The sequence below is a fragment of the Phyllostomus hastatus genome, unplaced genomic scaffold (genome assembly GCF_019186645.2).
Source record: "Phyllostomus hastatus isolate PE091 unplaced genomic scaffold, TTU_PhHast_1.1 phas_contig_210, whole genome shotgun sequence".
Taxonomy (NCBI): Eukaryota; Metazoa; Chordata; class Mammalia; order Chiroptera; family Phyllostomidae; genus Phyllostomus; species Phyllostomus hastatus.
This window is the reverse complement of record NW_025333737.1, coordinates 26,656,342-26,794,884: the sequence shown is the minus strand read 5'-3', so window position 1 is coordinate 26,794,884 and position 138,543 is coordinate 26,656,342. Positions and strand designations below refer to the sequence as shown.

General features: G+C 50.8%; 5 protein-coding genes and 2 non-coding genes across 17 annotated transcripts; 4 read left to right on the top strand and 3 right to left on the bottom strand.

The window, feature by feature from the left end:
- Positions 1 to 342: 342 nt before the first annotated feature.
- On the top strand, positions 343 to 36,652 carry IGF2BP1 (insulin like growth factor 2 mRNA binding protein 1). Of its 4 annotated transcripts, XM_045837032.1 has the most exons (13): positions 343 to 517; positions 1,680 to 1,740; positions 23,712 to 23,760; positions 24,285 to 24,336; positions 27,268 to 27,331; positions 30,494 to 30,616; positions 31,370 to 31,505; positions 32,610 to 32,732; positions 33,091 to 33,210; positions 34,028 to 34,102; positions 34,896 to 35,027; positions 35,284 to 35,397; positions 36,255 to 36,652. In XM_045837032.1, exons 1-13 carry the CDS (start codon positions 343 to 345, stop codon positions 36,345 to 36,347), a joined length of 1,317 nt encoding a protein of 438 aa, XP_045692988.1. In that variant the 3' UTR covers positions 36,348 to 36,652. The 4 variants fall into 4 exon arrangements, with proteins under 4 accessions (XP_045692988.1, XP_045692987.1, XP_045692986.1 ...); XM_045837031.1 differs by lacking the exons at positions 343 to 517; positions 1,680 to 1,740; positions 23,712 to 23,760; positions 24,285 to 24,336 and adding exons at positions 26,796 to 26,907; positions 28,640 to 28,921; positions 29,719 to 29,853; XM_045837030.1 differs by lacking the exons at positions 343 to 517; positions 1,680 to 1,740; positions 23,712 to 23,760; positions 24,285 to 24,336 and adding exons at positions 26,987 to 27,165; positions 28,640 to 28,921; positions 29,719 to 29,853 and having other exon boundaries at positions 33,094 to 33,210.
- Positions 36,653 to 63,317: 26,665 nt separating this feature from the next.
- On the top strand, positions 63,318 to 102,216 carry B4GALNT2 (beta-1,4-N-acetyl-galactosaminyltransferase 2). Of its 2 annotated transcripts, none has more exons than XM_045837035.1 (12): positions 63,318 to 63,506; positions 76,351 to 76,548; positions 77,092 to 77,223; positions 81,754 to 81,860; positions 83,755 to 83,792; positions 85,434 to 85,614; positions 86,643 to 86,729; positions 93,381 to 93,568; positions 94,339 to 94,479; positions 97,374 to 97,593; positions 98,201 to 98,408; positions 101,018 to 102,216. In XM_045837035.1, exons 1-11 carry the CDS (start codon positions 63,493 to 63,495, stop codon positions 98,404 to 98,406), a joined length of 1,512 nt encoding a protein of 503 aa, XP_045692991.1. In that variant the 5' UTR covers positions 63,318 to 63,492; the 3' UTR covers positions 98,407 to 98,408; positions 101,018 to 102,216. The 2 variants fall into 2 exon arrangements, with proteins under 2 accessions (XP_045692991.1, XP_045692990.1); XM_045837034.1 differs by having other exon boundaries at positions 98,201 to 98,434.
- An 846-nt stretch (positions 102,217 to 103,062) lies between these two features.
- LOC123817784 lies at positions 103,063 to 103,186 on the bottom strand. Its single transcript, XR_006785499.1, has one exon. It is a non-coding gene; the product is annotated as a small nucleolar RNA SNORA28 (small nucleolar RNA).
- A 4,295-nt stretch (positions 103,187 to 107,481) lies between these two features.
- On the top strand, positions 107,482 to 107,553 carry TRNAQ-UUG. Its single transcript has one exon. It is a non-coding gene; the product is annotated as a tRNA-Gln (tRNA).
- Positions 107,554 to 115,789: 8,236 nt separating this feature from the next.
- GNGT2 (G protein subunit gamma transducin 2) lies at positions 115,790 to 120,389 on the bottom strand. Of its 3 annotated transcripts, none has more exons than XM_045836548.1 (3): positions 120,230 to 120,389; positions 117,833 to 117,937; positions 115,790 to 117,377 (listed from the first exon to the last, which is right to left on the bottom strand). In XM_045836548.1, exons 2-3 carry the CDS (start codon positions 117,914 to 117,916, stop codon positions 117,252 to 117,254), a joined length of 210 nt encoding a protein of 69 aa, XP_045692504.1. In that variant the 5' UTR covers positions 117,917 to 117,937; positions 120,230 to 120,389; the 3' UTR covers positions 115,790 to 117,251. The 3 variants fall into 3 exon arrangements, with proteins under 3 accessions (XP_045692504.1, XP_045692503.1, XP_045692502.1); XM_045836547.1 differs by lacking the exon at positions 120,230 to 120,389 and adding an exon at positions 119,672 to 119,807; XM_045836546.1 differs by lacking the exon at positions 120,230 to 120,389 and adding an exon at positions 118,702 to 119,002.
- A 77-nt stretch (positions 120,390 to 120,466) lies between these two features.
- ABI3 (ABI family member 3) lies at positions 120,467 to 129,699 on the top strand. Its single transcript, XM_045836540.1, has 8 exons — positions 120,467 to 120,626; positions 124,919 to 125,086; positions 126,120 to 126,296; positions 127,610 to 127,695; positions 127,880 to 127,975; positions 128,170 to 128,327; positions 128,780 to 128,899; positions 129,210 to 129,699. The coding sequence occupies exons 1-8, from the start codon at positions 120,510 to 120,512 to the stop codon at positions 129,371 to 129,373; spliced, it is 1,086 nt and encodes a 361-aa protein (XP_045692496.1). The 5' UTR covers positions 120,467 to 120,509; the 3' UTR covers positions 129,374 to 129,699.
- Positions 129,700 to 130,032: 333 nt separating this feature from the next.
- On the bottom strand, positions 130,033 to 136,637 carry PHOSPHO1 (phosphoethanolamine/phosphocholine phosphatase 1). Of its 5 annotated transcripts, none has more exons than XM_045836541.1 (5): positions 136,314 to 136,637; positions 135,126 to 135,220; positions 133,173 to 133,284; positions 130,907 to 131,768; positions 130,033 to 130,341 (listed from the first exon to the last, which is right to left on the bottom strand). In XM_045836541.1, exons 4-5 carry the CDS (start codon positions 131,759 to 131,761, stop codon positions 130,285 to 130,287), a joined length of 912 nt encoding a protein of 303 aa, XP_045692497.1. In that variant the 5' UTR covers positions 131,762 to 131,768; positions 133,173 to 133,284; positions 135,126 to 135,220; positions 136,314 to 136,637; the 3' UTR covers positions 130,033 to 130,284. The 5 variants fall into 5 exon arrangements, with proteins under 5 accessions (XP_045692497.1, XP_045692500.1, XP_045692498.1 ...); XM_045836544.1 differs by having other exon boundaries at positions 130,907 to 131,647; XM_045836542.1 differs by having other exon boundaries at positions 136,425 to 136,637.
- Positions 136,638 to 138,543: the final 1,906 nt, after the last annotated feature.

Below are 138,543 nucleotides of genomic sequence, written 5' to 3'. Positions count from 1 at the left end.
ATTTAGAGGCGGCGCCAGGGCGGCCGCGGAGAAACGTGACACACCAGCCCGCTCGGAGGGGTTTCGGACAGAAGGAACGAGCTGCGCCGCGTCGTCCGCCTCCCCGCGCGCCGAGGGCACTTCTCCAGGGCCTCCCCGAACTCCCCTGCGACCTCTGCGCGTCCTCTGGCCGCCCTCTGCGCCCCGGGCTCCGGACAACTTAGGGGTGGGGTGCAAAGAAAGTTTGCGGCTGCCGCCGCCGGCCGCCCGCCTGCCCGCCTCTCGGCCTAGGAGGCTCGCCGCCCGCGCCCGCCCGCCCGCTCGGCCTTGCTGGGGACCGCGTCCCGCCCGGAGCCCGCCACCATGAACAAGCTTTACATCGGCAACCTCAACGAGAGCGTGACTCCCGCCGACTTGGAGAAAGTGTTTGCGGAGCACAAGATCTCCTACAGCGGCCAGTTCTTGGTCAAATCCGGCTACGCCTTCGTGGACTGCCCCGACGAGCACTGGGCAATGAAGGCCATCGAAACTTTCTCCGGTAAGAGTGCGCCCATCTCCCCGAGGAGCCACGGCGAGGTTCCCGAACAACGGAGACCTGCCCCCCTTCTTTCTTGCCCGCCAACTCCGCTCTTCCCCCGGCCTGCGCACTGGGCTTCAGGGCCCACCCTCCACCCACCTCCTTCGACGCCCCTCCACCCCAACCCCCTCCCGCCCCCACGTGGAAACATTCGGGGTCTCCTCACCCCTTCCAGCCACTGTAGGCTTGGGTGAGGTGGTCTCCGTGCCCCCCACCGACGTGGCGGGAGCCCCCAGGGGTGGTAGTGGGGGGGGCGCCACGGGGGCCACCCCGTCCGGGCGTTATTTCTACGCCGGCCCCTCCCTGCCCACGCCTGGCGCGCTCCCCCCGCACCCCAGCTCCCCTTCCTCCGCCCTAGGCCTTTGCAGCCGGGCGCGGGGGGCCCCTCTCTGTGTCCCGTCTCCCGGGTCTCCGTGTGTCCTGCAGCCTTCGGGCAGGACCTGAGAATGCGGATTCCGCCTTCCGCCCAGGGCCTGGGGCTCGAGCCATTTTGATTTGAAAGTGGGGCGTGAGCGGCTGTCGCGGCGGCGGCGGCGGCCGCGGGTCGCCATGCTGTTTCCCGAGACGCGAGGCTGGGCCGGGAGGCGCGCGCCGCGGCCGTCAGGGACCCTCCCTGCGGGCCCCGCTCTTCTCCCCCAGGGCCTCTTCTCCCCACCGGCTCGACAGGTGACCGCTCCGCCGCCGGAAGCCCTCCTCCTTTGCTCGACGCAAAGATAAAGTTTCATTTTGCGGCCCCCTCCCCAAAACACACTTGGAGAGAAAACGGGCGTGCTTCCTCGGCCGGCCTCTCCTCCCCACGTCTGCAAGCCTTGTGGGCAGCCCGGCCGCACGGATGCCCTAGCACTCCCAAACCGAGCTCCCAGAGCGCTGCACGACTCAACGGGCCTCGGTGAGATAGCAACAGAACAAAAATTAAGAAAACAATAATGAATTTGCAGACACCACCATTCTCAGGGCGACCTTGCTCATCCGGCTACAGAACCCATTGCCTGGATTTCTAGGAAGGTCTCACAATCCCAAGAACTCTTGAATTATCCTAATGTCTTTTTTTCTCCTTCCTTTTCCCGCCCCCCACCCTGTTCAGGCTCTCATATTTTTTTTTTTTTTTTTTTTTAATCTTTAGGGAAAGTAGAACTGCAAGGAAAACGCCTAGAGATTGAACACTCAGTTCCCAAAAAACAAAGGTAGGAAAGAGTTCTTCTCTGGGGAGAGGGGCAGCCTGGGGGCGCTGAGAGGCTGTGTTTTAGGGGTCCTTAGTGTGTCTCCAGTGGAAGAAACCCATTACTGGCCTTTCCACCCCCAACTCCGGATGTTGGGGGCAGGGAAGGAAGATTGGCCAAGATCTTGTAATGGGTGGTTTACAGCTTGTAAAAAAAAAAAAAAAAAGCTGGGGCTAGGGTGGGCTAAGAGATGTTCCTTGGAGAAGTAAAAGAGTAGAAATCAATAGGGAAGAAACCCTGTGAAGTTTGTTCAAGGTGTGTGGGGCCATTTTTGTGAGGAAGCTAAAAAAACGTCTCGAAGAGTTTAGACTCATGGACATGTTTGCAGCTTCCTGGCAGGCCTCAATTTCTGTTTTTTCTTCCCCCACCCTTCCCTCACTATAATTTTTAAGTGGCTTGGGGGGTCCCCTTTGACTCTCTAAGGGAAATGGAAGGAGTTCCTGCCCCCACCCCAAATTCTCTTAAGGCTTGTGCAATATTTTAATATTTCTGCAACAGGCGTGGATATTTACAGACCCCCTGCCCCTAGTTCCTCCCAACTAGATTTTGCAGAGTATGCTTTGGCTGTACTGTCTTTTGCAAGCCCCCCACCCCCCACCCCACCCCTTCAGCCCATTGTTACAAGGGGACCATCTGGGGTGAGAGCTTTGTGTTCAGGCTGTGAGCTGGGGCTCTTTGGAGGATCTAGAACTCCCTGGATGAATGGGGTGTGTGTGTGTGTGCGCGCGCGCGCGCGCGACCCAATACCATTTTATCCTCACTTCAGCAAAGTGAGTCGGTTACCTCTGTTGTGTTACCCCCCCAAACCTAATTCATGGTGGATTTCAGATCTTCATTGAACTCTGGGTAGGAAGTGTAAGGGCAGTCTTGCTGCTTTCTGAAATCTGACTTTAAACATGTTGTAGCCTTAGTGTAAACCCTTGATTCTTTCACTAGCCCTCTCCCCTCATTTCAACTGGAAACTATTTCCAAATAATCCCTGGCCTTTTCTGGGTGGGAAGGTAGAGGTGGATGGCTGTGGTTTTTTGGAGGTGGTTGTAAGGATCTAGAAAGTTTAATACCAGTAATAGTTTGTCCAGTGATTTATCTTGAGATATTTAAATAACTTGGAACCATTGTATCTGTACAAGATCAATATGGCTTGTAACTATGTTTATAGAATTTGTGATTTAGCCTCCAGTGCTTGAAATACTCTGTTATTGGAAAGGCAATTAGAGTTAGGATTAAGAGATAATCAAATCGGAAGGAAGAAAAAAGTCTTAGTTATTATTTTGAAACATTTCCTGCAGATGGGAATAATAGAAAAAACCTTACACGGACACCTACTGAGTGTGACATCCATTCAGAAGATTGTGTAGGTTTGGAGTGAAAGCTGAATGTTTGAAACACGTTGATGAGAAATACTAAGAATAACTGGAATTCCAAGATATGTGGAGAATTTTTTCTTCGGCTCTTCAGCACGGTTTAAATTTTAAAGGGAATAAATTGAAAAGCAAGAGAAATAGCAAAATGTTGATGAAATGGAACCCAAAACATTTATATTTTAATTTTCATGGTGCTCTGTATTTATGGATCTTTCCCCCTAAGCCATCTGCTTGCTTTCAAGCCATTTTTAGGCTCCTTGTTCCCTCCAAAATGCACTCCTGAGGGCTCTTTTGAGTTGGGAAGGGGTGGGGTTTGTGAGGAGAGTGGGGACAGAATCTGCCTCTCCACACCCATATTAAATTCGATCTTTTGTGTGTTCTCTCCTTCCCGAAGTAATCTGGGAGCGTAAACACTGTGTCAGTTGTGTTCTGTTTCATTTTTGGGGTGGTGGTGAAAAGGCACTTCATTATTCTAGAATGAATCAATTTTGGACGTTTTTAGGATATAAAAAAGGAAAGTTTGTTTTCACGAAGTCAGTATGCTCTATCATTTTGTGTTCTTTGGGCAAGTATGTTGTGGTATGTGTTTTTAGTCTGTCTGAAAGTTGAAAGTATCTTTTCAGTTGGTTTGTTACTGGTTTTTTTTTAATCTCATGGAGCTATAAACAACAGGAACTACTTAATTCACTATGAGTAACATTTAAGCAAAATGAACAACTGCCTGTATTCTGGTGAATGTATACACTCCAGTGTTTACGAAGTTTAAAATGGAATTCTTGGTGCACTCAGTTCCACGTGAATTATGACTTTAAACGTTTTTAAGACATTCATAAAAACCTAATGAGCTAAATGGTCCTGATACATTTTTTGAGGGGGGAGTCCAACAAAAGATGATACTATTACAGCAGTTAACCTCTGAGCAATCCTGATTTTGGAGTATTAACATTTTCTTCTACTTGATAAATATAATTGTTATCTTTTTTTAAAAAAGAATTACATATTGATTGTGGAGAGAGAGGAAGGGAGGGGAGAAACAGAAACACTGATGGGTTGTTTCATTATGCATTTATTGGTTGATTACCTGACCAGGGGTCAGCCCAGAACCTTGGTGTATCTGGATGATGCTCTAACCTGAGACACCAGGCCAGGGCAATTGGCGTCTTTTTAAGAACCCAAGAGACTGAGCACTGTCCATTTAAACCGAAAATGTTAATTTCAGTTTTTAAATGGATGACATTACATTTCTCTGAGATCACCTTCTCACACCCCCCACCCCTTTCAGTGTTAGGATTTTGGTCAGCAGTTTTGGCTTTTTGTTGAGAATTTGTATGTATTCCCTCTCAAATGTTCGGGCAAAAGAGTAAAACCAAAAATCTTTTTAAAAACAGCTGTGGTGCGGGTTTGTGTTTATATTTTAGTTTGAGATAGAAGAATGGTTAAGGTAAAGGGCTACCTTCTTAGTGAGTCTTGTTTATTTTGGGAAATGGCTTGCTTTTTAAGGGAATGAAATGTTTGTTCATTTGCCCCTGTGTGGCCTTTTTCTAGAGGAATGTGACCTAACAATAGCATCCCTACTGTCAACTGGTGTCATCAAAACTCAAGGTGTTATTAAGAAAAAAATGAAGGGGACTGCAGCTTGCTTAGGGAGATGTGTTCCAGGCTTGATTTCCTTAGGCAGGCAATGGCGGTTCTTTACATTGTATTGAAGTTTGGTGGGTTAACACTTTTCCTCCCATTTCCTTTTTTTTTTTTTTTAAAGAAAGAATTGGTCTCAGCCTTCTAAGTGTGAGAACTCTCAGAAAGTGCTCAAAATGAATTGTGATTTTTACAGTTTAATTTTCTAAAATAAGCAGCTTCAAAAATTTCTGTGAAGGGATGCCTTACAAATGGCAAACATTTTTTTTTTTTTAAGTGATTTGTGGAGACTGAAGAAATCATTGGGTCACTACATGTTTTCAAAACAAGCAGAAATCTTGCCTTCAGAAATGGGTATGCCTTTAGAGAACATTGTTCTTAGGGGCTGACAATGACTTGTAAAGGGGGTTAAGAAACAAGGGAATGTCTCTGAAAAAAACAACACAGGGGCAGAAAGCACTGGCGTGGGGGGGTGGTTTGAGGCACTTTGACTTCAGTGATTGTAGGTGTCAGATGCAGCTTTCATCAAGCATGTGTTCAACAAGTATGGTCCAAGTAGAAACAGTTTATGAGACTTGCAGTAAAGAGGTTTTTTTAAGGAAAATTAGGCTTAGTGTTTGGGGGCATTAAATAAGTTTAAAAACCGTTGATTCTTAAAAGTTTTCTAAACTCTTTGGAGGAAAAGTGGAAATCAGTTCACTCTCCCCACTTTTAATTTCCATCTAGAAAGTGAACTGAGTCTATTCATAAATTAAAATTTTTTTTTCCCTGCTAGAGAAGTCCTCGCTATTTAATACTCAGTATTTCAAGATGACTTTCCTAAGAAGGATGGTGTTTGACTGTCCTTTGCAAGAGTTGGGTGTTTCCAGGACCTTTATTTTCTGACTCAAAGGGGAAAGATGAAATTTTATTCCAGTGGTTTCCCAGATGGAGAACTTCTGAGTAAAGAAGGGGAGGAATGATCATTCCCATCACAATGTATAAAAAGTATAGTTAACTCTTCCATATGTAAAGTTTTAAGGGCACAGCGTTTGGTGGGAAAAGAGCAAAACATTCTCATAATTATGTTTTAGAGATGAAATACAGGACATTAGTCATTGGAAGAATTTTGATTTTAAGGTTCCAAGCCTCTAATCTTTTAAAATTACTTTAATGTATGTCATTTGCATCTATTTTATCTGTTTGGATACTTTTAAGGCTTATTTTTGAATTTATTTACTCTAGACCCGAGTGTGTAATAACCAGTTGACAAAGACAGGCTAGAGACTACACAATTTCCAAACGTTAAAGAAAGTTTTTTTTTTTCAGATCCGTTTAGCTGAGTGAAAAAGGGGGGGACCAGCGAGTGTTAACTTGTCTAAGGTTAGGGGTTTGTGTTGAGGGGGTACGCACTGGTTGTGCCTGTGCTGATTTTTGTGAGCGTTGGGAGGGGGTGATAGTGGTGACGTTGTCATTAGAATAATTGTATGAACCAAAGGCGTCTGAAAAAAACAAACAGACATTTTGCTACCTTTTTTAGAGTTTAAATTCAGTCTTGTTGTCTCCCCATCCTCTTAAAGGATACTTACAATGTGGCTAATGTCTTCCAGAAAGTGCAGCCGACGTTTGGGGATGGAAGTGTTAGGGAGAGAAAAGGGGAGGGAAAAAAAGCAGCAGGGGAGACTGGAGAAATCAGACGAGTTAGTCCTGGGTTGGAAATTCCAGACGGGGGGAAAAAAGAGAGCGAGAGAGAGAGATAGAGAAGTGGGGGTTGGGGTGGGTTTCCCGCTTCCCTTTGAGAGAGAAGCGGCAGGAGGCGCCCCGCGACCCCCCCGGGGAGGGGGTCGCAGCCGTCAGGGTTAGAAGACCCGCGGTAGATTTCAGCCGAGGGCAGGGCTATTTTTGCTTGCGGACTTGCCTGCCTTCCCTTCCCCTTTGCAAAAAAGCAGAGCGAGTCACAGCGGCGGCGGCGGCGGCAGCTCTTCCTGGAGAGCCAGCCAGCCAGCCGGCCGGCCCGGCTGCCCCGAGCCCTCTCCGCTCGCCCCAGCCCCACTGTCTGTCTCTGCCCGCTCTGGCCGGCCCCGCCCGGAACATCCGCAGGCCGGGGTCTCCGAGGGGGGCTTCCTTCCCCGGGCCCCCGGGCCCCAGCCTGCGGTGCGCCCCCAGACTGCCTCCGCCTTAGTCCTTGGGGCCCCCCCTCCCCGACCTCGTCCACGTGGAGTGTTCCCTGCCCCTGGCCGCAGGGTGCAGACCTTCCCAGCGCCCGGCTGTCTTAGGACCCTTCCATTCTAAGGTAAAAAAGCAAGAGGCCACTGGGTAAATATGAAATGAAGGGGCAGAGGGGAGAGGAAGAGAGCGGGTTGGGGGGGAAAATAAAGAGGATGAGAGCGGCGGAGAGAAAATGGAGGCGCCTTGGCCATGGGGCGTAGGACCTTGAAGAGGGAACAGAGTCCACCAACCTGTGATGGGTAGGAAATGGACTTTCTCCTTGTACCAAAGGCCGGCTGAAACAATAACAAAGGGAGTAAGAGTAACCTGAGGCTCTGGGCGATTTTCTTCCGGTCGTAAAAGACAGACAACTGGGGCCTCCAGTGGGCCACTCGCTAGGCTGGGAAGACCTTTCTCAGGGTCTCGCCCGTGATTGGCCCCATGTTAATATAAAATTTGCACACCATTTCCACCTGTGTTGAGCACATTTCCTCTCCCTGCTCACACCTTTTAAAATGCTTGTCAAAACAGTCAGAAAAAGTCTCACCTCAAAAAGCATGGACCTAAGAAAGCATGCTTATTTGGTGATTGATAAAAGGTTGACTCAGCTAGGAAATGATCTTCCAGGAGAGCGCCGGTGACAGCCCATGCCCCTGCAAGGAGGCACTGCCAGCAGGTTCGGTCCCCAGCCCGCTGCCTCCATGCTGGCGGAAGGACTTGGATTCCCCTCAGATTTTGTTTAAAGGAGACCGTTCCTTCTAGTGGGTGGAAGGTGTCATCCATCCTACTATTGAAGACGCAGAGCCAGCTAGCTCTTTTGTAAGACCTGCTTCGTACCTTGGCAGCACAGTAGGCTTGCAGTGGGCGGTGAGGACTGAAGGAACAGGCTTGAGCTGTCACCCTGCCCAGCCTGCTGAGATGCAATGTGTGTGGATTGTGGGTACATCGCAGCGGGGAGAGTGGGTCTGGATCTCGACGTGGTAATAGAGTTGGAGAAAACCTGAGTGGAGAACACTGAAAAGTCAGCAGATACAGAACAAGCACCATCAGAAGTGCAGTCCTGGTGCAGAAGTCCAGGCTTCCAGGAACTGACCCTTTGGGCTGTGGACGGAGCAGAGCCCAGCTAACCGTCAGTGACCTGCTTTTTGAACGAAACAGCGAACAGCCGAATGATGAAAAGAATTTTTGACTAGGTCGTCCAGGTATTTTCAAGACCCCCTGAGGACAAGTGGCGTTTTGGTGGCTAAAGGCATATGAGAGACCTGTTAGGATGGGTGGGAATTTTGTTCATAGTTTAGGGGGGAGGATTGTGGAAAGGATCTCTCTCTATTTTCTCTTTTTCTTTGTACCAGGTTTGTTCCGTGGATTCTAGTCAGTCCTCTCAACATTTCCTTAGGAAAAGAGAGTTAAGGAAAACTTCGGTGTTTATTCATTTTGAATTAGTGTCCGTTAAAAAAAAAATAGTCCTTTATCTAGATGTTTTGACCACGTGAAATGGGAAATGTTAAGTCTGAGTGAAATTTGATTGTGTAGTTTCGCTTCGTTGATTGGCCACAGATAGAATGTTTAAGAGGAGAAATCAAGAGAATTGAATTTAAAAAACGGTTACGTGTACAGGTTGTGGGGTCTGCTGAGTTCTTTGGTGACCGGAGCAGGGGAAAACTCATCCAGAATTCTTGAGGCTCAAGATGGGAGGAAGCTGTATTAGGTCAGAGTCTCCCAACCCCTCTGCCCTGGGTCCCTCACACAGTCAGCTACCCAGGTGTGGAGGAAAGGTCTCCCAGGAGAGGTCTGTGTTGAAAAACAAGAGCTTTGGAGTCAGGCTGTGACGGGGAAACTAGAAAAGCTATTTAACCTCTTTTAGCTTCAACTTCTGTACTGTAAACTGCCCCTATTCCACATTAGCTATTATTATTTATTTTAGATACGGACCTCTCTGCCTCTTGTCTTTGGACCGTGTATTGCGGCTTGGGGTAGATATCTTAAGGGAGTGGGTAGGCTACTTAAATCTACTTACATGAATGTGGCGTGTATTTGTGTGGAGCACTGATGGGCAGGCACAGGGAAGGGGTTTTTTGTGTCGGGTGCTTTGACCTCTCCTACCCGTTCTCTCAGACAGCAGGCTGGGAGAGATGGGCCATACAGGGTGGGAATGCTCCCGATCGTTCGGTGGGTAAACGGGCCCTTGCTGCTGATGCTCTGAACCCCGTGCCAGGTTCCTGGCTGAGATTTCGAAGCTCGGGGCTACTGTCAAAGGTGCATGTAGGATAGTGGCGTTGGTGGGAGGAGAACCACCCTACTCCTGCAGATGAGGTAGGTCTCCTAAGAATTCTGGATGGAGGGGACTGTGGGAGTCCCTTTGACAGGGGAAGAAATGAGAGCAGCTTCCCCACTTGGTGGGAGGTAGGCGTGTCTTTGTTAATGTTCTGCTCTTGGTGAGCTAACAGAGTGGACATTCAGGAGTTGGGGATCCCTGGATGTCCAGGAAGTGGCTGCGGACAGTATTCCCAATGCCCTTGTGAGGGGGCGGAGGCAAAGCAGCAGTGTCCTCACATTCTTCCCCTGTCTCCCCCCCCCCCCCACTGGAAACAGTCCCCAAAGGTGTGCTCAGAACTCACCTTCAGGTCCATTTGCTCTCTTCAGCCCTCCCTGCTCAAAAGGGTGTACACATACCCACAACCCCTTGCACCATCTCGGTCTAGACCTGGAGTCTTGAACCTTCTCCTTCGTGGGGTGGGGAGGGGAAGGGCTCTAATCGGATGTGGTTTTTGGCCATTTAACAGGCTGGTGACTTTAATCAGTTACTAGAAAGGGTTTTACAATTAGTTCATGTGGAATGAATGATACTTGTTTCCCCGGAGTGGCATTTGGGATTGCTCGGGGCCCGTCGGCTTTCCACCAGGTCCTCTGAGGAGGAGAAAATGAGGGGAGACAGGAACTCAAGTGGGGGCCATCGGGTGGGGTAAACTCGTTGAGGATGTCTATTCAGAGTTAGAAATATTTATTCCACTTCCTCCTCCAGGTCTGTAAGTAGCTTGGGAGGAGAAGTCCAACTGTAATGGAGAGCGGTTGCTTTGCCGGGGTTTGGAGACGGAGCCTCAAATTAGAGGGCAGAGATGATCCTACACAGACAGGCTGCTGGGGGCTGCAGCTGGCCTGCGCCTCCCGAGCAGCGAGGACTGGACGGAATGGGACATTGGCTGCGGAGGCGGCAGGGTTCAGAGTGTTTCCTTCCCTCCCGTTGAAGGGCGTCCACTCTGGCAGCTTTTTATTCCATGTATAAGAAGGGGAAATCTAGCTGACCAAAGTTATTTTATCTAGAAGGAGGCTTTCTTCCCTTAGTTTATTACCATGTGGTTCCAAGCTGCTGCTGCTGCTGCTGCTGGCTTTTTTTAGCCCAGGGTTGTAGAGCGGTACCTGTCCAGAAGCCGGGGCGGGCGGGGCAGGGTGGGGGTGGAATGCAGTGATCGGCACCAATTTCATGAATATCTGAGCGTAATCTTGGATGACTAAGTCACTTCCTACTCTTGCTCCTCACTGCCCATCTTGAATGAGTAGTTTCCTTTCAGCTTTTAACTAGAAGAAACCACGCCTGTCTACACCCAAAGCTCCTTTGCTCTCTCCTAAACATCCCAAGGTCAGCAACTTTAGCCTGGAGGGGAGGTGTGTGTGTGTGGGAGGGGTGTGTCTTTTCTAGTCATTCGTTAGCCATTTTGGAGGGGAGCGGGGGAAGTGTGATTTTTATAATATATTTACAACTGAATTCCATGTCAGAAAATATTCAGCAAGGTAGTATGAACTTCAGTGATAGCTTGCATATTGTTGCAAAGGCTGCAACCTCTAATCGTGTATCCTTTCACATATGCTCGCATCCATGTATCCACTTATTTTCACATTCAGAGCCTGCTATTGTATGTGGCGTGCTCTCTTCCAGGTCCTAGAAGTACAACAGGGAACAAGGGAAAGACCTTGGTCTCGGGTGGAGATAAAAGCAAATATAATTTCTCAAATAATTTTCCCAGGGGCTTTTACATTTTCCACTTTATCCTTGGTGTTTAAAAAAAACAACTTCAAATGTGGTAACAAAACATATACAATTTACCGTTGTAATCATTTTAAGCAGTATGGTTCAGTGGTGTAAAGAACAGTCACGTTGTTCTACGACCATTCCTCTCCAGAATTCCTCCCCTTGCAAGACTGTAACTCTGTACCCCCTGAACAATACCTCCCCGGCCACCCCTCCCCCAGCCGCACTGAAACACACCACGGCCAGTTTGGCCTTTTTCTACACAGTGGTCCCCGCTCCATCCTATATATAAAATAGGAGTCTTGGCCTGATCCCTCTGCTGTATGAAATATTAATTACTCACTGGGTTTTTATCTAGCGTTAGTGGGGTTTGATTTTTTTTTTAGGGTGGAGAAGGGAGAGGGAGCTGCACAAAAGAGGTAAAAGATGAAATCCCTGCCCTCCAGCATTTTCCCTTCAGATCCAGGAAAAGCTGGGAGACAGGCAGCAGAGGCCCAGAGACTGTAGGGAATGAAAGGCACGCACCACTTCAGGAAGTAAATGGGAGGAGCGGGGCTGGACTGTGTTTGGGAGGGCAGGCCAGGCTGGGAAAGCAGGCTTGGACAGAGGAGGGGGCGCTGGGATCAGACAGGGAGGCACTTGTGGGCAGACCGTTCATCCGGAGGGGAGGGGTGGCTTGCAGACTTAGGTGGGGGGGGGGGCAGGCAGGCAGATGTCCCTGTCGATTTCCCGTTTTGAGCATCTTCTCTGCCCCCGAGCACTGTGCCAGGTGATGCGGGTCAAAAGATGAGCTGCTTCTACAATTATAGGGAGCATTCGTTGAGTATCTATCTCCTCAGAGCCTAGCCACTGTTGCTTCTTTGGTTCCTCATGAGGTGTTTACTTCATTTTATAGAAGGAGAAACTAACAAGCCGAGTGGTTCAAGTAACCTAACCAACCAAAGCCATGCCCCGAATGAGTGGTAGTGTTAGGGCTTACACCCAGGGCTTTCTTCCTGCAAGACTGAGCTCACTTGCAAGGTGGGAACAGGTGATCCTGGGTGCTCCGAGAAGTCGTCCGATCATGAGCTTTTCTCATGGGGAGATCATAAAGTTAGTGAATAAAAAAAACACACCCAACATTAATTTCTCCCTGCTCTGAATCTCCTTACTCCCCGGGTGTTTCATACCTGCTTTGCATTGTATTTTCCTCCCACTGTTGGGATTTTTGGGCAGTCTTGAGTGATTGAAGAAAACTAGATAGTTCTTCCTTTGTCTGGGTAGCTAAGCTGGGCACTGGGGATATTTTGCTCTTGGAGGGAAACACCCCACGGAGCAGGACTTGAGTGGGTGACGTTCGGGTGTATCAGTCTCAGCCCTGCCTCTGCCCGAATGTGCAAGCTGTGGGGTCTGGGGTCAGTATCTTTTCCTGGGTCTTGTTTCATCTCAGTGGTCCAGACGCCCATAAAATAAGCCGACTAAGTATTACGAGTGGTGTGAGCCTCCATCCTTTGGCACTTCTGGGAGGCACCAGGGCTGGAGCCTTTGGCAGACACCCCCCCCTTCCTTTTGTTTGGGTTCAACCCTGGGGGAAATGGGAGGGTGGAGGGGGACAGGGACTGAGCGGCATCCCTTCTCATCCCCTTTCCTCCTAGCAGGAGGGGACAAAGAGCTGATCTTCGTTACATTCCTACAAAGTCATAATTCATAGTTCATACATGTTTTTGAGGAGCAACAACCTTTTTGTCTTGACGGGCAGGCGCAGGCTTCATGGTGTAGCAGTGATGCGTGCCAGCGAGTGTCCTCCTGGGCTGGTCACTTGACCCTTCTTAGCCTGTTTCGTTAACTGCAGAACGGAAACAAAAATATCCTGAATTCGCTGGTTGTGTAGAGCAGCAATTTTTAACCTTTTTTTCAAATGCATTTAAAAATTTTATTTATTGATTTTTAGAGCGAGAGGAAGGAGGGGAGAGAGGGAGAGAAAGAAACACTGATCTACTGTTGCACTTATTTATGTGTTCTTTGGTTGACTCTTGTATGTGCCCTGACTAGGGATCGAACCCACAACCCTGGCATATCAGGACGCCACTCTAACCAACTGAGCTACCCTGCCAGGGCTATCAACTGTTTTCATCTCCTGGCACAGATAAACTAATCACTAAAATTGTGTGGCATGCCAAGAAATATATATTTTGCTTATCTGACCAAAAAGTAGGTATAATTTTGATTATTCACAGCAGGAGGCTGTGTGTGTGTGTGTGTGTGTGTGTGTGTGTGTGTTAATTTGACAATCGAAGGGAAGAGTCAGTGCCCCTGACTGAATGAATGAATGGTCAGGTGTTGCATGTTTTAAAAATTCTTGTGGAAAATTGCTGGTTTAGAGGCTCAACTCAGTCTCTTGTGATTGTCCTAAGTTCACAGCAGAGTGTGGTGCAAAGTAGTACTTTATAAACTCTAAGTATTGTGCAAATGTGAGTTATGAGATTATCACTCACGGATGACACCCCAAAAGGGCAGACAAAGGAAGTGATTCTCACCCTCAGACAAATGCCCTACTCCTCCGCAGGGGTGCCTTTGCTTTAAAGCTTCCTAGAACGCTCAGGGAGGAGGGTGGAGGGTCTTTTCTCTCCAGACCCTGATGGCCCCTTGGTTCCTTGCGCCCAGCCCGGCCCAGCCCACTCTACTCCCAGGCCGACGTTCCTGCCTTCTCAGTGGGAGGCCTTCGGGGCCGGTCCTGCCTCCTCCCGCAGCCCAGCCGAGGTCTCTAAGGAATGCCGCCTCCCGGGCCATTTTCTCCCCTCCAAGCTTTTGCGGCCCCACTTACAGCCCCCTACCCCCAACCGGTTCCCACTTAAATGCTTGCAGGCCTGTTTGCAGCGGGAAGCCCCCTCCCCCACAGGACCACCTCAGTCACAGCCCTGACCACGGGGAGGTCGGGTCTGGATTTACTAAAGGACCCCGGAGGGGGGAGCCTGCCCCTTGCTGGTTGCCTGGCTCGCTGATGGGGTCGGGTTTCGGCTGGTGGCTCTGGAGAGAGAGACAAAGGGCAAAGTCCTGGTCCCCACCCCCACCCCGGTGCGTGTCCCCTCCCCCTCGGGGCCCTGTGCGCGTAGCCCAGGGCCCCCTGGCCCGGGCGGGACCGACTCAGAGCGAGTCGGGGAACCCCCGAGGGAATTCTGGTGGCAGAACATTCTAGACAGACTGGTGGGGACACGCAGCGGAGGGGGGCCTCCCCGAGGGCATCCTCTGCCCGCCTCCCAGAGCTGCGCCGACTGGGCCCACCCAGCGGCTGGGGTGGGAGGGTGAGCGCTCAGCTTTCCCGGGGTTAGGTGAGCGGGGCTGGGGGAAGGGGCCGCCCACGTGGGGCACCGGCCGGCCGACGCCAGCCCGGCCGCTCAGCTGCTCAGACCTTCTCAATTGCCCGTTCATGAGGGCTCCCCTCCTCCCCCCAGCTGCCGCGGCCCTCCCCCGCCTTCAGCTGCTGCCGCCCTTCCCAGGCACCTCTTTCTCCCCCAGTTGCCCAGCCTGCGCCCACTTTCCGCAGTGAAAGCCTGCTCGCCGCCTCTGGTCCCGCGGTCTGGTAGGGACCTTGCCCCCTGCTCCTGGCCGAGGGTGGCTGAGAGCCCTCGTGGAGGGCGCCACGCACCCGGGAGGACGGGAGCCCTGGCCTGGGGAGGGGAGGACCTCCATATCTGAGAGGGCTTTATGCTCCGGCCCCAAGCCCGGGTGGAACCGGGGGTGGTGTCCCTGTCTGATGGAGAACGACCTCACCAGGAAGAAGCAGACACGGGCCTCCTGAAGTTTCTGACCGCCAACAGGTCTTTGGCCGCTGAAGTGAACGCGCTGAGTCTCTGGAGGTGGTGAACCTTGTGTTGGAGGGACACGACCGGAGCTTCTTTCCATGGATAGGATGCGCTATTATTACTTATTTTAAATCCTTCCCCGAGGATATGTTTATTTACTGGTTTTAGACATAGAGAGACACACACACACAGACAGGCATCGATCGGTTGCCTCCTGCGCATGCCCTAACTGGGAACCCAGCCGGTAAACTTGTGTTGTCCCGGTGGCGCTCCAGCCGGCTGAGCCACCCGGCCAGCGCAGGATACGTTATTATTTCAACATGTATGCTGGGATGCAGTCTCACCCTTTCCCAGGGAACGTTCGGTTCCAAGAATGGCTGAATCCCAGAGTCTTTTTCTCCGTGCAGAACTGTGAATTGCAGCCTGATTTCTCTTGGGGCCAGTCTAGTTTCCTTTTCCTCGCTTTTGAGAGCTTCACTTCCCAGTCCTTGCCTTCAGCTGGGTTCACTCCCGGCACTCTCTTCCCGCCCGGGCGGCGACTTTTCTCCATTTTCCAGGCCTGCCCCATGCTGCCTCCTGCGGAGCACCAGCCCCACCCTCAGCCAGGTCTCAGGGGCCTCAGAGTGCCAGACCGTTTGGTTCTTAAGCTTTCTGGAGAGATGCTGATACCTCTACAAAGCGGGGGTGAGAGCTAAACCAACGTGTCCTGCCAGGCTGGGGCAGGAAATGGCCTTTCTAGCCCCCCTCCACCTTTCCTTCACTCAATCAGAGCCTATTAACCCTTCTCACCCCCAGGGAAGATTCCAGAAACACTTCCGCACCGCCAGCCTAGGAAGAACAGAGCAGTGGCGACTGCTGGTAATCGAACGGTTAATGCCCTCTCCACCCATCGCTTGCCTCAACCTGGAAGGTTGCACCGCTCACATTTGGTCCCCTCTTCCATTTGTCTCCACGCCTTGGGTTTATCCTGATGGTTTCTCTTCTCCACCCCCCTCCCCCCATTCTCTTTCCTCCTACTTCACATCGAAGAGCACACGTAGCCAGCTCCCGCTCAGGTGGAAGAGAAAGAGTCCAGGCAGAGCGAGCACAGCGGAGGGAGGGGGTGACAGTTGGCCCGGCGGACTTGGGCTCCGTCTGGAAAGAGCTCCACTGACTCAGAGCTTCTGTTTTGGCTTCCTCCGGCGCTGCCCAGATGGGCACGAAAAAAAATGTGGGTTCTCTTGTCAAACCATGCATTTCTGAGATGAGAGAACTGAGCACAGTGTTCATCCGTGAGGTCTGCTTGCTCTCTAACGCCGGGGGAGCACCTTCCCGCTCCGGGCCCCACACTGTTGCTTCCTTGCCTGTCCCAAACCTAGATACAATTTGGTAAGACTGAATCATACTCTTTTACCCTGCTAACAAATCTGACAGTCATCCAGCCGTGTTATAGGGTAGTTAGCTTTTCTGCAAGTTAAATCCTGTGCCCAAATTGGAGCCGCATGCAGTGAAAGCCAGTTGGCACGCACTTAGCCATAGAGAATATGGGCACTTTTCCTGCTGCTGACATCGGGGCTGTGCAGCCTCTGCTGCGTTAACACTTCTTGTCAGGGAGAAAGCGGTGCGGTTTGGTGAGATGCGCACAAACCGCTAGTCGGGGAGGAGAGCTGAGTTCTGGTCCCTCCTCAAAGTTGCCGAGTCTCTTCCTTTTTCTTGAGCTTCAGTTTCTCCATCTATAAGGCGAGAGTGACTGTTTGGAGCTTACAGTTCTCCTGTCTTATTGTAGGAATGTAACTTCAACTGGAACGTAGTGCTGGGATAGAGTGTGTGTGTGTGTGTGTGTGTGTGTCCATCCTTGTTCACATAAGCCCAGTGGTCTCTCCCCTTTCCTGACTTCAGGTAGACCAAGAGCATGTTAAATATGGTGCATGAGCCTTCCCAATGGGAGGGACTAAGGTTCAGCCAAGAGTCGTCTTCTGTGGTCTTGCTTTTCCTTCCTGCTGGTCCCCAACATCGGCGCAGGAGTTGGCACACACGTGGGGCAGTGCGTGTGTGCCACAGACATTTAAAGACCATGTCCATGGGACCACAGATACAGTCCAGCAGTGGCCCTGTCTTCAAGCCCCTCCCACACTCTGCCTGGTTCCAAACCTCCCAATAAGTCAGTGTTTTCCCTGCCAGCCCCTACCTTGCCATCAACCCAGTGACCCACCTGCCTTCCCGCTAGCCTGCCTGCCTGCCTGCCCAGCCTCTGGATCAGCCTGGCACCGAGCCCTGGGCACCAGGCCAGCTCCTCCTCCCCTCCCCAGCCCCGCCTCCTTTCTCAGCTATTGCCGTGCCTGGAGCGTGCCAGGTCCGCCCCCTTCAGAAGCTTCCCCGGACAATTATTTTTTTTCTCTCTCCACTTCTCCACACTGTAGGGAGAAGGAGGCAGGGTGGGGAGGAAGGAGTAGGTCATTGGTGATCTTATGGAAAAAGCAGAGGTTGGCACGTTAGGACTTTTTTTACGCGTGACTTCTAGTTGGGAAAAACAACTGGGAAGGGAGCCAGCTCTTGGGAGGTTGCTTCTGCTCCCATGTCAGCCGCGTGGGACTTGCTTGTTGCGGAATCAGTGGGCTCACCCGCTTCTGCAGGGATCCAGTGGACGACCCACCTGCACGCCTCAATTAACTTTGTCCCTAGCTCAGTGGATTGAGCTCGGACTGCGAACCAAAACTTTGTCCATTCCCCTTTCCCATCCCACACCAGACTGGGGTCCCCTGCTGGACTGGAAACTCCCTGCGAGCAGGAGGCATGCCTGTCCCCGATGCTCTCCGCTCCGCAGCCCAGTGCCCAGCACCGTGCACGGGAAATGCGAAGGGACACACACACATAAGTGTGAACATTTTCTGATAGCCACCTTAAGAAAGAAAAAGGGTGAACTTAGTGTAAAAGGTTAATTCAAAAATTAATTTAGAAATCAAAAGATCTGTTCAACGTGGGATCCGTAGAAACAAGGAGATATTTTACTTTTGGGAGGCACTGAGTGTTAGGAATTCCGGTGTGTATATTTTTACACTGGGAGCCCAACTGCATTCAAATGCGAGGTTTTCAACGGAAACATTTGATCTGTATTTAGATTTCATAAACTTGAAAGATGAGAAAACTAAATTGTGTACACAGTTAAAATGAAATACAAGTAAAATTCAGTTCCTCAGTCGCGGTAGCCACATTTCAAGTGCTCAGTAGCCACGTGTGACTGGTGGCTGCCGCAGTGTGGACGACGCAGGCCCAGTGCTGTAGGGGCCTCGGAAACCTGGGAGGGTGCCTCCAGCAGCTGGGCTCCACACACCAGTGTGGAGCTTTCTGACCAGTGATCAGAACGAAATGAGCCAAGTTTGAAACAGTAGTTTGCTCACTCATTTCCAGCTCCCAAACAGTAACCCCCAACCGCATCTCCAGTCCAGCTTGTTTTCCGACTGCCTTGGGCTAGTCCCTTCCAGCAGGCCTGCAGGCCTGCTGGGGGTTGGCGGGAAGACTGGGCCATCACTGGGGAAGAAGGAAAATATGTAGGTAGATTTGTGGGAGGGCGTTTTAACTTGATCATGGGTGGATTCCAAAGTCTTCATTAACCCCCGACATTTTGAAGTGGTGTGTGAAAAGTTAGCTTTTTTTTTGCGGGGAGAGAGATCATATTTTTCTAATGGGAACCAAGTCTTAGAAGAAAAGTTAGAACCACTCACTCAGACCATCACGGCACAGAAAAAAATCCCTCTAATTAAGAATGTAAGTGACAGGGAACATGGAATGCAAGGTCCTGTGAAATTGACTAGTTCTTATCTTTGTTTCTGGAAGTCAGTTTCTTACATCTGGGAAAGTGGAAGCCTTGGATTGCCCAAGACCACATTGTCAGCAAGGCTGAGAGAATCACAGCCTGGGGGAAGGGTGGGGGTTGGATCTAATCTGAAGATCTCGATTTCATCCTAGCTCTCTGTGGGGGGTGAAAGTCCAGATTTCACTCTCCATAGGGGCCTCTGGGGTTTGGGGCCTCAAATTTAGTAAGATTTCCAAAACCTGCTTTCTCCTTACCCTCTGATGGTTTGCCCCACCCTGGTTTGAAGGAACTCCTTCCTTCAGGGAGGGCGGAGGCCACCTTCCGGATTGAAGAAGGCACCTTCCCCTCCGGGATTGGGGTAGAAAGAGGAAGGAGCAGGTTTGCAAAGGTTTGGAGAAAGGAACAGCCCCTGGGGCAGTTTTCAGACTGCCCCACCCCATCCGGTTGCCGAGTGAGAAGGGTCCCATCTGGGCATCTGCTCCCCCCACCACTGGACCCCAGGCTCACACGCTTCCTGCTCCCTACTTTCGCCCAACCAGGGCCTGGATTCTTGCTAATAAAACACCAATAGGAAAACCTCGTTAGCTTATACCCACAGATTTGGAACTTATAATGACCTGGATTCAAATCCAGGTGAGATAGAATAATCTTTTTTTCCCCAAAAAACCCTTTGAGAAAAAAAGTTTACATAAAAAAGTGGTGAAGATAATGTAATAAAGCTCATGTACCCATCACCTAGTTTTAAAAATTACCAATTGAGCCCTGGCTGGTATGGCTCAGTGGACTGAGTGCTGACCTGTGAACCAAAGGGCTGCTGGTTCGATTCTCAGTCGGGGCACATGCCTGGGTTGCAGACCAGGTCTCCAGCAGGGGGTGTGCAAGAGGCAACTGCACATTGATGTTTCTCTCCCTCTTTCTCTCTCCCTTCCCGTCTAAAAATAAAATCTTTAAGAAAATAAAAAAATAAAAATTACCAATTTATACCTAATCTGTTTTCATTTATACTGTTTCCTGATTGTTTTGAAACAAATCCTAGACAACCCATTTCATCTGCAACTATTTCATTACGTATTTCTAAAATGTAAGAACTTTAAAAATCACTGTGGTTTATAAAAAAGTTAACAGTGTTATCAAATAACTAGTCAATGTTCAAAGTTTCAGAGAGTCACTTGTGGAGTAACTGGAAATACGTTGGAGAATGAAGTTACCAGCTGAAGAAATTAAGGGATGTTTTGAGTGGTACTTCACTAAGTTGAGTGAACTCCAAGTATTTTAAATTTCTCCTCAAGCCTAACACCACTATATTTTTGGCAAAGGCCATCTATGTCCTTTTTTTTTTTTTTAAGATTTTTATTTATTTATTTTGAGAGAGGGGGGAAGGGAAGGAGAAAGAGAGGGGGCGAAACATCAATTCACACATACCGCACCGGGGGCCTGGCACACAACCCAGGCATGTGTCCCAGCTGGGAATCGAACCAACGACCCTTTGGTTCGCAGGCCCATGCTCAATCCACTGAGCCACACCAGCCAGGGCCTCCTGTGTCCTTTTTGCCATCAAAAAGGTAGTGGAAGGGACAATGCAAAGAGCCTGGAAAGGAGACAGACAGGCTGTGGGTTCAAATCCTGGCCCTGGTACTTAGCAGCTATGTGACTTGGCAAAGACACCTAACCTTGCAATCTCAGAGCTCTGGTCTGTAAAACAGGGCCATGGATAACGAGAAGTTTGTAGGAGGGGCTGAGCATCAGAGTCTGGTACCGGGTAAACTCCTCAAATGTTAGGCTCTCCCAAATGGACCCATTTTTCCTTCCCATTCAGTCTGTTAGTAACACTTCTCTGCAAGAGTGAAAAGGACAAGAACTTCCGGCCCAGGGAGAACTCCCAACCATACTTCCAGGTGCCTAGCCTCTGCACTTCCTGAATCTCCTAGTTTTCTGCTGATTAACTCCTTACGCTATTGCATGGATGCTATCTTTCTCTGGACTCTTCTGGAGTCTGCCGTGGGCTTGAGAAGAATGGTCGCTTGGTCCCTGTGGTCCCCTTGCCTCTTGCAACAGAGAGCTGGGTCCCCTGTGGTTGTTCTGTATCTGGGGAGCATCCCCAGGTCCCAGTTGCTTCCCTGCAGGTCAGGGCAGGCAAAGAGGTCAGAAGATCCAGGCAGCTGGCGCCCAGGGACGGGAATTGCACCGGGGCAATCATTCGCATTGCTGAGGGCTAGCGTCTTCCTTCTTTTCCTTAACAAGTTTATCGGCTGCAGGGTGGGTGCTGGTTTCGGAACTCCAGGTCTCTTTCTTGCTTTTTCTGAACCACGGATGTTGGGGTTCAGGCTGGGCTCAATATAGCACCCTGTTTATGTAGAGCAAAGGCACTGCTCAAGTCCAGTGGAAGCTCACCAGCTGGGGGCTGGAGCGGGTCCCTTTTGTTGACATGGAGGTGGGGGGGGGCTGGTACTCCAGGCAGTGGTGTTTCCCCGCCAGTGCGGAACTCTATTTTACTGTCACTCCGGGCATCTCATTGTCAGCCCTGCTTTCCCGCCTCTTCCCGTGCTTGTCTGGACGCCTGCCGCTCCCGGGCCTGGGGGCAGGGGTTGAGCACCATGGCATGGTAGGCATCCCGCTTTAACTCTTCGGAAAGCCCTATCTGTCCGTTTTCCACAGGAGAAAACCAAGGTGCTGAGCAAAGACCTAAGCAGTCAGGACTCTCTCCGCACACTGCCCTTGCCCGCCGCAGTGTTTGTGGCGTGCACTTCCCTGCCTGTCCCGTGCTTCGGGCCTGAAATAAACTAGGTAACATCACGCTTCTTCAACACTAGGCTCAGGGCTTAAAGTACAGGCGGCCTTCATATCCTCTGTGTCTGTTGGGGTTGGGGGCTTTGCTGAAAGGAGGTTTCCAGCCCCAGAGGCGAGGCGCTCCCGAGGACTGGGTGTGTGCCCTGGGGGCTGGTGGAGGGAGGGCTGCAGGACGTCTGTTCCTGCATGGGTTGAGTGGCCCTGCCCTCCCCCCTCCCCCTGGAACATTCCACACATTCCAGACTGCCATTGCTTTCAGGGTATGGATTAACATCCCAAGCAGATATTTGATTTCACCATCCCGTCCCCTCCCGACCCTGGAAAGAAAGCCCCTAAAACTAGGACTTCGAAGTAGGGAGAGGGTATTTTTGACCTTTGACCCGAGATGATACTGCGGGGGGCCAGCATGAAAGAGCGCTATTCAAACCGAACTGCTGCGCTCGGGGTGCTTCGGGCAGACAGCCCCCGCTCCCCTGTGCTTCGTCCTGAAGCGTTCCCTTGATGCGGAGGTCGTGGGCCTGGGTGACCCCTGTCACTGGCGTTAAGCTGGGAACAGCGTTCTCGGTCTTCCGATGGTGTACTAGCTCCTTCCTCAGTTCTCCAGCAGTTTGCCTTGTGCTGCCAGAGGATCTGGATTTTCTCTGTCCACCGGGTCCCCAAGCGAGTCTCGTGGGAAATCCCGCAGAAGGGCAGGTGCCCGGGCTTCCCTGTTGGCCAGCGAGTGGTACAAAGAAGGTGACCTGGTGTGGCACCGGCGGACCTGGAACGGGGCTTGTTTCCATCCTTACCCTTTCGTCCTGCCGGAGCCTGACCTCCCTAGATGGGGTCCGCGGACCAGCCGAAGCTGAGAGCCGTAGACATTGGTTCTCTTCAACGCTCACCCTTCTCTCCTCCTGCGTGATTTCGTCCCCAGAAGCAATGTCCTAAACTGTTTCATCGGCGACTTGCCTCCCTGAGCGCCGCAGAGCTGGACGGGTCTTCGGGGCCCCCTCGCTTCCCTTTCATAGCTGAGGACACTTGAGATCCCCAGGGGTGAAGTAAGTGAGCTGGCCCAGGACAGAGCCAGTGGGAAACATCTATAGTCAGAGCTTAGCATCCCTGGCCTTGGTCCCCCGTGTTTTCAGCACCCCTTTCTCCCAGCCTGTCGGGGACCTAGGGGCACTGAGGCCTGGCGCTTAAGTGACTCGGTCGGATGAACACCTGGTCGGGGGCAGTTTGAGGGCTGGAGCTGGACTCTCTTGCCTCCTCGTCCCGTTTTCCTTCCTACCACGGGGGGGGGGGGAGTTTGAGGGGGCATTGAGCCCCGTCCCTGAACTAAGATTTTTTGTGATCGGGAATAGAAAAGGGCTGGAATGACAATTGACCGATACAGATAAGTCCATTAAAATGTTTTAAGCCTAGGGATTAGGGTATTGATTTGGGCAGTAACCAATTTCCCTGCGAGTCATCCTTGAACCTGAAGGCTTCCTCAGGGAAAAGTACCTTGTTAGGCGTTTGAAAGCCGGGAGGGGGAAAGTGTAGTTACCTTGGAGGAGGGAGGGACGTTGGTCTGAATGCGGGGTTCTGTGTGTGCTAGTCGCCCCCACCTCACTGTACGCACATTCGTCTATTGTTACACTGTGAGTACTTACTCTAAGCCCTTTGCTAAGCTCTTCATAATATTGCCTAACATTACCTTATATGCCCCGCCTTCGGGAGGTATTATCCCTGTTTTACAAAGGAGGGAACAAAGCCTCAAAGGAATTAAATAATCTTTTCAAGATCAGGGCTCGTAAGGGGAGCCCAGGTTTAGCTTCACAGCTGCACGAAGCACGTCACTGCCGCGCTGTCATCCCACCTTGCCGCCTGCTTACACGCACGTCTCCCCCAGTGAACGGCGAGCAAGCTTGAGGCCAGGCGCTTGGCCCGTTGTGTTGGTGGCTGTGCCCCCAGCATCTAGAACGAAAGTCCAGCCCATGAAGTAGGCGCCCATTAAACAGGTATCAGGTGAATGAATGGTGTCTGGCGTAGCTTTGTATCTCCGGCGCCTGGAAAGAGTGGGTGGGAGTCGGTGGTCAGTGAGTTGGTTTCTCTGGTGAGGAACCTAAGCAGAGAGACAGGCAAAGCGGATGGGGTATTTAGGGAGTTCTGTGACCCTCGTGCTTAGGGCGTCTGATTTTGGTTTTCCTGTCTGGTAGCACTGACAGAAATTTTGCTCTCCGAAAGTGAGGCCCTGTCCCCAGAGTCCATCACTCTGAGACTCTGAAGGCTTTGCTGAGGAGGACGTAGGGAAAGAGACTTGGACAAGGCTTAAAAATTGCAAGGTCACAGCCCCCTAAAGCGCCCAGAGCTGTCGCTAACCCTGTTTGCTCTAATTTCAGGAGTCGGAAGATTCAGATCCGAAATATTCCACCCCAGCTTCGATGGGAAGTAAGTGATATGGGGACTCTGAGTGGCGTTGGTGACAGGGAGGAGACTGGGGACCAGGAGTCTGAGTCAGCCTGTGTTTGGCAGAGGAGACCGGGGAGGTGTGGTTGGGGCTCGGCCAGGGATGCTGAGGGGAGGTTAGTTGGGTCTCTTCCTTGACCTGTGTTGGTCCTTTGGAGTTTTGTCCCTGTAGTGAAGGAGGTGGGAGGGGTGCTCCTGAGCCCCAAACTTCCTGATGACAGAAGTTGATTTAGGGGCCCAGCTGTCCCAGGTCTGTGTCTAAAAAGGCGCTTAAATTCCTCTTTGAGCTTATTAAGTATATGTCTTGTAAAAAGAGACCCTGGCAGGTCACCACCAGCATCAGTACCCCAGGGAGGACAAACCGAACAGGCAATGCTGCTCCATGCCCACTCAAGGCTCTGCCGGGGCCCCAGTGCTGTGGGATGAGGGGTGTCCAGGGGCTGGCCTCGTGGTAGTTCCTGGGATGAATGCTCAGAGTAACCTCCCTCCCTCTGCCATGCTCCCAGGTCCTGGACAGCCTGCTCGCCCAGTATGGGACGGTAGAGAGCTGTGAACAAGGTAAGAGTGGGCAGCGGTGGCGGGGTGCGGTGGTAGAGGAGTGGGTGTTGGAGTACTTTGGGGGATCTGCTCCCCCTCGTTTTCCATGAGCAAGTCTCCTTGGCATACAAAAAGAAGACAGGCGGAAGGTGGTGCAGGGGGAGCTACACTGGACTCGGGGCCTGGCATGTGGTCCCAGCTTTGGCTCAGCTGCTTATCGTGGAACAGGCTTCTCCTCTATTCAGTGGGAGACTTGAACAGAACCGCTCGCTCGCGTCAGGAGGTTCCCACCCGCCTAGGGAGAGTCAACCACGTCTAGGAACCATGCTCCTAGAGCTGCCAGGGTTTTAGAAGGAAATGGTGCGTTTATCCTGGGTAAGTGTGCGGCCCTTTTTCTCTGAAAGCATCTCGAGTCTTTATTTTTGGCTGCAACGACCTGCTGGTCGTCTGCTGCTGTTAGAATCTCCGATTGTCCGCTCCATAGCTTTGGTCAAAGGAAAAAAGGAGATTTATGACTGTACTACGCATCGACAGGCAGGCAGAGTCTTTCAGAAGTGGGCCTGCAGCAGAAATGATAAAGAATTCTAGATTATAAACAATTTGCTATGATTTCTAAGGCTTCTCCATTGTTTAAGGTTACACATTTTCTTTTTTTTTTTTTTTTTAAGATTTTATTTATTTATTTTTAGGGGGGGAAAGGGAGGGAGAGAGAGAGAGAGAGAAACGTCAATGTGCGGTTGCTGGGGATCAAGGCCTGCAACCCAGGCATGTGCCCCGACTGGGAATTGAACCTGTGACACTTTGGTTTGCAGGCTGCGCTCAATCCACTGAGCTACGCCAGCCAGGGCAAGGTTACACATTTTCATAGGAAATGAACTAAAATCAAATGGAATGATTTAGGCTGGATATAAGGGAGAGCTTGGTCCTTAGGTAGATAAGATACAGTTTGAGTTTGTAGATCTTTTAAGATTTTATTTATTTATTTTTAGAGAGGAAGGGAGGGAGAGAGAATCAATGTGTGGTTGCCTCTCACATGGCCCCCACTGGGGACCTGGCCTGCAACCCAGGCATGTGTTCTGACTGGGAATCGAACCTGCGATGGTTCAATGCTTTGGTTCGCAGCCCGCGCTCAATCCACTGAGCAGCGCCAGCCAGGGTGAGTTTGTAGATCTTTGAGAAACCGAGATAATCACCTAGTCAAGATTTAAATATCCATCTCCGAATTCTTTGTGGAAAGGCCAAGCCATAAATCATAAACGATTAGTATCTGTCTGCCTGGAGGTAAAGGGCCGAACCTATCACACTGGTCCTCTCCTGCTCTGACCCTGCAGCTTGCCTCTCGTTGTCATAAACCCCAGGACTCACTGGTAGCCGCTGCCCAGTCCTGTTCACGGCCAAGGCTGACGGCCGAGTTACTGCTGAACACACAGATTGAGCAGGGCTTAGCCCCCGTGGGAGTCCAGGGTTCACCCAGGAGCTCTAACACCGGATCTGGAGGTGGCACCTGCTCCCTGGAGAGGAGAATGGGAAACTTTTTAAGTTGTGGGGCAAGACAAGAGAGTCTTCAAGTCTGTTCAAATGTTGCTTTTTAAACAAAATTCCTTCTTAGTATTCTTTCTAATTGGCTTATTAAGCTCCACGACGTCAGTTGTTTCATTCACTACGGTTCCACTTAATGAGAAGACGATTCTTGCAGAATCTTCCTCACCACTGAGATGGGAGAGCTCTGCTGATGAAGGCCAGAGGAGTTAAGAGTGTGCCCTGCTTGAGGTTTTGTGGCCAGGTGCCTTCCTTCTGTATTGGCGGGGTGGGGTTAGAGGCTTGGGTTTTGTCCGTGTCCTCCACCCCAGGGTTGAGCAGGACCGGGGGATCCAAAGTCACAGGACAGTGCTACATACAGCAGGCTAATTTTATTTGTTTAAAATGAGAGGTATAGCCCTGGCTGGTATGACTCAGTGGACTGAGTGCCCGCCTGCAAACCAAAGGGTTGCCGGTTCAATTCCCAGTCAGGGCACATGCCTGGGTTTGAGGCCAGGTCCCCCGTTGGGAGTGTGCAAGAGGCAACCATACGTTGCTGTTTCTCCCTCTCCCTCTCCTTTTCTAAAAATAAATAAATAAGATCTTTTTTTTTTTAAATGAGAATTATTCGTGCCCGGATTGCCTGAAATTCTGATGTCCGACCCCTTCTCCCTGTAGGAGAGAATGTATGATCATTAAATGAAAATCAAAGGGCCGCTCATGAAGGGGCGGGGGTTTGATGGGGTTAACGGCTGGTGCCCTGAATGCAGGACGCCCCAAACGAGTGCATTTCCACTGCCCAGGTGTCTGGAATCCCCCCGGGAAATCCTTTCCCTGGAGAAGCTGCAGGCGTCTGTGCTCCTTCCCCACTTCCCCAGACCCCGCAGTATTCCCCCCGCGCAGTCACCCGCCTAGCTGGGTCATAGTGCGCATGCGCTCGATCGCCTGCGTTCGATAGCCGTGTTCTTGAAGACAGGCCTCTCAAATGGGTTTGGGTGTTGCCCAGATCTCTTCAGCCATATCCTTAAGGACCAGTTCTTGGGATGTTTACTTCTATAAATTGCTAATCTTAGTGTGCGTTGATTTTTAACTAGTTTAACTTTCCAAGGGTAACTGTCTCCCGAGAGCGACCAGCTGTCTCACTGCCGGGGTTTTGAGTGCCCAGCGCTCGTGGGGGCTGGGAAGGGACGTCAAAGGGAGACAAAGGAAGGAAAATGCAAGAAGATGAACTTCAGTTTTCTAGGAGTTCTGATAAAAAGGGTCTGAAGGGGAACTGTTTGGCCTTGTCATTCAAGTATTTCAGAAGCTCCAGGTGGTTCACCTTCACAAGATGTAAGGACGGTCTTTTAGCACTCCAGATGCACTGGTGGCGTCTCTGGGTCTCTGGGTCTCTGGGTCTCTGCTCTAACCCGGCCTCTGTTTTGCCCCCCCCAGTGAACACGGAGAGTGAGACTGCCGTGGTGAACGTCACCTACTCCAACCGGGAGCAGACCAGGCAGTGAGTAGGCTGGAAAGTGGGGCTCAGAGGGTCCTTGTGGGCTGTTGCTGGGTTGTTGGTTCAGGAATCTCACAGGTTTGGGAGCAAATGGCCCCAAAGGGAGGGCCCCAAAGAACTCCACCGCCCTCCCGCACCCCTCCCCAAGGTGGGACATCCTCTGTAGGAGGAAAGGTTGGCTTCTGGGAGATCTCTAGTGGCCTGAGAACTTCAGGGCTTTGCCGTGTTGATGACGCCACCTAGTGATAGCGAGGAGGAACTGCTATATACTTTTTAAAAAGATGAGTTAACTGGGATGTGGTGGGGCAGACATTTTACTGCAGTGATCGTGGGGAGCCCAGTTTATGCTTGCTGGGGTCCTGTCAGTCCCCTTACACCTACTCTTTCTAGCCCCTTATCCCTTTGGTTGAGCGATGAACACTTCCCACCCGTTGGTCTTGACAAAGTAACTACATGTTACACATTCACCCATTTATATCTCTGTAGACCCTGTCATATAGGCCTTTTGCTACATTTTGCTGTTGATGGCTTTCTTGCTTCGTGCTGCTGCCTCTGTCCTTTCTGTTTCCTCCAGCTCTGGCTCAACATCAAAATCCCACCACTTCCTCAAATACCGTTTTATTTTAAACGTCTTCTGGGCTCAGACTTTTCTGGAAGCTACTACTGCCCCTGGTGGCCAACCTGTGGCTTTTAGCCTGGCTTGAAAGAGGCATCCCCACGGGCTCACTCCCCCGCTGCCTGTAGCTGCCCTGCTCACAGGTAGCTGCCCTGCTCACGTCGCTGGCCAGTGACAGGTCTGGGGGTGGACGGGGCTTGGCCCCTCCCTTCAGTGCTATTCATCTGCTTTGCAGACGCCCTGGATATACTTAAAACTCCCGCTTCCATGTGGCAAGCGAGCTATTCTGTCTCCAGCTCTTAACTTTTTTTCCATGTAGTTTCCTTAAACGTAGAAGGTGCCAGACTCAATAGTTACAAAGACAAATCTTGTGAATTCTTTTTATTTATTGTGTTTATTCATTTATCATGAGGCACATGTGATTCTCACATGACTTGTAGTAGGTAGTTTTGGCTAAAATTGAAAGGCTGGCCCCAAATTAGTGGGAGTAACCAATTTACTTTCCCTTCGATATTTTACGCCGTTTAGACTGGAAGGTGCTCTGAGGTGGAGGTGGGAGTGGCGGGCAGGCACGTAAGCCCCTTTCTGGGGTGTGCTCTGTGCTGTCTCCCCGTGGAATATGCTTGGCGCACGGAGAGCGCTTGGTGTGAGTGGCGTGGGCTGCAGCGACCAGGGGGTTCTCTCTCTGTCCGCAGAGCCATCATGAAGCTCAATGGCCACCAGCTGGAGAACCATGCCTTGAAGGTCTCCTATATCCCCGACGAGCAGATCGCACAGGGTCCCGAGAACGGGCGCCGCGGGGGCTTTGGCTCTCGGGGTCAGCCCCGACAGGGCTCGCCGGTGGCTGCCGGGGCCCCGGCCAAGCAGCAGCAGGTGGACATCCCGCTGCGGCTCCTGGTGCCCACCCAGTATGTGGGCGCCATCATTGGCAAGGAGGGCGCCACCATCCGCAACATCACAAAGCAGACCCAATCGAAGTGAGTCCCAGCTGCAGGGGGCGGGGATTGAGATGGGTACCAGGAAATCGTGGTGTGCCCCTGGGGGGTGGGAGCCTACTGGAAGCACCCTGAGGGGCCTCAGTGGGAAGTGTTGCCTGGGGCATGTTCCTTCTTTTCCATTCAGGAGTCCCTGCTTCCCGGCAGGAGCGGAGGTGGCGTGGGCACGGGTGCACCCTGTGGTGGCAGTTTCAGGGCCTTGTACCCTTGTTAGTAAGAAGGGCTCCGGAATTTCTCGTAGAAAGTCCCAGCCAGCAAACCTAGTCTCGGCCAGTCGGTCATCCTTTGGTGCTCTGTGGTTTTAGCGCCACTTACTGGGGTCGGGGGCGGAGGGGGGCTGGTCAGCCTGGCCGGAGTCCGGGCCCTCAGCATAATGGGTGAGAAGTCCGTCCCATCTCCCCGTCCACCACAGCCACCCCTCTTCTGTCATCTTTACAGCTGGCCAGTGCACTCCGGGGACGAGCAGGGCGCGTCATGCCCTGATTCATAATCCATCCTCTGTTAGCTACTCCTAATCTGGGACCGTGCGCCTTCCCTTAGTACTTGTTTCAAGGGGGAAGCCGAGAACACACAAGTGAGAGCTGCAGGCTGTTGGTCCCCGGCCCTGCATGCCCACGATAGATGCCATCTTTCCTCTGCCGTCTCCAGTTCTGCCTTCGATCGACCTTATCCAAGAAGAGCAGCCTGTGTGCCTCCGATTGAGGAGAGGTCGGGGGAGCCCGAGAAAGACCCGGTTCCCCCAGCAACCACTGACTGACGGTCCTTGTCCTTGTCCTCAGGATAGACGTGCACAGGAAGGAGAACGCAGGTGCTGCAGAGAAGGCCATCAGTGTCCACTCGACCCCTGAGGGCTGCTCCTCCGCCTGTAAGATGATCTTGGAGATCATGCATAAGGAGGCCAAGGACACCAAAACGTAAGGCTTTTCGCAGAATGTGGAGATCACCACCTTCCCGAATCCGACACACTCTTTATCAGCGAGAGTTGGGAGGTAGAGGAGACACAATTGGAATTGTGCAAAAGGTTATAAGCTGAGAAAGGGAGTGGGGGCACCTGTTATCCCTCCAGAAATTCTGTGCACTTGGAAGCATGTGTATCCGAGTGCACGTGTGTGAGTGCACGTGTGTGTTAGTGTAAATAGGCTCACAGTGAATGCACTGTCTTATAGTTTGCTCTTTTTGTTTCATGCAGGAGCGCATACTGAGCCAGCTCGTTTGTTTTATAGCTACAGAGAATTCTAGTGTGGCTACTTTGAAGTGCACAGTTGGATGGTTTTTTATGTGCACAGACCTGTAAAACCATCCCCACGATTAAGATAGTGAACATATCCATTGCCCGAGGCATTTCTGTGCCTCTGGGCAGCCCGTCCCTACGACCACTTTTCTCTATCACAAAGTAGCCGCTGATCTGCAGATTTTAGCACCATTTTTCTAGAATACCATTTTGACCTGTGGTTGGTCCTGAAGGCCACACTGGGGTGGCATGGTGGCTGAGTCTCCACGTGACCCACCAGTTAAGGAGCTCTTGCCCCTCACTGCTTTCCCTGTCTCTCGAAGGGCCGACGAGGTCCCCCTAAAGATCCTGGCGCATAATAACTTTGTGGGGCGTCTCATTGGCAAGGAGGGGCGCAACCTGAAGAAGGTGGAGCAGGACACGGAGACAAAAATCACCATCTCCTCGTAAGGCACTCCCCAGCGTTTCCTTCCTTGGGAGTGGGCTGCCTGGGCGGGGGGTGGGGGGGTGGGGTGTGGGGCTGGCCGTATACCATTATTGAGTCTTAATCCTTGCCCCTTAAGTGGGATGCAGTTTCTTCCTATTGACGAAGAATTAAAGACGTCGTGGAGAACATTCCTTTCCATCGGGGCCGAGGTCGGGGTGCTGCCTCCTCGGGCCTCTGCCCTTTGGGGAGAGAGCCTGCAGCCCGGAGCCAGGGCTTCGGGGTTTCAGCATGGGAGTCAGGCTGTGCAAAGGGGACAGAGCCAGGTCCTTTTCTGAGGACAGCGCCTGCGGTGGCCTGCCTGTCTGGGAAGCACTGAAGTTAAGAGGGTGGCGAAGCTCCTTTTCCTCTTTGAGCTCCGTGCGTCTTCATTTCATCAGAGACTTGCTGGTGGGCATGGTTCTGCTCCGTCCCGGAACGGCACAGGAAGTGGGTGGCCTGGAACCACCGGGGAAAGGAGCATTGTTATTGTGTGGCGGGGGGGACGGCCTGTGACTGGACTCCTCACACTCAGAGGGGTTTCAGTTGGGTGTTCTCCTTGCCCTGCACCTCTCCCTGCCCTGGTTACAACCCAGAGGACAGGGAGAGAGCTGTTGGGCAGAAGTTGAACAGCTTGCAGAAATGGAGCAGAGCCTGGACTTGGCCCCAGCCAGGGCCGGGGCCTGTCCTGTGAATGGAAGGGTGACGCCGCTCTGCCCCCGCCTCCCCACCCCAGGCTGCAGGACCTCACCCTCTATAACCCCGAGAGGACCATCACCGTGAAGGGGGCCATCGAGAACTGCTGCAGGGCTGAGCAGGAGATCATGAAGAAAGTTCGGGAGGCCTATGAGAATGACGTGGCTGCCATGAGTGTGAGTGCCAGGCACCTGCCTGCCCTTCCCCGGGCCCCGGCTGCAGCTTCGCGGGCCACCCCTGCGGGTGGGCGTGCCAAGCACTGTGTGGCCTTGGAGCGCTGGGCTTTTGGACCTCGATTCAACAGAAGAAAAGGCCTTTAAATTTAATTTGTAGGGGTTCTTCGTTTGCTTCTTGGGGTGGGAGTTTTACTCTTGGGCTTTGAGGTCTGTGAGCATCCTATAATTATGTGTGAAGTGTGTGTGTGTGTGTGCACGCGTGTGTGTGTGTTAGTGGGTAGACGGTCCATCACTTCCATCTGATTTTCAAAGGCGGGCACGGGTGTAGGGTAGGTAACCAAAAAGGCGAGTCCTACAAGAGAACTCACGCAGAGACCTGTCTCTGCCGCTCCTCACTCACGCAGGCATGCTGCAATACACAGCTGTGAGCTTGTCCTCTGCCTCGGAGTGAGCCGGGGCTGGGCTTCATTTTTTCCCTTTTTCTTTATTTTAGATTTCATTTATTTATTTACTTATTCCAAGATTTTATTTATTTATTTTTAGAGAGGAAAGGGAGGGAGAAGGAGAGAAAGAAACATCAATGTGCGGTTGCTGGGGGCCGTGGCCTGCAAACCCAGGCACGTGCCCTGACTGGGAATCGAACCTGGGACACTTATTTATTTATTTATTTTTAGAGAGGATAAAGGAGGGAGAAAGAGAGAGACACATTTATGTGAGAGGGAAATGTCGATCGGTTGCTTCTCGCATGTGCCCTGACCAGGGATCGTGCGGGCGACCTTTCACTTTGCAGGATGACACCCAACCGAACCACACTGGTCAGGGCCAGAGGATGGACCTCTGACAGAAGAGCCAGTTGGCTCTTCCGGTTGGCGTTGCTAGGTCTCAGTCCAGTGAGCACGCCGTGTCACTTACAACGGCGCACCCTAAGTATATACATATATGGGAAGAACAGATGGCGGGAGGGTGTTTGTGTAAATGCATGTAGTTCTTCTGTTTTTGGCCTGCTCTCTCTGGGGGTGCTTGCCCTCTCGGTTCAGCCAGGCCCGCACTCTGGGGACCACCAGGGCCCGTCAGAAGGAGCTGACCCTCCCCTTCACTCCCCAGCTGCAGTCTCATCTCATCCCCGGCCTGAACTTGGCCGCCGTGGGTCTTTTCCCAGCCTCGTCCAGTGCAGTCCCGCCACCTCCCAGCAGCGTCACCGGAGCTGCGCCCTACAGCTCCTTCATGGTAGGTGCCAACGGGCCTGGCTACGGCCCCCCTGCCTGGGGATTTGCGGGGAGGGGGAAGGGGGTCTGAGGCTGCTCCTCTTACATTGTTCCCAGCCCTTGGTGACACTTGAGAACCTCGACTCCGTGGAGGGCAGTCTCGGATGCTGGCAGCACTCTTCCTCTTTTCTCCTCCTCTTCCTCTTGCCCAGCTTCTTCCCTTTATCCCTGCTGGGCATAGGGAGAGCTCAAGAAGATGTAGCCCAGGTTGGCCGCTGGGTGCCTGCGCCCCTTTCTCCCCAAGGATGCATGGCAGGGGTGTGGAGGGGCTCCGGGCCGTGGCGCTGGGCCCGCGGTGATGACGTGCCTTGTCTCGGCAGCAGGCTCCAGAGCAGGAGATGGTGCAGGTGTTCATCCCTGCCCAGGCGGTGGGCGCCATCATCGGCAAGAAGGGGCAGCACATCAAGCAGCTCTCCCGCTTTGCCAGCGCCTCCATCAAGGTGATCTGCCCTGTGCTCCTCCGGGTCCCTGACTGGGAGCGCTGTGCTCCCACCACCCTCCGCCTCTGCCCCCGGGCGCCCCGTCGGGCTGGTGTTGGGGCCTTTGGCCCATGGAACGGAATGGCAGAAATCCTTCGCACGGGACAAAGCTGGGGTCTCTGCAGACAGGCTAGGCGGGGGGTGGCAGTATTGTAGCCTGGAGAAAGAGGTTAGCTTCTGTCGAATGCTGACATGCGTTCAAGTCCCCGTTCCGAGGCTATGGGTCCTGAGCCTCAGTTTCCTCATCAGTATAGCAGATGTTAGAGTACCGCTGCAGCCCCTGGCTCAGTCGGTGTCTGGTGGGCAGTGACGGCTCAGTAAACGCTAGCGGCATCTTTATTTGCCTTCCCTGGCCCGGCCCGTAGAGAGAGGAGGGAGACCTGGCTCTGGGAAACAGCAGTGCCATTGAATTTCCAAGTCTAAATCCACTTGTTTCGGTGATCTTCCGGTTTTGCTGAAGAGCTGTCATTGCTCCCCGGGGAAGTGCGGTTGCTGCCCTCCCTTCATTGGCCGTCTCCTCCGTGCCCTCTGCTTGGCAAGACCTCAGTGGGACCCCCGCCCCCCAGGACAGTGGGTGGGGGCCCTGCTTAGATAATGTCACTGAAGCAAACCCACTCAGACCTTCGAATCAGTTTTGGTGCAGGGGCAACGACCTTGGGGTTTGGGGTCTTCTCCCTGCCCTCCCGTGTCCTGAGAAGCGGGTGGTGGGAGTGGGGCGGGGGTGCGAGGCCTGGAGCGGTGCAGAAGGGCGCCCCCGTGACCAGCCTTTGCTTTCCAGATTGCTCCTCCTGAAACTCCAGACTCCAAAGTTCGTATGGTCATTATCACTGGACCCCCAGAGGCCCAATTCAAGGTTCTGATCTTTGTGGTTTTTTCTAAGCTGGACGCGTTGGAATTGATTCGGGGTGGGGGGGCGGGGGTTGGTGCAAACCTGCATCCAATGTTTAAGCTTCCCTGCAGGATGTGGGGCTGGGGGGCTGCTTTCACACTGGCCACGGACCTCATGCCTGTTGACTGCCACCTCCCACGTGACTGACTTCTGGGGGGTCGGCAGGCACGGGGGAGAGAAGGAAGTCCGGGGCTTCTTCCCGGTGCTCTGCCTCAGTTACTAAGGAAGGCCTTCGATGCCCGATTCCCTTCTGGCCTTTGTGTCTCTGCTATATCCCTGGGTTCTCAAGCCTCTGGTCAGACAGCCAGAGAGGTGATGGTTACCGTAGCCTGACGAGGATGGAGAGCGGAGACAGTTCTCCAGGCAGCGTCGAGTGACCAGTAGCCCGTTCTCTGAGCGGCCCGCTCGGCTGCCGCTGGGACCTGAACTGCTAGCCACTGCCTTGTTCAAATAGATACAGTTTTCCCAGACTCCCACAGGTCTGGGTTATAGCCCGTTTTTCCAATCTGAATACGTTCCTCCAGGAAGCACGCGTGTGGTTACTCTGCCCAGGTTCTCCCGTACAGATAAGCCAGGGGGGCACTGATGGGTCAATGCCGTGGACCTTTCACATTACCTGGTCTAGACGGTTGATGCCCCTCGAGGGAAGGGGGCGGCTCGTGGGCCAGAACAGGGTCGGTGGGGAGCTTGGGGGCTGCGCGTCGTGTTTTGTCCTGTAGGTGTGGCCCGATGATTAACGGTGACCTCCTCTTCTCAGGCTCAGGGAAGAATTTACGGGAAACTCAAGGAGGAGAATTTCTTTGGTCCCAAGGAGGAAGTAAAGCTGGAAACCCATATCCGGGTACCAGCGTCAGCAGCTGGCCGGGTTATTGGCAAAGGTGGCAAAACGGTGAGCTGTGCGGGCCACTTGGAAAGTTTTGGACCTTGGCGCCCAAACCCGGTGGCTCTGCTCTGGCCCGCGTCGCCCACCCTCAAGACTTCCAATTTGTCCATCTCCTTGATCCTGCTCCCCAAACTCAGCTTCTGACTCCCAGTTTCCTCCCCCCGGCCCCCCCCAGCTAGTCACCAGCCTCTTGCCCCTCCCTCTAAGCCCACCCACGCTTTCTTAACGGCAGCTTGTGCTCCTCCGCCCACCCTGCCTGCAGGTGAACGAGTTGCAGAATTTGACAGCAGCCGAGGTGGTGGTGCCGAGAGACCAGACCCCCGATGAGAACGACCAGGTCATCGTTAAGATCATCGGGCACTTCTATGCCAGCCAGGTACCCAGGGCAGTCCCCATCCCAGGAGGGGGGCGGGAGCCCAGGGGTCAGAGCAGCAGGGCGGCAGAGGCTGACCAGCGGGACCTGGCGAGCCCCGGGGACGCTTCCTGTGTCCGGCCGGCTCCTTCTTCCGGGCGCAGGAGTCACTCCCCCCGAGACTCCCAGGGAGAGCGGGGTGTTGCGCGCTCTCTGTTAGTGGCCTTTCCTGTTACTTAACTGTAGACCTTCCTTTTTTTTTTTTCCTGGATAAGGAAATAGGTAATTTTATCACCCAGTCTTGTTCATGGAAAAGAGACGTTCTGGGACATTTCTGTGAAGTGAATTGCATTTTGCAGTGCATTTTCCTTGTAAAACTTTGTTCTTAGGGAAAAAGCTTTTCCCTAAGAAGGAAAGAGTAAAACGACTGACCCTTTGGCACCTGGCCCATTTCCACGGTGGTCGGTGTCTGGCATTTCACCTGCTCTCCTGGGGGGGCGCTCACGTGTGGAGTGGGGCTGCGGTTTGTGACGAGGGCTTTTGGTCGATGAGCCTTTGATCAACCTGGGCTCTGGGAATCCCAGGAGGTCCATTGGGGGTTTAGTAAAGTGACAACTTTGTAGAGTTCTAAGTTCTGACCAAATTCTAGATCCCGCCCCTAGCCCTCTCGGTATGTCACGCAGTGGTGTTCGGGGTCCACTCGGAGGCGGAGAAACGTAGGTCACGGTCATACTCAGTCTTCCTCCTCTTTCTTCTAAGTCCCGTGTGTCCCCTTGGCTGCCGGCGTCCGGGTCCCTAGCACCTGTCTCCCTGTATAAGGCTGTCCCCTCCCTTACCCTTGGAGATCCCCACTCCCTCCTCCGTGTCTGCTCTTTCTGCAGATGGCTCAGAGGAAGATCCGAGACATCCTGGCCCAAGTTAAACAGCTGCACCAAAAGGGACAGAGTAACCAGGCCCAGGCGCGGAGGAAGTGACCCGCCCCTGCCCCGACATCGACTCGAGGACGACGGGCTGAAACCGAGGGCGCCTTCTCCCCAGCAGGCCTGAGAATGAGTGGGAATCAGGGGCACGTGGGCTGGGACGTAGATCAGGTTTGCCCACTTGTTTGAGAAAGACGTTCCAGTGAGGAACCCTGATCTCTCTGCCCCGAACCCCCACCCGATCGGCCCGGCGCTGCCCGCCCCTCAGGGTGTCACCGTGGAAATTCTAGCTCAGGGTGCTTTTAAACGTGGATTGTTCTAAGTAAGTTCTTCATTTCCCACCAAGAGGGTGGGCAAGATCCCACTGGGAAGAGAAATAAAATTTCCTTCAGGTTTTTAAAACATGCAGAGGGGTGTTTTAATCAACCTCAAAGAATGGTTTTGCTCTTTGACCCTAAAATCCTTCCAGCCTTTTCCCGCTCGGTTTATTGATTAAAATACCTCCATTCTCATGCCCTGACATAACCTCTTCCTGTATCCACACTAACTGTCTTATCGTGACTGCTACCAGAAAGAGTGGGAACAGATGCATCGCTGAGCTTACGTTGTTGACTCGAAGGGAGAAGACACGTCAGCATTTGTAGTTTTAATTCCGGTCCCTCCCTCTCCAACCACCAGGAACAGCGAGGAATAAAGAGGTGGGGTGGGGGTGGGGAGAAAGATGATTCAAATATAGTAATCCACGTTTAAAAGGAGTGCCCTTGTGGCTGATCCATTCCAGACTACCGTCTCGGAAAATTGGCACAATTCAAAGTTCCCCCCTCTGCAGGGGCTTCCCCGCCGAGACCCCCGCCCCGTCATGTCCCTCCCGCCGTGGAGGTCCCATGTCACGTCCGGGCGCACGTGGGTGGTACTGAGCGCTCAGCGGGATGGGCCGACCGCTGCACTGTCCCTGATTCCCATCATTCTCAGGCAGATTTTATATTTTTTTAAAGTCTATTTTAATGATCGGATGTGAGCACTGGGAAGGGGACGTTTCTCCCCTTGATAAAGTCGCAGTTCCGTGGAGGACCGGAGTGGCCCCAAAGGCTGCCACTGTGCCCTCGCCCTGGCCCACAGGCTCCCCTGAGGGCTGGTTCCCCGAGGCAGGGGTTGTGGGGCACTCCCCCCTCCCCCCGCCACGGCACTGTTCTTCTGGTGGTGGTGGGGTGTGGAACCCAACCCTGAGCTCCCAATAAAGCTAAAGTTCATCATCTGGCATATATTACGAAGACTCAATACATTGGAGAGTATTTGCTTCTGTTTGTATCTTAGAGGCACATTTAACTGACGGCTCCTGCCTCTGCATCATTGGCGTGATGAAAAGGGTGCCTGAGAAAAACAGAATTCAAAATACCAGCAACGTGTTACGTACAAAGGGGTAAATACGCTTAATTTATTAATTTGCCAGCCGCAGTAAGACCCTGGTGGAGGCCCAGCCCCCGTGGGAGACAGCGGCCACCAGTGCCCTGAGGCCAGGCCTCCCCCGCGCGCTGTCAGTGCGGACTAGCCAGGTGGTGCACTTCAGCGACCCCGGACCGTGCGACCGAGAGCGAGCTGGGGAGGCGGGGAGGCCTCTGCGCGTGCGGGGAAGCCCACGCGTGGGGCCCCCTCCTCCCGACATGGCAACGACGGTAACAATGAGACAACCTTGACACGTGGGCGGAGTCAGGTAACGCTGTGCGCAAGTAAACTACCTCAAGGTATGAAGTTACCTCAGCAATTAACTTTCCTTTTTGTCCCCCCCCCCCCACCTTTTTTTAACCTTTTCTTTTTTCTTTCCCTTGGCGGCTTGCTGATATTTTATATAAAAGAGAAAAGCAAAGCAAAAGAGAAGCTGATAGTCTTGAATATTTTATTTTTTTAATGAAAAGAAAAAAATGAGAAAGTTATGTTTCATAATTTCTTAATCTCTTACAACATGAGCCAGTGTAAGCCTTCAGGAACTGTCTGGGGCACAGGCCCTGTGGGAAAGGCAGCGGGGCTGTCTCTGCGGGAGGGGCTGGGGCCGGGGCTGGGGCTGGGGCAGGCCGAGTCGGGGGGCCCAGGGCCAGGCTCCGGGCTCCGGGCTCCGGCTCCAGCCTCTCCCGGAACCCCCAGAGGCACAGCCAGTGTGTGGCGTCCCCTCTCCGGCTCTGGCTGAAGGGCGCGTCCCAGCCGGTCTTTCCCACCAGCGGTACTGTGGAGATACTCTAATAAAATATTGCCTCCGTTTTATCGAGGAGAGAAATAAAAGTAAAAAAAAAAAGAATACCCGTTAAAAATTTATATTTCTCCGTCTAAAACACGGGAGCCAAGATTCTGTTGGTGGAAGAGACAAAGCCACCCCCGAACCTCCGAGAGGTCTGCCTGGTCTGCCATCGCCACGCTTTCCGTTCTCTGTCCTTACTTCTGCCCCTCCTGTCGCTCTCCGCCGCCCGGTCTCTGTTGATCTGGCGGTGGACCCAGCCTTAGGGGGGGATGCTTGGTTTTGGGGTGGTGGGTGGCCAGCCAGGGGCAGGGGATATGGGGATGGGATGGGGGCAGGTCCGTCCCTCATTCATGTCTCGCCCACGGTCTCGCTGTGACAGTCCTTAATAGCCCCCAGGACTGCACTCTACGGAGAGGAGGAAGCAGGGAAGCGTTTAGGGGTAACACCAGGCCAGTGATACTGACGCTTCCCACCCGCCCTAACCACAGGAAAGGGTCTTCCGGCTTCCGTCTCTGGCTCTACAGGCTTAATCCCAAAATGAAGCAGATAACTTTCAGACATCGGCCATTTAGTGATTTAAGGTGAAGTTCCAGCAGCAAGCATGCTTTGATACCTGGTTCAAACCCCCGTCAGGAAAGAGGAAACCCCGCAGTACCCACAACGCGGTTGTCGCAGTGCTCGGTGTGCTTGGGGTCCCGTTCCCGTCGCCCCCTCGGCCCAGGCCGTCCCCCTCGGGCTGGCTCAGCCCCCGGGAGAGACCTGGACGTGTGGCGAGGGACTGTGCCCGCCTTGGCTAGGATTAGACGCGGCTCCACGCATCGCTGATACTTGCCCAGCAGGAAAATCGTGACAGTTAGTGTACCAGAAAGCAAAAGGAACGTGGTTCGGTGGCTAAGGTTTGGCGGGATAAAGGGCTTGTCTTGGTGGGTCCACCTTGGACCCACAGGCCAGGTCTCGGGGCGATTCCTCGCCCTCCTGCGCATCACCTCCATGTCCCCTTCCTTGGTGAGATGACAGAGCTGATGTGAAAAGCACTTGGGAGATTCGTATGATCTGAGAAAAGTGACTTCTGTGCCCTAAGATATATATGTGTGTGTGTGTGCTGCATATATATTTTTAAGAAAAGACCATCTCTTTTAGGATATATTTTTTAAATCTGTGGAACACGTCAAAAACCAAAATGGTTTGACTCAACTGACTTGGAAGCTGCATCTGACGGTTACACCCCGATGGCTTGAATCCCCCCCCGAGGGGCGGCGGCCTTGTGCAGTCTGGGCTGTGGACTCGGCTCCTGTGAGGGCTCCGGGTGGTGGGGAGCCGTGGTCTTGGGGACAGGGAGGCCTTGTCACCTTGTGCCCTGTCCTCCCCTCCTCCCAGTCCTTCCGTCTTCATTCTTTTCCCCTGAGCTCCCCCTTCTGCAGACACTCGGGAGCTGTATTCTTAGTTAGGCCTCACCGTCGGCAGAAGGACTCAGCGTAAAACTCAAGAGAACACCGCGTGGGACACTCCAGGTGGTTCTTTGTGTCCGTTTCCCTCTGTGCCAAAGACAGACGGGCTGAGAGAGGCCGTTTCTGAATCCAAGCAATAGCCATCTTTCCACGTGGACCTGGGCTGTCTGAAAGGGAGAGGGCTCCTGGAGACAGAGCTAGAGACAGGACCCTTCCTTTCTGAGGCTCCGGGGGTGTGGGGGCCGCGTGTGCCAAGGGGTGGGGAGCTGAGAAGGGGGTCCCGTGGCCCCTGGTCGCACTTTGGGGGTGGAGGGGAAGGTCGGAGCTCCTCCACACGGGACTGCTCCCTGTCCCCTGCCCCCACTGCAGAGACGGCACCCGGGTTCCCTTCAGGCCTGGCAGACTGGCAGTGAGGAGGGGCCTCAGTTAGCTCTCAAGGGTGCCTTCCCCTCCTCCCACTCCAGACATACCCTCTGCCAAACTGGGAACTGGCGGTGCTAAGTAACTACCTCACAGAGCCCCAGAGGGACCGCCTGGTCACCCCCTTCCTCCTTTCCTCCAGGGGTGGGGGGGCGTCGCCTCCTTCCTTCTCTCCCTGCCCCCAAAGGTGCTCACAGGGAGACCCTAGTGGCTTTGGCGCCTCCCGCCGTGCAGCTGTCTGGCCTGTCCGGCGAGCCCCGGTGGAGAGGAGAGCGGCACGGCCTGACGCCGCGATTGCAGGAGGTTGGAAGAACAACCCTCCGTGCCAGGGGACAGAAAGCCATTTCCCTTCCAAACGCTTGATTTAGATGCAGAACATTTCTCTTGTATTCAGACGTAGAGCAACACCAGCCGAAAACTTCAGTTTCTGCCCTTTGGATGCGTAAGGCTTCCCTGGGGGGCTCAGGGCAGGCAGGAGGCCTCGCGACCGAAGGTGGATGTGTAGGGTGCGGGCCAGAGCCCCGGCCCTGATGCTCTGCCCTCCTCGGGGGCGAGGTCTGTTGGCACCGGGTCTGGTGACTTGGTCTGTGGTTGAATCCGGACTGACAAGGCAAAAGGAAAGAAGATTCTTTTCGGAGATAGCAGGAGCTCCTTGGGAGCGTGTGTTCAAGTAACTACAGGTGATGGGGGCCACGAGTACGAGTGGATTAACTACCTCAGTCCTTACAGTAAGGTTGGAGCCGAGGGCAGGGCCTGGTGCGGAGGGTAGGAATCCCAGCCGAGAGGAGTGAGTTGAGGCTTGTCCCACAAAAGGTTTGTCCTTGAGGAACAAGGGGGCCTCCAGTGTCCCCCGACTCCTGTCTGTTGAGTTGAGGTGGGGCTGGCCATCGGTTCCCCACTTCCTGCCTTCTTTGCCCTGGGGTCCCCCGTTTTCACCGCTTTGCCTCCAGCTTGTCCCTCTCACCTGCTATATCTTTGTTGGTTGGCCCGGAGGGGGAGGAGAGGAGTTGCCTCCTCTCCCACCGGAGGGGGCTGGCTGGAACCCACCACTCCGCCCCAGAGCCAGGGGGCCTGGGGAAGCCAGAGCTAAGACCTCTTCAACAGGGTTTCTGTGAGATGCTCCGCCCCCACGGCATCCCCCTCCCAGTCTCCACGGAGACGGTGGGCTCTGGAAGGAAGAGGTGGAGCAGGAGCCTTTGTCCTGAGAGCCTGAGGGCCAGGGTCCTCTGGTGGCTCAGGCGTCTTTGTAGTCTGGGGAGTCCGCTGGGCCGTCCCAGCCCTCCCCACCCTCTAATGGACCTCCTCATAGAAGCCCCATTTCACTTTTGTTTTATCTACCTCTTAGCAAGACAATAGAGATGAGTTAGGTAGTGGCAACTCCACTTGCTTAGGTTAGGGGGGGGAAAGAAGATTTCTTTTTCCAAAGGAAAAAAAATATTACCTTAAAAATACTTTCCAAAAAATTTTAAAAGCCAAAAAAAAAATTTGTTGTTGTTTTTTTTTTTTTTTTAAAGAGGGAGACATTTTCCAGTGACTGCTGGATTATTTTAATTTCCCGGACTTTTTCTTTTCCCCCCATGAATGAGTTTCACTCTTTGGCGATGAAGATGATGCGCTAGTCTAACAGGTACCACTTCCGCGGCTGGCCCCTGGCTGGCCCCTGCCCTCGCACCCCATTCCTGCTCATGAGTCCTACCTGTGCTGCTCACCTTCCCCCCTTCCCCACCCCTTCCCCAGCCAGGTGATTTCCGGTCATCCCCAGCAAGAGCTAAGGCTTTGTGTGTGTTGGGGTGCTTAATGTCGTGATTCACCATTTCCCCCTGTAGGGGTTGGGGGGGTTGCTTGTAACATTTCTGTGTAAAGTTTCTGTAACCCACTGCAATGCAAAGGTAAGATGAATTTCAGCAGGTGATGAGTTAGCAACACAAGTAAACGTGTGCCGCCACCATGTGGATTCTCCCCTGTCTCCAGCGTCTTGATCTTGGCCCCAGAGAAGAGCCCCCTCCCCTGAGGCGAAGTGAATGGGTACCTAAGACACGCCTCTTACTCAGGACAGTAAACAATGTATTGTGGTGAATGCGCATCGCGGGTGGGCGCTGGCGGGAGTGGGGGGCTCACGCCTGTGACTGTGCAACCCTGTTCTGTAAATGTGGCCGCTTTGGAAATTGTACTTTGCTGGAAATTTGCCGGCCATCACCACCTGGATTTTGATTGTACCCATTCTCCCGCCCTTGAATCTGGCCTTGACTTTGTCCGGGGGAGGTGGGGCAGCTGGCTCAGACTTTTGGAGTTTGTTCTTTTGCTGGATGAGCACTCCAGTGTCAGCCACAAACCACTTCATTCCACTGTTTCAATTTCCAAATAAAAGGAAACTTTATATTGAAAGCTGCGTGTGTCTGTGTCTCAGAGGAGGGCTTTCTGGGTTGGGGAGCTGAGCTGCCGAGACCTTCAAGGGGAGAGACCTGGTGTCCAGGGTCCAGAGTCACTCAGGTCCAAAGTAGGTAGGCATTCTGCTTCCATGCTCCGCAGAGCGGCGGCTTCTGAGGGGTGTCTAGCTCTCAATGTTCTCCGAACGTTAGAATAAGGCCTCCGCTGAAGAAGACGTTGGAAATCACCGCGCAGAGCCGTCGCGGTTGGCCTGGAAATATAATAACGAGAGTGTCTTGCCGTTCTTCCTGAAACCTACACTGAGAAAAACTGTGCAAACAGCTTCTAGGCGTTTTTGTTTGTTGTTTCCTGGAAAGAGAACTAGGTCACCATGTGTTGTGTCGCTGCCTTCTCCTGAATGTCTCCTCTCTGAAGGCCGGGTTGGTGGAGGGACACCCTTGGGTGGTAGGACCTGACTCTCCTGATACTTGGTCCGTCCTGATCCGTCCTGAAAAGTGGCAGAGCAGACTGGCCCACGCCTCGCCGACAGGGATGATCTGGACTATCTGTTGGGTGAAGAGAGGCACATGGTACCAGTTCTGGTGTTCTGAGGTCCGCCGTGCGAGGAACACACCAAGAGTTGCCCCTCCCCTTCTCTTAGGTTTTACAGTTGCCCTGGCTGCTGAGCGGACAGCGAAATCTTAACTTCCACAGGGGACAGAAGGGAGTTTCCTCCTAGTGTTGTTACAGGAGCATCATGCCTTTCCTTCTTCCCACCCTCTCCTGCATCCTCTCTCTCCCCGCCCCCCAACCCAATCTTGTTTAAAAAAAAAAAAGTTAAAAAGTGAATCTGGATGGGTTCAGGTCATTAGGCTAAATTTGGTGTTGCTGTTAAATATACCTCATCAAACCCTGGCTGGTTGTAGCCCAGTGGATTGAGCACAGGCCTGTGAACCAAAGGGTTGCCGGTTCGATTCCCAGTCTGGGCACCTGCCTGGGTTGCTGGTCAGGTCCCCAGTAGGGGGCACACGAGAGGCAACCACACATTGATGTTTCTCCTCTCTTTCTCCTTTCCTTAACATCTCTGAAAATAAATAAAAAAAATTTTTTTTAAGATTTTATTTATTTATTTTAGAGAGGGAAGGGAGGGAGATAGAGAGAGAGAGAAACATAAATGTGCGGTTGCTGGGGGTTTTGGCCTGCAACCCAGGAATGTACCCCGGCTGGGAATCGAACCTGGGACACTTTGGTTCCCAGCCCACGCTCAATCCACTGAGCTACGCCAGCCAGGGCAAATAAATAAAATCTTAAAAAAAAAAAAAGTAAAATAAATACGCCTCTCCAAACAATTGGATGTACTGGTAAGTTGGGACATGATTTTTGAGTGCTGGTGGAAGCTTTGTGTAGGAGGTGAGTATTTATTTGTTCTCTGCTTTGTTTAGAAAATAATTACTGTATTTTGCTTTGCATATATTGCACTCCTGTGTATAATTGCACACCCACATTTTTGTCCCAAACTTTCAGGGGGAAAAAACCTTTCATTTTAATTCAGTTTTTTTAAAATTTCCATTTAGAAACAAAAATGATTATTGTATTCAGGGTATTTGCATATGGGTATCATTATTGCTTTCTAGAGTTACACTTTTAACACATAGCCAAGAATAAAAGAATTAGAAACATTTATATAGGTACAGAATTAGTACTACCCATGTATAATGCTCGTCTTGATTTTTCCCTCAGAAATTTGGGCAAAAAAGTGGGCATTAAGCCCTGGCTGGCGTAGCTCAGTGGATTGAGCGCAGGCTGCGAACCAAAGCATCGCAGGTTTGATTCCCAGTCAGGGCACATGCCTGGGTTGCAGGCCATGGCCCCTAGCAACTGCACATTGATGTTTCTCTCTTTCTCCCTCCCCTCTCTAAAAATAAATAAAATTTTGAGAAAAAAGTGGGCATTATACACAGCAAAATACAGTAAGTGGTTTAAACATAGGAATAAAACTGGAAATTTTGCTAACGGCCAATATTTCTCGAGATAAATGTGCTTCTCACACACCTGTATGTCATTAAAGGCTTTACGTGATGGGTTATTTAACCCTCAATAATCCGAGAATGAATATGGCTCCCATTTTATAGATGAAGACACTGAAGATCAGAGAGGTTGTTACTAAAGTCCCAGACATTTGATTCCAGAACCTATACCTTTAATAGCACAGCTAACCAACATCTCTCCACCAGAGAAACCTTCACTGGTGCTTGTGAGACAAGGTGGAAACTCATTTCGTTTCAGCTGTAGGTTTACTGGAATACATTCTTTTTACCGTCTCTGTAAGTAATAAACTGTGAGTCTAAAAGCGACTCTTTGCATCTTCACTGGTCAAAATTAGTCAGGCCTTGGCCTTGGCCTTGGCCTTGTTACACACGCATGAGCTTGACAACTCTGGTGCCCAACCTTGGGGCTCTCGAACTCACAGAGCCCCTAAGGTTGGAGGCCGTATGGGTGAGGTTGGGGGGGTAACATGTGTGCCCCAGGGCCTGGTGGTGCAGCCCTCCCCTAAGTGGTGGGTGAGAGGAGAGACGTTCTGTCCGTGGGCTGTATGGGTGGAGGTCAGGTGAGCACAGCGACTGCACCTGCTGGTAAGCGTTCGGAGGTCAATTGGCTAGAGGTTGGATTGGTGCCTTCAGGTGTTAAAAGACAGAGGCTGAGTTACGAGCCACTTAAAACCTAAAGTCAGGGCAAAGCTGAGTTTGCCTGTTTTCTGAGGAACAAGTTTTTGTTTAAGTATCTTTAAAAATGGATGAATTTTAACATAACTAAATGTGTGTCAACTCTTTGCCACTGTTCTTTCTTGCTACTTGGTCCAGTGAGGGGACAGAAACCAGTTATTTAGCATACATTGAATTTAACAAAAATTATTAAGAATTGTTAAGTAGGTGTAAAGTTAGTAAGTAGGTAATTCAAAATGTAGAAATGACCATAGGGCTGTGATTTTTCAACCCCTTGCATTTCGTGGTACGTGTAAACTGGTGAAATTCTATGGCACACCAGCAAGTATTTTTTTCCCATCCGACAACAAAAAGATAGGTGTGGTTTTGATTCACTGACACAGGACGGCAATTGTTGGGTTGGCTGCTGTCCGTTTTTTATTTGACAATCTAAGGGAGAGAGGTCAGTGCCCCTGCTAAATAGTCAGGTAACGAAAGCTTTAAAAATCCTTGATTCATACCAGTTGGAAAGAGCTACTCTGGTATTCAGGAGTTAGAATTGTATGAAGGAGCTACAAATAAAGAGGAGGGAATGTCGTCTGTTGGTTTCTATCTGTAGCATTGGTTACTTTTTATTTTTATTAAAAAGATTTTACCTATCTATTTTTTAGAGAGAGAGGGAGAGAAACATCAATTGGTTGCTTCTCTTGGTCCACAACTAGGGACCTGGCTTGCAACCCAGGCATGTGCCCTGACTGGGAATCGAACCGGTGGTTTGGGTTTGCAGGAGGGTGCCCAACCCACTGAGTCACAGCAGTCAGGGCTCACTGGTTACCTTTTAATTATATATTTCACTTCTCATTTCTCAGGATTAGGTTTTCTTCCTCCAACTTGGAACAAGGAAGCGGTGTAGAAGCTGAGCCAACCAAACAGAAAGAGGGACCAGGAGTTAGTCCTCAGCAGACAGACATTTTGGACTGCTTATATCAGAGAGCAGAGGTTGGGAGAGTGGAGGGGGAAATGGAACAAATAGAATTTGATAGAAAAGCAAATGTTCCTTTTCCCTTTGTTTCTCCCTTTTTAATAAAAAATTGCATTAGTCAGTGAGTTGCTGTAGGCTAGGCATTACAGGCCCGGGGATCAGGTAGTCTCGTAGTTCGTGCTGTCATTAGGGCCACTGATTTCTGCCAAGTCTTGGTTGTTGATGTCATTAGGGAAGGTCTGGAGGATGGGGTCAGGACCTTGGAAGAGCACCAGTCCCAGTGGGGGTCCTGGAACCCGCAGGTCTCCTTCCTTAGGGAGGTGCTCTGTCAAGTAGATGCCTTCAGTGTCTGTGGGCTGTTTTCTCCCCGAGATCATCTCCTTGAGGGCGACCGAATGCTGTGCAGGAGCAGTTTGGGCAGCTGAGGACTCCGGGTGTAAACTCAGTTCGGACACAGACGGGGAGGTGGAAGGGTGATGTGGCCTCCCGCTGCCTCCCCGGGGCTAGAGCCGTTCCTGGCCTCTCCCCTCCGGCGGCTGTGGGGGCCTCGCAGCCACACTGTCCAAGCAATTACGCTGCCTCGCCTTGCGCTCACTTTGTCCCTGCAGATGCATCTGACCTTCGGGAAGGAGTTCGCAGGAGCAGTAGAAGCCACACAGGTGGCCCAGCAGGAAGCAGATACAGTGATGGCACAGGGTCAGATGATTGAATGGTCTCATGAGACTCAGCAAAGTATACTTATCTAAGCTGTAACAATGACAGAGGAGATAATAACAGTAGAAGAAAGAAAACCAAATATCAAAGAGATTTGAGATATTCAGGTCCTTTCTCAGTCGCCTAGGACATGCTTCTTGAGATTACAAACCACCAGGATATGTGTGAGGTATCTATCTAGGTCTTTACAGAAAAACAAGATGATAAAAAAGGCAAAAGATAATATTCGCTTTGAAGAGAAAGCAGAGCATACTGAGATGATATAAAACAGCAGTGCTACAGACTGGATTGTATCCCCTCCAAATGCATCCACTGAAGCCCTAACCCTCCACATGGTGCCATTGGGAGACGGAGCCTCTGGGAGGTCGGTAGGTTCGGGCGAGACCCTGAGGGTGGGGCCCTCCTGCTGGAATCGGTGCCCTTGTTAGAGACACCAGAGCTCCTCCTGCTCTGTCTGCACCCTGTGAGTGCACAGGTGGGAGGAGGCCAATTACAAGCCGTGAAGAGAGCTCTCACCACCACCTGGCCAGGCTAGCACCCTGAGCTCAGACCTCTAGCCTCCAGAACTGTGAGGACATCATGTTCTTTTGTGGAAGCCACACAGTCCGTGGCATTCTGTCATGGGAGCCTGGGCTGAGTAGCGTATGCAACGATGCCGTTCCAGAACAAGAAGTCCAGGATATGAATGCGGGGCAGGCTAGCACAGCCGTAAGCTGGGAGAAAATGGCTCATCTCATCTCATTCATTCATTCATTCATTCATTCATCGAATGCCTGCTTTGTTGCAGGCCTTGTGTTTGTACGGGGGATATAGCACTGAACAAGATGAAGGGGGCTTCCACTTTTCAATGCCTCCCTTCTGCAAAGAGCAGGCATAAATACCATGTAGTGGTAAGTGCTGTTCGAAAACTAGAGAGTGAAGCGGGGGACACATGCATCTGCAGAACTACCCCCATTTTCTGGAAGGTGACATTAAATGGAGGCCTGAGTGACAAGAAGGGGACAGCCATGTGACCTGGGAGAATAATGTTCTAGACGGGAACAGCTGGTACGAGGCTGAGGAGGGAACGGAGCACCTTGTGTTTGAGGGAATTAGACACGGCCTGTGTGGCTGGGGCGAGTGAGGAAGGTGGGGAAACAAAGTCCGAGAAACAGCCGGAGAGCAGGTCATGGGGCCGCGGTAAGAAGTCTTCCGTGTGTTCTAAGTCCGTGGGGAGATCCTGGTGTTTCAGCAGGGAGTGCCATTGCCTGGTCTGCCCTGGGATGTGAAGAACAGCTTGTTGGTAAGGGAACTTTTGTCATCAAGAAAGCTGATGAATGGCCCTGGCTGGCGTAGCTCAGTGGATTGAGCTCGGGCTGCAAACCAAAGTGTTGCAGGTTCGATTCCCAGTCAGGGTACGTGCCTGGGTTGCAGGCCATGACCCCCAGCAACCGCACATTGATGTTTCTCTCTTTCTCCCTCCCTTCCCTCTCTAAAAATAAATAAATAAAATCTTAAAAAAAAAAGAAAGCTGATGAATGGTGGTGATTTTGGCAAGGGTAGTAGCTGTGGCAATTAAAAGAAGTGAACAGAAACAGATCTGTAATATGAATTGGGACTTGCTGATTTATTAAATAGAGGGGAAAGAAAGGCACCAAGGGCCCGGGCTGGTGTGGCTCAGTGGATTGAGCACCAGTTTATAAACCAAAGAGTCGCTAGTTCGATTCCCAGTCAGGGCACATGCCTGGGTTGTGGGCCAGGTCCCCGGTCGGGGCATGTGAGAGGCAACTGATTGTGTATCTCTCACACACTGCTATTTCTCTCCCTCTCTCTCTCCCTCCCTCCCTTTTCCTCTCTCTAAAAGTAAATAAATGAAATCTTTAAGAGAGAGAGAGAGAGAGAAACTTGTTGGAAGTCAGCTGCATTTACTGAATTCAGGAAGACTGGAGGGTGATTAAATTTGGGGAAAATTCAGTTTTATTTTCCGACATGTTAAGCTTGAGATGCCCATTAGACACCAAAGTGTCAAGTAGGGGACTTGCTGTGTCACGTAAACCATTGGCTATGCAATGTTGTACGATGAGAATTGGGCCAGTCTTTGCCCTAGTTCTTGGGAGCAGATAACCTCTAAATTCTTGGAACTTCTCAAGTAATGGGATTGTCTTTGTTATTCAGGAGCCCTGGACCACTCCTCAGTTAATAGGAGATGACTCAGGCCGGGGTGGGGGGGGCGGGGATCTGCGCTAGTGGCAAAGACCAACGAGGTGATTAGAGGTCAGCCCTTTGAGCCAGGCCGTACCAGCCCATCTTCCGGGGATGCCAGCAGGGCGGGCAATTGAGTTCAACCACAGGATTCATGACTCAAACATACCTACGTGATAAGACCTCGGTGAAAATTCTGGATACCCAAAGCTTGTTGAGCTTCCTGGCTGGTGAACACTGCTACGCTGAGAGGGTGGTGTCCTGGCCCCCAGGGGAGAAAACACAGAAGCTCTGTGTTTACGACCTTCCCAGACCTTCCCCCGTGTGTGTCTCCATTTGGCTGGTCCTGATTTGTATCCTTTCTAATAAAACTGTGATAACAAGTGTCGAGTATCCCAAGTCCTGCAAGTTGTTCTGGCAAATCATCGAATCTGAGTGCAGCACGGTGATCCCTGAACTTGCAGCCCGTCAGTGAGACGCGTGGGTGGTCTGTATACCCCTGAGTGTGGCATGTGAAGGGAGGGTAGATTTTGGCGACTGCACCCTTAAACCTGCGGAGTCTGTGCCAACGCTGGGTGGTTAGTGTCAGGACTGCATTGCAGTGCTGCAGCAGGCCTGAAGTGGAGGGGAATGGTGGAGACATGGACGGCCACTGGCGTGGAGATGGTGTTTAATGCCATGGTCTGGATGAACTTTCTAGAAATACTGTATAGCTGGAGAAAGGAGTCTCCGGAAGGACCCTGAAGAACCCTAACATTCTGAGCTTGAGCAGAAAGTAAATGAGACTGGAAAGCAGCTGCCGGGGTGTCGGAGGGAGCCTGAAGAACACGGAAGGGGAGGAGTCAAACGAAGAATGAATGGGTTCCTAGGAAGAGGGAGCGGTCGACTGTATTAAAAGCTCCTAAGCCCTGGTGGGGTGGTTCAGTTGCTTGGAGTGTTGTCGCATACACCAAAAGGTTGCAGGTTCGATCCCTGGTCAGGGCACATACCTAGGTCGCAGGTTCAATCCCCAGCTGGGGTGCGTACAAGAGGCAACCAATCAATGCTTCTCTTTCACATTGATGTTTCTCTCTTTCCCTTCCTGTCACTTTAAAATCAATAAACATATCCTCAAGTAAGGAAGGATTAAGGGGGAGAAAGCACCTAAGATGACAAACAGCATGAATATAGAGAAAGGACCATTGAATTTGGCAACATGGTATTCTCAGTGGAATATTTACCGTGTGAGTGTCCCTCTTGTTTGATCTATCTCATTATTCCCAAGGTCCTTTTCTCATCCTCCTCCTGAGTCACTTTGGGAGACAGCAGGGGCAGTATGCCCTCTGTGTTGGTGGGGAAGCTTCGTCAGCTTCCCTCCTGTCTGCAGGGGGCTGGGGCAGGGCGGTCCTTCTACAACTCTCGTCTCTTTTCCGGCCAGGCTGGGGCCCTTGGTCAACATAGCTCCCTCAAAATGGAGTGTTTTCTGGGTACTTGATTTCAGATAACTTCACGGGCCAAAGTCATATCCATAATTAGTTCACGCTTTCTTTTTTCTAGACTTCATATCAGATCCTCAGTAACAGGTGTATCAGGTTTCTGTGGTTCTACCCAGGGCGCAGCTGTGGACTCGGCCCAACACAAAATCGTAAATTTACTCATAACATTATGAGATTTTTTTGTGATTATGTGTCACAATGTATTTAATGGGCGACCCAAGACACCTCTTCTTCTTCCAGTGTGGCGCAGAGATGGCAAAAGGCTGGACACCCCTGTGATACAGTTTGGTGTGGCTGCATGGGCCGCAGGCACTGCCCTGATCTTCCCAGAAGTCTTTTAGGAAGAGTGTCGTAGCCACTCGCTTGATTTAATACGTGTCCTAAAACTACGTGATGGATTGCAGCATTGGCCACAAATCCCTCCTGTGGCTGTATACACCCTGCTTTGTTTGCGTGGTGACGGTCAACCCTCTCCACAAGACAGAGATTCTGGTTTTTACCCTTCTAATCTGGGTTTAGCTGGGTGGCGTGCTCTCTTCAGGGGCACCCCGCCTGCCCTGACCTCAGCGCTTCTGCCAGCCTCCCCTGTCGTGGCCTTGTAGAATGCTTCATCCATCACCACGGTGTCCCCCACATGTTACGGTGAAGCAAGTATGACAACGGTCTCAAGCTCACAGAATTCCTGGCCTTAACAGGTGGCCCCACCGCAGAAGCAATGTCTCATCAGAACAGCAGAAGGGTCTGCCGGGGGCTCAGTCACACAGTGGCTGGGAGGCCACGCCCGCACCTGCGGGGTTCTGCGCTATGTACAGCACACAGGACACGAGCCACCCCTGACATTCGTGAGGCTGAGGCGGGAATACAAGGAGAGGTCTAAACAGTGTGGTGAAGTTAGAAGTCAGGCTAACAGTTGCATACAACGTGTTCTGCCTGCCTAGCTTCAGAGCAAATGGGAAAGCCAGATTTAAATGCAGTTTTAGGGTCTGTGGAGTACACACCAAGCAGTAGTAGCCTTTGGCCTGGCCCCTTCCCTTCCCAGCCGCTAACTTTGTTTTCCCATAAATTTGTATGGACACCTGAAGCACCACGACCCAAGCTCTGTTCACACGCCTTGCAAATAGCCAACCCTTGGCTACTCTGTGAGCCAGGGGCGGGGGTGGGGTGGGGGCGGGGGGCGGTGTACGCTGATGGCAGTGGCACAAGTCTAGGCGAGAGGCCTGGGCAAACTCTGCAAGTGGGCAGGATTTCCAGTGTCCTGGGCACCCAGAGAGCCGTCTGGGGGCGTGTGGGCTCCGGGTTGGTGTATCTCCTCAGCCCAGAGTCCTCGTCCCAGCCGGGCGTCCCCACAGGAGACACAGAGCAGGTCCTCTGAAGTGCAAAGCCCAAGTCCGGGGACCTTATTGCCTGAGTCTAGAGGGCACATGCCCCAAACAGGTGGCCACTATAGGCCATCTTCGTCCCCTTGGCCTAGATGCCTGGCGTGAGAACCACAGAGTGAAGGAGAGAGTAGCCCCCTCGCCATTACCCCCAAGTGCCCACTGGAATAATGTTTGCTTCCCAGCCCCCACGAATTTGAGGCTCTGAAGGTCCTAGTGCGCAAGAAGGAATGTTTTCATCAAAATGGACAGTCATGGCTTCACGGAATTAGGAGCGGAAACTGCCTCCTGGAGGTTTGGAAGGAGTAGAGGGGGGTGGTAGAGAAGTGTCTCTCCAAATTGGTTGGCCCCTTGATTTGTTTTGTTTTGATTTTTAGGCCTGTCACTTGCACGGGTGCTGCCCTAATTCTGACCCCCCGGGGACACGTGGACTAGCTAGGAGTTACTACCACAGGTGGGGGCCAGCACTGCCTTTCTCAAGGCCATGGCGTAACTCGGACAGCTCCGCTCTCGGAGTCTGTACACCCTCAGGCTGGTGGCCTCCAGCCAGAGCTACTATACCTGCATCCACTCCTCCGCCCCTGTGGGTTTTCACCGTGTTCCCGTTTGATGGTGTTTGATCAGCGTAAAAACCAGAACTGCCCATAGGTCATTTCTAAGGATTACCCAGGTAAGAAACAGCAGTCATGAGGACATAAACATCAGAGGGCAGAAGCTAACAGCTGTACTTACCTTTATATTTTTTCCATCAAAATCTAATGATGATGATTTGTCAAAAATCTAACCTTCTGAGCAAGGCAAGAATCTTTACACGTATACACACACATATTAATTATTCCAAACTTTTCCTCTCCCCCTCCATATCTTATGTTGGTTTCTAATATTCAAATTTGTAAATATTTACATATTTTGGGTTTAGGTTTTTAGATACAAACAAATGAGCCATGATTTATAATTAGCAATTATTTAGAGATACTATTTTGTTTTATTGATTTCTAATCTCACTCTTTCTCTTTGTATTCCACTGACTTCCTCCTGGGTTTATTTCCCTTCACTCCAGTACATCCTTTAGTGGATATTTCAGAGGGGATCTGGGGGTTGAAATACCCCTTTTAAATGTCTGTTTCACCTCAGTCTTCAAGTTGGGTGTAAGATTCTAAGGTGACAACTATTTTCCTTCAGCACTACTTGGGTCTCCATGGGTCTTCAAGATGCAATTACAGTGTCTTCTGACGTCCGTTGCTAATAAACAGAGCGCCGCCAGTCTGAATATCATTTCCCTGTTAGAAATCTGTTAATATTCGTCTCTTTTCCTGGTAGTTTTCAGTCTTTAATTTTAATCCTTGATATTCTGCAGTTTGACCACCATATGCTGATTTGTTTTTATTTATCCTGCTCAGAACTTGTGTGCTTTTAAAACTGAGGATGCACACTCCTTTCTTCGATTCCAAGAACCTTTAAGTCATTGACTCTTTGAATATTGTGACTCTCTTTTTTTTTGTTATCCTTTTCAGATAGAACTCTCATTAAATGTATTTTGGACCTTCTCACTGAACTTTCATGTCTCTTCATCTATTTTTCTTTCTTTCCAAGTTCTTTAATTCTCTCTGTGGCATTCTGGAGATTTTCTCTAGATCTGTTTTCCAGTTTAGGGAATCTCCTTTCAGATAAGTCTAAATTATTTTTAACTGTCCACTGGTTTTCATTTTAATGATTTTTTTCTATTCATAAACCTTCTATTTGGATCTTTTTCAAATCTGCCTGTTGTTTTTTCCATCATATTCTATCTTTAAGGACTCAATGTCATCTTTATTTCCTTTGAAAAATGCAAATGCACTCATTTTAAAGTTTATTCAAAATTGCATTATTATTTCTTTTTTCTTTTTTTTTAAATTTTATTTATTTATTTTTAGAGATAGAAGGGAGGGAGATAGAGAGAGAGAGAGAAACATCAATGTGCAGTTGCTGGGGGTCATGGCCTGCAACCCAGGCATGTGCCCTGACTGGGAATCGAACCTGCGATGCTTTGGTTCGAAGCCCGCACTCAATCCACTGAGCTACGCCAGCCAGGGCTGCATTATTATTTCTACGTCGCAATTGTTGCATTTGCTATTTCTCATGGTGTTGGGTTTCCTTATATACTTTATAACTTTTATTTATGAGTTTCTCTTTGGGAGAGTCTCTCTCTGGGCGTTTCTTCTTGTGCAGTCCTTGTTATTATCCTGGATTGTGGTATATTTTATAGTTACCTTTTTTTAAGTTATACAAGATCCATTTGTTCTGAATCAGTTTTACATTAGTCAGTCAGCTGGGACTTTCCACAATGCAAGCTCAGTCTGTGATACCTAAAGAAAAAAGGGGGAGGTTCAACAAATTCAAGCCCTACCTCAGGCTTAAAGGAGACGTTTCCCATTAGGGGAATTAGTGCTAACTCTTCCCCTTAGGCATTAAATATGTCCCAAAGCCCAAGTGGCAGTGTCTTTTCTGGGTGTGACAGGGACTATGGGGTGCCTTCCAATATCCATTCTCTCTTTCTTGCTTCATGGTAGAACCTCAGATTTATTCAGGCTGTTGATCAGTTCAGCTGAAAAAAAGAGAAGAAGAAGAAGAAGAAAAAAACCCCACCACATTTCCAGCCTATCGTAAAGCTAGGATGGTCATATGACACAATTCTGGCCAACGAGATGGTAGTAGAAGTCAGTGGCTTATTAAGAAGGGGCAGACTCGACTGGGAGACTCAGTTGTTTGTGCTTAGTCCTTCCTCCCTCCTCCCTCCCTCCTGGAAGCCCTCCAACTTAGCCGTCATTCTGTAGGTACGAGGAGAAGGCTGCCCTAGGAGTAGCAGAGTGCAGAGCTGGAGGAATCTGGGCTCCTGTGTTGTAGAGCTGCCATCCCAACTATAGACTACCTTCCTCTGGGTTTCTTTTATACCATATAAATAAAACTTCCAATGTGTTCAAGCCATGCTTTCGACTGTTTCTTGCAGAAGATCTCAATTCCTAAGAGATATTCAGCATAACTGCTTCCTGCCACTCAGCATGTGGATGGCTTGGCTGGGCTCCAGGACTTTCTTGTCAAGTTCCCGACTGTTACAGGGAGCTTAGGGGTCCTGAGGCTGTGTGCACAGGCTAAGGCCAGGTATATACAACCCGAATAATGGGGCCGCTGACCCCTGGCTTGCAAGTATATCAGAAGCTTGTCCTGTGCTTCAGTCCAAAGACAACGGCAAAGCTCTGCTCCAGGTCACCACCGCTGCTCGGTTCTTCTGCTGCTCCTGGTCCTGGGACCCGGGCAACAGGCAACAACAGGTACCCAGTCACACTCTGTGGTGTCAGGCAGGGGTCCCCAGCCCTGCCCGCCCCACCTCTCCTGCCACCAGCCCTTATCGGTGGGCCCATGGCCCGTGAGGAACCGGGCTGCGAGGGAAGTTTGCCTGGTCTCCGCCTCCCCTGTCCACCCCCACCCTTCCCCTCCCCCATCTGTGGGAAAAAGCCGGTCCCTGGTACAAAAAGTGTTGAGGACTGCTGCACTGGTCTCCTTAACCGACCCATATCTCTGTAAACAGTCCCTTGTTTGAACTCCATTCAGTCAAACCCTTTTGAAGGAGCCACATATTTTTGCCCTTGAAGTTGACATTTCCTGATGCATATGATTATTTAAAGAAGTTTAAACATTAATCAGCCCTGACTGATGTGGCTCAGGGGGTTGGGCATCGTCCCACCAAGTGAAAGGTCTCCATTGCAGTGCCCGGTCAGGGCACATGCCTGGGTCGCTAGGCCAGGACCCCAGTTGAGGGCGCACAAGAGGCAACTGATCTTTCTCTTGCACATTGATGTTTCTCCTCTTTCTTTCTCCTTTCCTTCTCCTCTCTATAAAAAAATAAGTAAAATCTTTAATAAGATATTAATCAAAGTTTCCTGGAATTTAGGATTAAAACTTACTGGTTTACCCTGAATGCGTGGCTCACTTGGATGGGCATCGTCCCCTAAGCAAAAGGTCAGCAGTTCACTTCCTGGTCAGGGCACACGCCTGGGTTGCAGGCCAGTCCCTAGTTGGGGCGCATGCAAGAGGCAATTGGTCGATGCTTCTCTCAGACATCAATATTCCTCTCTTTTTCCCCCTCCCTGCCCCCTTTCTAAAAATAAATAAATACAATCTTTAAAATGTACTGGTTTACTGATTAATAGAAATAATAGTCTTTATCATGAATAGAAATAAAAGCCTTAGTTGATTTTTGCCACAATAGTGCTAGGTAACAAAGCGCCCCAACACTGCTTACGGGAAACACTTATTCTCAAGCTCTCGGGCCCCGAGACCGACTGTGGTGTGGCAGGCCTGGCTGCACGCTGCCGGGCGACTCTGCCGGAGAGCGCTGGGGAGCTGGGTTCGACCCCAGGCCGTGGGTTTGGTTTGGATCTGCTTCCTGGGTTTTATTCGGGAGCCAAGGCTGACGGGCACAACAGCTCCCTGGGCATGTTCTTCAAGAGGCAGATCCCTGGAACTCGGAGGAAAAAAACAAAAAGTCGACCCACACAAACATATTTCAGTCTCTTCTAACATCCTTTTAGCTAAAGCAAATGTTCTGGCTGAGCCCAAGTCTGCGGGGCAGGGCCCATCCTGAGGCCATGAGAAATGTGACGGGTGACTGTAATACCAGAGAAGTGTTGGAACCAATCATTCACTCCATCACAAATAACATCTGTTCCCTGTTTATGTTATTGCGGTTGTCCCCGCCTTTTCCACCTCGGCCCACCTCTAGCCCCTGCCTCAGGCAATCCCCACACCAAGTCCCTCGTCCAAGGGTCCTGCGTGTGTGTTCTTTCGCTAATTCCTTCGCCTTCTTTCGACCAGTTCCCCGCGCTGCCCCGACAGCCGTCGGTCTGTGCCATGCATCTGTGCCTCTGCTTCTGTTTGTACTTTGGTTTATTTTGTTCACTAGATTCCACATATAAGTGAGATCACGTGGTATTTGTCTTTCACGGACAGCCTTATTTCACTTAGCATAATACTCTCTAGGTCCATTCATGCTGTTGCAAACAGTAAGAGTTCCTTCTTTTTTTTTTTTAAGATTTTATTTATTTATTTAATTTTTTAGAGAGGGAAGGGAGGGAGAAAGAGAGAGAGAGAGAGAAACATCAATGTGTGGTTGCTGGGGTCCGTGGCCTGCAACCCAGGAATGTGCCTTGATTGGGAATCGAACCTGCAATGCTTTGGTTCGCAGCCCGCACTCAATCCACTGAGCTACACCAACCAGGGCTGGGTTCCTTCTTTTTTACTGCTGCATCGTATTCCACGGTGTAAGTGTACCACAGTTTTTTTCTCCACTCATCTACTGATGGGCACTTAGGCAGCTTGCAGAGCTTGGTTACTGTAAATGACACTGCTGTGAACATAAGGGTGCATATTGAATATAGAGCTGACATTTGTGACTCAGTAAGTTTAATACTAACTTAAACCTTGGTAATCACACAGCAACTTTTCAATGCGTAGGAGCTGCCCTTAGATATTGCTAACACTTAACTTATTTCCTAATAAGATTTTGTGTTTGAAGCACCTGAGTACACTTTATGTGTATTAATTCACTTAATTCTTAAAACAACCCCACGCAATAGGTGCTGTTACCATCTGCATTCTTATAACTGAGCACAGGGCAGTAAATAACTTATCCGCGGTCTACACAGCAGGCAGGGGGCAGAAGCAAAGTCGAACTCTAGAGTCCATCTTTTAGCCAGTACACTAGGCTGCTTCTTGAAGGCATCTGGACGATTCAGAAGACAGTTCTTTAAGAAGAAATGTTCAGCCTCTCACGTTGTGCTCCTTTTGACTCCGTCCACATCCAGGACGCACTTCTTGACTGCCAGGGCCAGGCTGAAACCAGCAGGGTGGCACCCTTGACTTTCGTCCTTGCATCATTGTTCCAGACCTGGCCCTGGTCCTTCCCGGCTTTCTGTCTCTTCTGCGTCTCTCCCATACTCACCAACCCGGACCCTCCCCTCCACCCGGGCCGCACGCTATGCTGCCTGGTACAGGGGAGGTGGAGGGCTTTGGATCCGACAGACCTGGCTCCAAGCCTCCTGTGTCCTCTCTCAGGTCTCTTGAGTTTCACTTTTCTCCCACAAGGGTGAGATAAATGCAACACCGAAGGCTCGAGATTGTTCTGAGCACCGGACAGTACCATAACATTCATCCATCCCTTTCTCTGGCAGAGAGGTTTTGAATACCAACTAGGAGCCAGCCCCTATGCCAGAGATATGATGGAGAGCAAGGGCAAGGCCAAAGTGCTACAGCTTTTCAGGAAGCACGGGAAGCAGGCAGCAAACACACACAATTCCCCTTCCTACACAATTGCAAACTCTGACCAGCACCGTGACCAGAAAGTACTGGGACACCCAAAGAAGGATGTGGCCTGGTCTAAAAGGGGCCATTTGGAGGAAGTGACATTTAAGCAGAGACATAAAAGCCAGACAAAAGCAACATGCGGGTGTGGAAGAGTCTCTCTTGGAGAAGGAACAGCATGGGAGAGCCTGAACAGCCCTCAGGGCTCTGAGACCCTAACCCAACCTGCTGAGGACCTTCTTCCCTGGACAGCGCAGCTCAGCACCCGCTAGCTTAGTCTTACCCTTGAGCAAATGACACCACTTCCTTTTTTCCTTGAGTTTCTGGTAAGCCAGGTGTTGCAAGAGGTAATCAGAGAACTGCTTGTTGACTCTTGGGCTGGACCTGGGCTCCCCACCCCATCCTGTCCTTGGGATGTATCATCCTCCACCCCACTGCTCTCACGCAGCCGTTCCGAGGACACAGCTGAAAGGAAGATGTTGCGGCAATCTAGACAGTACACATGACTGACCACAGTTAAGGCCTTTATGTAAACTTTAAGATTCTGGGGGTGATGCAAAGGTCTACTCATTTTGTAGCCACCCAAGGCAAGCCTCTTTGTGTAAGTTCCCTGGTTTATTACACCCGCCACCTGCCAGGAGAAATGCAGTTAGTTACCTACAAGGAAGCTCCCTAAGACCATCAGCTGATTTCCCAACAGAAATTTTGCAGGCCAGAAGGGATTGGCACAAACATATTTCAAGGGATGAAAAGCCAGGACCTACAGCCAAGGTCACTCTACACAGCAAAGCTATCGTTTAGGATCAAAGCACAGAGAGAGCTTCCCAGACAAGAAAAAGCTAAAAGATTTTATCATCACCAAACCGGTATTACTAGAAATCTTAAAGGTTCTTCTTTAAGAAGGAAAAAAAAAGATTAAAAATACAAATAATAAAATGGTAGTAAGTACATATCTATTAACAATTACAATGACTTTACGTGCAGATAGATTAAGTGCTCCAGGTCAAGGACTTGTGGTGAATGAATGGATAACGAAACAAGACCCTTACACGTGCTTTGTCCAAGAGGCTCCCCTCAGATTGAAAGATACACACAGACCGAAGGTGGAGGGATGGAGGAAGATGTTTCATAAAAACGGAAACAAACAAACAAAAAAACTGGGGCAGCCATACTCATACCAGACAAAATAGATTTTGAAACAAAGGCTATCACAAGAGACAAAAAAGGACGAGCGATTCCACTTCTGGGTATTTAGCTGAAGAAACCCAAAACACTAACTTGAAAAGACATACACGTCCATATGTTCACTGCGGCAGCATTTACAACAGCCAAGACATGGAACCTAAGGGTCCGTCAACAGATGAGTGGGTGAAGAAGAAGGGGCGCATACAAACAACAGAATGTGACTCGGCTGGGAAAAAGAATGCAGTCTTGCCACCTTCAACCACACGGGTGCACTGCCGAGAGCGTACTGTGCTGTGAAATGACTCGCGGACAGACATGTACCATGTGATTCCACTTATATGTGGAATTGAAGAAACAGAACAAAACAACAACAAGCAGAACTGAAACTCCAAGACACAGAGAATATTTTGACAGTTGCCAGATGGGAAGGGATTGGGGTGATGGTGAAAAAGGTAAAGGGATTAAGAAGTACAAATTGGTAGTTACAGAACAGCCATACAGTATAGAGTCCTGGCTGGCGTGGCTCAGTGAATTGAGTGTGGGCTGTGAACCAAAGCATCGCAGGTTCGATTCCCAGTCAGCACACATGCCTGGGTTGCAGGCCACGGCCCCCAGCAACTGCACATTGATGTTTCTCTCTCTTTCTCTTTCTCTCCCTCTCTCTCTCTCTTTCTCCCTCCCTTCCCTCTCTAAAAATAAATAAAGAAAATCTTTTTTAAAAAAGTGTACAGAACAGCCCTGGCCAGGTGGCTCAGTTGGTTGGAGCATCTCGTACACCAAAGGTTTTGGGTTTGATCCCTGGTAGGAGTGCATACGGGAGGCGACCAATCGGTGTTTCTCTCTCACATTGATGTTTCTCTATCTCTTTCTCCCTGCCTTTCTCTCTAAAATCAATAAGCATATCCTCGGCTGAGTATTAACAGAAAAGTGAACAGGACATGCTTGCATTCCTTTGGCTCCCAGGTGTTGCCACCACGCACAAGCACTTGGGTCGAGTGTTAGAAATCGTTTGTTTGGCTTCTTTCTTCCCTAAGTGTTCCTCCTCTTGGCTGAGAGCACAGTTTTAATCTGACCGGGTTACAAAGCTCAGATATGTTCAGGTGATGCAGCTGAGTTCCCTGTGGGCCACCAGGAGCTTCTTCCACAAGGGACAAGTAGACAAGAGTCCGATTGTTAAGGATAAAGTTAATTTTTCTTTCGGCTCAGCGACACCGGTGCCAGCTGAGCGTGGCTGGGCTCATCCAGCACAGCGGAGATTCACATTACAGAACTGACAGATTTGTCGAAGTGACAGCCAGAAATGGGTCAGTAGCCCATTCACCCCAGGGAGAAGTGGAGGTCTTGTTCTAGTGGTAAAACGGTAACCAGCCATAGTGAAAAAGCTCGAGGTCAGCCACTGGGAGGAGCTACCTGTGGGCTGACCCCAGACAGCACCTGGGGAGTCTGTGCACAGGCTGGCCTCTCTCGGGGCTCCAGGTAGTCTTGAAAGGCCATTTCTTCTCGGTCACCGAGGGCTCCGTTTGGCTTGGCTCTGCATCTTGACTCCCAAGGACCACGGAACGGCTGCCGCGGAGAACCGGTGTTACCAGATCCCCCCTTTGCCAACTTTCCCTTCCTGTCAGTCACTCTCAGGGCAGGGAGAGGAACTCACGATCACAGGGAATTCACCTTGGACCTGAACCCACAGGTTACCATTCTTCCGTAAGGCAGAAGACAAGGTCGGGTTCACCTCATCCCCACCTCCAAGTCACCAGTGTTTTCCCATTTGGAGAGAGCTGGGGAGGCAGGTGGACCGTGGGGCCAGCACCCACGGGCCTGAAGGACACAACCCCCAGGTGCGAGTCCTAGCTCCGACGCCGGCCACAAAAGTTTGAACAAGTCGTGAAAACTTTCCTACCCTGGGTCTTCACGTTGTGAAGCAGCGCGCAGTGTCACTTGGAGGGTTGAATTAAGGGGGATAATGTACACGGAAACCCTTGGTAAGCACTGGGGTCATTTTATTACATGGACATGGTTAAGTACAATCCGTTGCTGACTAGTGCTGTCCAGGGAAGCATAACCTCCCTCTTAGAGCTGTTTCTAGAACCCAGTTATCTGCAGCTGCTCTTCGAGAGCAGCAGCGCCCGCAGCCCCCGCCCCGCGCCCCCCCCCCCCGCCCACCCCCACACTGCCCGCAGGTTTCTCTGTTCCTCGGGCTGCCCAGAGGCGCAGGGTGAATCTGGGCCGCCCCAGGTCCTCGGGGCATCTCTTTCTGCTCACTTTCCTGACCTATTTGGTTCGATTCATTTCTCTCACTATACACCACCTTGTATGTGATGTATCTCTGTCTTAAATTCTTTTGGGGACAAAGCAGGGTCTAATTAAGTACCTACGGTATACACAGAGAAACGCCAGTTATTTTTGCATGCCATTGTTTTGTCCACTTTAAAAATATGTCACGTTTGCGACTTAGGCTGGGTCAGGATAAACTACAAGACAATCCCACCTGAGAGGAGCCACAGGAAAGCACCCAACACCGCACCTGGCTTGTGAAAAGGTTCCTGCAAATGCTAACTTCATCAGAAATTCCCCAGACTCTTCCAGGCACAAAGGCATTAAGTGGCTGCGGGGGCCTGTTAATGGGGTTCAACCCACTCCAGCTCCCCTCCCGGCGCCCTTTGCCAGCACAATTTCGGTGGAGTAAGGGCTGAAGTGAAGTGTGCAGGCGGGCAACAGCCGAACCTGGTGAACCCAAGTAGGGGGTGGGTGTGGGGGGTGTGGTGGAGGAAGGAACGAGGTGAGGCGAAGAAGCTCGTGGACCGTAAACACAGCTTAGCTGGAAAGGAAAGGAAGGGGCCGTGGTGGTAAGGAGACTAGAGGTGGGCACAGGGATTTTATTGTTCTTTTAAGGTGGAGAGAGAGCTCCGGTTACCCACCGACGAGAAGCCGCTGGAAGCTGGGAGGTCTGGCGAACAGCGCAGGAGCGGCACTGCCGCGGCCGGGCGCGCGGTGCGCCGACTTGCTCGGGACAGAGGAGGGAGAAGGGAAACGGAGGCTCGGGGTCCGCTAGGGGGCACGTGACCGCGTTCCTGGCCGGCCCCTCTAGTCCCCGACCTTTCAGAGGATTGGGTAAACCGCTGAATCCCTGCGCTCCTCCGCAGAGAGGTCCCCTGGTACTGACTGGGACCTCCGGTGCTGGGGGGCCGGGCGGGCTGGGGGCTCCGCGACCGACGGGCAGAAAGTGCTCCACTAGCCGCGCGCGCTTCCAAGTCACCCAGACGCGGTTGGAGTCCCAGCTCCACTTGCTAGCTGATCGCCCCCACTTTGCCTCAGTTTCCCTGTCCTAAGAGTGGGGCTAAGAGCCGTATGCGCCTCCTAGGGCTGTTGTGACGAATAAATGGCTCAACCTAAATAAAGCGTTTAGCGCCGAGCCGGGACCTAGTTTCACACAACAGGGGCTGTGATCTTCATCGCGCCCTTCCCCAGCTCTCCAGGGCTGTTCGCTGTGAGGTCTGGTCGTCCCCAGACGGTGCAGACGTTTGGACAGACTGGCTGGCACCAAGCTGGGCTCACCGACAGAACCAGGAGGTGGGCGGGGTGGTGGGGTGTTTGTGACGTGGGACTTGGGGACCGACCCAAACTCGCACGCCTCCTCCACCTGCCCTGCTCCCAGAAAATTTGCCGGCGTTGTTGCTGGGACCGGACAGTCTGCGGGGTGGCTGCGGGGCTCTGTTCCACCGGCTCGCCAGCTCACCCCGCTCTGTCCGCCTGTGCTGGTCCTGGTCCGAGGCGGCCTGATTCAAAATGACCTTGTACGGGTGAGTGTCACCAGGGCACAGAGAAGTGGGAGGTCAAACCTGGCCAGCCCGGAGCCATCGGAGAGTGGCCAGATGTGGGGTCTGCGGATGCCAGGGCGGGGGGAGGCGATAGTTGGTCTCCAAATTCAGTCCAAACCGTGCCCCACTCCCGCGTAGGTGGGGGCAGCGGGAAGGGCACGGCGCCTGCGGGCGCCGTTGCTGTGCCCCCAGGGCACACTGGTTTCCCAGTTAAAAAATTCGACAGGGAGGCGGAGGTTGCCTCTCGTTGGAACCAGGAGGCTCCGGTCCTCTTTCCTGCAGTCGGGATGGATGGCCTCGGGTGCGTGGGTCCCCCACCCGCGGGCTCTGAGGCTGCGTCCCTTCCGTGGCTCCAGACAATACCCTAACAGGCAGGGTTTTGGGAAGTCGACCTTCAGGTCCAGGCACATTCAGGGGCTCCAAAGAGCCTCTAAGGAGTGGCATAATAATTAACGGGAGAAAGGAGCCTTGGAGGTCTACCTGAATGTTTGTGAACTACTTAGGCGGGTCAGAAATACAGCTTGTGTTTTTGTATTCCCAAGGTTTCTCTCTTCTTTGTAGAACAATCTTTTCTTACCGGCGAGGAAGTCACCTAGTGAAAACATGGTGAGATGATGTTTCAGGAGCATTAAAGCGAGGTCTGTTCTACCTCGTGCACAGGACGAGACGGAGAGAGGGCAAGGGGAGCAGCCCTCGCACCCACCCAATGTCCCTGGCGAAGGCTTTCTTTCCTCCCGTTTCGTTCCCCGCCATCACCCCACCCACCACACATGCCTTACTGCATGGGCGCCCTAGGAATCCTTGCGTCATGCTAGAAACGGGTGCCAATAAATTTAAAGCACCTTAGTGCTTGTCCAGTTTGGCTTTCCCTGCGCAATCAGACAGTTAGAACCTTACACAAAAGTCTGGGTTTTAATCACTGTTATCTCTACGATCTTAAGGTTGCTTTACAGGGCCTCTGAAGAAACTTCTTGTAAACTTTCCTTTGCTTCTAAATTTTCTTTTTTTGTTAAAAAAAAGTCTGCTTTTGAGATGGATACATCTGATCTTGTCTTTCAAAGACGAGACAGCATAATCATGGGGAAAAGGTAGACTTGGGGTCCTACCTTAATTTTCATAAGCTACGGAGGGCCAGAGACACATTTTGTCCCTCTTTGTCTCCAAGGTTTCTTTTCTTTGTATCTTTCGAAAGGCAGTTGACTTTTCCAATCATTTGACACTGACAAGGAAGTCAGCTTGTGAAAATGCAAGAACGTGTTCATGAGAAAATGGCTCATAAGCATTAAAAAAAGTACACAGTGTGCAGAGGATGAGGTGCCCCCATACACTCTACCCTGCCCGGGGAAATGATTTAGTGCTTTTCAATAAGCTCAGTAAGTGGTGGGTGGCAAACTCCCTTCCTACCCTATGGAGCACTTTCATGTTCTGTGTAGGGCCTGTTCTCGATTTTTCCAGCAGTGCTCACCGCACCGCCTTTTGAAGAAAGTACTCTTAACTATGTCTACCCTACAGCTGTGGAAATTGAGGGAGTTCCCCATGGAATGCACTGGAGGGAGCAGATTGGAATTCAGCTGTATTTGAGGCTAAAGCCAATGTTGTTTTTTTTATTGTGTGAGACGTTTTACTCATAATATTTTATTCAATGAATATTTGCTAACACTACTATGTGCTCGCTATTGTCCTAAGTGTCGGGGACACAGCTGCCCCAGCCTTCTGGGGGAGTGGCAGCTGTCACATGGTCGCCATCATCCGCTGCTTCCTTTTAACCTCCCTCCCCTACAGAACAGAATTATTTTCTCTCATAATCAGTACTAATGATTATTTTCTTTCTTATTTCATTCTAAGACAATTAAAAGTAAGCTACATTTTTTAAAGATACTCAGGTTGTGCCCTGGCTGGTGTAGCTCAGTGGATTGAGTGCAGGCTGCGAACCAAAGTGTTGCAGGTTCGATTCCCAGTCAGGACACATGCCTGGGTTGCAGGCCATGACCCCCAGCAACTGCACATTGATGTTTCTCTCTCTCTCTCTCTCTCTCCCCCCCTCCCTCCCTTCCCTCTCTAAAAATAAATAAATAAAATCTTTAAAAAAAAAGATACTCAGGTTGTTGGGTAAAATACTTTAAGTATGAGTTAAAATCCTCATATACCAAACAAAATATTATACTTGGCAGTTTATACTGTTTTAAAGCATAAGTAATAAAATATGCCAATCTGAAGTTCATATATGTTATTAAAACTTAACACTAACTGCAGCAATTGCTTAGAACTTAGATTTTTATACTCTTTAGAAATGATTGAGGTCCCCAAACTGTTTTTGCTTATGTGGGTTGTATCTATTCCTATTACAACTGAGAACATTGGAAACTATTTATTTATTCAGTCATTAAGAATAACAACCAGCCCTTGCCAGCGTGGCTCAGTGGTTGGAGCGTCGTCCACCCAAAAGGTTTCGGGTTTGGTCCCCAGTCCGCCGGGCATGCAGGAGGCAACTGATTGATGTTCCTCTCTCCCGCTTCCTCTCCCTCTCTAAAAAAAATCAATGAATATATCCTCAGGTGAAGAGTTTTTTAAAAAGAATAATAATCATAAACCTACCAGATAGTATAATAATGTATGTTAATGAAAAATAGCTAAAATGAGTCGGAGGCTTGGCTGGGGCTGATGGATACACTTCAGGTCACGCGGGGTCCTACTGGCTGCAGGCGTCTGCTCTCCGCCGGGCCCTGCGCCCGCAGCTCACAGCCGGGCAGCTGACCTCCCAGAGCCCATTGTCTGGGAGAGAGTGTACCACCAACACAAAAGCCACAATGTCTCCTATGACCTGATTTCCGCAGTGATCTTTGCTGTTACATGCCCAAATAGAACAAGTGACTTTTTCTGCTATCTGTCAAAATAGAAGAAACTTGGAGCAATAATTTCATTATTTCGATTAGTTGCAGGGTTTGGGTAATTTTTTTTTTAGCTGAAAGCTTATTGAAAAAAAAATAGGAAAAGCCCAATTGTAAGGTACCACCTAACCCCGGCCAAATGATAACTTTGGAAGCAACGTGGTTGCTAAAACCATAAATGAATGGTCTAACCATTCATTTATGAATGGCCCTCCTGGGTCTTGGAAATCATACACCCTTGCCGAGAAGGAGTGAGGGAATAAGTCTGTACGTCACTTACCCACACTGAACTTCTCCAGGGCGGGGTCTACTCCTGATCCATCTTTGTGTTCTAGACCATTGTCTGGCACATAGCGAGGGCTCAGTACATTTTTACTAAATTAAATCGGATGTTTGCAAAATGTATACATATCTCTAATACATGTTTATATTGTATACATGCTGTAAAATACCCCACTTGGGTGAATCTCCTACAGGAGCAGGCTGTGCCTCACATACACGTGTTTCCATATTATACAAACTGCCGCAGGGGCGTCCAACCTTTTGGTGTCTCTGGGCCACACTGGAAGGAGAAGATTTGTCTGGGGCCACACATTAAATACACAAACACCAACGAAAAGTGATGAGCAAAAAGAAGGTTTTAAGTAAATTGACAATTTGGAGTTGGGCTGCATCCATAGCCATCCTGGGCCGCCGGTGGGGTGCTGGCCACGGGTTGGACATCCCTGCGTTAACGAGTCCCCAGGAGTCATTTGCGTGGGACCACTGCTAACATTAGCTGTGTTTTAGAACTCCGTCTAGTACGTGCCGCCTCTGATTAAAACCACTCCGTAGGGCACCGATGCTTTATAATACTGCCTCTAAAACATTTTTCTGATACAAAGGTAAAGTGATCCTTTTCAGTGTCTACTTAGTGTATACGTTTTTACACTCAAGCCAGGACTGGAGATACTGTCCCCACACTCCCACCGTCAGCGTCCGTGTGCCACACAGTCCCCCGTCTCAGCCAAAGGGACGTCACTGCGCCATCGCGATGCGTTCAGGAGGGTTCTCCACTGTGGCTCCTTACTCACGGGAACGGCCTCTTCCTGCCACTCGCTGTAGCCTGTGGACGGTCCTGGTCCGCAATGGCTGATGAAGGTGGGCAGAGAGTGGAGCTGGACCGGGACAAAGAAACTGAGAGAGGATATGCTATGATGCTAAAATGCCAGTTTTATGAAAGCTCGGTGCATTTTTAAGGAAATGGCTGACAAAGCACAGGGTTAAGACCAGCGGGTAACTGAGGAGGTACAGAAGTTGTGGGACAGCGTTATTTCTAAGTATTGTGTCTTAGCTGCTGCTCAGGGGTTTTGATATGTGGTGTTTTCATTACCGCTTAGGTCAAACTATGGTCTAATTTCCAGTGTGATTTATTCTCTGACCCATGGTTAATTAGAAGGATATTTCTGAATTTTGGAGAACAGGAATTTCACTGCTTGCTTAATTGCATGGGGGTGGGGCAGAAAATATACCCCACATTATTTAAGTTCTTTGAAACTTTGGACACTTGCTTTATGATTCAGAATTTGTTCAATTATTATAAGTGTTATGTATGCATTTGAAAAGATTGTCTATTTTATAGTCCTTAAGTGCAGTGTCCTACATATGTTCATTTACATCAAGTTTGCTGATGGCTTGGTTCAAATTCTTACTAATTTTTTGTTTGCTTGCTCATTTGGAAGAATAGTGTGTTAAAATCTTTCACCTTGATTGTGGCTTTGTCTGTTTCTTATTGTAATTCTATCAATATTTTGCTTCACATATTTTGAGGCTATGTTAAGAATAAGAATCTTGTTCTGAACTGAATATTTTCTCTTTGAAGTATTCCTCTTTATGGCTTTGGATTTTTGTCTTAAAAGCGTACTTCATTAGTATAGAGATAGCAAGTTTACCTTGGTTACAATTAGTGTAGTTATCTTCTTTTTTACTCTCAGGGTTTCTACATCCTTGTATTTTAGCTATTTCTCTTGCAAACCACATATAACTGGGCTTCTATTTTTCCTTCAGTCTGACTAGCTTTGTGTTCTAACTGGAGCATTTAATCAACTTACGTTTATGTAATTGTTGATACATTATGTGATTGATTATTTCAATATAACATTTCTTTGAGTGCTTTCTGTTTGTTCTACTGAATCTATGTTCTTCTTTCTTACATTTCTTGCACTTTTTGATATTGATTATTTTTTATTATTCCATTTTCCTGTCTATTAGCTTGAAAGTTATTCACTATTTGTACTATTTCCATAGTCATTACATTATAGATTATAACGTACTCTTGGCCTATTGAAATATAAAATTACATGGTATTTTTAATCCTCCTCCTAAACAATGCAAAGACCTTAGGACACTTTTAGTTTATTTATTGCCTTTCCTGACATGTCACTATTTTACTATTTTTATTCTATTGTATTAAACCAAACAAACAGTATTATTGTTTTTTTTTAATTAAGTTTTAGAGGAAAGGGAAGGAGAAAGAGAAGAAGAAACATCAATTGGTTGCCTCTCACATGCTCTCAGCTGGGGACCTGGCCCACAACCCAGGCATGTGCCCCGACCAGGAATCAAACTGGTGACCTTTCGGTTCATAGGCTGGCATTCAATCCACTGAGCCACACCAGCCAGGGCTATTGTTTTATGCAGTTAATAGTTATCCAACTTTACCCACTTATTCACATTTTTTATTTCTTGTTATGACCTGCCATCTGGGATAATTTCCTTTTAGTTGTTACATTAGTGCAAATATGCTGGTAACAAATTCCCTCCAATGTTGTTTGCCTGAAACTGTTTTTATTGCACCTTCATTCTTGTATATCTATTTTTGCTGGTATAAAAGATATTTCAATGTCCCTGGCTTCTCATAGATTCTGTTGGAAAGTTAGCTAGAATTCTGTTTTGAAGAGAATTCTCTTTTCTTCTCTGGTTGCTTTTAAGATGGACTCTTTGTCTTTAATTTTCAGCATTTTTACTATATTGGTATTTGTTTTTCGTTTGTTTGTTTGTTTTTTAATTTCCCTCCTTGTGGCTTACAGAGCTTCTTGAAAACATAGATTGAAGTCTTTCATTAGTTTTGAGAGTTTTCAACCATTTTTTTCCTTCAAATATTACTCTGCCCCATTCTCATCTCTTCCGATACTTCAGTACTCACCACATCCTCTATGTCTTTACCTTTCAATAATTTAAAATCTTTGGTTTCTCTATCTTTAATTTTGGCTGTTTTCTTCTGACCCGCCTTCCAATCTTATCTAATTATCTGTTAAATTCATTCACTAAGTTTCCATAACTGTTATTTTTGTTTCTAAAACTTCTGTCTGGTTATTTTTATGTTCTTCAATACTGGGTTAACATTTTCAATCATTAACTTACAGTTTTTTGGGGGAGTAAGAATACTTATTTTACAATAGGTATCTGATAATTCCAATATTGGACGCCCTGCATTTTTATTGTGTTAATTTTCTCATTTAAAAAAAATGTTACATCCTGGCTGGGTAGCTCAGCTGGTTGGAGAGTCTTCCCAATGCACCAAGGTTGCAGGTTCCATCCCCGGTCAGGGCACGTACAAGAATCAATCAGGAATTGCATACATAAGTGGAACAACAAGTCAATCTCTCTCTCAAAAAAATCAATTAAAAAAAAAGATTCCTCATATGAAAAAAATGTCATCCTATCTCCACATGTTCCTTAAAAACATGGTCTTTACAAAATAGTTTGTGGAAATAATCTGAAATATAGGACAACTTACCCCACAGATGACTTATGTTTGGGACTGCTAGGCTCTGAGAGCACTGGCTGTGTAGGATTGCCTCCGTTTACCTCAAGAGATGATGAATTCAATCACTTCACTTCTCATTTCAAAGAAGCTTAGTCACCAAGCCTGGGAGTGCTGATCCGATTCTGACTCACCCTTCTCCGGGGTACTGCAGCCCATTGGTGTTCTCATGCAAGTCAAAGGGGATTCACCAGAAACCCCCACCCCTCCTCCACCAGTGATGGACCTTAACCTCTAATATTTATTCCTCTCGCCCCAGGAGGCTGAGAAAAGCATGCTTGGCCTATGACCTGCCCTCCCAGGAAGCAGCAAACACATCCAGGGGAAAAGTAGTCTCCACCCCTAACCTCTGTTACCCCTTGAATCCTGTCTAAGTAATTCACTATGCAGGCAACCATCTGGTCTCTTCAAGCTGATTTTTTTTTTGGTCCAGCTTTCCTCGTTGTCATCAGTGGGAAAGTTGATCTGAATTGCATGGTCCACTATCACAGGAGGCTGAAGTCCCTTTTGCCCCTGAGGCTCCAGGTGGAAGTTGGTAAGACTGTTTTTGGAACTTCCACCAATCACAGTAAGGGTGGAGTATAGCCAATTTTAATTTAGTGTAAGGAAAATAAAGAAAGGTGATATTATTTGTACTCTTAGTCCACTATGAAACACTGAAACAATTCATAGTCATTTTATATATATATATATATATATATATATATAATTTGAATGGGTTTCTATTACTTGCAACCAAAAATTCCTAATATCTAAAAACAGTGTGTATATATCATTTTTGTTCCCCATCACTTTTGGTGATTAATAGGCATTAAGTGCTACCTCAAAGTTATGTTTAGCCCTGGCTGGTGTGGCTCAGTGGATTGAGCGCCGGCCCATGAACCAAAAAGTTGCCAGTTTGATTCCCCATCAGGGCACAGGCCTGAGCTACGGACCAGGTCCCTAGTTGGGGGTGTGTGAGAGGCAACTGATCAATATATCTCTTGCACATCACGTCAATGTTTCTCTCCCTCTCTTTCTCCTCCCTCCCCTCCCTAAAAGTATATAAATAAAATCTTTTAAAAAATGCATTTCATTATTTTTTTTTAGATGTTTAAGCTCTCACACTAGGGTTGAACAGCGGGATGCATGCACAGTGGAGACATTATTTCTCCCAAAGAACTATAACCACACATTCTCAGCATAAATATATGATTGAACTAATATCAATATACATCACATCTTATCAATTACATCATAAAACAAATTAGCAAGTATCCAAACATTACACTACACAGCTCAAAAGGCATATATTAATGTCTGTTCAATTGATTACCAGAAGCTCACTTTTTTAAAAAGAGAAATTGGGAAGAAAGGGAAAATAATCACACTTTAAACAAAAATAATAGCGGTAAGCCCTAGTCAGTGTGGCTCAGTTGATTGAGCGTCGTCCCACAAACCGTTTGATGCCTGGTCAGGACACATGCCTAGGTTGTGGGTTCGGTCCCCGGTCGGGGCGGGTACTGAAGGCAACCGGCTGATGTTTCCTCGCACATCGATGTTTCTCTCCATCTTTTTTCTCCCTCCCTTCTCTCTAAAAACAAATAAAAATATCTTTAAAAAATAATAGTGGTAAGCAACTTCCAAGGTATAAAAACATTACAAGATGTTAAAAAATTTCATGATTAAATCTTGTTTTAACTGCAGTAACAAAGCATCACTACCTTCTAAATTTATGTACTAAAGGGTGTATTCTACATGTTCTGCACAAGACAAAGGCAGCATTTCATTTAGAATATTAATAGTCTCTCTCATTCTTTCCGAGGCCCTTCCTGTTCAGTTATACTCCACATGCAAACATTCAGGTAACTGTAAAGTTTTTTTTTTTTTTTTTTTGTCTGAAGTCATTAAGGACAGGTGCTTCTGTAAATGTAGATTTTCTTTTTTCTTTCATAAAACAGATTTTCAAAATGCAGGTTTTCTATAACAGCACAAAATGAGATTTCTAGAAAGACAAAAATAATCACTGTAAGACTTGGTTAAAATCCAACACAAATGAATGCTTGCATCAATGTAATTATACTGGTACAAACATGGGGCGTTTCACATAAACACGCAGACCGATAACCATAAGGCCCTTCTTTCCGTGCTTGAAATGACTGAAGGGAGCAACCACAGGAAATCTAGTGTGTTCATCATTCCTGGGACTTTAATTCTATATATGATACTAAAAATACACAAGCATTGGGCTGGGTATTTTGGTACTTAATCTCTCTAAATTTCTTTTTCTTTTTAAAAAGATTTTATTTAGTTAGTTCTAGAGAGAGGGAAGGGAGAGAGAAAGAGAGGGAGAGAAACATCAATGTGTGGTTGCCTCTTGTGCACCCCCTACTGGGGACCTGGCCTGCAACTCAGGCATGTGCCCTGACTGGGGATTGAACCAGTGACCATTTGGTTGGCAGACCAGTGCTCAATCTGCTGAGCCATAACCCACCAGTGCTAAATTTCTTATGTTAATCTTATGTTAATAAGATTCTGGCATGGGTTTAAAGGAGACCTAGCTTAAGAGTGCATGATTTCAGGAGAGGCCCATGATACTAATGAGAAGCATATTTTAATGCTGAACAGCAACAATCTTGTGCTAAGTGTCCAAATAGAGTCAGGATATGGGGCTCATGGGGGTTACCTTAACAAGTCTGTCTGCCACAAAGGTCCCACATGTTTCTTCTTAAGTTTCTGCTGCTTATGTATTCTGTCCCTTTGCATTGTTAATTTGAATTAGATCTCTTCTTTCATTCTATTTTGACTCATTATTGGTTTGTAAAAAACTGTGGCGTAGTGTGGTTTTAAATCCTGCATCCACTGTTTGCCACTGAACAATTTTTTTTCCTCTTTAAGCCTCAGCTAACTCATCTGTTAATTGAGTGGCGTAACAGAACCTCTCTCTTTATGTTATTGTGAGAATTAAACGAGATGATGTGCATGAAGCTCTTGGCAGAGGATTAGAACATAGTGGTCATTAGATGATAACATTAATAATTATTATTAGAAATATGTATGCCCTGACCAGGTAGTTTAGCCAGTTGGAGCGCGGTCCCAATGCACCAGGGTTGTGGGTTAGATCCGCATCAGGGCACGTGCAGGAACCAACCAATGGATGTGTCAGTGGGTGGAGCAACAGATCGGTATTTCTCTCTCTTTCTCTAAAATCAGGAAGTGAAAAATGTATTCATAACTAGCTACCCTTCTAAAATCTTACTATTTCTAATAGTTTCTCATTTAATACATTTTAGTTTTCCAATATGCAATTATTTCATCTATAAAAAATTATACTTGTTATTCCCTTTGTTTTATATACCTTTTGTATTTTATAAGCTAATTTTACTGCATTGATTGTGCCTTCATGACGATATTAAGTAATCACAGTGGGCATTCTTATCTTGTTCCTGACAATAATGGAACAAGAAGCATAATTTTTTACGGATGAAATAATTGCATCCTGAAAAACGAAAATGTATTAAATGAGAAACTACTGGGCCAGAGGCAGGGACTTCTGTCTACATAGGTCAGCTCCCGTCTGGCCCTGCGAGTACATTTCCCCTTTCCACCAAAGGCTGAAGAGTATGTTTCCCAGGCTGAAGCTGAAACACCGAAGACGTCTTCCAGGAGCAGAATGGGGCAGCCCAGTGCAGGGCAGAGCAGGCAGGGGCCTGGTCCCAAGGCCACCAAACCATAGTCCTGTTTTCACAGCCTGCTGGGTCATAGTCGAGCTATCTGCAGCAAATAAAATGCCTTCTTCATCATACCCCAGATTAGGAACTGCAGTCGGTGTTCAATTAATGTCGACTGACCTTGGGTGACCCGTCATTACTCCTAAGTACTTATTCTTGTCTCCCTGTAAAGGTGTTTTGTAAATGCGGCTGGAACTGTTTACCTTTGAAACACGGATCTGGGACTTTGTTGAAAGGAGTGTGGATTGCATAGGCCTTCAACGACCTCCTCACTTTTTCCTTTTTCTGTTTCAGAGGTCCGCTTATAACATTTGTGTTTTTTTAGAAAGTTATCTCTTTCATCTAGGTATTCAAGATCTAGGCTTCTCTCGTGTATCACTTTCTTCTCTTTGCGTTCTTCTTCTCCCCTTTCTTCTCAGTTCAGGGTCCCAGGATAAGCCAATCACTATCTCTGCTTCCCAGTTCCTGGGGGCAGGGAAATCTGGTTCATTGACCCAGTCCAGACGTTCATCCTTGGTCGGGTCGGCCGTGACCAGGGCAGTATCGTGTAATACCCACAAGGCTTGTCGGTGTAATCTTTGGGATTCAGGAGAAAAGTCATTTTTTTTCTTTTTTTTGTTTTTGTTTTATTTTAATCATTGTTCAAGAAAAGTCTTAAAGAAGGGAGGTTAAAAACCAGCGGCTCTCCCCGAAGTTGTCTACTCAGTGCTTAGATTTAGTAATGATTCGATTTTAGGTTTTTTCCTACTTCATCACTTTGTACTTGCGTTGTAACCAAGTTGTTTCTACTTTTCTTAGATTGATTCTGTTGTCCTTTCTCAAACTTATTACTTGACTGATCCATTTTTTAAAAGACTTTGTTTATTTATTTTTAGAGAGGGAAGGGAAGGAGAAAGAGAGAGAAACATCAATGTGCGGTTGCTGGGGGTCATTGCCTGCAACCCAGGCATGTGCCCTGACTGGGAATCGAACCTGCAACACTTTGGTTCGCAGCCCGCGCTCAATCCACTGAGCTACGCCAGCCAGGGCCTGATCCATTTTTTTTGTGATTAGACATTTGTATTTAAAGTTTCCAGATGTCCTCCTCATATCATTTTAGCATATTCCATAGTTGCGATGTAGTGTCTTCATTATCTTTATATTCTTGCTCTGCTCTTGTCCTTGATTCAACAGTTGCTTTGGAAAGTTTTTTGTTTTTGGTTTTGAATTTCCATGTTGTTGAGGGAGGGAGTTTTTAGTGGGTAACTGATTAACTGTTAAGTATATGGTCTGAAAAATTCTACTTTATTACAGTTTTCTTTGTGTCCAAATATGTAGCCACTTTTGTAAATGTTCTAAGAACTCTTTCACAGAATATGAATTCTATCATTTAATTGCTCTTATATATTTTTGAGACTCGATCTGTTAAGGACTAAGGTGTTAAAATGTTAGAGGTTAGATGTAAGAATGTTAGAATCTATGGCTATTTTTATATTTTGAATCCTTCTCTTATAACCTGCAGTTGTTTGCTTTGTGTATTTTAGTGCTGTTATTTAGTAGATAAAGTTCATGACCACTACGATGGTTTTGTGGATCATGCATTCGATAATTATAAGTGATCCTTCTTGTCCTATTGTAACAGGGTGCAGCCAAGAGGGGAGCCCCAAGTAGGGATCTGTAATAGGGTCCAGAAGAGCTTGGAGATGATTGGCTCCACACCACAGGGCCACACCGGCCCAGACTGCAGGCAGCTGTGGCCAACTGTGAGAGGAGCTGGAAATGGGGCTGCAGAGGAACATTAGCGCTGGGATTTAAACGGAGGCACAGCAGCCATTGGGGGTCTCTCTTTTTGGGACCACGCGGCTGTTTAGGACCACGCGGCTTTGGTGTCTTGGTTGGGACCATGAGGCTTGGGTGAGAGTCAGGACCACGAGGCTTTGGAAGTGCTCCCTTTTGCCACGTGGAGGGTGCTGGGAGGACTGTGTGCATTTGTGGGGAACTTTAGTTTGTGTTATTTCAAATGAATAATAATTTCCTTTCCTTTTCACTGATCTCTGGTATTAAGAGACATCTTTCCTCAGGCGGCGGGCAAAACGAACCCAGTAGGTGGGGAGGAACCGCCTGGAGACTGTAACACTATTTAATACTTTTTTTTCTGCCTTGAATTCAACTGAGCTCACATTAATATTACCAACTTTACTCATTTTTTTCCCCTTAGAATGTTTTTGCCTGTTATTTTAGTTGTGATTTTTCTGAGTCTCTTTGTTGCAATTTGATTTTTTCAGTTTATCAGAAATCAATTTGGATAAACGGTATAAAGTATACAGGTAACTTACATTTCCCCCTGAAGTTACATTTCCTTTATATATTACACAATCAACTCATTTAATACCCAATCAGGAAAAACCTATTTTAACGGAATTTGCTGTTTTGTGCCCCAACAGCTCTAGATTCCTGTGGCTCTTCAAGATGACCGTCTTCCTCTTAGGAGCTGGCTTGGTTTTGTTTATGCACAGAGGGGTGGACCTTCACGAAAAGTTCAGCTTCCACCCAGAGCTCCCTCGTCCTGCTCAGGCTGTCCACCTGCCGAAGCTTCTACCTGAGAAACATCTCAGGGACCTCTTTACCTACGATGGAATCTGGTGAGATATCACCTGTCCTCTCTTTTCCGCCTTGGTCTGGCGTCTCCCTCGCTCCTCCTGTGGTTTGCTCTGCCCTTTTGTACGCATGCGACAGATGGTTCTCTACCTTCCTGAACCAGCGTTGGCTGCTGAAATGATTCCCAACTGTGGGACCAGGGAAGGGCTTGGTCTCCAGGGCACAGTCTCTGTTCTCTGCAACACTCTGCAAAGTCCCTTCAAACCTTGGGTTTAACTGCCGGCTTGTTGACCCTCCAGCCCACTCTTCTGGTGGGGCTGACATGCCACTGGCATTCCTGTGACTCAAGTTTAAGGAAGTCTGGTGCAGGGGATAGTTCGAGAGAGGGGGCCTTCTCCCAGTGTCCCTCCTCTCTGCTCCCTGTGTCTCTGTCAGGGACCACTGTGAGATTCCAGGGTCTCAGCCCAACTAGGGCAGCGCCTCTGGGGCAGGAGATTCTCAGAATGACACCCTGGGTGAGGCCTCAGGCTCCCTCTCACCCACCAACCCACCCGCCCAGTGATGGTCCGTTCTCTTGCTCGTTTTAGGCTGTTCCCGAAAAACCAGTGCCAGTGTGAAACCAAACACCGGGGCTACCGCTTTCAGGATGGCTACAGCCGGACAGACCTCCCTGCAGTGAAGGCGAGGAGACAGGCTGAATTTGAACACTTTCAGAGGAGGTATGGTGGGCTGGGAGGGCTCTGGGGTCCCGAGGAAGAGCCAAAGCTCTCTCTGCTTTGTCCTGAGAGCGTGGGTTCGAAGAGAGAAGGAAGGAGCTCCCCTCCTGCAGGGTCCCTGGGAGGAACGATCGGGAACAAACCAATGACAGAGAACTGAGGAAATAGCCCTTAAATGAAGCTTTCTAAACTTCGCCTGTATAAAACATTTCATGATGATATAGGGGCAAAGGAACGGCGGTGGCTGCGAGTGTGCGTGTGGCGCTGCGGCACAGCCTCCCCAGCACACAGGCTCTCTGAGCCGGTAGCTTTGGGGTCTCACCAGGTTGCACTGTCTTGTTCATTTACACTCAGAACACACGGTCTCCCTGCTGTGCGCAAGGTGCAGGATTATTGACTGAAAAGAGCAGAAATTGATTCTGTCAGGCTTCTGTCAAAAGGGAATTTGTGGGAAGGATGTTGGGAACTCACCAAATCCGTAGGTAGTAGGATGACCAGGCTGTGAAATTAAGATACAACAGGGTGCATAAGGGCTGGGCAAGCCCTTTAATTAATTAATTGATTAATTAACAATGATTTATGAGCTATCGTAGAAGGTGTGCTATGATAAAAAAATAATAGCACTGTGACGAAGGACTTGAACTTTGAAACAAGCTGGATGGCAAGTTACTTAACCTCGTAGGACGTCAGGACCTTGTAAGAAAAACTGTAATAGGGATGCCTCCTTCAGAGGTTTATTGTAAGTGAATGGTATCAACATGCAAAGAATTAGAAACTGAAAAAGGTCCTGACAACGTAGAGGCACAGCAAAAATACTACCTACTCTTAGTGTTGTGGTTTATTATTAATATCATCATCTTATAGTTGTTCACGGGCAATACACAGCACAGGAGGAGATACACAAATCACCTCTGTATTAGGTGGTTGGGAGTGCTAGTTGGAGACATAAATTAAAATGCTGTGGTAGGATGCCATCTGATATCACAGAATTTCATGGGATCACGAAGGAAGGCGACTTGGAACTCTGGCTTGTTTATCAAGCAGGCGTCTCCCCGGGTTCCCCGTGAAAAAGCATTGCAGAAGGAAGAGTCGCTGCAGAGCCCAGAGCCAGCGAGGGCCCTTCGAGCCCGTGGCCCGACAACAGAGGGGCCCTGGAGCCCAGTAAGCCAGGGGGAGGCAGGGCGTGTCAGCCCGCAGGCGGCCAGCCCGGAGGGCCGGTGTAAGCCAGGAAGAGGAGTGTGCCTGTTGTTTTCTGGGTAGTACAAAGAATTCAACACTTTAGAAGGCTGACAGGTTATCTGAGACACGTTTGTGAAGCCTCACGCTGGCCTCTGCGGAGAGGAAGCCGCAGTGGAGGCGAGGGCATGCAGGGAAGCTGCGGTGTCGTGGGGCGGAAGGTGCGCGCTCGTTCGGCTGGAGGAGCTGTTGGCCGGGCCCGCTTGTGGGACAGTCCCCGGTGGGGGAACTGAGCCTCATTGGTGAGTCACGGAAGAGGAGGAGCGAACTGGGCTCTGTCCAGGTTTGATCTGGGGAATCAGCCACTAACCCCTCCAACTGCAAACACATGGACCACTCTCCCCAGAAGAAAGATGACAGCGGCAGCAGGAAGGAGTACTGAAGTCAGAGAGCCCGTGGAATGCGCAGGCGATTCCGGCAGGGATTCGAACCCTGGCCCCGTCCAGCTGTGTGCGGAGCGGCAGGGTTCAGTAGTGAGCAGTGCGGCCAAGTGGGGCAGACGGGCTGCGTTCAGGTCCGGCACCCTCCGCGTACCGGCTAGGGGACCCTGGGCAAGCGGCTGAACCTCCTCTGTGATTGACGATAATAATAGTCCCTAGAATTTTTGTGAGCAAGAGTTGATGCGTGGAAGGGCTTAAAACTGTACCAGGTTTGTAGCCCCAATGAGATGATACAGTGGGATAGTAGAGATGATAAGCAAAGTATCCATGAGTCCATGAGAAAACCTCTCACGCCAAGCAGAACCTGGGCTCCCTAACCCTCTCTGTCCACCTCCCGTCGGGACGGTCCCCACTGCTGGAGTCTCTGAGAGGTCGCTGGTGGGACTTGAGGCGCCTAGCACAGAGTAGGGTTCAACAAACATCTACGAAATAAATAGGTGGTTGGGGGGCAACCCTGGGGCACGTTTGTGTAGGATGATGGCTCTGTTTGTCCTGGGCAGTGAGGGGACCGCTGAGAGGAAGAAGGCACAGCGGTGTCAAGCAGGGAACACCTCAGCTGTGCCAGGTGCCAGACGTGCATGGTGGGGAGGGAGGGCAGGGGATGGGAGAGGTGAGACAGGGAGGCGTGGGTGTGTGGGGTGGAGTGCGGTCTGCAGAGAGCCGGGGAGCAGGAATTATAACAAGGCCGTGACTCCAACCAGGGAAGGAGCTGGCCTTGTCTTTCACTGCCCCTCCCTCACCTGTGGACACGCCCATCTCTCTTGAAATGATACCTGACAATTCAGGTATGAGCAACAGCAACGGAAAACAGAGCCCAATATAAAAATCAGTGTGAGCCAGGCCTCGTGACAGCAGGGAAGCAGCTGGGCAGAGAGACACCCACTTCCTACCAGTGCCTCAGATCTCTCCATCGGCTGATGGAAAATCACTGAACATCCACCCTGAGCGAGACACTGAATTAGGCACAAAGAGAAATCTGATCTAGATCCTGCTCTCAACAAGCTTGCGGCACAATGGAGAAGATACAATCAGTGGCCCTCCTCCAGAGTCGTGTTCATTCCCTCCACAGCCACCGCGCGCCGTCATAATCACAGAGTGGCTGAACCCAGCACTGAGTGAGTGCGGGCCGTCTGTGGCCCTGCACTGCAGCCAGCAAACTGTGGAACTCAAGAGTTGAAGTCAAAGCTCAAGATTTGAATAGCGGTGAGAAGGAGTAACGTGGTACAACATAGAAGGGAGAATCACTTCCAGCTCTGGGAATGAAAAAGGAACAGTCAAGAAGATGGCGATATTCAGCCCTGGCTGGTGTGGCCCCGTGGATTGAGTACCAGCCTGCACACTGAAAGGTCGCTGGTTCAATTCCCGGTCAGGATACATGTCTGGGTTGCGGGCTAAGTCCCCGGTGGAGGGTGCCTGAGAGGCAGACACACACTGATGTTTCTTTCCTTCTCTTTCTCCCTCCCTTCCCCTCTCTATAAAATAAAATCTTTCAAAAAATAGTGACATTCGGAGCTGGCCTCACCTGTGCTACCAAGCAAGTTCCTAGTGTTCTGTGTCAGTGCCTGGGGCTTTATTTTCTTTTTTGCCCGTGTTGGACACAGGGCCTGGCAGTCAGGAAGGGAATGAATAATGGGTCACGAAGTGATGTGTGACTTCAGGCAAGGGCCTGGGTGTGGCTGGTTTCTGGAAGGAGGACAACCGGTTTGGAGGAAAGTGTTTCAGGCATTAAAAAGAATCAAGTAGATCTAGACACACCAATGGGGAAGAAGCTCGATCATTTATTATGACAAAAAAGCAAGGTACAGAAGGTTTGTACAGGGTACTACTATGTGTGGGTTTTTTTTTTAATTTTTAAAGATTTTGTTTATTTATTTTTAGAGAGGGAAGGGAAGGAGAAAGAGAGAGAAACATCAATGTGCGGTTGCTGGGGGTCATGGCCTGCAACCCAGGCATGTGCCCTGACTGGGAATCGAACCTGCGACACTTTCATTCGCAGCCTGTGCTCAATCCACTGAGCTGCGCCAGCCAGGGCTACTACTATGTGTGTTTTTAAAAGTAAGGGGAGTATTCGTGTGTGAGAGTCTGTTTATACATGCTAGGGGGGAGGTACGAACAGTGGTGGTGAACGTTTAACAATGGGTTTTTGAAGCTTTTGATGGCTGCTTGCCGTGTTTGCCAGTTTCCGTGGTTTAGTCGCCACGCCCTGGTAGGTTTCCAGCCACGGACCCGATGTCGCTGAGTGCACAGCTGGGAAGGCATCCGCAGCAGGTCGCCGTCCTGTAATATCTACTCTGCACAAACTCCCCGACAGATGGTAATCACCTCAAGAGCAGGGATCGTGAAATAATTCAGAAGTGATGTGCTCTGAGTGTTTATTACCTTTTTGGGCATTACATTATATTTCATCTCAAGTGTATATAGTTTAAATTTTATTAATGGCTGTATTTAACAACTGGTGTACAAAACTCCTCAGAATTCAACTACTATTGGCTTTCCCTCGCCAGGACAAGCCAGCCTCAGGGTTGGGCCCCCGTGGCCTGGTTATTTTGTTTCTCTTTTGCTGGTCGTGATTTTCATTTTTATTGTTGATGCCATTACAGACGTTCCCCTTTACCCACCTCCACCCAGCCCGTGATTTTTGTTTTGTTTTTTTTTAAGCGCTTTGTTGTAGACTGCCTCATTTCCCTTGTGGAATTAGCGGCTGGGAGTAAGGAGGGGGAATGGAGGGGAAAGGGAGACAATCTGCTTTCCAGTTCCCCCTGTTGGCAGCACCAGGCTCTGAGCGGAGGCGCTACTTCAGGAATGAACCTGGGCCGCCGGGTGTCAGGGCAGCCAATAACGCTCCGTTCCCATGCAGGGAAGGGCTGCCACGCCCACCGCCGCTGCTGGCTCCGCCCAACCTCCCCTTCGGGTACCCGGTCCACGGGGTGGAGGTGATGCCTCTGCATACTGTTCCTATCCCAGGTAGGTACATCCCCATCTGAGAGAACCGAACCACTTTCTTGCTCCTTAAGCAAAAGAAAGTAACAGAAGGGACAGTCATACATTGAGTACCTGCTGTGTCCCAGGCACAAGGCAAGAAGTTTGACGTGATTTCATTTAATGTTAATGTCACTCTTTCCACCATGGGAGATCACCCTTAGTAGCTGTAACCTCCCGGGGGCTATGAGGTAGCACAGAAGGGGACAGATATCCGTGTGCCCCAGGGAATCTTAGGACAAAAACGGCTTTTTGGTGTCCTACAGCATCCTGGGAGCAGGCAAAGCATGAGCTCATCCCCGGGGAGTGGAATATTTATATTGATCAAAACCCTTAGGCCTGTGTCCTGACTGGTGTGGCTCAGTGGGCTGGGAGTCCCGCGGATTGAGAGGGACGCCGGTTCAATTCCCGTCAGGGCATCACATCTGAGGGAGGCAGTGTCCGTGCTGGGCCTGGCTCTCTGGGGACCCCGCTGCACACACAGGGACCCTGACAGCCCCATCCTGTGGGGAGATCACCTAGGGGGGCTCTGGCGGAGACACAAGCACCACTGTCTTCTAGAAATGATGCATTTATTTGGTGGTTAAACAATTATAAATCTTCCTGTCCTGAGCAGGGACTTGCTCGGGGCGGGGGTTGGGGGGTTAGGGTTAGGAGTTGGGGGGGCATTTTACTCACTCTCTAGTTCAGCATCACAGCTTTGTGAGGTGAGCATTATCTTGCCAGTTTCACAGATGAGTTCAGAAAGTTACCTGTGGGCACTAGGGAAAATATGTTTGAGTTAGAACTGGAACTAGTCATATTATAAGAAAAGAAGTACATGCTAAAGTAGATACATTTGGGGTTGGTAGTGTTTTTGAGTAATCGTTTAAAATGATGTGATGCTTTGGATGACTCATTTTTTATTGTGGTAAAGTATACATGACCAACTTTACCATTTTAACTATTTTTAAGTGTACAGTTCCGTTACATTGAGCACATTCACATTGTTCTGCAGTTATCACCACCGTCCAGCTCTAGAATTTTTTCATCTTCCCAACTGGGACTCTGTACCTTTTTTTTTTTTTTAAAGATTTTATTTATTTATTTTTAGAGAGGGAAGGGAGGGAGAAAGAGAGAGAGAGAGAAACATCAATGTGTGGTTGCTGGGGGTCATGGCCTGCAACCCAGGCATGTACCCTGACTGGGAATTGAACCTGTGATGCTTTGGTTGGCAGCCCGAGCTCAATCCACTGAGCTACGCCAGCCAGGGCGGGACTCTGTACCTTTAACATGAACTCCCCTCTTCCCCTGCCCCTGGCAACCACCATCTACTTTCTTTTAAAAATAATTTTTGCAGATATTATTTATTTATTTTTAGAGAGAGGGGAGGGAGGGAGAAAAGCACCAATGTGTGAGAGATACTGCATTGACCAACTGCCTCTTGCAGACCCCCACCGGGGACCTGGCCTGCAACCCAGCTACATGGCCTGACCAAGAATCGAACCAGCAAACCTTTGGTTGACAGGCAGGCGCCAAATCCACTGAGCCACACCAGCCAGGGCTGATTTCTGTCTTGATGAATTTGACTGCTCTAGGTGTCTCCTGCCAAGACTGTTTCCTTCCCTTCCATAACAGAGATACCTGGAAGGGACTGGATTAATCCACAGCACCCACCCGAAGCTGAGGATAGGCATCAGAGCTTTCAGAATGGCTGGAAGGACCGTGGAAAGCATCTAACAGAACCCTGGGGGAGAGGGAATACCCTGGAAAGGAGAGGACACTTAAAGGGACTCTGGAAGGACACGGAGTCAGCCGGGAAGGTGGGAGAGACTCAGACGGCCCTTGGAACCCTCTCAGATGCTGTTTTCTTTTTTGTCCTCTTGTCTGCACCCTGCAGGTCTCCAGTTTGATGGACCCAACGCCACCATCTACGAGGCAAGAGTCCCCTTCCCAGTCTTTTTGTGCACGTGGCATCCTGTCCTTGACTCACCGCCCATGCTCCCTCCCCCAGTCTCACACTCTGACAGAGCCCCGTCCAGATTCAATATCAGACATGGGTCTGAAGTGGGGGGTGGGGAGAAGGGTGCCTATGGAGGGCACACTTTTTCCAGCCATAGGAGTGGCTGCGGTTCCAGGGAGGACTTTGCGGACCACGTCAAAGCCCTGAGTCCCCACGGACACGGCTGCTGCTTCTGCAAGAAGAAGCTGCTGCCGCAGCCGTGGCTCCTGTGTTGCGCTGCCTCTGTCAGGATTAGCACCACCAAGATGGGCGCCCGTGCCCTGCCCGCTTTCCACACTTAACAAAGCTCCAAATCAGGGTCTTCTGCAGGTATATCTGACTGGCGGGCGGGACATTCATCACATCAAGAACCCCAACTGAAAAGGGGTCTGGGAAATGTAGTGGTAGTTTCCTTACCTCTGCGTTTTAAACAGAGGTCGGAAGGGGTGATCAGTGAGCAAAGCTACTCCCCCCTGCAGGGGCCTCCTCTGCCCCCACCCCCAGCTAAGCCCCCCACCCCACTTGCTTCTGTCGCTTTCTCAGTACTCTGCTGTCTTCTTCACAGCGTTCTCTGTATCTGAGCTGCCTCATCGTGTGCTATTGCATGTGTATCGCCTCTCTTCCCCAGCAGACTATAAGCTTCTTGAAGGCAAGGTGTCTGTCCCAGTCACAACTCTTCCCTCGTGCCTGTGGTTTGGATCTATCAGGAAATATCCATTGACTGACTGAAGCGTTTTCAGCAGGAGGGACATACTCTAGTCTCCTTTTCCTAAACATAATGGGCCGTTGCAGAAGACGAGAAGGCCAGAGAAGGGAGTAGCATTGGAGAGTAGCAATGGGGATGAAGAGAAGTAGACCGATCCCAGCTATATTTTGAAGGTAGCACCGATAGGACTGGTTAATAGGTTAGCTGCAAGTGTGAGGGAAAGGGCAGAAGAACAGCAACGATTTCCACTGGGGGCACTTGAGCCGTTGTATGGACGAAGGTGCCATTCACAAGGCAGGGAGAACCAGGAAGAGGGCGCAGACAGGTTTATAGAGAAAAATCAGTAGTTCGGTTTGGAAGCTATCACTTGGATTTGCTTATGGAACTTCCAAGCAGGGCAGCCAACCAGGCAGCTGGATGTCAGAAAGCCATGAGCCGTTGACATGCATTTTGAAACCGTCAGCACGTAGAGGGGATTTCAAGCCTTGGGAGTGGATGAAATCTTCTAGAAGAAGGTGTTAGAATAAGAAGGCAAAGGGCACAGAAGCAAGCCCTGAAAAACCTCCATGGGGAGGCCCAGTGGAGAAGGAAGGGCTGGCCAACGGAAGTTGAAAGGAGCTGCCTGTGGGAGGAAGAAGAAACCTAGAAAAATGGTATCCTGTAGGTCAAGAAGAAAGGCAACTGCTTGAAGGCCCCCGGGCTTGTTGCTTCTCTGCTGGACCTGGAGCAGTGACGGCCCGTGGGGCCAGGCCCCAGCTTCCGGGACGCCCCTGACGCCCCTCCTCTCGCCCCCACGTTCACTCTGCCTGCTGGCCACGCTGGGCATGTGCCCTCCCTTGCATTTAGCCTGTTTGTACTTCACCCGCCCTAGGTCACCCTGACTGCTTCTCTGGGGACATTCCACACCCTCGTTGACATCCCAGACAGTGTGGTACAGGGCAGAGGTCAGAAGCGGCTGACCATTTCGACCAGGGACCGGACGCTGTTGAATTTCATCCTCCAGCACGTGACCTACACCAGCACGGTGTACCAGCGCCACAAGGTGGACGTGGGTGAGAGCCTGTCCTCGGATGGCGAACAGGGAGCTGGAAACTCCACTGGGTGCTCTCAAGGTCTCTCTCCTCCCAGAAGCCTGTCTGCGTTTCCGAGGCTCCCCTTGCTCCTGTGTCTAACCCTAGGCACCTAACTCCTGAATGACAGTACCCAGTACTATCCCCACATTGCCACTGAGCCCATAGAAGGGAGTCAAGGAAGGACAGGTGAAATGCCTGCTCGTCCCTCTGTGAGGACAGGCCATGCATGCTGCGTACCTGGAAACCATCCAGTTCTCTTCCCCGTTTTCTAGTTCTCAAAACCGAATCCTTCAGCTGTGGTAGAGGAAGGAGCCAGTCGATGCATCTGTTTATTGTCCTGGTATTAACAGGAAAAGGATGCGGGGAACAGCCTCATCCAAAGGGCAGTGGCTTTGACTCTTCCTCCGCAACCAACACCCCCAACCCCTGCTCTAGGAACTCCCCGGAATTCCTCAGGGGAGCCCGGTTTCTTTGTGGATGAATTGAAGTCTCCCTTTTCTCTTTTGCCTATAGCATCCCCAGGACACTAACATAAAGAAATAGGACATGGGACAGATTACTCATGACCGCACACTGAAGAGTGGGTTCTCTCCGCCTTCAGGTTCTCAAACATTTCCTTTCGCAAAACTACCGTGTGAATTAAAAGAGGGCAGGTAGTGTCATCCCGGTTTTGTAGCTGGAGGAGATCGAGTGATTTGCCCAAGGCGTTTCAGATAAGAATTGGCAAAGTCAAATTTGATTCACACCCTCTGACTCCTCCCTACCCCACCAGATTCTAACAAGGGCAAGAAATGTGAGCTGAGGAACCCTCGGCAGGTTTCGGCAGGGACGCACAGCAAGTCAGGAGCCAGAGCGCGGAGGGACTCTATTAGGTCCTCAGTCTCAGCCCAGCCGGGACGCCGTCCACCAAACCTCTGTCCCCGCCTTGCATGGGCTTCCGTGGGTAGCGTGGAGAGTGACCCAGACATGGTGCTTGCTGACCTCTCTGACCCTTTTTCTCTCTGCAGTGAGTCTGGAATCCAAGTCCTCAGTGGCCAAGTTCCCAGTGACCATCCGCCATCCTGTCCTCCCCAAGTTATATGACCCTGGACCAGGTAAGGCCCTTGTCCCTGGGGCTGCAGGGTGGCATCCTGTAGCGCTATTGGTGGAACCCGGATCCCCTTTGAGACGGAGGCAGAGACTCCGTCAGAGCAGCAGCTCAGATCTGGCCCCTGACAGCAAGCTTTGTGTGGCGAGAAGGAGTTCGAGGGCACGCCGCTCTGATACTGCTTACTGATGCCTATTGTACGGTTGTGCTTATTTTGAGAAAGACCTAATGACCGGCAACATTTTAATAAGGAAGAATAATAGGAATAAAAACAGAATGGTACTGGGGCGTGAATAAATATATCAATGGAATCGAATTGGAATTCCAGAAATAGACACGTCAGAGTTTTACCTTGTGACAAAGGTATCTTTTCAAATTAAAGGGGGACAGATAGATTATTTAAGAAGCTCTGTGGGATGACCGTGTGGCTATGTGTACATAAGCAGCCGAATCTGTCCCATAGCTCATACCGAGATAAATTCCAAATAGATCAAATATCTAATTTTTTTAAGTACTAGAAAAAAATGTGGTTTAAAAATAACATTGGAGTATAAGGTCTTTCTGAATATAACACAAAACCCAGAAGCTATAAAGAGAAGACTAACACATAATATACGTAAAATTTTTTGGCGTTTTTGTGGCAGAGACTCACCATACGTAAAGTTTAATGAAAAAAAAAACAAATTGGGAAAAATATCTTCAACCCACATTAACCTGAAAGGTCTAATTTTACTTAGAGTGCCTGCAAAGCCGTAAGTAAAGAACACCTAATAAGCCAGTGGAAAATGCACAAATAACAAAAAATTAAGTTTGGCAAGACTTTTACCCATTAAAATATATGCTCAGGATCACACTAAGAAAAGTGCCCATGAACACTACGTCTGTATCAGAAAGGACTGGCCAAGGAGTGGGAAACAGACATTCTCACAACCTGGGCTGGTGAGACACACTTCTGGAGGAACTGGCACTCTTAACATTCCAAGTGTGTGTGTTGTTTGGGCCAGAAATTCCATGTCTAGAAATTATCCTACAGACACTTACATCTGTGTGAAATAACATTTTTTTTTTGCAATGAAAAAAAAAACATTAAAAGTAGGGTGTTCTGGAAGGAGGGAGGAGGAAAGCACAAGGGTTGGGGTTTTTAAATACGGACACCAAATGCCTTCCGAGATGTGAGCAAGGTACGGAAGAGAGCGATGAGCAGGCTACAATTTATGTAAAAGAAAAAAGTGTGTGTGTGGGGGGGGAGAGTGTATTTACATAATTGCTTAATTATGGAAAAAATAAATAAGAAGTTGCTAATATTGGTTGCCTCCTGGGGGGAAACCAAGTAGTTGGGGACAGGGGTGGGAAGAAGTATCTTCATGGGATTACTTTCTATATTTTAGAATTTTGAATTACTTCGCATTTAAAAAATATACTACCTACACATTTAAAATATAATCTATTCTATTCAAATGACTTTATTCAAAACATATATTAAATTATTTAAAATAGAAATATTGTGGGCAGTGATTTAAAAGATTTGTTTAATATAACTATCTCAAAAAATAAATAAAATAAGCCTAAGAAAATTCCCCAAAACACTTTTTAAAGGGCTTCAGGTTTGTTTTAAAGACAGAGTGTTGCAGACCGGGTGGAAATCACAACCCCTGCCCTTCCCTGCCTCCAGCAGCCACAATCACGTGTACCTCCCCCTACTTTTGTACGTCTGATATGTAGATTTCTACCCTCCCCTGCCCCCCCCCCCACAATGCATACGGTGTGAGGTTATGTATCTTTGGAACGTTTCGTAAAGGTTTTCACACCGTATGGTATGAAGGTCTAGATCCTGCTGTTCTGTCAGCCCGTGGCTTGTCTTTTGATTTCGTTGCTGGGGTCTTTCGTTACACGAAATCTTTATCCTTTACTGTAGTACAATTGCAATTTTTCCTTACACTAAAGCCAGAAAGATATTCTCCTGGATTTTTTCCAGAGATGTATGTGTTTGCTTTCCCATTGAGTTAACTGAACTACGTAGAAATTATTTTTATTTTATTTCTTAGGCATGTGATGGAGATCTCATCTTTTGTTCTATTTATAGCAAGTGGTTCCAACACCGTATACTCCCTCCCTCCTCCCTGGCTTGTGTTGCACTCCACCACACCCCAAGGTTCCTAAGCGCAGGAGCCCGAGTCTGGGCTTTCTCCGGTTGCACTGATCTGTTTACTGTTGGGCTAATTCCATAGTGTTTTGATACACTTTATAACAGGTTTTCTATCTAGTAGGGATAAATCCTGTACTTTGGGATAACTGTACTTCATTTCTAAAATTTTTTTTAATGTAAAGTTCTTTTTGGTCTTTTACTCTTCCATTAGAATGTTTGGGTCAGCTCATCAAGACCCTCTAAAATGCCTTGAAATTCTGATTAGAATTTTGTAGAATTTAAATATTAATTAGAGATGAATTCTCAATATTATGAAGTTGGATATTCCCAACAATGAGTTCAGTAGACCTCTCTATATTGTAGTTTCCATAAGTTCTTTGGTAACTTATTTTTTAAATATTTATTTATTTTAGAGAGAGGGGAAGAGAGGAAGGGAGGGAAAAAGACAGGGAGAGAGACATTGATTGGTTGCCTCTTGAATGCACCCTGACCCAGAGCCAAACCCACAACCTTGGCATGTGCCCTGACCTGGAATTGAACTGGTGACCTTTCGCTTTGCAGGATGACACTCAACCAACTCAGCCACACTAGTCAGGGTCTCTTCAGTAATTTATTTTGGGATTTTATTTCTAAGGGAATTGCACATATTTTATTGGATTTAGTCTTAGGTACCTGATACTTTCATTGTTACTGCGAATTGGATCTTTTCCTTCTACATTTAAGTGGTTGCTGCTAGTAGAGAAGACATTGGTAATTTCTGAATGTTGAACTGGTAAACCACATCTTTGTTTCACTCTTACTAATGATTTTTTTAACATATAGCGTCTCTTAGACAAATGATGATGATTTTTGTCCTTTTCTTTCCAATTCTTAAAATTTGTTTCTTTTTCTTGTCTTACTGCATTTGGCTAAAATCTCTGTTTTTACAGTGTTGAATAGTAGCAGTGGTAGCAGGCAATTTCGCTTGTTCCTGACTTTAAGAAGAATATTGTAATGTTACCCCACTAATGGTTGCTGTGTGGGAGTGTGGTAGATATACCAGGGTAAGAGAGTTTCCTTCTTTCCTTCTATTTCTATTGCTAAGCATTTTCTATTTCTACTTTCTGTTTTCTATTTCATTGTTAAGAGTATTTATTATGAACAAGTACTGAATTTTATCAGGTAATTTTTCTGCCTATTGAAATAAATTTTCCCCTTGATATGGGTTCATACAGCAATTTATGTGGATTGATTTTCTGCTGCTGAAATATCCTTGCATTGCTGGAATAAACCCATCTTGATTGCAATGCATTATCTGATTAAATGCTGAATTAAATTTATGACTATTTTATTTAGAATTTATACACCTGTATTCAAAAATGAATATATCTTCTCCTGGAATATCCTTGTTCAGTTTTCAATGTTATACATGTCTCTTAAAATGAGTTGGGTAGCTTTCCTTTTTGTTTTTAAAACTATTTTCTGAAATGAATGGTAATAAAGTAGGAATTACATGTCTCTTGAACTTTTCTTAAAATGTATTTGGTCCCTTTGTCTTTGAGGGGGTTGAGTTGCAAGGTATGTGGTTAGGGATTAAACGTGGGAACATGTGAAGGAAAGGGGGGAAGGTTTTTTTTTAGATTTTATTTATTTATTTTTAGAGAGGGGAAGGGATGGAGAAAGAGAGAGAGAGAAACATCAGTGTGTGGTTGCCTCTCATGTGGCCCCCACTGGGGACGTGGCCTGCAACCCAGGCATGTGCTCTGACTGGGAATCGAACCTGCAATGCTTTGGTTCCCAGCCTGCGCTCAATCCACTGAGCTACGCCAGCCAGGGCAAGGGGGGAAGTTTTAAAATGTAATTCTGTGTCTTCATGGTTATTACTCTGTATGTACATTGAGTCAGTGTTTTACATGTTTCCATAAAAGTATCCACTTGACATAAAAGGGTCAGTTTTTGTCATAAAATTGTTCATAGCATTCACTTATGCTTTTATAACATTTAAATACATCTGAAGTCGCGCCCCACTTTACGTTCTTAACATTGACCTTCAATAACTTGTAAGCAGTTTTCATATTCAACTATTCTCATTTTATTTATACTTGTTTTTGTTTCATATTTTCTTTTTTATATATGCGACTCTGTTATTCATTGCTTTAAAGATTTGAAACATTTTCTGTTTAAATCCTTGTCAGATGTCTCTATTGTTTTCAGTCTCTCTGGAGCGGGTTCGTCTGCACAAGGGAGACTAGCTGGCTGTTGTTTTCCATATTAATTTTGAGTGATTTGGAACTTGTGTTGGTGAGCTCATCTTCAGGAGGAGACCTTTGCTTGCTTGTTTCGACTTCTCTCTTCCTCCCCTGACTTCCTCTCTTCCTCTCCTGACCTCCTCCCATCTCACCGCTTTACAGCTGGTCCTGCCTTCAGGTTCCCCAGGTTCCCGGTCCGTTCTCTGACACTGGGGTCTTGGGTTCCTGCCCCACGGTGATGCTGGAGTTACCAAGGAGCCGGTCGCCGGGCCTGAGGGTGGCTTCACACAGGTCCTGCCGTGAGATGGTATCATCTCTGTTTGCAACCAGAGAGGTGTATGGGGGTGATAGCTGTTCGGGGTTCCTTGTGCAGTAAGTAGGTAGTAGATGGGGCATGGGGGAATGCGACCTAGTTTCAGTCCCTGGCTTCTAGCAAAAAGCCCGGCTCTGGACCCACACATCCCAGGAGACACTTCTACTGCATTACCTTTCGGAATCAGCCTCCCGCCTCCTCTGTGGTGCTCTGAGCCTGGAATCCAGCCCCTGCTTGGTGCTTTTTGTTTCTATTTCTTGGAAGAAAAGTCACGTATTTTTCTGACCCATAGTCAGACGCGTTATCCATTGCACCACTGGCCCTGTACTAAAAAAGTCATGCATGTTTGCGCATGGCTGTCTCTTTGTATTTCTCTTGATCATGACTGTTTGTAGGGTGAGGGAGGAAAGCAGAGAGCCACACCACCAACTTGGCTAGGAATCCCTTACCTTGACCACAACCTGTGATAATTCACACTCCTGGTTCTCTCTAACAAAAGAACCAAGCTTGTCACGTGGCCTGAGAAAAGCAAAGGGAGGATTCCTTTGACATGCTCTTGAGTGGGATCTACCTAACTCTTTCCGCTCACGCCTTTCCCCCTCTCTCCCTCAGACCAGGAGAAGCTGGGGCAATGGAACAACCTGGGGGGTCAGGAACGACTCCTGTCATTCTGAGAAAGCGGCTCTGTCGTGGGATTGCAGAGCACTCACTCACAAACACTAGGTAGGGCTGTGGTTTTCCGCAGGAACTAACTCCAGCCAAGCCCACCCACGCAACCCCCCCACGTGCTCAGTCAACCAGCGTGGCTCCACCCTTGGTGGCTGAATTCCAGACACATACCAGCAGCTTCCGCTGTTTTGGCACAGGGTCTTTTCCTGGAACAGCTGTCCCTTCTCCAGCCTTTTATGTAAATCACATGCCTTAAGGTGGACAATCCGGTCCGGTCCTCCCAATCTCCAAGTAGACCTATTCTCTCACATCTTCCTGAGCGTCAAGTCCAAGCAGGTTTCTCTGTAGGAATTTCAGCTGATGGCAGGAACAGGTCTCAAGTCCTGTAAACCTTCTGTCCTCTTCCTGGGCCCTGTGACCTTCCATGTTGAAGGGAAAGGCTCTGTGCATCTCAGCTCCGAGTAGTAAGCGAAAACAGAAGGCGAGCAACGTGTGGCAGACGAGCACACCATAAAGCATTCAAACGGACAGTTGGAAATGGCGTAGTGGAACCAAACAGGCCCCCCAAAAAAACCCTCTAGAATATAAGACAGACAAAATGTCTACAAACTCCATATGTTTTAAATTTATTTATTCATTCATTCATTCATTCATTGATTCATTCATTTTCTAATGTTACCAAATTCTTTGCAGCGGTCCTGGTTAATAAAGTTATGTCGGTGCCAAGTGTACGGCTCTCTAACACAGCCTCTGTGTACTGCACGGTGTGCTCACCACCCCAAGCCAAGTCTCCTCCCGTCACCGTGTAGTTGACTCCCTTTCCCTCTGGTAATCACCACACTGTGGTCTGCGTCTGTAAGTGTTTGTTTGTTTGTCTTGCTTGTTCATTTGGTTGTTTTCAGTGTCATATCCCACATAGGAGTGACTTTTTCCGTCTGACTTACTTCGCTTAGCGCGATACTCTCGAGATCCATCCATGTTGTTACAAAGGGCAGCATTTCATCTTTTCTTACGGCTGACTTGCATGCCACTGTCTAGATGTACCACATCTTCTTTATCCAGTCATCTCTCTAAGGTTGTTTCCTTATCTTGGCCGCCATGAATAACGCTGCAGTGAGCATAGGGATACATAAATATGTTTATTTTCCAACCCACCGAACAAACCTCTATTAAGCATCTTCTGAGGCATGAGGTCCACAGACACCGAGAGGCTGCGACACGATGAGACCACCAGGACAATGCACGTAAGACAGTGAGGCTTCTCGAAAGACAGTGCTCTGACCTCTACCCTTTCTCGCCCAGAGAGGAGACTCAGAGACCTGGTGACTATTGCCACCAAAACTTTCCTCCGTCCCCACAAGCTCATGGCCATGCTCCGGAGTCTTCGTGAGTATTACCCAGACTTGACTGTGATCGTGGCTGATGACAGCAAGGAACCTCTGAAAATTAATGACAGCCGCGTGGAGTACTACCTCATGCCCTTTGGGAAGGTATGTCCCTCCCAGATGGGGAGACACAAGAGGGCCCCCGAGTCAGGTGCCGCCCTGGATGGGGCTGCTTCAGTGGCCTTCCCAAGGAAGCCCGGTCCTAAGTGGGAAGGAGTAAGACTCTTCTCTGGGTCCCCTTGCTGACTCCAGATTCACAGAGAAATCAGGCCACTCTCACCATTCTGCATTGACAGGGCGGCTAATCTGACTTTCCTCACACTTGGTGTGAAAGTTGACTGAGGTCCTTCTAAGTGATTTGAGGTGTCTGACATCCCGAAGAGTCCTGACATACGGCTCCAAGGACACAGATACTTCTCACCCCTGTGATTCTACCCCGGCTGGAGCGGCTCTCTCTCTGTCTCTCTGCCACATGCCTTCCTCCAAAGACACACAGAAGGAAGTGGATACTGTACATACCAGAGAGTCCCTCCTTCCAGCATCTTCCAGGCAACATAAGGAGACATGGAAGGAGAGCCACAGAGATTCTATCAGATGGAAAAGGGCATCCCTCCATCCATACTGGCCACAGGGCCAAGAAAGGGCTTTCTAGTCTTTCTGTCTCTGATCCACAAAGTCCTGGTCCTCCTTCCAGTGTCTCTGAGACATGGACTCCCTTTGACCCAGTGGCTCTCAACCGCTGTTGTATATTGGATTCACTCCCACGAAGTCTGACTTAATCCGTCCGGGGTGCAGCCTAGCTGTCGGGGATGAGAAAGCTCCCCCGTGTGATTATTCTCATGGTGACCACTGATCCAGCCTCATTCCACCTGCAGGGCTGGTTTGCTGGCAGGAACTTGGCCATATCTCAGGTCACCACCAAATACGTTCTCTGGGTGGACGATGACTTTCTCTTCAACAACAAGACCAAGATTGAGATGCTGGTGGATGTTCTGGAGAAAACAGAGCTGGATGTGGTAAGGGAGGGTTGCCACCTGTACAAACAACCAAGGGAGGGAAGGAGAGGGGAAGGGAAGAGAGGAAAGTAGGTGAGGGAATAGGAGAAGAAAAGAAGGAAGAGGAGAGGGAAGGAAGGTGAGGGAGAGGGGCCGATGCAGGCGATGAAGAGCCAGCGCAGCTCTGGGGTGCAGAGCACCACCCCAGGGCTCGGGAGATGCGCGAGCTCTGTTTCTGCCTCCATACTTACTTTTCCTGGAGAACATGGTGGCCCCACCCCAACCCGCCATTGTTTCGTCTTTCAAACGATGTGTTCCCGCATCACTTCTGACCTCCTCCCTGGAGTGGCGAGGGATGAAAGAGCAAGCGGTGCTTTGGTTCTGTCCCACACCTCTTGAAAATAAGTGTAAATGGTACAAAGCTTTAAAAGCACATTTATCCCTCATGACATTTTAAGAAGAAGAAGAAAATAATAAAAACATCAAACGTCAACGCACATGCAGAAAAGAGAAGAAAAAGGTGCCGGGAGGTAATGGCACTGTAGCGTATTGCGGAACTTTGGGAGAGGGCAGCTCTTGCATCTCCTCGGCGCACACAATGATACTGACGTTAAAGTGACAGACAGGTCAGTTAGCGTGACCGTGGTGACCTTTTCACAATGCGTGTATATGTCAAAACATCAGGCCGTATACCTCTAACATATACAATTTTAACATGTCAAAGATATCTCAACAAAAGCTGTTTAAAAAAGAAAGAAAGTGGATGAGTGCCATCGTGACCACAGCCAACCCTTACCCCAGACGGACGGTCCCCAGAGCACCCAGGTGACTGCTCCGGTCCCTCGGCTGCTCTTCCAGAGACCAAATCAACAGCGTCAACGAGAGAGCAGGTGTGGCTCCCACACATGTTGGAACCCGAGCTGGCACTTGACCCTGCCGCTGAGGTCATCCTGGACCAGCTTCTTTCTCTTGCTGCTTCATCACCTTCGGGGTCCTCAGCTGCAAGGCCAGAGGAGAAGGGGAGCGAAGAAGGAGAAGATCATCTTCTTTTAAAAATGTGATCTATCTACATCGTGGTCCGTCAGCCAGGACTTGGCCACGTGGTCAGACCTAGCAAAGGAAATGGGGAAGTTTCTTCTTTACCTGGATAGTGAACTCCATGTATCTTTTTTTTTTAAGATTTTATTTATTTATTTTTAGAGAGGGAAGGGAGGGAGGGGGAGAGAGAGAGACAGACAGACAGACAGACAGACATCAATGTGCGGTTGCTGGGGGTTATGGCCTGCAACCCAGGAATGTACCCTGGCTGGGAGTCGAACCTGGGACAATTTAGTTCCCAGCCCGCGCTCAATCCACTGAGCTACGCCAGCCAGGGCCCTGTATCTTAATATAATGCACTTAAAACTCAGATGGCTCATTTATGAAAAGGACGGAGGAAAGAACAGGTGATGGGGGATAGCAGTGGGCTTTACTATGCCATCTTGAATGATAATGATGGTTCAGGAATAGATGTACTCACTTGTCCTGTTCTGCATGGGAAAAGGTATGTAAGTGCACGTGTCCCCCACAAATGCACAGTTGCTCAGAGAGGTGCGTGGGGAGCAGAGAATGGGAGAACTGCAAGAAGCTGCAAGAAGCCCAACAGGGGAGACTCCATGTACGGACCACTGCGCATGCGGGCTCTTGCCTGCACCCAAATACTGCTCCTGCTAATGGAAGGGAGTGAGTTACCTGACGCGATCACCCACCGGCAGTGACCGCGGAACGCTGCGGATGGCTCGTCGACACATGACAAAAACATACACAGAAACAACCAGGTCCTGTGGGGAAGTAGGAACGGAATGGCCACTCTCTCTAGTGGGGAGTGCCATGGCCACCCTCCCTAGGGGAGAGCACCCCATTCTCCCGCCCAAGCAGGCTTTTTATTGGGTTCGTTTGCATAAGAATTCAGGTAAAGCTCATTACTCATTGCTGGGCAGTAAGGATCAAACAATAGATAACAAGGAACTCTGAGGGCCTATTTTGAGTCAGGGTCAAAGAGCTGTAAAAAACTTTAAGGAACAAACTTCTTCTTTGGACCCTTATCATTCAATTGAGAGCATTCTAAACAAAGCAGGTTTCACAGGATTTTACACATTCTTTCTTAGGCCTGGTTACCCAGGGAACCCACCCTTTCCAGCACAGGGCTGCACCACCCTCTGTCATTGTTTCAGGCTTAGGTAGAGCAAGGGAAGGAAGGCAGCCAAGAGATAAGGAGATTCTCTCACAGACCATGAGAACTCAGGCTATGTCAAAGCTGAGGGGCGAGGGTCCATCACCCCTTTTTGCTGTACCCCTCAAAGTCCTTCCTTGGGGGCCTCCCCCTGATTATGCCTGTCTTATATTGTTCCCTCCTTGGGGAATCTTACCCGTCATTGGCTAGCCGACCAAGCATTGGGGGCCAGGCAGGGTGAAGTAATAGGAGCAGAAGCGGCGCTCTTGCCAGGGAGATAAACTTTTGTCTCCTTGCTGGCTTATGGTCCAAGGTCGTTCCCTCAGCCTTAGCCTTGGTGGGGGTTACAGCTTCTGATACCAGGCAGGGCGGTTCCCAACAGTTACCTTCTTCTGGAAAGGACGAGCTTGCTTGTAGGCTAAGCAGAGCAGAGAACTTGTCTGCCCTTTCGACTTGGTATAAGTGCTTTCTGCTCTCACCAACCAGATTTTCTGGAGTGAGTAGGAACGAAGGATCAAAGGACCCGGCAGTCTGTGCTGGAGGCTGTGGCTGCAACAGCAAGGAGAGAGTAACTGAGGGACAGTATGAAGGGTAGATAGAAAAAGGATGTGATTCTTGTTGTAACTAAGGTTCAGTCCTCACGGAGGCAAGATGGATGTCGAGTCTGTGTTCTCTAACGTGGATTTCTCTGCTCGCGGGCTAGGTAGGCGGCAGTGTGCTTGGAAATGTGTTCCAGTTCAAGCTGTTGCTGGAGCAGAGTGAGCATGGCGACTGTCTTCACCGGAGGGTAGGATCTTTCCGGCCCGTGGACGGCTTCCCCACCTGCGTGGTGACCAGCGGCGTCGTCAACTTCTTCCTGGCCCACACGGACCGGCTGCTGAGAGTCGGCTTCGACCCCCGCCTGCAACGCGTGGCTCATTCAGGTGGGGAGGCTGGAGAGGGGCGGGCGGCCGCTGGGTTACGAACTGGCCTTAGAAGTTTGTTCTTTTGGGAGCATGCTCCACTGATCACAGCCGCTTGCCCGGCAACTGTGAGTTTCCTTTCCCTTTCACCCCAAATTAAGGAGCTCCTGGCCTCTCTTGGCTCCCTCTTCACCCTCTCCTTGACTTCTTGCCCCCTGTAGGCTATTCCTGCTTGTCCGAGACACCCTTCCTCTTCCTCACCCCCTCCCCTCAATGGCTCTGTCCACGCCCCCTTTCCCCACTCTGCTTCCTATTCTCATTTCCCCTAAAATCCTTTCCTATGTATCTGCAACTGGTTAACTGCCCTCCCTCCTTCCCCTCTTATTCCCTCAGTCCTGGAGTCCACAGTCTGTCTGTCCGGCTGGAAAGCTAATCTGTGCTTCTCTGCCTCTCTGCCCATATCTCTGTCTGAGAAATGACCTTATTGATTTCCTTCCAAATCGGCTCAGCCAGGTGGCTCTGCAGGAAGCTGAACCTCCCCCTGACTCTCGTCCCAGACCTGGAGTATGGCCCTGGGTCTCTGGCTGAAGCTCACATTTCCTTCTCCCGCTCTCCCTCTCTCTTGCAGAGTTCTTTATCGATGGGCTCGGGAGCCTGCTCGTGGGGTCCTGCCCAGATGTGATTATAGGTCACCAGGCCCACGCGTCACAGGTGGACCCGGAGCTGGCCGCCCTGGAGAAGACCTACAGCAAATACCGGACCAACAGCAATGCCCAAATCCAGTTCAAGCAGGCTCTCCACTACTTCAAGAACCACCTCCAGTGCGCCACGTAAAGGTGTCCAGACATCGGAAAAGCATCAGGTCAACCGGTTGTGGGTGTCTGGAGCAGTGGGGCCAGTGGTCAGGCTACCAGGCAATGGGCTCCTAAAAAGATGGACATTATAACAAACCGCATAGTGTGTAGGGCAGATGGGATGGATTCAGTTACTCGAAAGACCAATCGAAAGCTAGCAGTCATTGGCCCCAATCACTCACTGATCAGGGCAATGGAAACCATATTAATGACGATTATTTATTTGTTTGATGCTTTACTGTTGATGAAGCATTTGCACATACAGTATCTCACATCATTTCCTGAGATCTCACAGGAAGGAGGGTTCGTATCTTCAGTCAAAAGACAGGCTGGTTGCTGGCTGAGGGCTATTTGGTGGCAAGTATGTAACAGCCAGGGCATCATCTCCAGCATCACCGTCATCCACAAGTTTTTATTTGGTCCTACCTTATGGCTTCAGATGATGAGAATAGCCCATGATCCTTGCCTTGAGGAGGTCATAGCCTGATTCAGTTCAGTCCACTAGCACCACTGGGCAGCCAGGGTCAGAGGATCAAAGGAAGGGGAAGTCATGTGGCCCAGGCAACTGAGGATGGCGCTGTGGAGTGAGCTTATCGGAGCCCGGAAGATGGATGGGATTCAGGCGGTTGGAGGGCGGGAGGGGAGCAGTGGGTAGTCTGCTGTCTGCTGGAACAGGTTTTCCTGGCACCAGACTTGCTACCACAAAGACACATTCCAGAATGCCAGGGATTGAACTTGGACCCCACTCTAAGGTGTGGTGATAAACAATATGCGTGTGGTGGCAAGGCACTCAGTTCCTGGGACTCGAGACCAGTTACTGACTACTCCAGACCCCTGTCGCCTGCAGCACGGGGCCCTCACGTGTTGTTGAGAAAGGCGCTCTGTCATCTTTGGAGCCCGCAGGCTCTACAACTGCTGACCTCGCCCCCCCGTTTACCGTTTCTTCTCTCTCCTACGGAAGATCGCTGAGGGTAGTTCAGGATCTCTGAAGACATGTCTGTGAGCTATTAATAAAACTTCACGAAAAGTATTTCAGGCCCTGGCTGGGTAGCTCAGTTGGTTAGAGTGTTGTCCTGATACACCAAGGTTGTGAGTTGGATCTCTGGTCATGACACGTATAGGAGGCAATCAGTGAGTGCGTAAATAAATAAATGGATACAACAAATTGATACACACATACACATCATACACATACACATCAACGGTCAAATAAGTTTTAAAAAATTGCAATTTACACTAGCATAGGAAAGGCTCTTAGAAGTTCTACAGTAAAGAAATCGGTTTAACTTTAATTCAGCATTTCTCAGATACGGATAGAGACTGGCAATCATGTTCCCCCCCAAATTGGAATTGAACACATAGATCTCTTTCTATTGTTGTCATAAAGATTCTATGGTGCCCTGGCTGGTGTGGCTCAGTGGATTGAGTGCCAGCCTGTGAACCAAAGGGTCACCAGTTCGATTTCCAGTCTGGACACATGCCTGGGTTGCGGGCCAGGTCCCTGATGGGGGCAGGGGTGCTGCCTGAAAGGCAACTACGCATTGCTGTTTCTCTCCCTCCCTTCTCCTCTCTCTAGAAATAAACAAAATATTTTTTAAAAAGATTCTATTGCAAAAGCTTTTCTAGCTTTAACTAACATGCACAATCACTTCATGTAATAATAGCACATGCGTTTTATGGGCAGTAATGTTAGACAGGACAAGGCTATTAAGGTCCAGGCAGTTCTTACTCAGTGCCATTCTTGCTAAATGTTACATAAAGTGCAGCACAGTATTTTGCAGGTGCAGCTGTAGTCAGAGGAGCTTCACCCAAACCCAACGAGATAGGTTTAGCCAACTGCAAAGAAGAAATCAATATTAACATTAACAAGGAGTATATTTAAGCAGTGGCTCAGCCTCCTTTCTGGGCAACAGGACTTTGGGTATGAATCCCGTCTCCAAAACTACCTAGCAACAACCACACCTCTTTCTTGAACAGGGCACCCCAGGGGCGAACCCCTTGAGTTGGGTAACATTCACAAACCTGGGGGTGGCCATAGGAGTTAAAACTCACCAGTTATTATCAGTCAGATGTTTAAAGAAACTGATTGCCCAGGAGACCTCAAAAACTTATAGGTTTTCTGTTCTTTCCAGTCAATCCCAGACATCTGGTCTAGACATAATCTTTGAGATTGGGAAATGCTTTCTGGTAACCACAGGCCTCTACGCCTTGCCTACTCCTTGGCACTCAGTTAAATGACCTTTGCTTTTAGGCTATTCAAACTCCGCCTCTAAGGCACAGAGAGACCATTTATAATCTCTTCTTGCCCCCACATTTTTCCTCAACGTGGGCAGTAAATGTTTAAAGCTCTCCAAGGTAGTAGTAGGCTGGTCTTTTTGCTCAAACTGGTCTTCGGCTGTCTCTTCACTCTGCTGGTGCTTTCTGTTGGGGAAGAGAATTCAGCTTTTCCAGCCCTACAAGGCTGCAAATTACAGGACTGAGGGTCCTATAATTTTACTGGGAAACTTGGACTGCAAACCATTCTCAGCAAGAGCATGTTATGCCTGCTTTTAAAACAGGGTGTCTCAGCCCAAATCTCGTCTCTCCTCTAGGACTGTCCTGAAGACGGTGTGAAGTCACTGACGCATGCCAACATCCTCATCTGTTCCGGCCATTTCCTGTTCTTGATATTCTACAGTCTTGAGGAACAGTCTGTGTTCCAGACACCGGCAACGGTTTCAGGATCACCAGCTTCCCTGAAGGTCACTGCTCCCTACCCCAGCTCTTCTGCACGATGCTGCGTCTAATCACCTTCTTGGAGATTCGCATCTGCATACAGTTCTTTTTCTTAATCTTTTGCTGGCGTGCTCCAACTGCCTTCATAGCCTTCGGTCTTCCTGCTCCAGCTTCCAACAAGTCTTCTGTATAAAATCTACATTTCTCATCCTCCTTTAAAGTTTACCAGGAGCTTGCCAAGTTTTTCATCATGTAATTGAGTAATCTGCGTAACTACATGTCTGTTTCCTCTCCCATGCGCTTGGAGAAAGACCCCTGCTCTCTGCATATAAGGACTCAGAAGGCGTTACTCACAAAAGGGGAGAAAAAAGTGATACATTTGATATGATCAAAATGAAAACCTTCTGCTAATCAAAAGGCACAGTTACAAAAGTGAAAAAAATAAGCCACAGACCAGAAGAAAATATCTATGATACAAATATTTGGTAAAAGGTTCGTATCACATATATGTAAACAATTCCTATAAATTAATAAGATGACAATTTTTAAGTGGGAAAAATACTTGAAGAAATGCTTAGAGAAGAATATAACTAAATGGCTAATGAGCATGTTTAAAAAAAAAAAGATGTTCAACTTTGCGAACCATCAGGAAACTGCAAATTCCAGCCATAAGGAGAGATTATTATACACCCACCAGAATGGCTGAATTTAAAGGACTAACGGCTAAGACGTGGAGCAGCTGGAACGCTCATACACTGCCGGTGGGAGTGTGAAATTGTACGGCCACTTTGGCAAGCTGTGGGGTAGTTCCTAATAAACATAAATGTACACCTAGCCTGTGACCCAGCAATTCCATTCCTGGTTATGTGCCCTAAACCAAATGTTAGCACAAGAATGGTCACGGTAGCTTTATTTATATCAGATCCAAGGCGGAAAAAACCCCAAATGTCCATCCACTGGAGAATGGACCGAGAAATTGTGGTGTATTCATACAGTAGACTCCTACTTAGCAATAAAAACATGCTGTTGATACATAAAGTGCAATGGATGACTCTTAAAAAACATTGTTAATTACAAAACGGTATCATTTGTCTGGCTTCTTTTTGTATATATAAACTTTAAAGTAGGCAAAACTATTTTTTGGTGATAGAAACCAAAGTAGCACCTTCAGCCCTGGCTGGTGCAGCTCAGTGCATTGAGTGCCAGCCTGCAAACTGAAAGGTCACTGGTTCGACTCCCAGTGAGGGCACACACCTGGGTTGTGGGCCAGGTTCCCAGTTGCGTGTGTGCGACAACTGATTGATGTTTTTCTCCCCCTTTTTCCCCTCTCTAAAAGTAAATAACTAAACAATCTTTAAAAAAAAAGACTGAAAATACCAAGCATTTAAAAGACAAACGAAACTCAAGTAGTGATTTCAGGGGAACAGGGTCAGTAATGACTAAAAAGGGGCCCCAGGGAATTTTCTGCAGTGATGAAAACTCTTTAGATCTTTAAATTTGTTTACAAAAATGTTTATTTCTCAATTGCAGTTTACATTCAATATTATTTTGTATTAGTGTCAGGTGTGCAGCATCGTGGTCAGACAGTCACGTACTTAACAAATGCCCCCCTGATATTTCCAGGGCCCACCTGGCACCACACATAGGCGCTACAAGAAAACGCTCTACATCTTAGTGTAGGCGATGGTCGCATGGGTGTATGCATTTGTAAAATGGTGATTTCAGTTCAGAGTTGTGCATTTTACTTTATGCAAATAGTATCTCAATAAAATACCATTTAACAAGAATGAGATCTATTTTACATGTACTGTTATAGAATGACTCTCAAGATAGTGGGGGCTAAGTAAATAGAACAAAGTGCAGAACACTGTTTTTATTTTTATTTTATTTTATTTTATTTTTATTTTATTTCATTTTTAACACTGTCTAAGTCTGTGTAATGGCCTGTCTCATGGAGGAGAGCGCCGGAACAGGTTAGACTCTGTTGCTGTAGCAAGCTCAAATTGTGCCAGACAGTTCTGATTGTCTGCCACAGAGTGTTGCTTGACTGTTTTGATTTTTTAAAGAAAAGAAAGATGCATATACATGGATATTTTTATAAGAACAAAATATCTATAGAAGGAGAGTATCAGAAGTTGCCTCTAAGTAAGAACAGGAAGTTTTCACCAGAAAGTTTTATTCAGCTATGTATTTCCTTTTATGCCCTTTGAATTTTGTATCATGCTCATGTATTACCCATTGAAATATTTTTTTTAAAGATTTTATTTATTTATTTTTAGGGAGGGAAGGGAGGGAGGGAGAGGGAGAGAGAGAGAGAGAGATAGAGAGAGAGAGACATCAATGTGCGGTTGCTGGGGGTTATGGCCTGCATCCCAGGAATGTACCCTGGCTGGGAATCGAACCTGGGACACTTTGGTTCCCAGCCCGCACTCAATCCACTGAGCTACGCCAGCCAGGGCTCCATTGAAATATTTTTAAAATTTTTAAGGAAAGGAAAAGCAAGAAGGCTTTAATTTTTTTTTAAAAAAGGTTTTTTTATTATTTATTTTTAGAAAAGGGAAGGGAGGGAGAAAGAGAGAGAGAAACATCAATGTGTGGTTGCCTCTCACGTGACCCCACTGGGGACCCGGCCCACAACCCAGGCATGTGCCCTGACTGGGAATCGGTCTTGCGATGCTTTGGTTCACAGCCCGCACTCATCCACTGAGCTACGCCAGCCAGGGCAGTAAGACGGCTTTTAAGTATCAAATTGTTATTATGTTAAGTGCCAAAACAGAACAAAATTTACATATATGTGTGCACACACACACACGCACAATACAGTGAGACTGACAATGTAAACATGCATTTTGAAAAAAAGGAAATGATCCCTGGCCGATGTGGCTCAGTGGAGTGAGCACCAGCCTGTGAACCAAAGGGTTGCTGGTTTGATTCCCGGTCAGGACACATGCCTGGGTTTCAGGCCGGGTTCCTGGTTGGGGGTGTCTGAGAGGCAACTGATGGATGTTTCTCTTGCACATCGATATTTCTCTCTCTCTTTCTCCCTTCCTTTTCCCCTCTCTAAAAAGAAATTTTAAAAATTTAAAAAATATTTTTTAAAAAAAGGAAATGAAACACATCAAGCACTGTTAAAAGTGCTTGTTGGGACTGTGGTTATTTTTAAATCTTTCTACTTTACTGCTTTTTCTACCTTTTCTGTCATAAATGTTTTACAATCTGAAAAGATAAAACAATTATTTAAAAAGACACAGTGAAAACACTCCAGAAAAAAAATGAAATGTGGATGCCGCTTTGTTCAAAATAAGTATGTGGCCAGATTTCCCCATCAGAGTTTCCTGGGGAATGCCAGGCCCAGAGCAGGGGGCTGGGTGTAGGGGTTGGGCGGGGCAAGCTGGGAGACTCAGGGTGTCACTTGTCACCCAGCGCAAGGAGGTGCTGATGGATTGCCTGGCATAGCCAGAGCTCCCAAGGCAAAGTGGAGGATCTGTGGCAGATAACACCTCACCTGGCTGGTGAGGACACAGAGCAAGGCAGACGCTATCCCAGCTCACTGTGAGTGGCCTCAGCAAGGATAAAGGAAAGCGATGAACCTTGATAATGAACATTAATACTTTTCACGTTAACTACTTGGAGCATCACTGCAACTATTATACTATCCATTTATTGTCTGTTTATACAGGCTCCCAAGAAACTTGGGAGAATATCTTAGAAGTCCCTTATCCTGGGCTTTAGCCCTTTTCTCTTAAAACCTGGCCTCACTGTACTTTCTGAGGTATACTTAGCCCAAGTTCAGCCTTTAGACTGAACCCCACCTCAGGCTAACCCCACCTGGGATAGAGCCCTGACTCCCCCATGCTTAAGGAGCCACCTTGCGGAGGGTTAGAGTCTGTTCTCCGAGACCGCAAAGAGGTCTTTGGGATGTCATGCCCTGTGGACTTCTGTTCAGAGAGACTAGTCCTGCTGGAACAAGGAGATGACATGTTCTCTCTGTTTTCTCCCATCTCTGAGCACAGAATTGGAAGTTGTTTCTTCCTCCTAAGTTCTCCCGGGCCCTCTAAAGGCATTCAGTGAAGTGTTCGGTAAGGCATTAGACACATTCAAAGATCAGCGAGTCCTGGGCCCTGTCCCCAAAGGAATTCGCAGCCCAGCCAAGGAGGGGAGAGAGCAAAGATGGGGCAGACTGAGCCACAGAACACAGTGACCTATACTTCCAGTGAGCAATGACAAAAGCTGGAAGGGAGATGACCTTTCTGTGCTGCTTGAGGAATGCATGAGGAGTCGAGTTTCAGCCAGGGTCTCAGTTGAGCTGGTAAGATTTTTCTCAAGCTGAGGAAGAAGGAGGTGGGAACTGCAGAAGTACGAGGGAATGGGAGTAGAAGTGGGAGGAAGTCACTCCTTCACCCTTGTCCTGGACGGAAGAGACTATTTCCTATATACTTTCAAAGGCTATAATCATCATCTTTTAGGGTTTCTACAGTAGTTTTTGAAAATTAATTGCAATACACTTTCACAGAGCCTTTGTAATAAGGAAATAGATGGGAAAGCGGAAGCCCAGAGATGCTCAAGCCATTTGACATTAAGTCAATTTGATATTAAGTGACTCTGGCCTTAATAGAGGGACACCTTGACCTTACCAAAGGAGCTCAAGGGGAGTTTGGTTCGGTCTTCAAAATGGAGAATTGCTCATTTCCTTTGACAATGTACAAGAGTTACACATTTTTTTCAAGCAATACAGTAAAATAGACCCTCATAAATTCGCTCCCCAGAGATAATTGTCATCAACAGACTTTCCTCAACTTGGGCTGAGAAGGTTGTTGACTGTATGGAGCAGAAATGGACTTTGAGTGCCTTAAGCAGAAAAGGGCCTTGTTGGAAGGGGGCCAGACAGCTCAGAGCACCAATGGGAAAGCAGTCAGGAAAACCGGCAAGAATGAAGGGGGGCGAGGCACCCAGGAACCAAGCCACGGTCAAGAACCTAGACAGCCTGGTTAGGATGCCACTTCTGCCGCCAGTGGATGTGGATGGATGGCTACCATCAATCACAGCTCCTGTGATGCCGGGGGTCACAGCCACCACCAGCAGCAGAACAAGTTCTAAAACATCCCTGCTTCTGGGATGTTTTGGAATCTTAGAACTGGATTCTAAGTCCCATTGGCCAAGCTAAGGACACACACTTCCACTCTGGCTCCCAGAAGCCTGGAGAATAGTCTGTCTGGAGACAGCCCTGCCGCCCAGACCCACACGGTTGGATGCCTCAAGAAAGAGGAGCAAATACATGGCCAATGTTTATTACGTAGGCACGCAGCTTTTCTGTATACATGGGGTTTTATTATACATGCTAATTGGTAAGTAGATTTTTTTGTTTAGGCCCGTATCTCTTTTCATGTTAATACAATAACTCATCCCTTAAATTCCTGCAGAGTATTTATCATATAGATAGACAGTATCTGTTTAATCAGTTTTCACTTAATGGGCATTTAGTGTCTATTCTTTCCTGTTATAAGTAACACAGCGAGACCATCCCGAACGTTTGCACTTGTCCCAGTCGTTCTTTAGGTCAAGTTCCAAAAGTGAAATTGCCGAGTCAAACGGCGTGTAAAATTTTATCTGTCTCCCGATATACGTAAAGGAACATTATCCATTTATACTTTTACTAAAATTAATGAGAAAATCCAAAACAGATCCTCTCTCTTTCACTGATCTGATTGTAACCACGTACCAAGTAGCTTTGAGAGTTGAACACGAAACTGGAAGTGAAACCTTCCGTGCAGAACTCCGCTGCTTCCAGCCACGTGAGGCTCCAGGTATCCCGTGGGGTGCACTCCCCAACCAGAGTCTCGTGCCTGGCGCGCTCGGGTTTTGAACCCTGGTCCCCTCACGTGCCAGTCCGCTTTCCTCTCCACTCGGCTAAACTACCCCCTTCAGAGCATGCGTTTGTAAATAAATAAATAAACAAACAAGTACGAAGCCCAGGATGCGGGCGCCGAACTTCCTGCTGGGGGGCTGGGAACTGGAAGCGGCCTCGGCCTCCAGCCGGGCCAGGCATCGCCGGCCGCGTCTACCAAGGAGCGCCCTCGCCAGCTTGCCGTCCCCCCGGCTTCCTGGGACGCACGGGCCGTGACCTCGGGAGGACAGCAGGAAGAGGGGAAGCAAATGACATCCCGGGACCAAAAAGACGCGGGACGCCGAAGCCCGCGTTTTTCGCTTCCGCCCGCTGGTGCCTCCTCCGGCCCAGCGCCCAGGTCAGGCGAACCCGACATTAGCCACCACTTTGTAAAGACAAGTCGGCCCTCTGATTATATGATTTGAGAAGAAGCCCGGCCGCCTAAAGCAGCCAGCAGGTCCCATGGTGTAATGGTTAGCACTCTGGACTTTGAATCCAGCGATCCGAGTTCAAATCTCGGTGGGACCTCTCCAAATGTTTTTGGTTCTGCAATTTCTGTTTTGGGGATAAATGGCGGCAACAATCACTTCGAGCTGTGCCGCTGCCCCTGCGACCTGCCGGACTGCGGTTTAGGGTCCCTCCCCTTCTCTTGAGATGCTTTCATTTCATGGCCGGCCCATGGGTCTCAGTGCGCATGCGTAAGAGTCGGGGAGGAAAAACAAGTGTCGGTGGGAAACTACACTGGAGGGGACAGACGGAGGAACCAGAAGGATCCCGGGGATTCTACTTCGGGCGCGCAACAGCGGCGGAACGCGATACATTTCTGTTGTGTTGCATAAACCGGGACGAACTGACTCCACCGAGCCAAGCGGAGCGCGAAGGAATGACAAGCTGGGGAGGAGGGTGTGGTTCGGGGGTCAGTCTAAGATGTGAGTCGGTCGGATATGAAGTGTGTGCGGGTCTGTTTTGGTGGTACGGTATTCAAGCAGGAGACAGTCATTTCTGTGTCTTTTTCTTCTTTTACAGATTCTTTAAAATTTTTTAATTCAAAGTTTACATTCAATATTAATTTTGTATTAACTTCAGGTATGCAGTATAGTGGTTAGACAGTCATATACATTATGTTCCCCCGGACATTTCTGGTACTCAACTGGCACCATACATAGTTATTACAATATTATCGACTACTATGCCGTACAATGTCTTTACTCTTTTTAATTTTTAAAAACGGATTTGAGAGAGAGAAACATCAATTTGTTGTTCCACTTGTTTATGTATTCATTGATTGCATCTTGTATATGCCCTGACGGGTGATTGAACCCGAAACCTTGGTGTATCTGGATGATGCTCTAACCAACTGAGTCTTTCTTAAAGACTTAAAGGGCACAAAGTCTTTCTTAAGAAAAAAAAAATCTTTTAATCAATTCCAGAGAGAGGGGAAGGGAGGGAGAAAGAGAGGGAGAGAAGCATGGACGTGAGACAGAAACATGGATCGGTTGCCTCTTGCACATGCTCCAAATGGGAACTGAACCCGCAACCCAGGCATATTGCCCCCACCTGGGATGGAATCGCCAACACTGGCCCGAGCCATTCTGCGTCTTTCAGTGGAGGGTCGGGGCGGGGAGTGGGGGATCCTTAGTTAAGCTATCCATTCCTCAATCTGTCTCGGTGGGTCAGGTTACCTCTCCCGTCAGTTTCTCATCATATTAATGCACTATTTCTCCTGAGCAGAGGGTAGGGATCTCTATATGGCTCACCAGCAGGGCTGAGCCAATCTCTATACTGGCAAATCTGTCTTGAAGCCGTGTTTTGGGTGCTGACCAGGTCCACGTGATTTGCAGGAAAGGGTGTACTTTGGAAGAGCAGGCAAAAGACGTTCAGGGAGTGCTGTGTTCTTTGATTGGCATCCAGGTTTTGAGAGCTGTGTGTCTCTCTGGGATAAGTGACGAGGGAGCCCACTGATGCATTTGTGACCTCCCCACGGGGTGACTGGCAGGCACTGTGGTTATAGTTCCCGCCCCTTGGGAAGATGCCCTGGTAACAGAGAAGCTCCTCCCATTGATTCAGAGCAATCTGAATCTGTCCCCGGACCGCTCCTCTCTCTACTCCATCACACGCTGCACACTCCTTAAAGGTTTGAATGGATTTGTGCGTGTGAGCCATCCCAGCCTCAAAAGTACCTAGGCATGAGAGGTGGGAGGACTTGCTCTACCAGATATTAAAGCCTGTTGTCAACCATAAACTATAGGAATTGACAGTGTGATACTGGTGCGGGGATACTGTGCAAACATACCCATGGAGCAGAATGGAAAACCCGGATGCAGCGCCGCACATACTTGGACAAGTGATTTATGACAAAGGTAGCACAACAGGGCAGTAGACAAAGGACCTACTTTTCAATAAATTATCCTGGGACAATGAATGTCATATGGGAAAATATGAGGTCAAGTTATACTAAGCAGGGCAATAAATTCCAGGTGAACTGTAGACCTTTGAAAGGAAAAGCAATAAAGCTTTTGGAAGACAACATAGGAAAATATTTTCATCACCTCAGAGTAGAGAAAGTCTTAAACAAGACACAGAATGTTCTAAAAGTTTCATCTATGTCATCATATTAATATGACATTATATGTTCTTCTTATCAAAGACCTCAATAGGAAAGTGAAAAGGGCCCTGGCTGGTGTGGCTCAGGGGACTGAGCGCTGGCCTATGAACCAAAGGTCGCCGGTTCAATGCCCAGTCAGGGCACATGCCTGAGTTGTGGGCCAGGTCAGGTCCCCAGTGGGAGGCACGTGAGAGGCAACCACACATTGATGTTTCTCTCCCTCTCTTTCTCGCTCCCTTCCTCCCTGCCCAAAAGTCAATACCCAAGAGAAAAGAAAAACAGCCTAATGGGAAAACAGCAAAAGTCTTGAAATGGCCCTTTACAAGGAAAGTCAATAATAATGGACATACCATTAGTCATCAGGAAAGTGCAAATTAAAAGTGAGCTGCCACTTCACGCTCACGAGAATGACAACGCTGGATGGTGCCCACAGAGAGGGACTAAGAATAAAGATCTTTCACTCTGAGCCAGTATAAGGCACTTGGAGGATTCCAAGCCTCACACAAAGACATTGATACATTGCCTCCTGTGATGGTACTTAACCCACATTTAATGAAACACTCAGGAGCTCGCCGCCATCCCCGCTGTCCCTCCCCCTCCCAGCTCCAGCGTCTCTGAAACCCCCTCCACCTTCCCTCCTCTTTCCAACCCTAGTAGCTCAGGGTCCCTCGACCTCCCTAACAGTCTGAGAAGGCCTGTCCAATCGTTTTCTTCTCTTGAAGGGCCCCCAGGAACAGCATTTTCCAGAAGATGGCGCCTGCAGCCTATTGTTCCTGGCCAGAGTCACCAGCAGAGGGCAGACTGCCAGGACCACTGGGGAAGCCAGGCCTTCGCTGGATCCCCTGGGCAGTCCATTATCTTCTTCGTTTATTCTTTGTACATTGCATAATGTACACAGAACACTTATCACGCCTCCTCCCACACAGCAAACCCATCAGTGATGTAACAGGCAGCGCCATTCAACACCCGTTTGTTGAGCGCCCACCATGTTCTAGGAGCTGGAAACACAAACGTCGAAGACTTGACCCATGCCCTCAAAGGGCTTCAACTCTTGACCGATAAATCAGAGACTAAAGTCGAGTGTAAAATGAAAAGCAATAGACTCAGGAGCATTTGTGGACACAAAGGGAAGTGAAATCCAACTAGGTATGGTTTAAAAAAAAATCCAGACAAAAGCTCAGAACGGCACGGAAGTGCTACCGTTTGTGTAAAAAGGAGGAGAACATTCGTATGTATTGGCTTGTACCTGAGAGCCCTGGCTGGTGTGGCTCGCTGGACTGAGCACCGGCCTGCGAACCAAAGGGTGGCTGGCTGATTCCCAGTCGGGGCGCGTGCCTGGGTTGTGGGTCAGGTCCCCAGTGCACAAGACCTCAGACAAGCCCTGCAGACAAGACCTCATCCCTCCAGACTGCAGGCGTGGGATCCAGGAGGCACTAGGGGTGAGAAGAGGGGAGGGCTGGACTGTCTGGTTCCCTAGGAAGGATTTCAGCTTCTACCAGCTTCAGAAGCTGAGCCCTGAACTTCCCAGTCAGCTCTGCCCCCTCTTCCCCTCCCCTCCTTCTAAGGCCTGGGGATCCCATCTCGAGGGGCTTCCCTGAATGTGTAGAAGAAAGGTGATACAGAACTTGACCCTGAGTTATCCCAATTGATGTAGGTGGACCAGGGAATCAGGAGCCTTCCACCTTCTTTCTCCCTCTTCCCAACCTGACATCATTTCACTACTCAGGTTCATCATAATGTCAACCATCCAGGCTCTGCTGGTGGCCTCGCCTCTCCGCCCCTCCCTTCTCCGCCCTTTCCAGGGCCCTCCTGCCTCCACCCCAGCCCGCATTGCCGGTGTTCTCCAAGCTCTGTTTTTAGCCTCTTCTCACTTGGATCCAAGCAGCCTTCTTGAGCGGTGTCTCCTATTTTCGTACTATCAGCGGCCACCTCTCAGCGGTTCCCAGCAGGGCTCAAGGGACAGGAGGAGAAGCCTGCGGGAGTCATTTAGAGCCACCCAGTGGAGTGGCACAGCTATTCACTGAGTCATCCCAGAAAGGGACTTGAAGTTCCCTGGCTATCCTCCAACATTCAATCTCTAAACCCTGAAAATCTTCCTTCCCAATGATCTCTGCAATCATCACCTTTTCTCTGTCCTGAAGCCATTTTCCTGATTCAGTCCCTAATCACGTCTGAGTGCCTGGGTCCCAGGATTCCACTTTCTCTGGGAACTACCCTGCTCAGGGGCCACCGGGAGTCATCAGGGACAGGAACTCCTTCCTCTCTGATTCCTGGGGAGCGAATGAGGTTCTGGTCAGACGGTCAGGTCCTAGAGAACAATTGAAGAACTGAAGACGAGGGTATCGGATATCGGGAGAGAGCTATGTGGCTGGTCCCCTTAGGGTGAGCTCAGAGACTGAAAGTATTCAAGTGACACGAACAGGTTTACCAGAAGCCTCCCTGTACAAGAGGCTCTTTAGAAGTGTGCTGGGGCTCTGGCTGGCATGGCTCAGTGGACTGAGTGCCAGTCTGAGAACCCAAAGGTCACTGGCTCGATTCCCAGTCAGGGCACATGCCTGGGTTGCGGGCCGGGTCCCAAGTTGGAGGCGTGCGAGAGGCAACCCATCCATGTATCTCCCCCACATTGATGTTTCTCTTTCTTTCTCCTTCCCTGCCTCTCTCTCTAAAAATAAATAAATAAAATCTTAAAAAGAAAAAAAAATTGAACTCCACCAGGCTAGATGGGGCTCATGAAACAAAGCAGCCAGAGAGGCAGTGATAGTAGACTTCGGTGTTGGAAAATTTTAGTTTAGGTAATAGCTAATAAGCTTAGTAATCAATGCATATAAAAGCTTTTGTTCCAGAAACTGAAGGCATGACCCACCCTGACTGCAGGAGACCATAAGCAGGCCCACCTTTGTTCCTCAGGAGAACCACGAGCAATTCACGATGATATCTGAGCCATTGTACTCCGGAGTGAGATGACCACGCCCAGGACACAGCTAAGACCACCGCCCAGGGGGAGGATGCTGGAGTTGGGTGGTTTTTTAATCCAATGAACTTCTCCCGGAATTTCGAACCCCCTCACCACACCTTGTTTATTCCCTGCTGTAAAAACCTTGGCCTGGAAAGAAAAGACAAGATGGTCTGTTAAGGTATGAACCCGCCCTTTTCTCAGGTCGCCGGCCATCTGAATAAAAGATTCGATCTCTGACTCTGCTTATTGGGTTTGGGAGTGACAAGCAGCCTGAACGCCGGTGTCTTTTCCGGTTTCAGCAGGATCAGAGCTTATGCATGAGCTTCCCTCACCGAGGCCAGCGCAACTCTACCGACGGGCCAGCGATGGTGACAACCCAGAGCACCAGCCAGTTCCCTGGTGGCAGGTCAATGTCCCTGGGACAGGCACTAATTCAGGAATGGGATTTCCGTTCCTTGCCGGTCACGTCCCTGCCGACACTGCCGACTGTGGACCCGTGCGGGGTCTTCCAGAGGGCCGGGCGGTGCTAGACCCTCCTCTCTCCCGGGCGCTCTTCCCAGCAGAAGTCAGACCGACGCTAAATGTGATGTGGATCCTGGAGCAGGAACATGACACTAGTGGGAAAGCTAGGGGAACTCAAACAAAGTCCGGAGCTTAGTTAATGCTATTGTACCAACGTTAATGTCTTAGTTTTAATAAAAGTGTCATGGTTATGTAAGATACTAACACTAGAGGAAGCTGGGGAAAGGCGCGTGGGAATTCTGTGCTCGATTTGCCATGCTCTGTAAATCTGAAATGATTTCAAAATGAAACTACTGGATTTTCAAAAAGAAGTAAGGCAAGGGGCTCCTGTCAATGGGATTTGCTGATCTCGCCGTGTGTCCGTCACTGGAAGCTGGTGGCTTTACAGAGTGGCGGGCTGGCCTGGTGAAGCCCCAGTGTGGTGCCGGCTAGGAGACATCGCTTAGCAGGGATGAGGCGCTGTCACGAGGCTGCCGAGTGTGCTCTGAACTGACCCAGTGACAGCAGACAGTGCTTTTCTCCCCAGGCTGAAAAACTCCAAGGTGGGGTAGAAGTGGGGACCGCTGGCTTGGATTACACAAGGACCAGCTCTCACAGTGGTTCTTCTCCTCTTCTCAGCTTACTCCTGGGAAGGTCCCAACCGGCAGGGAAGGAATGCTGTCCCCAGGGCACAGAATAATAACTCTTTTGACGTGGAAGCTGAGATTGCCCTCAGCCCTTTGAAGCTCCTCCTGGAACCGGGACCACAAACAGGACAACATACAGGAGCTCTGAGCGTTGGGGCCCTCCTGTGGCCAGGAGGTGTTTGGGCGGGGCCAGGAGACCGCCTGGGGCACCACACCCTAAGTAAAGGTGTGATTTTTTTTTTTATAAGTCTAAGGTTGTTGTGCGGTTTTTTTAAGATTTTATTTATTTATTTTTAGAGAGGGAAGGGAGGGAGAAAGAGAGAGAGAGAAACATCAAGGTGTGGTTGTTGGGGGCCGTGGCCTGCAACCCAGGCATGTGCCCTGACTGGGAGTCGAACCTGAGTTTGTTTGTTTTTTTAAGATTTTATTTATTTATTTTTAGACAGAGGGGAATCGGAGAGAGGGGTGGGGGACAGAAACACCAATGTGTGGTTGCCTCTCGTATGCCCCCAACTGGGGACCTGGTTGGCAACCCAGGTATGTGCCCTGACTGGGATTTGAACTACCAACCTTTTGGTTCACAGGCGGGCACTCAATTCACTGAGCCACTCCAGCCAGGGCTAAAGGTACTATTCTACCCAGAGCCCCACCAAGAGTTCAGACTCCTCAGGAATAAAGGTTGGATTCACCCCCTGGACCCTGCACTTCAACCAGTGAGACTGTCCCTGAAGGCAGAAGACGGGGACTAGGGGTGGAAGAAGGGAGCCATAGCCGTCCGGTCCACAGCCCCATGGCTGTAGCCCCAGCTGGCTTTCCTTTCCTACTGCTGGAGCCACATGGGATATTTACCTTTCCCCATTTAGAAAATTAACTATTGTTATATCTCAATGTGCCCTGGCTGGTGTGGCTCAGTGGACTGAGTGCCAGCCCGCGAATCAAAGGGTGTCCCGTTTCATTCCCAGTCAGGGCACCTGCCTGGGTGGCAGGCCAGGCCCCCAGTGGGGGCGCATGAGAGGCAACCACACATTGCTATTTCTCTCCCTCTCTTTCTCCTTCCCTTCCCCTCTCTATAAAATAAATAAATAAAATCTTTAAAAAAAAATAAGTAAATGTTTCTCTTTCTCATTCCTCATCTTTCCCTCTCAACGTGAGCAGCTGAGTCTATTTCAGGTTGCGGGAATTAAGAAAGGAACAGACCCTCCTTGGGAGACCCTGGATTCTGACCGGCGGCCTAGGACCTCACCAGGAGCAGGGCATGCCCTTGGGCTGTGGCACTCTGGGAGGGGAGGCCTGCGTGAGTTGGCAGCTCCGTGTTATCACTGTATTAGGTTAAACTTGTTTTCAGATATTTGCTTTCAATCCTATCTAGTAATCTCCCAAGCCAGAAACTTGTACTTCATCCATGATGACTCCCTCCCTTCCACCCTTCACTTGACAAGACCTCCAGACCTGAAAACTTCCTTTTCCGAAGAACTCTTTGCCCCATCTCCTTTTCGAGATTTATGGCCACTGCCCTATTTCACATCCCCCCGATCTGATACTCATCTCCATGTCCCTGGACTTCTACTTTCCCTTTTCAGTCTTTTAAAAAAGATTTTGTTTATTTATTTTTAAAGAGAAGGGAAGGGAGGGAGAAAGAGAAGGAGAGAAACATCGATGCCTGGTCGCCTCTTACGTGCCCCCTACTGGAGACCTGGCCCACAACCCAGGCATGTGCCCTGACTAGGAATCGAACTGGTGACCCTTTGGTTTACAGGCTGGCACTCAATCCACTGAGCCACACCAGCCAGGGCCCCCTTTTCAATCTTATCGAAAGCCAAAACCTTCTAAAGGCAAGCATTACCGAATTACTCCCAGCAGCCAAGGTTGTTTAGTAAAGCAAACAAGATTCCTTGGGTCACCCCCACCCCCACCCCCACCTCTTCAACAGCAAATCCTAGGACCTAGGCCTTTCTCTTGACATTCCAACAACTCCAATCTGATGGGTGTTTGGATTCAACACCCCTCCCCCACCACGCGCACAGGCGTGCGCGCGCACACACACACACACACACACACATTTATGCCTCGGATTCTACTCTACCTTCAACCCGACTTGCCATCCATCCACAAGCTAACTGTTTAGGACTCCGCTCAGGACATCACCTCCTTCTAGAAGCCTTCCCTGTCAGTCCTCTCCCAGGGTGCAACACACCCATTCGGCTGGACCGGGAGGCCCTCCTGCGGGTCCCCATCACAACCCGCACTGACCCCTCCGCCGTTGCTCTGACCGTGCTGTCCCGTGAGCGCGTGTCTGTGGCTCTCTTAGACAGTCATCGCTCTCTCCTGCATCCGACCCCCAGCCCTTCCGGGGATCCAGCCGCCCTTCTGCTCAGCAAAGCCTGTCTCTCCACTACTTAACTGTCTTCCTAGGCTTTGCATTGCCCTAAGGGTGGAGAGAAAGTTCTTACCCGATCTCCTGGCCCAGTCCTTCAACGCTTGACCCAGCCTCCCTCTCCAACCTCACGTTTAACCACTTCCCGTTGTTCCCCCTCCCCCACTGGCCTGCCACCGCTCGGGCCCCCTCGTGTGGTTCTCTGGATGTCTGTCTGCCTGCTGTGTGTGTCTGCACCACCCTTGACTTTCCTTTCCCCATGGCAACACTTAATGATTTAACTGTAAATGCTACTTTTTTAATCGTCACCCGAGGATATGCTTATCGATTCTTCAGAGAGAGAGGAGGGGAGAAAGAGAAACATCCATCGGTTGCCTTCCGTCTGCACCCGCCGTGGGGGATCAAACCTGCAAACTGAGCGCAAGCCCTCACCGGGGACTGAGCCGTCAACCGTTTGGTACATGGGGTGGCGGGCGACACTCCAAGCCAGGAGCCACCCGTCCAGGGCCTAACTGTAAACTCTTTGTTCCCTGTCTTCTCTGCTAAATCCTTCGAAGAGAGGTGCCACGTTAGTCCCGCTCGCTCTACTATCCCTGAGGCCCGGGGCCCGACAGACCCCCAATCATATGAAACAAATCATGAAATCATAGTCTCTTGGTTAGCAGGCCACCCAGGGCGATCTAAACGACTCGGAGGAGGGCCACCAGAGTGGACATGAGATGGGAAAAGGACCTCCCGTCTCTCCCGTCTTCCATCCGAACCACTCTGAGGAGAGTGCTGGACCCTAGGAAGGGCGTGGAGGGGAGAATGGGAGAGGTCCCAAGGCGGAGTAAATGTCTCCTCAGGCCTGTGCCCTGGGGTCTCAGGGTATCATCGGCTCTGCAGACCGCACCACGCATGGGGTCAGTGTTTCCCAGTGGGGTCAGCAGAGATTCAGCAGGCAGAGGAAATAATGGCAGAAAAGACTTGAAAATGGGGTTGAGAGATGGATCCGCAACACACGCAGCCAGATAGCTTTACTCATTCCGGGACCAAGAGAAGGGGGGGCGGGATTCACTGACTCGCTGGGTGTCCCGGGGCAGCTGGCTCTGGGCGAGGAGCTCGGCCGAGACGGGCCAGTCAGGGTGACGGGCCCAGGCACCATCAGCTTATCCTACAAGCGCCTTTCTCCTTGAAGGGGTTCTTGTCTTCAGGGATGCCTCTGAGAAGAGGGTCGTTTCCCGCTTGGGCCTCCACATACTCCTTGATTTCCTTTCCTGTCTTGGAAATCTGCAAGAAAGCAAAGCAAGCTTTCAACCCCTTGTGTATTGCTCAGGATCCATGACTTGGTCAGTCCCAAGGCAACAGACTTCTGGACAGGGTGGGGACGGTGGCCAGAGAGGAGGAAGACAAAAGGAACAGGCAGGTGGGGAGAGGGCTGTCAGTTCCTTGGCCAGAACCACCAAGCCTGACCTGCTTGCAAGGGATGCTGGGCCAGGCCCAGTGCAGAGACAGGGCTGGGCAGGCTCAGAGGCTGTCTCCTGTGCACCTGCATGGGGTCAAACCCCAGCCTCCTTCCACATCCCACCTACCGCGTTCCAGAGGCGCCTCCTGCCCCTTCCACTGCCCTGGAGAGGTCCCACCACCCCATCGTCCATCGCCTCCTCCTTCAAGTCCCAGCCCCACGAGGAATAGAAAGGGATGGAGAGGAGGAGGCAGGGGAGGGGAGGGAAGAGGAGGCTCACCGGAGCTCTCGGGTTCCTCACTTCCTTCTTCAGCTGCTCCACCTCCATCCTTAACAGCCCCTTCTCACTGAGCTCCTGGGCCATCCCACCCTGGAGAGACGGGTCCTGGAAAGGATTTCACGGCCAAAATTGCAAATTCCCCCCTGCCCCCCGGCTCCCGCAGCTCCCTCCTCTGCACTCTCTACACCTCAACTTACTCCTACCTCTTCCCTGCCAGGCCCCTCCGTTCAGGCCCGTCATTGCTTACTGCATCGTCCCCACCTCACCTCCACCCTGCGCCTAGTCTCAGGAGATGAGAAGGCTCCCCTTCTGATGGGGGAGACACGGTCTCTGCCCTCGAATAAGGACCTGTTCCTGGAGGAACAGGAGTCAAGTATGGGGAAGGGAGAGCGCAAGGGCTTCTTTCAGGGAGGCAGATTGGGAAGCAAATTGTCAGTGCACGTGTCACACAGGTGGAAGTTGTGAGGGAGCCCCGGGTCCTGTCCTGGGACAGGGAACCCCAGTGGTTCCGAGAAGGGCTCTGGGGCCCGTCCGACTTCCACTTCGATCCCAGCTCTGCCGCTTCCAAGCTGTGAGGCCTTAGGGAAGCCACTCAGGCTCCTTGAGTCTTAGTTTCCCCATCTGTAAAATGGGTACAATAGTAGTCTCTACCTTATAGGAATAGTGGGAGTGCTAAAAAGATAATGCATCTAAAATATTTTAATACACCACCTGGCACATAATGAACACAATACATTTATTATTATTACTATCATCATCATCATCGTCCTCATCGTCATTACACAATCATCTGGAAGGCCTGTCCGGCGCCTAACCTCCATAATTCTCAGACTAGATCCCAGCCCAGTACCAACCCCAACCCCTCTCACCTGCCAAGAAAGAGCGAGCTCTTTAAGTCACTTCTGCCCGGCCCGGACAAGATGGTGTTTGAGCCTCCCAGCCCCCGGGCAGCCGACAGTCTTTGGATAAAGCAGATGGTCTGGAAGCCCAAATCTCTGATGCCTAAGCTGATCACGGGCTCAAGTTTCTAAGCCCATCGGTCGGCTGAGCCTCCGAGCTCTCACTGCCGCCCAGGCAGACACCCTGCCCCCTGCGTGAGCTCCACTCCTCCAGTGACCCCTCTGGTTAGAGCCTGTTTCCCCAGTCCTCACCCTGCAGCCTGGCATGCCCCCTCCCCCTGCTTTCCGTTCCTCCCAGGCCCTCCCCTCCCCGGCCTCTGACACTGCACTTTCTTCCCGATGAGGCGAGTCCTAGATCAGCTCCTAACTTCCCTCACCCCAGAAGCCTTTGTGTGCTGGATTGGAGCCCCCCCGATTTCACTTTATATGGTTCCCCCAGCTCGCTCTTCATTCACTCATCCAGTCAAAATGTGCTCACACAGGATGCCATGTCCATCAGCACTTGGGGCCATGGCCACCTTGAACACCCCTATCCCTGCCTCTTGGCTTCATGCTTCCCTCTGAGCCCTGGGCGTGGGTCCCATGCACAGGGTCACGTGGGTCATGTGGGTCATGTGGTCACAGGGCACGTGCCCTGATCTTTCTCTTGTGATTCCTCCCAGGACCATCCAAGATGACAGACTTTGAGCTCCTGTCCAGTGACAAGGGGACCCCTCGAGGAGCAGACGTTAAGGGACCAATAGGGTCAGTGAGTGATCCTCTTTTTCTCCTGCCTCTAGGATGACAGGCTGGGTGCTGGGAGGGGTGGGGAGGGGGCCCGGGATCCATCCTAACCACCCCCCTGACCCCCGCTCCAGGATCTCTAAGAAACTGAGAAAGGACAGGACCCTGGAGGCCATTGAGGCTAACTCCTGGTTAATGCGAGAAGTAGAGCACCTACCTCTGCCCGCCGCTCGGTGCTCTGTCCGCCGCCGCTTCCTAACCCTGACCAGTTCCTCTGGTTCCTCTGGTACTTCTCAAAGCCAAGTCCTTTCTGCTGTCTAATCCAGGTCCCTCACCCTACACTTGGCCCGTTTCAACTCGTCCTGCCTCCATCGGGCAGAGCCTACGCACGAGGCCTTTGTCGTGGGTAGCCCTGCAGAGGCTCGGTGACACATTTCAGGGCGCCGCTGGCCGTGTCTTCCTGGTGTCCAGCCCGACGACTCCTGTCGCTGCTGCATTGTCTGTTTCCCATTGCCGCTGCTCCGCCGCCCTGCAGGCCCCCAGCGTGACAGGTCCCCATATCCTCTCCACCCTGCGCTCTCCTGTCTCTTGGTGACTCATCCCTGGGCTTCCCAAGGAAGCGCCCACCCTCTGTCCTTTCCTCCCCTTCCATGAGTGGAAAATCCATCTCCACCCCCTGCCCCAGAGCCAGCCAACCCCCTTCCTCCACAATCTACCACCCCCACCCCCAACAGTTTCCTCTCCAGGCCCAGGGAGCAATCACAGACGCCCCGACCTTGGCTTCCTCTGCTGGGAGGGATTGGGGGGCTGGGCCCCCAAAGGAGCCACTGGCTTCCCCCTTCCTCTGGGCAGGGGACAGAAAGGCGCAGTCCCAGGGAGCGGGGACCGACTTCCTCTTGTCCCGGAATGAGCATGCCTGACCTTTGCAGGCAGGTTTGGGTCTGTCACGAAGAGGAAACCAAAAGCGGTGAGAGGGAAGGCAGAGCAGCCAATCAAGGGCAGGGTGAAGCACAAAACCGGCGGCTCCCCGGGGAGCCCGTCAGAGGCTGGGGGCCATGGCCGAGCTGCAGCAGCTGCAGGAGTTCGAGATCCCCACGGGCCGGGAGGCTCTGCGGGGCAACCACAGCGCCCTGCTGCGAGTCGCCGACTACTGCGAGGACAACTACGTGAAGGTAGGCAGAGCGGGCACAGGCCCAGACACCCCAGCCCCCGGAGGGGCCCCAGGCAAGGCCACCCCCGGGCCAGGCCACGGGGGCCATTCTGACAGGTGCTTGTCCTGGGCTTAAAGCTGAAGTCCTCCCACTCCAGGCCTCAGCTTCAACCCAGTCCCTCAGACTTGAGCGGTGACCCCAGACCACCCAAGCCTCCACTGTGCCCCTTTCTCTCCCCCGAAGCCTCAGGCGCCCAGGCAGTGCAGTGGCATCCCAGTATCAGGCCTGACCCCAGCTTCCTCTCCTTCCCAGCCTCTCACCCAAACCCACGGGCCCGAAGACTCGTCCTCGCAGGAATGCTAGGGCCATCGTTTTGTTTTCAGGCTGGCTCTGGGTGAGCCTTCACAAGGACTTCCCAGACATTGCAGTGAACTTGAGATGGACCAGGGAGCACGGGAGAGCAGACTGGGTTGAAGAGAGGGGGTCAGACACGGAGGCCAGGGCGTGAACAACACGACTGTGGGGAGCGGGCTGCCAGCCAAACGTGAGGACGCAGTGGCGTTTAGAGCAGTTTTCTGGATTGTGTGGTTGTCCCAGGGCCGAGCATGCGGGTTCCTGGGTCAAGGGAAAGGGAACGAGCAAAACTGGATAACGACTGAGCACCTCTGTGGTTTCATGAATCCTGACGGCCGCCTTGGGAGACGATGGTGTTATTCCCGTTTCACAGACGAGGAAACAGCAGCGCAGGGAGGCAAGTGACTGGGTTCAGGTCACACATACAGCTTAGGAACAGCAGAGCCGGGCATCAGCCTCCTGGCCTCTGAAGCTGAGCTCTCCACCTCCCCATCTCCCTGAGACGCTGTGTGACTTTAAGACAGTCCATCTGTACTCCCTGTCCACAGCTTCCTCTGCCCCTGAAGCGCCACGGGCTAATCCTGTCACCCCTTGGGCAAAACTTCACTTCTCTAACCTGTTCCAGCCAAACCGTAAGAGGAGGCACAGGGACCTCCCAGATTTATAAGAGTACGGAAAAATAATAATGAAAGGAGCAAGTGCTCCTGGGAAACGGCAGACGAAAGGGAGTCGGTGATGACAGCAGTTCACACGCTCTGCCCCCTCCCTGTAAGCAGGTGGGCTGCCTCCTTCAGTCCTCACCCCAGTCCTGTGAGGCGAGGACCACTCCCACCTCACACACAGGAGGCTGAGATTCCGAAAGGTTAGCTCACATCCCAAGGCTTGCCGGCGAGTTTCTGGATTCACACCCACCACTCTGACTGCAGAGCCCACGCAACAAACCTTTAGCTGAAAACACTACCCGGGAACGTAACTCCTGACTACCCAGGGGTTGACAGGCGAGTGAGCCAGCTCCATTCTTGTGGCACTGGCGGGCACGTCCCTCCCGACGACAAGAATGGAAGTGGTCCTTTCCATTTCCCCGATAACATCTGCGCACCTCAATAGCGCTGCAGGCGGTTTCTCGTGTGCACACAGCGCACACACAGCATGTGAGGGTGCGAAGGCCTGAGTCCGACTTCCGGTGCTGCCAGCTCCCGCCTGCAGGACCTGCGGCCAGGTGCCCCTCTGACTCTCCCCATGGGCTATGTGTGACAATGTGCTGAAGCCTTCAGCCCAGTGCCTGCCCCTTAAGAAGGCCAGGGTAAATGGCAGCTGTAACTGTGATCATCATCATTATCATCTGATTCGTCATAAGAATGAGAGATACAAGTCGGTTCTAGCATGATGGAGTAGCCCTTGCAAAACACCCAGGGCACAGGAAGCTCTGATCCGGGGTGGGGGGACCCCTGGACTCCTGCTTCGTTCATGCAAAACACTACCTAGGAGACCACACAACCAATGGTCTTTTCTGGCCGCGCTGAGGAGTTTTGTCTGAAGAGCAAATGCCTGGGAAGGGTCTGAATAGCTTCTCAGAACTTCTTTTTAACAAGGCTTGGCTCCTGGGCTCCTGGCCCTCCCCCACCCCCTTCCTTTCACCCCAACCAGGTGTCAGGAAACCCGTGGGGAATGGGGGAGGGCAGGCTAGGGTCAACTTCAGAGTTCTCCGTCAGGGTCTGTGGAGTTCACAGGCAGGGTAATTTGCATGATAAATAAACAGTCAGTTATGACGATAGATCCCAAACACTTATCTCCAGACCTAATTTGGTCTAAGACGAAAGTCAGGGGTTAGTAGGCATCCAGGCTCCAGCTTCCCAGAGATGGGCCCAAGCAGATGTTTTCCCTATGTAGGCTGATGGAAAAACCCAGGGATGAATTCCACAGGCCAGTCCGGGGGGGGGGGGGGGGACGGCACGGGAGAGCTGAGGTGAGAGGTCTGGGTGGAGACCACAGGAGCAGCCCCTGTTCCGTTGGGGTCTTCGCTTCCTCACCTGTTAAAGGAAGGCATTTTTTTTTCAAGATTTTATTTATATTTAGAGAGGGGAAAGCTGGGAGAAAGAGAGGGAGAGAAACATCAATGTGTGGTTGCCTCTCATGTGGCCCCCCACTGGGGACCTGGCCTGCAACCCAGGCTTGTGCCCTCACTGGGAATCGAACTGGTGACCCTATGGTTTGCAGGCTCAGGGCTCAGTCCACTGAGCCACACCAGCCAGGGCTAAAGGAATGTTTCGAACAAGAACAAGACCTGCTATTCCTTCCGGTTGTAACATCCTGGGTTGGTTGCTTTGCTTTTTCAAGGCATTTGTTTACATATGCTGATAAGCTGTAAATTGCATGCAAATGAGCATGTCCTCACTGGTCTTGGAACAGCAAGGCAGGGAGCTACTCCCAAGAGGAATGCCACAGGAGGGGTGGCTCAGAAGGGTCTGGGTCTGTCCTTTGGCTCCAGCCTAAGCACCCACACTCTCTCAGCACTCTGCTCCGATAGGTTCCAGTCTGTTCTCCGCTGACTGGCCTTGAGGAGCCGCCGAGTGCTAAGACCCACTGGTGCAGCCTTGCCTGCCCTGGACTCACCTCCCTGCCCCCACAAAAGTACAGGCTAGAGTGTGGCAACTCCAGAGATAAGGAAGCTGCCTGGGGAATCAAATGACCAGAGAAGATTCGCCCAACCCCCAAAGTCTGATGTGGAACTGAAAAAAATCTGTCTCTGTCTTACGCCACTCCCTGGCCACCCCTTCACCACAGACTGGCAGTGTGGCCCTGCTCAGGCCCTGGCACAGCTCCCGGCACGCTGTGCGAAGATGCCCAGCAAGTGTTCAGGTTTACAGTGAATCCATTACTTAGCTCAGAGTTTATTACCTACCGCCTGTGTGGGGAACGCTATACCAGAATGGGATAGAGAATAAAACAGACACTCTCACTGTGCTTCCATTTTCGTGTGTGTGTGGGGGCGGGGGCGGAGATAGACAATTAAGTAAATAGATAAATAATTGTTGATAGTGCTTTGAAGAAAAGAGAACAGGGTAGATATGTTAGACAGTCGATAGAAAAGTGGGCGGGGGAAAACCATAAGGTGGTGGGGGAGGGTGTCTCTGAGGAGCCAAGACTCCATAATAAGGAGGATTCTAAAAAGAAGTACAAGGGCAAAGGCCCTGAGGTAGAAACAACCTTATCTTGATGGGGAACAGAAATCCAGTGGCCCCTGCGGCTGGAGGGGAGCACGTGAGAGGGAGTGGGGGGCGGGCCGAGGGCGAAGAGAAAACAGGACCCGGCCGCGAGGGTCCCACACAGGCCCTGGCAGGTCGTTTGGGTTTCACTCCTCGTGTGCGGGGGAGCTATTGGGGGAACGAGCGAATGAGGTCCCTGTCTTCAGCCTTCAGTCTCCTTATCTACGAAAAGGACTGCATCATTGTTCCCCAAACACCCACCTGCAGACTGGAGTTAAACCAAGAGCTCACGAGTCACCAGGGGAGCTTTTAAAGGCGCAGACTCACCAGCCTCACGCCCAGGGGACCCTGGTGAGAAGGTCTGGGATGAGGTCCTGACGCTGCTGGGTTGGATTTAAGTTTGACGTCTCCTCCGGCCAGTATTTGCCTCCCCACTCCTTTCTCCCGTTCTCCCTTCACCCCTTAAGAGGTCTTCAAGAAGGTAGTAGGGTTAATCCTTAGCTTGACTTTTTGAGAAGGAGTAACTTTGGCTTCCCTTGCCCCGGTTCCACAGGGCTAGGCGTGCTTTTCTGCTGTCCCCCGAGTCCCTCTTACTGTGCCGTCGTTCTTATGGAAACCACTTCAAACATCGCAGGGTCGTTGTTTTTCCCAGTTCAACCCCCACCCTCCCCACACCTTCTCCATCCCCCTTTCCCAGCAAAGGACCCATGCAAGGTACTGACTGGCCTCTGACCCGGGCTGTGTGTATTTCAGTCCACAGACAAGCGGAAGGCGCTGGAGGAGACCATGGCCTTTACCACCCAGGCCCTGGCCAGTGTGGCCTACCAGGTGGGCAACCTGGCGGGGCACACTCTGCGCATGCTGGACCTGCAGGCGGTGGCTCTGCGACAGGTGGAGGCCCGTGTGAGCACGCTGGGCCAGGTAAGGAAGGCGGGAAGGCTTCCTGCTTCGGCCCCCAAATCCTCAGCCCGATGCGGGTGTTTTCTCCAGTAAAACTTCTGTCCTGCCTCTTTCCACATCCAAGTGTCTGACTCCACCCCAGAAGCTTAGCAATTCCCTAGCGATTTGAAGCTCCTTATCTTTGCGCCTCTGTCTCGGTGCTGGGCCTTGCTACCCCGTCCGACTAGGTTCTCCCTGGAGGCAGAGCTCTTTCTCTCTCTGAATTCTGTCCTGCGTGCTGGAAAGCAGGCTCTGCCATTCATGGCAGCGGCACAGTCCAGGAAAGAGGCAAAAAAGACTCTGTTGCTATCCAAGCACAGGCGGTGGCTTAATGAATGTCTTAAACTCTGAGTGCTTGCTTGGCAAGGTCATCTTCGGCCCTAGAAGCACTGCCACCGCCACACAGTGTCCCCCACCCCTCTGTGACACACACACCCTCCTCCTTCCTTCCTGGATCCTGGGCTGAGGCATTAACTGCCCGTAAACCAACATGCACAGCTCCAATCATACACCGGCCTGGCCTGCGCAGGACCCCACGTTCGGTGTGGGCGTGTCTCTTTCTCTCATCCCCTCGCGTGGAAGTTCCAGCCTTCTCGGTGGTGCCATAGGTTTCTCCGCAGAACATTCCAGTGGGGAGGGAACTCACTTATTTGCCCCTCAGAAGGGACAGCTGGTCCTGCCATGATTCTCAGCCACCGCCACGCTCTCCCTCTCTGCTCCCAGGCCAGCCCCGTGCTTCAGGGCCACTGTGTTTTCTCTTTTCCTCTGGTGCCTGGTCGGCTAATAATAACCCCGGGGCCCTTCCACCAGGAAGCCGCTCCAAAGCAGCTCCATCCTCCCCGGGCAACACTTCCCAAGCGCCTTACGGCCTTGGGGATAAAACTCATTCTTTCTCTGGACCTCACTGCCTCCCACGGTCCCTACCCTCGCCCCAAATTCTAGCTTCTTGCTCCTTTAAGGGAACGGGCTCTGTGCAGAGCCCACGCCCACTGTGACCTCCAATGCCGTCACGCAGATGGTGAACATGCACATGGAGAAGGTGGCCCGCAGGGAGATAGGCACCTTAGCCACTGTCCAGAGGCTGCTGCCCAGCCAGAAAGTCGTCCCCCCGGAGAGCCTGCCCGCCCTCACGCCCTACTGCAGGAGACCCCTCAACTTCAGCTGCCTGGATGACATTGGCCACGGGATCAAGGTAAAGGCAGGGGCTCCTCCTCTTTCTCCACAGCCCTCTTCGCTCCTGCTTCACGGTCCCTTCTTTCCAGACCCCCCGGGTCTCTTCCACACCCACGTTCTTGCCCCGACCTGGAGTCCCTTTCTTTCCTCACTCCTCGAAGCCATCACCCTCAGGAGGAGGCCCCCCCTCCTTAAAATCCCTTCATGATTGCCCCCCGCCCCCCAGAACAGGCCTCCACCCCGTGCGCAGATGACCTGCTGAGGGTGACATTTGAGCTGTGGGTGCGGGGTGCGAATGTGAAGGGCGAGAGGAAGGGCGGTTGTCAGGGTGTGCATGAGAACGGCGCCCCAGCCACATGAGAACGGCGACTTCCTCTGTCTGGAGGTTTGAGGTCACCACACTGAGAAGTCACCCAGAGCTGCTGCTGGGTGAGAAGGGGCAGGGAGGCAGCCAGTGGGAGGGGACGCGGTGAGGACAGGGGAGCCCGGCTCTGGCATTTTCTTCTCGGCCCATCTTCTTCCGAGAGGTGGGAGACCTGTCCCATGTCTTCGGCCCCTGTCCCCACACTCCCAACCTTCCGGGTTAGATTAAAGCTCCCCCTGACCGAAATGGCCCCCTCCCCCAATATCCTTACCATACCTTCTCCCCAAAAAGGGGAAACTAAAAACTCCCTCCTTCAGTCACCAAGCTTCCCACCACTCAGTTCTTCCTATTGTCCCACTGAGGCGCTTTGAGTCAGCTCAGGTCCCCCCGCTTGGTCCCTAGTGACGCAGACCAGAGGGCGACATTCCCCAGGTACCTACTCTCAGGGAAACCCTACCCTGACAGAGGTGCTGTCGCACATGGATTTGCACCTTGTTGTGGGTGCACCCCACTCTAAGTCTGCTGCTCCTCTCTGCCCTGAACTGCCCGGGGGCGCGTTCCACAGGCCTGTGCAGGTGGGACATTTCTAAGCGCCATGGTCGTCCTTGCCCGAGGCCTCCCTCCGCCAGAGCCAGGCACCCGCACGCTGGGCTCTGAGGTGCTCTGAGACGGGGGCGAGGTGACAGCCCACTCAGCTGCTGAGGCCGTGCAGAGGAAGTGGCCGTCAGGCTGTGCCTGTGCTCTGAGGTTTCCGTGGGGCCCGAGGCAGGCAGACTCGGTGCCCAGGCGATGAGCAAGGGGGGGTGGGGGGATGGGAGAGGGGGCTGGGAAGTGGAAGTGGGAACTTGCTGTGCCCGCACTGGCCCTCCCGGTTCTGGTCCGTCCCTCCCCCATTTCCTCTGCGGGATGAAGGGGCTATTGGAGGTTACCCATCAATGTCAGCCCAGCCCCCTGCCCCCCCCTCGCAGGATGCGAGCACGCAGCTGTCGAGGACCGGGACCCTGTCTCGAAAGAGCATCAAGGCGCCTGCCACACCCACCTCTGCGACTCTGGGGTGAGGCCTCGCCGAGACCCACACCAGCCGCGCGCACGATCCTGAAACTATTTCCCCACCCTCCCCTCGGCGCCCGCGCCAAACCTCCTCCTCCACAAGCTGCCCCCGCCTCCCCACACCTGCCCCCTGCGCCCTGGAAGCCTTCCCACACCGTGAGGACACTCTCCCCTCCCTCCACCCTTAGGAGACCGCCCCGGATCCCCGAGCCGGTGCAGGTCCCGGTGGTGCCCGACGGCAAGCTTTCCGCCGCCTCCTCTGTCTCTTCCCTGGCCTCGGCCGGGTGAGCCCCAGAAGTCCAGGCTGGGAGTGGCCGTGGGGCGGGGCAGGGGGGCTGTTCAGAGGGGTCTCCTGCCAGTTCTCAGGGTGACTGCCGGGGCTGAGGACTCAGGATCACAGGGGCGGGCCGGGTGGGGGATGCTGAGTTGGGGGAGGTGTCCCCCAGACTAGCGGAGCCTTGCTCTCTCCGATCTCCAGCAGCGCGGAGGGTGTCGGCGGCATCTTCACGACCAAGGGGCAGGCACCAGCCCGAGCCCCGCCCCTCCCCAGCGCCACGGCCCCGCCCCCCCCACCAGCCTCCGACCTCTGCATGCTGCCCCCGCCGCCACCGGAGGAACTGTCTCTGCCGCCGCCTGGTACGGATCCCCGCTGCCCCTCCTGGCTCAGCCGTTGGGTCCTCCTCTCACCTCCTGACCCCCCTTCCCACCCCTCTCGGGTCTAATCCCGCTCCCCTCAGTGAGGGCTTTGGCCAGGTCACAGGACAGAAAGGAGGCCGACAAAGTGAACTAACATCACTTAGCGCCTGCGTATGCCAGGCCTTGGGTTCAAAGCTTCTCATCCATGTTCCCACTTCAGTTTAACCCCAAGAGGACCTTCACATTCCGGCTTAACAGATGAAGCCGAGCCCCCCGCACTGCCCACAGGTTCCGGGCTGACGGAACACCCACTCCGCACTGGGGGCGTTGTGGGAAGCCCGTGCCGGGCCCGGGCTGGAGGAAGGCCACGTGCAATGGTTAGATCCTGGGCTCTGCTCTTGAGCGTGAGGTTCCGGGCGCCACCCCGGCAGCCTTTCTGCTTTCTCTCCCAGCTCCAGACCTGCCCCCGCCCCCGATCCTGGACGCGGATGAGTTGGAACTGCCGCCTCCTCCTCCACCAGGCTTCGGGCCGGAAGAGCCTGGCTGGGTCCCGGCTTCCTACTTGGAGAAAGGTGCCTGACAAGATCCCACCACCAGGGTTCCCCCCACGCTTCCGCCCCAGAGGCACTCTGAGCCCATCGTCCCGCCCCCAACCCACCCATTTTCCAGAGCCTAGTGGGAAGAGAGCAGCCGGCCTGGTGGTGTTATTGACTGAGCCGGGGGGGGGGGGGGGGACGACCGAGGGCCCAGAAGGCACCCCCGTCCCCACACCTTGCAGCCTTCTCCTCTGTGTGCTCCGCTCCATAGAACAACGTGGGCCCCTGCGCCCCCAAGGCTGGGCAGGAGGCACACCGCACAGTACCCTCTCCTCCTGCCTTGCAGTGGTGACACTGTACCCATACACTGGCCAGAAGGACAACGAGCTCTCCTTCTCCGAGGGCACGGTCATCTGCATCACGCGCCGCTACTCCGACGGCTGGTGTGAGGGTGTCAGCTCGGAGGGGACTGGGTTCTTCCCAGGGAACTATGTGGAGCCGAGCTGCTGACAGACAGCCTGGGCATCTCTCTGGACGGCTGACCGCAGGCTTTTCCCTGATGGACCTTGAGCCCCAGGCCGAAGCCAGGCTCCACGATCAAGCAAGGCTGGACGGGGCTTGCCTTCCTCTTCGGCTGTGAGCAGTGTCTGCACCTGCCCCCACCGCGGTGGGAAGGGATCCCTGGGAGAGAGCAGAGGGGCCCTGGGGCCTGCTGCAGACGGGAAAGAACCGGAAGCCACGGAGTTTGGTGACCTTGTCCACAGAGGACCCCTATTCCACATTGGGTGGGGTCTCCCACTGCCAAGCGCCAACTTTGAATAAAAAACTCTGATGAACTCCTGATCCATTGCCCTGCAGGGCTGGGGGGACCAGAGGGACTGAGCCTGGTTCAGTTCTAGGGCTCCCGCTAATTCACGAGCCCCCTCTGCCTGCTTTCAGCAGCAGTATCTCTCCCGCCCCCTCCATCCTCACTGCGCGCCCTCTCTGTACTGGACTTCCGATGCCCTCTGCAGCGATGGGCCGAACACCGTGTGTCCGGTCTTGGTTTCTCAAGCTGGGCACTCCACCAGAGTGGGGACCAACTCCCTCACGTAAGTAGGGCTCCCCGAGAGCAGAGACCACCTCACCCTCACCCCTCGGATTGCGGCGCCAGAGAGCTCAGTCACTTCTCCCTTCACCTGCTTTATAGCTCGAAAACACCAGAGTGAGGCTTGGGTTTCGCTGGCTCAGCGTTAAAACATCATGGCTTCCTGTTCCATACGGGGGGGGGGCGCAGAGGGCCCAGCCCGAGAGGGTGCCTTTGGTTGAGTTCCTGGTCCTGCTGCATAGACGAGGCTGGGGTGCGAGTAGCCACGGTGGCCCGGTGCGAGAAACCGCGCTGGCCCAACCGAAGCGGGGCGGTGTGCTACCTCGATCCACCACTAGGAGGCGACTGTTCCTTCTGGCTTTTTTTTCCTTTGGGGATGCTGGCAGGGTGGCTGGCAGGAAAGGGAGGCGAGAAAAGGGATGTAGTGTGGACTCGCGGTAGGTGAAGCAAGATCTAGGTCTGGGGCTGTTGGAAGAACGCGAGAGCGTCACCTTCCCGCAGGGAGTCCGGTGTGGGAGGATTTCGGGACCTGAGTGTCCTTGACCTAAGACTGAGGGAAGGGAGGTTATGCAGCCAGGGCAGCAGTTCGAGTTCTCTCCCCTGCAAGGGGGCCTCTTCCTCCCAGTTCGGAGGACGAGGTTTTTGGAACCGCTGCTGCGTTCCTAGGTATGCGCACCACCGGGGTTGTGCCAGACTTCAGAACTTAGCTGTTTGCAGTGGATCTGAGGGAGGCAGCCGAGCTGGTTTAACTGCATAGATAAGGACAGCTCCGAACTCCCTCCCTCAGTCCCAGAAAGCACGAGCCTGGAATTCTAGAAATTCCCGGAGACGGTACCAAAGCGAGAGGGAAAAGGGAGTTACAAAACCAGGTTCTTTCCCAGTCTCCCCCTACCCCCGTCCCTTCTTGGCCGGGCGCCCCCTGCAGGCAGGCAGCCATCTCAGCTCGGCTTCAGCACCTGCTGCAGGTGGAGGCGTACTTCGGTGGCTGTCTCCCAGGGCACCACGGTGGCGCGGAATGAGCTGGGCTCGGCCTTCTGCGCCTCCTGGATAAGGCGGTGCATGGGATAGCCGCGGCGCGGGAAGGCCACGTCGCCGCTGGCCAGCAGCCCCATGGGGCAGAAGTCGTTGGCGCCGTCGCCCACGTAGAAAAGGCGCTCAAAGTGCACGCCGTCTTGGGCCCGCTCGTGCAGGTAGTCGCTGAGCACCTTGTGCTTGCACATGTTGGCAGGGCAACGGGGGCAGCTGTGGGTGTGGAAGGGCCGCAGCGTCAGCAGCCCGCGCGCGTCGGGCCCCGACGGGTTACTGAGGATGCGGCGGAACAGGCCGAGATGGCCCGCAGCGCGCAGCGAGCTCTCCACGCCGAAGGTGTTGGCATCCGAGATAAGAATCACCTCGAAGCAGGTCCCCTGCTTGGCCACAAACTGCAACAGGTCGCCCATGCCCGGCGACAGGGGGATGGCCTCGTAGACAGCGCGCAGGTCCCGGGGCCGCACGCCCTGCTCGCCCAGGTACTTGAAGACGCGCTGCATGTACTCGTTGTAGAAGCCCTCGCGGTAGGTGGCGCGCAGGCTCTCCGGCAGCCGCTGGCCCGGCGCGGCGCGCACTATCGAGTCGTCGCTGTTTTCGTCCACGATAGTCTCGTCAAAGTCGAAGGTCAGGAGGAAGCGCGGCGCGCCCTGCACCGCCATCCCGCTGTCCTGGGAGCAGGGAGGAGAAGAGCAGGAGGAAGAGGGAGCAAGCGAGAGCGGGCGCGGCGGGCGCCGACCCGGGAGAGGCTGGTTAGCAGGCCTCGGCCAGAGGTGCTGGCACATCCAAGACCTGAGGAGGACCCAAAGCTGGTTAAGCCGGGGGAGCACCCAACGCCGCGGACCCCATCCGCAGCTCCCTGCCCACCCCCTGGGCACCTCTAAATTAACTGCGCTGGGGCTATCCTCAGAAGACCATCCTCCTCTAGAGCCCAGAAGGGCTTCCTTGGCACCTGTTTCTGCTACTCTCATTCAGGGCCATTGGGGCTTAACATAGGTCAGCTCAAACGCATGGACAATGAGTGCCAGACCCACTCCTGGAGAGTAGGTGCCTGGGCCTCTGCCTGTCCAGAGAGCTGCAGTTTAGCTCTGGGAATGACTAAGTAGGTAGATCGACTGCACAAGACCCAGGAAGGCTCTTTGGGAGCTGCCTCCAGCCAGATGGCTCTGGGCAGGCGTCCATGGATGGGGCTCGCTTTTCCAGGGAGTCTTAGGGCCCTGTGCTGACAGCTCATCACTAGTCACTTGCCAATTCCCCGGGAGGACCGTATCAGCGGGTGGGGTCCCTGCCAGAGTCCGAAGCAAGCGGGCAGCAGAAGCAGTGATGCTTGGGGAGGTAGAAGCCTCCCACGCCAGGCCACGACATACCTGGGAGACAGGTAAGGGAGAGGAAAGAGAGCAGCAGTGGCTGAAAAGGTGGAGGCGAAGTTAGTGGGGATGTGGGCAGGGGGTGGTAAGAGGCAGCAGTGGGGAGGGAGGGGCCAGGAGTAAGGAATGATGGGAGAGCTGGGAGACAGGCTGGACAGGAGACAGAGTGGGGGTGAGGGGCTCTGGGGAGTGGAGACCTTGGGCCAGAGTCATGTGAACGGGGGTCATAGGAGAGAATGGAGACAACAGGGCAAGGGTGAGGGCTCACAAAAAGGCATGCAAATGCAGGCAGAAGCCCTCAGCAGCTGCCCGCAGCTGCATGGAAGCAGGGGGCAGAGTGAGCAGATCATGCACAGCTTCAGAATACCCACTACCCTGCTCTCCTCCCTCCCCGCACCCGAGCCTCCCACCCCAATCAGCCCAGACAAAGCCCCTCCTTCTGGTGTCTTCCTAACTCCTCAGCATTTGTGTGATGTTTATGGGCAGGATGGAACCCCTTGTAAAACAGAGAAGTCCAGGCTCCCCGTTCAGAGCTGAGCTTTGAACCTGGCCATCTGCCTCCCTAATGGAACTGTCCTTTAGACCTCATCCTAGTCACCCACTGGTCTCAGCAACATCCACCTGGGGGTCTCAGTGGCCCAGAGTCTCAGGAGTTGAGGATGTCAAACAGCAAGACCCGTCAACTGGGATGGAAGCTTCTAGGGGTTAGCCGAGGTCCAGTAGAGGTGAGGGTGAGCCTGAAAGGGGCTGGACAGGGTTCCTCCTATCCGTGATGGAGACACGGAGGCTGAGGCCTCATCCTAAGAAACCCTTAGAGGGACCCACTTACCCTAGACAGGCACCGGAGGCCGCCAACCGGAAAACACCCACTCATTGTTGGTACGTCGACCTGGACACCGCCTGTAAGGACTCTGTTGGTCTCTAGCCGTCGTCCAGAGCTCCTGACAACCACACAAGTTCTGTTTAGGGGTGCGCAGTCCGGAAAATAGACCACTAATGCCACCCCACCGTATCCCCTATGCTGAGCCCCAGGAACTACTCCCAGGGGCTCAGTAAACACAGCCCTTCAGACGGGAAGAACGCGTACAGACCACAAAGCCCCTGCTAGGCATCCTCTCCGCAATCCACTGTGATGCCGGAGAGGTCATGGGTGATCTGGTTGGAGACTGAGAGAGGTTAACCGACGTGCTCAAAGGTCACGTACTGTAAATGGCAGAGACAGAGCTCAAAACCAGACCTGACTCTGAGACCAGTGCTTTTTTTCCTAGTGTTTTTCCTTTCTTGCATGTGGTACAAGGTAGTTCACAAATCATGTCCACCCATATTCTCTCACTGCTCATCGCTGTTTCGTGAACTCAGCTGATGAGAAGGGCTCAGGGAGGTTTAAAGCACTTGCCTGCAGCCACGCTCTTTCCATGGGGCAGAGCCCGGATCCTGGGCACCTGGCCAGAGCCTTGCCTGCCCTCTGTCCTCACAAGGGCAGGGGCAGATGATGGGGTTCCCTGTACCACAGCTGGGGTCCCAGACCCCTGGGCACCACTGGCTTCTAGGCAGGCCCAGCAGATTGAAATTTCTGCTGGACTTTGCTGTGTGGCTTTGTAGACAAGGTTTGGCTTTGTGGGGACTTCACCACTGCGGCTACCAAAGGTACCACCTACAGCCCCCAGTGCCCCACTCCACCTCCGACCCCGTCCAGCCCGGAATAAGAGACCAGAGGCAGCTTGGGCAGATGTGGAAAGGTATTAAGAGCCAGACTGACTCCACAAGGAAAAGAGCAAAGATCTGGCTGACTGCTGCCCTCTGGTGGTGACAATGGGTGACACTGGAAACACCTCTGACTTTGTCAAGGTGACACTCCCCAGACCATCCCAGGATAGTAGGGAGAATCTATTGCCCCCCAAGACAGAAACTGAGCATCCAGGAACAGGGCACAGGTCAGAGGGAGGGGCTCTATCACCTTCCTTCTTGAGGTACCGCATCCCTCCCCCCTTCGGCCACATATGCATTAAACCCTTTCGGTCAGGATGGGATGTGAGGCTCAGCATTTTCCTTAAGAACTTTTAATTGCAGAATTGGGAGACGTGGTCAAAACTAAATGGGGCTGTGGGCAAAAGAGGGGATTTGGGGAGAATAGACGAGATCAAGGGGATGATGGGATGAGGAAAGCAGGTGCGGGGACTGGCGGGTTTTACAAGGGAGTGGCAGGATTTGGAGGGTAGGAGAGGTGTCCCCGGGCCTTATCCGGAGGGAGTTTCAGCCTTCCAGGATCCTGGCTGATAGCACACGGCCCTCCTGGTGCCATTTCCATCGCAAAGGCAGACAGGAACAGATCCGTGCTGGAACACGCCACACACGTGGAGAAGCGAGGGGTTAGATGCAGGGAGATAACAGAAGGTCTCCAGAAGCTGTCCAGAGACCAACTTTTATCCCAGGGAAGGGTCTCCTTTGCCTTTGTTTCTTTTTCTTTTTCCAATGTGGTGGAATATTCTACTGATTTTTAATCATCCTCACAACTTCTCATTTCTCACAGCGAAAGACGAAGTTACTTTTTTTATATATTAATAGTAGTGTTTAGGGAAATTGGTTAAACATTTTATTGTTTGGTAAGCTGTCCTTGTTTCCTTGACTCCCCATAGCAGAAAGCCAGACATCCTAGGTTTCTTCCCCTGGAAACGGAGACGGCCACGCTGTGACTCCCCACCCCTGCCCAGTCCAGCAGGCGTCAGAGGGACCCCGCCCCCACGAGAATCTGTCTCCCGTGACGTTCAAAGAAGTTACTCACCTCCAGGAGTTTTGTCCTGAATGATCAAATCATTTTGTGTCATCTAAAAAAGTTCCTCAAATAAAAGGACAGGATGTCTGAGCTTCTCCAGCAGGCTAGAACAGAGAGAGGAGGGGAGGGTTTCTTCCGGGTGACAGGGAGCCCAGTGAGTCCCAGGCAAAAGCGGTGCCTCCCTGACTCCACACCCGGTCACCAGATTCTGCCCTACTTACCCCTACTTTTTTACATACGTGCTCTTAGGTGACATCTATGGGAATGGGCGGGAGGGTTCCCCTGAGGATGGGGGAGGGAAGCCAGCCTCTTTTTGGTATAGCCCCTAAGTTTGCAATTCCTATCTTAATGGGTGGATGGAGCCCATAGGATAGTTTAGGGAAAGGCAGCCACAGGCAATGTGTGGGAAGGGTATGGGGGAGGGGGAGGACCCCAGGGGTCCCTCAGTGACAAGACGAGGTCTCCTTGTGCCAATCGCCAGAAATCTGATTCAGCCACTAAGCTGGAACTCTTTTCCTCCCCCAGAGAGCACTCCCAACCTCACTACTGCTGCAAATAGGGAAAACAGAGGCCAAGAGAGGTCGAGCTGCTACCTGGGGGCCACGCAGTCTCAGAATCAGGACTAGAACTCGGGGGTTCTGGTGCTTCCTGGAAAAACTGCAGCCAGAGCTTCCCTTATTGCCCTGGAGCCCCCCTTAGACTATGAACTTCCCATCCTGACTAGTAGGAGGTGATGACCTGGAGCCCTGGTGCCAGTGAGGAAGCAGGGACCTGGAATCACCTCTGGGCTTGCCCTGCTGGGAGGGGATCCTCATTGGGCAGGGAGGTGGCAGCTGCCGGGTAGAACTGGGGGGGAGAGATATTTTTAGAGGTGGCTGAAGGCAGGCACTCTGGCACACCCCCAGCTGGCGGGTGCTTCTCTCCAATGCGGGGCTGGGGGTGCGCAGTTTAAGGAGCCGGGTGTACTAGTGGGTGGTGGGGAACAAGGGGGCACCGATTCTTTCGCTTTGACATAGTCGGGGACGGACGATACACCTGGTCACCACGTTCCTGGGGCAGGAGAAAGCGGGACTCATTCCTCTGCTCCAGGGACTCCCCCACTGACACACGCGTGAAGGAGCGCCCTGAAACTCCGCACAGCCCCCACTCCACACTCGGACCCCAGCCCGCCCCTACCTCGGGGAGCCCAGGACTCACGTGGGGAGCGGCGGCTGCAGAAGTCTGTCCCGGCTGAGTTTGGAGTGTGAAGGAGTGAGGAGAGGGGCTAGCTGAGGTATTTGGGCGCAGGATGGAGCCAGAGGTGCTTACTGGAATTGGAGGGGACGTGGTGCCTTATCCACCCCCGGACTTCTGGGCTCTGGCTCACGAGTCCCTCCGGTCCGGAGGGGTCGTGGATGATGTGCGTCTGGGCCGTCCCTCCAACTGCCCTCCATCCCCCACCCCCCGGGCTGCTGCCGCGTCCCCTTTAAATGCCCGGGAGCTAGAGCCCAAGCCACGGCTGGCGCTGCGGCAGCCGCAGCACCCTGGCCCACCGCAGTCCCCATACGTCACAAGCGACTGTCCAATCACAGCGGCGCCGGCGCATATCAAAGGGGCGGGCCACGCCTCCCGCCTGCCCCGGAGGCTCCGGGAGTGCCAGCGTAGGTGGGATTGGGTGCCGCGGGCAAGGGTAGGGTGGAGAGAGAGTTTAGCCCTTCGGAGGAACGTGGGTGGGAGCACCCTCCTTGGAGTGGATGTCGGGATTCTGCGTAAGTCCCCGCCCACATACCCTGGAGTGCCAGGGCTGTGGACTTTCAACTGCAGCTTCCAGGGTTCTGATGCCTGAGATGCGGAGAAATGCACCCCAGCCTCCAGCTCTCATTCGGTCCTTGGGTCCTGAGCCCGGTGATTGGCCCCGGTTGGCCCAGCTCAAGGAAAGCAGTCCCTCCGTTCCTCTCCCATGTGCGCATAGCTAGGTGCCCTCTCTCCTGCAGGCGGTGTCACAGCTCCCCGTCCTGGCCTTTGGGACCTGTCCTCGGTTACAGGTTACAGGTTACAGGGGGTTGCCAGGAAAGACCCCCTAACTCCCCTACCCTGTAAACGCTGAGTTGGGGCCCGAACAGTTGGCCCGTTCGCGAGTGGTGTTGTAGTTAAAATACCACCTCTGCCTCCTAAGAGTGTGTTCTCAGCCACACTCCCCGACCCCTCTTCTGCCCTTCCAGCCTGGTGCTGAGGAGAAGATTCTGTTCGGAGAGGAAAGCGGTGACGCTTGTAGCCACTGAGAACACACTATGAACGGGCCGCTGTGCTTGCGCACTGCACTCGTGGTTGAATGTTCGCAACGTTCCAAAGAAATGTGTGCCTGAGGTCAAGCCCAGGCACACCTGACTCAAGGGATCGCAAAGGGGCTGTGTGGGTGGGGACAGCGGCGGTGCTCCCAGGCCTGGTTCTGCTTCCAGTCCTCCCTGATTCTCCCCCGCTCTGCTCCTTGAAGACAGCCAGCACATTTCGAGGCCCAGACTGGTTGCAAAGCCAGAGGGGGCTGGAAACCAGAGGAAGTGAGGGTCGGCAAGGAGTTACCCTAACCTCCGTGCCAGGGGCTGGGGATGCAGTAATGAACAGGACGCGCGGGTACAAGCAGCAACAAATGCTTGAAAGCTGCCAGCCCGATCCTTAAATCCCTTGACAGAAATCCCCAGTGGCCCGACTCGTGAAACTGGCTGGCTGTTTCACTTCGTCATTCCTCCTCGCCCTCCTTCCAGCTGCCAGCTCACCCTGCTCTTCGCTCGGGTCGTCCCTCCTCACAACACGCCTGTCAGCCGCCCGTGCTGCTGGTCCAGCTCAGGCTCCACGTCCTCTCCTCCCTGGCTACCCATCCCACCGCTGCGCTTAGTACGCTGATGCGCGTGGGTGCCGCCAGAGCGCGTAGTAGGTGCTGTACATAATTTCCCGTGTATCAGTTCCTGGTACCCTCACCGTCCCGTGGCCTGGGTGTATGGGCTCATTTTATTGCTGGGAAATCAAGGCACAGAGAGAGCTGAGCGGGCTGTCTTAGCTGTTACCTATCCCGTCCCTCGGGTCCGTGTCGGCCCCCCCTACTCTCCTGTAAGCCACGTGAAGGCAGAGGTCCTGTTTCATTTAGGAGTGTCCCCCTAGTCCCCATGCTGGGGCACATAGACCCTGGCACATAGTAGGCCTTGGATGGTTGTGATTGAGGGTAAAAATCTCCCCCGCCGCATTCCATTTGTGTTACCTCATTGCGTCTTCCCAGTGAACCAGTCACTCCAGTGCGGTCCCTGTTTTACAACCGGGAAACTGGGACCGAGAGAGATCAAATGACTGGCCCAAGGTCAAGTGCCCCTGGCACTAGATTCAAAAGCTGCCCCTCTGACGCAATCAGCAGCCCTTTTCAGCTGGGTTTCCAGATTCACTGGCGGGGCTGGGGAAG

Bases quoted from the DNA above. Each gene is read 5' to 3' on its own strand.
- GNGT2 (XM_045836548.1), bottom strand. From the start codon at position 117,916: ATGGCCCAGGAGCTCAGTGAGAAGGGGCTGTTAAGGATGGAGGTGGAG. The intron at 117,378-117,832 runs GTGAGCCTCCTC...GCTTTCTTGCAG, and splicing joins TGAGGAACCCGAGAGCTCCG to ATTTCCAAGACAGGAAAGGA.
- ABI3 (XM_045836540.1), top strand. From the start codon at position 120,510: ATGGCCGAGCTGCAGCAGCTGCAGGAGTTCGAGATCCCCACGGGCCGG. The intron at 125,087-126,119 runs GTAAGGAAGGCG...GCCGTCACGCAG, and splicing joins GTGTGAGCACGCTGGGCCAG to ATGGTGAACATGCACATGGA. The intron at 128,900-129,209 runs GTGCCTGACAAG...CCTGCCTTGCAG, and splicing joins GGCTTCCTACTTGGAGAAAG to TGGTGACACTGTACCCATAC.
- IGF2BP1 (XM_045837029.1), top strand. From the start codon at position 27,048: ATGCAAGAAGATGAACTTCAGTTTTCTAGGAGTTCTGATAAAAAGGGT. The intron at 30,617-31,369 runs GTAAGGCACTCC...TCCCCACCCCAG, and splicing joins ACAAAAATCACCATCTCCTC to GCTGCAGGACCTCACCCTCT. The intron at 33,211-34,027 runs GTGATCTGCCCT...TTTGCTTTCCAG, and splicing joins TTGCCAGCGCCTCCATCAAG to ATTGCTCCTCCTGAAACTCC.
- PHOSPHO1 (XM_045836541.1), bottom strand. From the start codon at position 131,761: ATGTGCCAGCACCTCTGGCCGAGGCCTGCTAACCAGCCTCTCCCGGGT. The intron at 130,342-130,906 runs GTGCTGAAGCCG...CTTTCCTGCCAG, and splicing joins TACGCCTCCACCTGCAGCAG to CCACCCTGCCAGCATCCCCA.
- B4GALNT2 (XM_045837035.1), top strand. The intron at 81,861-83,754 runs GTAGGTACATCC...TGCACCCTGCAG, and splicing joins GCATACTGTTCCTATCCCAG to GTCTCCAGTTTGATGGACCC. The intron at 94,480-97,373 runs GTAAGGGAGGGT...CTCGCGGGCTAG, and splicing joins AGAAAACAGAGCTGGATGTG to GTAGGCGGCAGTGTGCTTGG.